General features: G+C 43.7%; 1 protein-coding gene across 2 annotated transcripts; it reads left to right on the top strand.

Moving 5' to 3' along the window:
* Positions 1 to 54,399: 54,399 nt before the first annotated feature.
* LOC140070507 (thyrotropin-releasing hormone receptor-like) lies at positions 54,400 to 119,388 on the top strand. Of its 2 annotated transcripts, XM_072117109.1 has the most exons (5): positions 54,400 to 54,493; positions 55,233 to 55,436; positions 70,317 to 70,841; positions 76,158 to 76,581; positions 118,302 to 119,388. In XM_072117109.1, the coding sequence occupies exons 3-5, from the start codon at positions 70,465 to 70,467 to the stop codon at positions 118,704 to 118,706; spliced, it is 1,206 nt and encodes a 401-aa protein (XP_071973210.1). In that variant the 5' UTR covers positions 54,400 to 54,493; positions 55,233 to 55,436; positions 70,317 to 70,464; the 3' UTR covers positions 118,707 to 119,388. The 2 variants fall into 2 exon arrangements, with proteins under 2 accessions (XP_071973210.1, XP_071973209.1); XM_072117108.1 differs by lacking the exon at positions 55,233 to 55,436.
* Positions 119,389 to 144,179: the final 24,791 nt, after the last annotated feature.

The following is a 144,179-nucleotide window of genomic DNA, read 5'->3' as shown; positions in this document are numbered from 1 at the left end:
AAACCTAGATAATAAAATTATAGCTAAGATTTTGGCTGAGCGGCTTAAGAAAATAATAGCAAACGTCATATCAGAGGATCAAAACGGTTTTATGCCGGGAAAATCGACCGCTATGAATTTACGGAGGGTTATGGTTAATATCCAAATATGCAAACAAGTAGAGGGACAGGATAGAGCAGTGGTGGCCAAAAAGCTTTTGACAGCGTCGAGTGGAAATACCTATGGGCAATAATGCAAAAATTTGGATTTGGAAAGGGGTTCATTAGATGGGTCCAAATTTTGTACAATAGACCACGTGCAAGAATAGAGGTTAATGGCGAAATATCGGCCCCCTTTGATATATACAGGGGTACGAGACAAGGGTGCCCCTTATCTCCCCTACTGTTTGCAATTGCGATCGAGCCTCTGGCCGCAATAATAAGAGACAATGAACGGGTGAAGGGCATCCAAATAGGGGGCAGAGAGGAAAAAATTGTGCTCTTTGCGGACGATGTGCTGCTCATGTTGTCAGGGGCCCCGGAATCCCTGACTGAAGTGATGAAAATATTAGGGCAGTTTGGAAAATTTTCAGGCTTAAATATGAATTGGTCTAAATCGACTATACTACCCCTAGATATGTCAAAAGCAGGGCCGGCGCTATGGGTAGGCAAAGGTGGCAATTGGCCAGGGTCCCTGAAAGGGGAGAATCTCTTCTTTCAAATGAATCTTGAATTTTGTTTCTAGGCGCTATGGATTCAGAGATATTCAGGTTTAAAGTGAGAATATCAGGTGCCATTTTTATATATAAAAATCACTCCCGACGGCAGTTCAACAGTTAATATCTCCATTTTCCTAAAACTTAGAAATTTTAGATTCATATAAAAGAGGAGACTCTCTTCTTTCATAGGAAAAAAGAAGTGAGGTTCTATGTGTCACAGAGCCAGAGATACAGCCCCCTGAAATGTACCCCCCCTCCAGATTCTTAGCAATCAGGCTGCAGGGAGCATTTGCTGCACACAGGAGCTGCTGCACCTCACAGATAATGGAAATATTCACTTTATATGTTACTACATTCTGAGAAGGGATAATATCAACTAATATTCATGTTTTTAACCCTTCTCTATGCATAACTATCTAAGAACACACTTTCTTTCCTATTCCCTTTTATTTTGTGCTAGTTTTTTGTTGTTGGGAAAATTGACTGATACAATGAACATTTAAACCCAGAACATGTCCATAAAGTTATATGTAACACCAAAAACACACACATGTTCTGGAATAAAGTTTTTATTTCCCATCATCCCCCATTACTTACACCCATGTTATGATTCTCACTCTCATTCTTATGATCCGCGGAGGGTTATGTTATTGTGCGGATAATACAATGGCGCACATCTAAAAGTGACTTATTATCTCATTAGCTCGGTTTATGGATATATAGTTATTTATTTGGGTGACCATTGTGTAAGGAACATACAATGATAGATGTGTGAATTTTCTAGCTGAAAAGCAGATATCTAGTTATTACAGTGTTAGTGATATTATGATGATTTATTTATGTGAACATATCAATATGGGACATTTGTGAACTCTACACATGTCCATCTATTACATTTAGGAGATGTGAAGGTAAATAGTTTCTGTTTGGAGCACATTTTTTGCCATCAAAGGGAAATTTTAAGTATTTTTTTGTAAAATGTTTTATTTCGAATCAAAGTTGCATGAAGGTGTCTATAAACTCTTTGATGCTATTTTGAAAATGGGGCAAGTGTCTGCTTTCAGAAAATATCGGTCCCTCTTCCCAATGGGCCTCACAAGTCTAATCAGCCTACCAGTAATTTTTTGGAGTGTGGGAGGAAACCGGAGGACCCGGAGGAAACCCACGCAGACACAGAGAGAACATACAAACTCTTTGCAGATGTTGACCAGCGCTGCAAGGCTGTAGTGCTAACCACTTAGCCACCGTGCTGCCCATCAATCTTCCTATCAGCTATCTATCTCCAATAAAATTCTCCAAAATTACAGTTTGTTTTACCATACTAAAGGGAGCCTCTTGCTGACTGTGACTGGTCATAAAATAGTTTAATTTTGGGGCCCCACTTTTAGTTTTGCCCAGGGCCCCACTTTGTCTAGAACCGGCCCTGGTCAAAAGATATGCCAATAACAGATTTAAAGTTGCTGGGCCTAGAGGATAATTTTAAATACTTTGGTATTAGACTTGGTCGTGACATAAATAAATATGTGGAACTTAATGTGATCCCGGCAATTCACACAACTAGAGCAAAATTAAAAATATGGAAGAAACTGCCAATCCAACTTACGGCAAGAATTGCATTGATTAATATGGTGATATTGCCAAAATTCATGTATTTGTTTATTACGGTAATTGCCCGGTATGGATTAAAATTAGTATCTTTAGAACATTAGAACAAATTATAGGTGAATTTGTGTGGCAAGGAAGAAGAGCTAAGATTAAAAAAAGATACTTACAGTACTCTAGAGAACAGGGAGGAATGGGGCTACCAAATATGCAGCTATATTACTATGCGGCACAGCTACAACAAGTAGTAAAATGGCAAGAACAAAAATATCAGCAACAATCTCATCCCTGTACCCGGTCATGGAGAATAAAGACATATTCCAACTGTTGGAGGCCGGGCTATTTGATTACGATAAAAATATGACCCCTTTAAAAACAATCCAGCGAGTATGGAATGTGACTAAAAAAATAGAGCGAAGAAACAGGATGTTACCATCAACCCCCTTATGGGCAAATAAATATCTGGAAGGAGCCCAGATGACGGAAGAGGGTAAATACTGGGAGAAAAGAGGAATAAAAACAATATCAGACCTGTTTGTAGATGGGAAGATGAAGACTCTAGGGACCATTCAAAAAGAAGTTGGAAAAGAAGAAGGGAGATGAATTTAGGTTTATACAACTGAAGGCAATTATAAAGGAATTAGAGAAGGTGGTGGACTTTGGAGTAGGTGAATCAGAAATTCATGAAAAATAGAATGAAGATAAAAGGGACAATATCCTTGCTATACAGAAGTCTTCAAAAAAAGAAGAGGGAAAACACCCTATAAGTTGTCGGGAAAAATGGTCACAAGATATAGGTAATACGACAAAAGATAAGTGGGATATTATGATTAAAGATATGCAAAAAATAACAGGGAATCCCGGGTTCTTGGAGACACAATATTTTATTATGCACAGAGTGTATTGGACGCCTAAAAAATTTAAAAAAATGGGATGCAGAGATAACTCGTGTTGCCCTAAATGCTTAAGAGAAGTTGCGGATATATTTCATTTGTTGTGGAGATGTCCTAAACTACATAGATACTGGAGAGCAGTTACTGAAAAGATATGTGATATATTTCAGATAAATATTCCATTTGAACCCAGTTTGTATGTATTGGGGTATATAGAGAATCCAAAAGAAATAGGCAAATATAAACATCAAATTTTGATGATGCTATTGATCGCTAGAAAGATAAACGCATCCATGTGGATGTCGGATAAGATCCCTAATCTAATCTTATGGGAAAAGTACACTATAAAAATCTTGAAACAAGAACAAAGACATTCCATAAAAAAAGGAAGGAAAAATATTTTCTATAATAAATGGAGGATGTAGATTGAAAAACTTGATGCGCATGTAAGGAATCTATTTATGTAAATGTACTATGTATGCAGATATTTTGTTATGTTGGGTGGACTTCTGTTGGTTTAAAAAAAAAGAAAAGGAAAAAAAAAAAAAAAAAAAAAAAGGGGGGAAATTACTAAAACCAAGGTGTCAATTAGTGAAAATAAAGGGGTTGCACTTACCAAAAAAATCTGTATAACGGTATTATTATTTTTTTTTTAGTAATAAACCTGTAAAAAAATAAACCTGTAAAAAAATAAACCTGTACTTTTTTGGCGGTCCTGATTTCCCACGCCTGGCACGTGCCCACCTGTCCCCTGTCCAAGCGCTTTAATTAAGCAGTACCAATTAGGATTTTACATGAACAGGAGCACAGCATAGGGAGGGAGAGTGGTGCGGGACACGCGGAGCTCTGCAAAAGGTAAGTACAGGGTTTTTTTTGTACAGCCCTGGCCACCTTGAGATTTTTTTTATAATGTCCGATAACCCCTTTAAGGCCCTATGTAATTTGTAAGTTAGGACAAGGGCACAAAAACAGAATGTGTTTTTGTAAGGCCAAGTACTATTTTTCTGTAGCTGCCAGTAAGGAATAAATACAGGAAATATCACATGTGATCAATGTGCACTGTGCCTCTATGTAACAACTACAGCACTGAGATGGATAATTAACTAGTAACATATTTACATCAGAAATCACTTGTCTGCATGGAACTGCAGCTGATTGTGTGTTCCCCAGAGCCACATGCTGGAAAATGACATCTATACCTTGCCGCAATAACTGTGGTCCGCAAATTCCAATGTGACAAAAAGTGCAGAGACTGTCCAAAAGAATAACTATGAGAGCACCAAGTATATGCAGAATAATAGCAATTTTTGGATTATACGAGCCACAACATGGAGAAAAAACATAGGCTGTTAAAATTAGACATGTGTAACTTTACAGAGAATAAAAGATCTCTGCTTTCTGTAAATAGGGACATAAGGACACATATAAGTTTATGTGCGGCTTACAGTCTTAAGTTCATGATCAAACAATTTACGACCTATGAAAAACGACGAGAGGTTGGTGCTGCTGACATGTTTACTTCAAGTGCTTGTCGATAAATTAGAATATCAGCAAAAAGGGGGTTTTTTTCAGTAATTCAAAAGCGAAAAGTAAACTTTTTCAAGTGTTTATTTATGCTAATGTTTATGATTATGGCCTAAAAGTAATTGGGGCACATTTACCCGGTCCCTCGAAGTTCCCCAAAGTGCATTGTCCGACGACAAGATCATGTGCCCGATATCCTGCATCTGTCGCTTCCCCGCTCAGGTCCGCTGGAGCTCACCATCTTCTTCCCGGTGTATGTAAGTGCATTGGATGCAACACAATTTGAATGTTAAATCCTGAGCTCAGTCCAAATCAGTTGGATCGTCCGATTCCCCCCTCCCCCCCCCCCCGATTTCTGTCTGTTCATAGCGTACTGTATCAAAGCATATTAATGAAAAGTTTAGTAAAAGTAAAAAGTGTAGTAGAAAAAGGTGCACAAGATACTGGGATAACCGCAGCCTTGATAAAATTGTTAAGAAAGGGCCATTCCAAAATTGGGGGACATTGACAAGGACTGCTGTTGGAGTCCGTGGAGTCAGTGCTTCAAGAGCCACCACATTCAGACATATCCAGGACATGGACTACAAGTGTAGCATTCCATGTGTCAAGCCACTCCTGACCAATAGATAATGCAAGAAGTGTCTTACTTGGTCCTAGGAGAATAAGAACTGGACTGTTGCTCAGTGGTCCAAGGTGTTGTTTTCAGATGAAAGTACATTTTGCATTTCTTTTGGAAATCACGGTCCCAGAGGTTTTTACAATCAGTGATGGTTTAGGGAGCCATGCCATCTGCTTGTGTAGGTCCTTTGTTTTATCAAGACCGAAGTCAGCACAGCCATCTACCAGGAAACTTCTTGCTTCCCTTTGCTGACACACTTTTTGGAGCTAGAATTTTCATTTTCCAGCAGGACTTGGCACCTATCCACACTGCCAAAAGTACCAATACCTGGATTAATAACTACAGTATCATTGTGCTTAATTGGCCAGCAAATTAAAGGGGTTGTCTCAGACTTTAAAAAAATTGTATGTGACCTGGAAGGGGCTGCATAAAAAAATAAACATTTACTTACCTCTGTGGTCCCTCTAGGTGTCCCACATTGCAGTCTCTCTGGTCCGTGCCCCTCTTTGTTTTCTCCGCTTAGTTCCGCTGATATAAATGTTTATTTTTTTATACAGCCCCCTCCCGTCACATGTATTTTTTTAATGTCTCGGACAACCGGTTTGAAGTATTGTCAAGAAGAAGATAATAGACACCACACCCAACAATGCAGACACGCTGAAGGCTGCTATCACAGCAACCGGGGCTTCCATAACACCTATGCAATGCCATCAGCTGATCGCCTCCATGACATATTGATGCAGTCATTCATGCAGGAGCCCAAGTATTGTGTGCACTTACTGAACATACATTTCATTTCAAAATTTTTAATTTCAAAAATTATTTTTACAGTTGGTCTTATATAATACAGGCGGTTCCCAACTTAAGGCCACCTCTGGACCTTGAGAAAGCTGGGTGCAGACTGACTTTCCTGCAAAAAAAAGCTGCATGACTAATCAAACTGAGCTGGATGACTCATACACAGCAGCTGGGGGATAGTGCAGTGATTGATTACTTTTCCCTGTCTTGGACAACACAGTGATGACGTATTTTAGGCTTATGCTAGGTAGGACAAGGCTGAAGCAGTTCGTAATTAGGGTAAGAGGAGAGCACCAAGGCAGCCACAAGAGCGACAAAGCCTCATTAGCATAATTGTATAATTGTTTTTTCAGTAAAAGCACTTGGTTCAGGGATTATTATTATTTATAGAGCACCATTAATTCCATGGTGCTGTACAATCGGTAAGGGTTTGACATACATTACATCAAGACAAAAACAGGTGCAAGTACAATACAAATCTACAGTGATCAGGAGACAAGTAGGAGGAGGACCCTGCACGTGAGGGCTCACAATTTATATGGCTGGGAGATAGAGACATGAGGTAAGGGAGCAGTGAAGTTAATATGCTTTGCAAGAAAACCTGAACAAGTGGGTTTCAGGTTACGTGTGAAGGGTTGGAAAGTGGGGAACAGTCTGACACATTTTGGTAGAGATTACACGTGTGGTGGTATTGCCTGATGATTTCAGAGATATATGGAGGGGACATGTTGTGGATGGCTTTGTAGGGCATAGTTATTATTTTAAATTGAATTTGCTGTGCAATGGGTAACCAGTGGAGAGACTGGCAGAGAGGAGAATCAAGGAGACAGATGGATTAGCCGGGCAGCAGAGTTTAGGATAGATTGGAGGGGTGTTAGAGAGTTAGCTGGGAGACCACAGAGAAGAATGTTGCAGTAGTCCAAGCAAGAGATGATAAGGGCATAGACTAGTAATTTTGTAGACTCTGGATTGAGGAAGGGTTGAATGTGAGAGATGTTCTTGAGATGGAGGTGGCAGGTTGTAGTAGCAGAGTCAAAGGTGGCTCCAAGGCATTGGATTTCAGGGACTGGAGAGAGAATGGAGCCATGAATTGTGATGGTCAGGTGGGAGAAATGTGTGGAGATATCTGAACCAGAAATATAGATCTGTGTGTCATCTGCATATGAATGGTATTGGAAGCTATGGGACTTAATTAGGTGAGGGGTGTGGAGAGTGAAGAGCAGGGGTCCCAGGACAGAGCCCTGAGGGGCGTCAACAGAGAGGGGAAGAGGTGGTCTGAGTTTGATAGACAATGACTGTCCGGTTGGAAAGGTACAGTATAAGGAGATCCAGGAGAAGGCAGGGTCAGTGATACCAAGAGAACAAAGCGTCTGCAGCAGGAGAGAATGGTCGACAGTGTCAAAGGCAGAGGACAGGTCAAGGAGGAGGAGAACAGAGAAGTAATGTTTTTCTTTGGCTGACAGTATGTCATCTAAAACTTTGAACAGGGCAGTCTCTTTGGAGTTATTGGGTCGAAAAAACCAGATTGTAGTTTGCCAAGGAGAAAGTTGGACGAGAGGTAGGAAGATAGTTCTAGGTGGAAATGTTGTTCCAGGAGTTTTGAGGCAGTTGGAAGTAGTGAAATAGGGTGATAGTTCAGCGGAGTGGATGGGTCCAGAGATGGCTTCTTTAGGATGGGTGTGATAGTTGCATGTTTGAAGGAAGATGGAACAATACCAGTGGATGCAGAAAGGTTAAAGAGATGAGTTAGGGCTGGAATGAGCGCAGTGGTGAGGTTGGGGATAAGATGTGATTGGGTCAAGCGCACAAGTGGTGAGATGTGAGCTTGACAGCATGGAGGAAACTTTCTCATCAGTAAGGGAAGAGAGGTTAGTTAACATGGACAGGGATTGGATATTGTGGGTGGGTTGCAGGGGATGAAGTTTGAAACTTTCTCTGATGTCGTCTATTTTGTTTTTAAAGTGTGAGGATTAAACAAGATGTGTTCATGCATCAGTGTAGCTAAAGAATTCTCACGATATGTTTGGTTTATAGTGCATAAAAGCAAATGGTAGATTTCCATTAAGAACAAACCTAAAGAACCTATCTTGTATGTAACCTAGAGACTGCCCATATTCTAATTTTCTGGGATAATGACTTTTGGGTTTTCCTGGGTTTACTAAGCTGAATGAAATGATTTCACCGATATTTAGCAGCATAGGCTAAAGTAAATTTATCAGGCCTGGACGTTCTCATCCTGTGCCCCATCTATTATGTCCAGTTCTCAAAAAAGTGCCAGTGAGGTTGGCAAGAGGGGTGAAAACGTTGCAACGAGCACTAACCACTAAAAATTCAGACATTAACAAGATCCTGAAAATGAAAACATTTCTTCTCTCATCTCAGCTAAATATGGATGTTATTTCTATTTTAACACTTTCACTATGAGTAATGTGTAGCTTTTCTTGTCTGTGCCCCTGCTACCTACAAATATATAAATATAAAATGTGCCCTATATTTATCAACAAGCTCAACTATTTTAGGGAAAGAAATGTTCATGTAATAAATCATTCATTCTGTCATGAATATGTAATGTGTTTACAATGTGTGGGTTCACATTAATTTACGCTAATTCATTAGGGAAGTTCATTAATAACAGTTCCCTCATGTGGTAGCTGGGCATTGATGCAGCCAAACAGCTGAAACAGGAAAGTTGAAAGATTTCTTAAAATAATATATATTTTTTGATATGTATCATGTAAAGCCAGATTAATGGTGGTGGTGGTGGCCCTTGTCCATAATTTTCTGGGGGCCCCTTTAAATTTATTATTTGTTTTTAAATTCTGCCCCCCAGAAAGAATGGTGCTTCTCCATTGTTCCCAGATAATAGTATTGCCTGTAAACTAACTTACTTAAATTGCAACAATTGTCTGCAGAACCTGATAATATACAAATCGGCTGCTGCAGAACATCACAATACATGTCAGCACCTCAGAACCTCATAATAAACAACTCAGTTACTGCAGAACATTCAAATAGACACCTCGGTACTGTTGAATCTCATAATACACGCCTCAGCTACTTCTGAACCTCCAAATACACACCTCAGCTGCGAGAAAACCTTATCATAGACATGTCAGCTGCAGGACATCATAATACACAATTTAGCTCTTACAGAACATCACAGTAAAACATCTCCCCCCTAAAATAGATCGCTGACTGGCAAATCCCATGTAAAAGAAAAAAGAAAATCCCCCTCCCCTGCTCACTGGTGCGGGCCCCTGGTGTCACACCCCAGATGCCTTCTCTATAGCCCGGCCCTGTCTGTATGGATTGTAAGGCTTCCTGTAATTTGGTTCAGGCTGTTCAAATCCATGCTGAAATCTAGAGATTGAACACAATGTAGTATTTGCAGATTCTCAGGGTTATTTTTGTGTTTTTACCATGGATTCACAGAGGATATCTCCTCTCTCATTGAGCGGATTTGACGTTCCATAAGTCATGTTAATTTTCATGTGTTGCATTGTGTAAATGAGATGTCAATCATATCAACTAACCTTATACTGTAATCTACTGTGAATTTTCCACATACAATCCTTGCAGAAAAATCCACTGCAATGACGGATTTCTCTTCTTTTATGTAGTAATTCATGTCAAACTTGGGTGCCTGGGTGAAACAGATCCCCCTACTGGTACATGAAAATTATACACTATATTGCCGGTGACTGGGATTAAAGAATTTCTAGTCACCGGTAGTGAGGCAGTGAAATAAATGAATGCCTTTCTCCTTCCCTCTGTTTTTATGCACAGCTCTTGGTTTGTACTGCATGCAGTAGCTGCAATGGAGGGTTGTGATGCCAGGGGAGTAATGGTGGAGGTGGTGGTTTCCTGGGATTTCTGCTGGTGGCTTGGTTTTGGCTAGTGTCATCTCTCAACAATGTTACCAATTACAAAATTCTGACAATAACCACCCCCACCCTTGGGTCATTGCATCAGATACCGTGTGGGCCTGTGAGCAGGAGGAGGGGGTCCCCACCCTCCAGCCTGCTCCAGCTCCTGCTGCAAGATCTGAAGTATAGGTATCCCGAGGACACCATTACTGCTGCGTCCAGTCTCCCTACATGATCCTTCATACTGAGTGTCAGGAAGGGAGCAGAGCTTTGTGGTTGAAGTGGCATTTCCTCAAGCGGCTGTCAGGACTGTGGCAGGAGCATGCTGAAGTGGAGGGGAGAGAAGAAGCAACAGACTAAGATATTTGCAACATCCCCCACAGGGGCCTAGCCTTTTCTTGGGGCCTGGAGGCAGCCGGGGCCCGGATTACCGGAGTGGCTGGTGGTTGCGGCCTAGACACGGTAGTCTCACGGTGCTTGGTATGGGGACCGGAGGGCTGTCCTACAGCCTGGCAGGTCTCCAGCAGGTGGTGTTGGCAAAAAATTATATAGAGGGAGAGGCTCATGTACTGGTTCTCCCTGGGGCAGCCCTTAGAGTCTGGAGTATGTGTCTCTGTAAATAGATGGGGCGCCCTTGATGGTGATATAGCCGTTGCAGGGACCAGACGGAGGCAATGTTGTGCATAAAAGTGACTTACAGTTCTTAATTCAAACCAACGGTAACAACACGCCAAACAATTCTGTACAGTGCAGTACTGGAGTGATTTTGGAAAGGAACCTCAGGAGTTGTCTCACCAGCCTGGATGCGGGGGCAGGCCGGGATGTAGCAGGTGGGATCCGAATACCGACACTGACTTTAAAATTCAGAACAGAAGATGAGCTGGGCTACCGGGGCCATCTGGCGCTGGCACCCGAAAACAGCCGGGAGTCGGACACTCCCCAGCAGGGCCACTGGCAGAGATGCGCTGCGTACAACAATGTTGTACGCGAGCGCCGCTGGCGGCATCAGAGCACCGCAGCTCTTGTGATAAGGGCGCCTGACAGAGGGGCGCGCGTGACAGCATCCACCCTCCAACATCCTCCAACCTGCAGTTGTGGACTGGAGGTGAGTGCCCGCCTCACGGCAGCTCTGGGGGAGCCGGGGGCGGTTCTTTGATGGCTGCTGTAGGGAAGGGGGGCCTTTGATGGCTGCTCTGGGGGAGGGGGAGGGTCTTTAATGGCTGCTCTGGGGGAGGGGGGCTATGATGGAAGGCTCTGGGACAGGGGGGCCCTTTGATGGCAGCTTTTGGGGAGGGGGGCCCTTTCATGGCAGCTGTGGAGAAGGGGGGTCCTTTGATGGCAGCTTTTGGGGAGGGGGGCCCTTTCATGGCAGCTGTGGAGAAGGGGGGTCCTTTCATGGCAGCTGTGGGGGAAGGGGGACCCTTTGATGAAAGCTCTTGGGGAGGGGAGGACCCTTTAATGGCAGTTCCCGGGGAGGGGGGGCTGGGTACCTGTGTTGGCAGCCCTCTGGGGAGAGGGGGAACTATAATTGTAACTCTGGGAGGAGAGGGGACACAGTAATGGCAGCTGTGGGAGGAAGGGGGCCCTGTAAATATAATGGCAGTTGTGGGGGAGAACCTTGGGGTCATAATGCTAGCTGTAGGGACAAGGGGGGGCCCTGTGACTGTACTGGGTGGGAGGCCCTGTGACTGTACGGAGGGGAGGGCCCTGTGACTGTACTGGAGGGCCCTGTGACTATACTCAGTGAGAGGCCCTGTGACTGTACTGAGGGGGAGGCCCTGTGACTGTACTGGGGAGGACCCTGTGACTGTACTGGGGAGGACCCTGTGATTATACTGGGGGGGGGGGCTTGTGACTTGGCTCTGTAACTGTACTGGGGGGAGGACAGGTGACTGTACTTGGGGGGGGGGCTGTGTTTGTACTGTAGGGGAGGCCCTGTGACTGTACTGGGGGGGAGGCCCTGTGACTGTACTGGGGGGATTGCCCTGTGACTGTACTGGGGGGGGGGCCCTGTGACTGTACAGGGGGGATTGCCCTGTGACTGTACTGGGGGGGGGGCTGTGACTGTACTGGGGGGAGAGGCCCTGTGACTGTACTGGGGGGATTGCCCTGTGACTGTACTGGGGGGGGGGGGCTGTGACTGTACTGGGGGGGGGGGGAGGCCCTGTAACTGTACTGGGGGGGAGGGTACCTGTGACTGTACTGGCCACGATAAGGATACTGGCTACAGAGGGGTCATCATTGTAAAATTGCCTACTTTGGGATATTGTTATACTGTTTATGAAGTGAGGAGCCTAAAATCGACAGAAAAAGGGCCTGGCGGCTTAGAATCTGCCATGGAAGGCTAGGTCATAGAAGAAGATGAAAGTAAAATTTAGAGTGAGTGCTGATATTACCCCTTAACTCACAATTCTGCTGCATCTCTCATGTGCTGTGACTTCTATGAGGAGAAAATAAGACTTTTACTTAATTCCTTAAGGTCTTGGCTGTTTTTATTTTTTGTGTTTCAGTTTTTTGCTCCCCAACTTCAAAAATCTATAAATTCTTGATTTTTCCATGTACAGAGCGGTGTGAGGGCTTGTGTTCTGGGTAACAAATTGCACTTCATAGAGATGGTATTGAATATTCCAGGCCGTGTACTGGGAAGCGGGAAAAAAATTCCAAATGCAGTGAAATTGGTGAAAAACCGCATTTGCTCTGTTTTCTTGTGGGCTTGGATTTTACCGCTTTCACTGTGCGCCCCAAATGACATGTCTGTTTTTTTTCTTTGGGTCGGTGCGATCACAGGGATACTACATTTATACAGGTTTTATAATGTTTTCATACATTTACAAAAATTAAAACCTCCTGTACAAAAAAAAAAATTCTTCATTTTGCCATCTTCTGGTGCTAATAACTTTTTCGGTGTATGTGTGTGGTGTCAACCCTCTCTGCCCTCCCTCTCCTGATGTGCGCCATATTGTTAGGGCGCACGTCAGGAAGGGGTTAAAGAGCTACAGACACTGTACACAGCAATACATGGACTGACATACTCATACAGACATATCAGGAGTGATGTCAGATCTGTAATGTCTGGTGACTATTGCTGTACAGAGCTTTATCCACCCATATAGTAGACATAGTATATGACCGCTATATAGTCACTGTTGCTGCTGTGGGCACTTTTTTTTTTGCACCCTTTAGATTTTGTTCTTGTGTCTCATCTTAACAAGTTAGTAGATTTACAACCACTTGTTCCCTACCTAGGGATCGCAGTGCCCGTATGTCATTTGTGTTGTTCTAAATCACCTTTTTTCTGTTTATATGGAGCATATTTTGTAGCTGTATTACTGTAATTCTGATGTGTATAGTGAACTTGGCTGAATGCTGCAGTTATGTACGGAGCTTAGTTCTGACACTATATCTAATGTTAGATGATTCTAATAAATCCGCCAACTACTTCAATTAGGAGTAGTCTGGTATTCTCTCATTACATGAAGAGTGGGCCCCCCAAAAAAATTTTCTCTGGTGGGCCCAGTCCACTCTAGTCCGACACTGTGTAGCTGTGTCCAATCCTGGAAGATGCAGCTTTGTCCTGTTTGTCCAGTGTCACTCTGTGTGAAGTAGTTATTGAGATGAGGCCTAGCAGGCCTGTAGTCAGAGCTTGTGCTCCGAGCTCCTCCTGTGTTGAGAGCTAAGCTTGAAGAGAGCTAACTCCTCCTCTGACTAAGGGTTTAGTTACTCCCTAGTCAGGTGGTCTCCTTCTCCAATCACACTCCAGTTACAATAGTGGAACATCATTGGATGATAACGTTAACATTCCTTTAACCCTTGCCTATCCAGGCAGAATCTACCGCTGCTCAATTACCTCTATGTGTACTGGGTAGTCAAAGAGCTTATTCACTACTACTCACTTTTTGTGCAATGAGATGATATTTTCATTTCTACCATTTTAGGGACTTTACAACCTTTTGTTCACTTTTTATTCAAACTTGTATGTAATACAAAAGGCAAAAAAGTGTTGTTTCTGACATTTTGGCTCTATTTTCCATTTCAAGGCCAGGAATAACCGTTTTTATATTTTGATAGATTGGGTATTGTGGGATGTTGCAACATTTCACATGTTTATGACTTTACTTTTTTATTTATTTTTATATCAGTTCTGGGTAAAGAGGGTGATATGATATGGGATTTTTTAAGTATCAGTCTGTTAGGCTGCATGCACACTTGTCGCAGGGGAGTGGAATAGGGGGTGTGCGCTGCTCGCCCCCGCCCCTCTCCATAGAAAATACTAGTTTCACGGCTGTAGATACGTTCAAATAGCCAAGGCTCGGAAAGGTGAGCACTTGTTGCGTTCACCATACCGAGCCTGTGCCCCATAGCCATCTATGGGGGACGTATGTATGGCCGCAAGCTTACAGCTGTACTTACGTCCCCCTTAATGTCGTGTGCATGGGGCCTTACTCAAAGACTCTTACAGATACTGCCTAAAGGCAACCCTTAGAGTTTGACATAAATACCCTTTTGTCTTGGCAACCGATTGTCGCGCGTTGATGACGTCACGGGCAGCACCAATTGAAATCAAGATGGCACTGACATTTAAATGCGCCACTGAAATTTAAATGGCCACCACTTTTGCCAACGGTATTGCACCGTTAACACCCTCGATGGATGCTATTGATGGGTGTTTGCTACAAGGGGTCTTAAGATCTCACTTTGGTACCTAATGGCAGTCAGGCTACCTCTGGCAAGTACATGGACTGCTGTGTGGCCCACCAAAGAAATGCCACCCCACACCATTACTGACTCACTGCCAAACCAGTCATGATGAAGGATGTTGCAGGCAGCAGATCGCTCTACACGGAGCCTCCAGACTCTGTCTTATATGTCACATGTGTGGAGTGTGAACCTGCTTTCATCTGTGGAGAACACAGGGCACAAATTTGCCAATCATGATGTTCTCTGTCAATTTCCAACCGTTTGACTGTGAGCACAACCCCCATCTGTGGACTTCGAGCCCTCATATCAGTGGAGTTGGTTTCTGTTTGTGCAGACACATGCACATTTGTGGCCTGTTAAAGGTCATTTTGCAGGGCTCTGTCAGAGCTCCTGCTGTTCCTCCTTGCACAAAGGTGAAGGTAACAGTCCTACTGGTGGGTTGTAGCCCTCCTATGGCTCCTCCACTTCTCCTGGTGTACTGGCCTGTCTAATGGTAATGCCTCCTGCCTTTGGACACCACACTGACAGACACACCAAACCTTCTTGCCCCAGCTCACATTGATGTGTCATCCTGGATGAGCTGCACTATCTGAGCCACTTAGGGTATGTTTAGGGTAGGAAGTTGTTGCAAATAGCTTTCTCTCCATGTTAAAATCTGTCTAGGAAGAACCTCGCTAGGAGGTCTCCAAAAGTGGGGAACTTTGTAATTGGAGCTGGGACCACTGCCTGGGAGAGCAGGAGTTAACATATCTATTGTCTATAACCAATGATATGCTGTGTTCTTATTGTAAAGCAAACTGGAAACTGCTTGGAGAGTGGTGTAACGTCACTAGGGGAGTATAAAAAACCCCTTGTGGGCAGGAACACAGCATTCTAGAAGCAGGTCTGATGTGCAGCTCCTGCAGAGCTTAAAGGGGTATTCTCGTCTGGGCACTCACATTCAGTTTCAATAATCTGCCATATATAAACATTTCTTCAATTGGATGTTATAAAAAAAAATGTTCCCGTGTGAAGATAATTTCTCATAAATGTAGCCATATTGTCCCTTAGAAACGAGATGGCTTCCTCGGATACGGCCACTTCTACTGGAGAGATTGCATAAAGAAACAAAAAGTTTTTGTATATGAAATGTCCGGGAGTTACTGCATGTCCAGCAGCCGTCCTGTGGTAATGATCGCTGAATCCTGGTGGTCCGGCAGGACTCTATAGCGCAAGTCTGGCCACCGCTGCCAGAGCGTGAGGTGGCCGTATCCGAGGAAGCTATCTGGTTTCTAAGAGAAAACATGGCTGCATTTATAGGAAATTATATTCACACAGGAACATTTTTTTTTATTAACATCCAATTGAAGAAATGTTTATATATGGCAAATGAATTTAATTAAATGTAAATGCCCTGATGGGAATACCCCTTTAAATCCAGACACACTACCAGGAAGCAGAGGTGTCTCAGGCCAGCGGCCTGACATCTTGGGCAAGTCAGGAGACTAAGCCTCAGAGCAGAGGTCCATTGCCTGGATTCGGCTCCATCTACCAACACAGCCTGAAGCTATTACCAGGCTGCGAGCAACCCTTCCTGCGGTCCAGCTATCTCCCACCAGTTTACCAGCTTGTTAAACCTGCTGTTGATGTTAGGCCGTTGCCTGCCGTTGAAGTTCAAATAAAGAATCTTTCACCACCCAGGGATCCCTATATACACAATAAAGTCCAAGTGGTAGTGATCTATGATCACACATTCACAGACCTGCTCTACTCCCGGTGCGTGAACCTCCAGGAACGCCTTTCTTCTCACCCAGGTGCAATGAAAATTGTAAGAGACGAGATTCGCACTCTTGATTGCTTGTATCAAAACTTGTATCTTTTATTTGTGCATGGAAAACAGCAGTTACAGATGTGGATAAAATCTTACGCGTTTCTGACCTTCTTGGTCCTTAGTCATAGATAAAATGTGTATGGCACGGTAAGCACTTATATTTCGTATACCGGAAATGGCATGTTAATTAAACAGGTGTTCATGCACAAATAAAAGATACAAGTTTTGATACAAGCAATCAAGAGTGCGAACCTCGTCTCTTACAATTTTCATTATCCCTATATACACCTCAGGGTTTGCCCCAGGGAGAAACTTATTTCATCAGCCTCTATTCAGGGCATTGCATTCCGGTGGTAAGACAGGATCATCTTCCCGCCCTTATGGCATATGCAGCCTTGCCAGAGGTGTGTATTTTGAAGTTCTGCAGCAGCAAAGGTTCATATTATGAGGTTCTGCAGCAGCTGTGGTGGCTTTTATAAGGGTTGGTTGTAGCTGAGTTGTGTACATGCAGCAACTGAGGTGTGTATGATGATGTTCTGCAAATAGCTGAGGTATGTTTAATAGAGATGAGCGAACATACTCGTCCGAGCTTGATGCTCGTTCGAGCATTAGCGTACTCGAAACTGCTCGTTGCTCGGACGAATACTTCGCCCGCTCGAGAAAATGGCAGCTCCCGCCGTTTTGCTTTTTGACGGCCAGAAACAGAGCCAATCACAAGCCAGGAGACTCTGCACTCCACCCAGCATGACGTGGTACCCTTACACGTCGATAGCAGTGGTTGGCTGGCCAGATCAGGTGACCCTGGGATAGACTAGCCGCTGCCCGCGCTGCTCGAATCATTCTGTGTCTGGATGCCGCTAGGGAGATAGCTGCTGCTGGTCAGGGTTAGCGTTAGTGTGCAGGTATATTACTGTTAGGCAAGAGTGATTCTCCAAGAACCCAACAGCCCTTCTTAGGGCTACAATAACGTTATACTTTTTTTTTTTTGTTTGCTTGTGGCTGGGCTTGCTGGCACTAGTAGTGCAGCTAGTACCATATTGTGAGGAATTTGCAGGGGGACTTGCTACCGTTGTGTTTAGCTCTTAGTGACACACATATCCACCTCAAACACCAAAGTGGGAAAATTTATTAGGGGTTTGATTTCAATTAGGCACAGTCTGCCATTTCCTTTTTATTTTACGTTTATTTTTTCATAACTCAGCGTCATCTCATCATTGTGCTTTCATACTTGGCTAGAAAATAGCCAAAGGAGAATCCAAACGGCTTACTTACGCCTACAATAGTGTTATATATATTTTATTTCTGGTTGATCTGCTGGTGGCTGTTCTTGCTGCAGTGCATATACTAGCCAATTGTGAGGAATTTGGAGTGAGACTTGCGACCGCTGTGTTTAGCGCTTAGTGACGCACATATCCATCGCAAAGACCGAAGTGGGAAAATTTATTAGGGGTTGGATTTCAATTAGGCACAGTCTGCCATTTCCTTTTTCTTTTACGTTTATTTTTTCATAACTCAGCGTCATCTCATCAGTGTGCTTTCATACTTGGCTAGAAAATAGCCAAAGGAGAATCCAAACGGCTTACTAACACCTACAATAGCGTTATATATATTTTATTTCTGGTTGATCTGCTGGTGGCTGTCCTTGCTGCAGTGCATATACTAGCCAATTGTGAGGAATTTGGAGTGAGACTTGTGACCGCTGTGTTTAGCGCTTAGTGACGCACATATCCATCGCAAAGACCGAAGTGGGAAAATTTATTAGGGGTTGAATTTCAATTAGGCACAGTCTGCCATTTCCTTTTTATTTTACGTTTATTTTTTCATAACTCAGCGTCATCTCATCAGTGTGCTTTCATACTTGGCTAGAAAATAGCCAAAGGAGAATCCAAACGGCTTACTTACGCCTACAATAGCGTTATATATATTTTATTTCTGGTTGATCTGCTGGTGGCTGTCCTTGCTGCAGTGCATATACTAGCCAATTGTGAGGAATTTGGAGTGAGACTTGCGACCGCTGTGTTTAGCGCTTAGTGACGCACATATCCATCGCAAAGACCGAAGTGGGAAAATTTATTAGGGGTTGGATTTCAATTAGGCACAGTCTGCCATTTCCTTTTTATTTTACGTTTATTTTTTTAATAACTCAGCGTCATCTCATCAGTGTGCTTTCATACTTGGCTAGAAAATAGCCAAAGGAGAATCCAAACGGCTTACTTACGCCTACAATAGCGTTATATATATTTTATTTCTGGTTGATCTGCTGGTGGCTGTCCTTGCTGCAGTGCATATACTAGCCAATTGTGAGGAATTTGGAGTGAGACTTGTGACCGCTGTGTTTAGCACTTAGTGACGCACATATCCATCGCAAAGACCGAAGTGGGAAAATTTATTAGGGGTTGGATTTCAATTAGGCACAGTCTGCCATTTCCTTTTTATTTTACGTTTATTTTTTCATAACTCGGCGTCATCTCATCAGTGTGCTTTCATACTTGGCTAGAAAATAGCCATAGCAATAGGATAGCATCGTTTGGTTTTAAAAACTAAAAAACACAAAAAAAAAAAAAACACAAAAAAAAAGTTAAAAAAAAATTAAACTTTCATTTTCAAAATGTTTAACCCGAGGGCTAGGGGTAGAGGACGAGGGCGGGGACGTGGGCGTCCAACTACTGCAGGGGTCAGAGGCCGTGGTCCTGGGCGGGGTGCGACACCACCTGCTGATGAGGGAGCAGGGGAACGCCGCAGAGCTACACTCCCTAGGTTCATGTCTGAAGTTACTGGGACTCGTGGTAGAGCACTGTTGAGGCCAGAACAGTGCGAACAGGTGATGTCGTGGATTGCCGACAATGCTTCGAGCAATTTGTCCACCAGTCAGTCTTCCACGCAGTCCACCCATGTCACCGAAATCGGCACTCCTCCAGCTCCTGCACCTCAGCCTCCTCCCCCCCAGTCTGCCCCCTCCCAGGAAAATTTGGCATTTGAACCGGCATACTCTGAGGAACTGTTTTCTGGACCCTTCCCACAGTCACAAACCACTTGTCCGGTTGCTGCTGAGCAATTTTCCGATGCCCAGGTTTTCCACCAGTCGCAGTCTGTGGGTGATGATGACCTTCTTGACGTAGTGGAAGAAGTGTGTAAAGAGGTGTCCGACGATGAGGAGACACGGTTGTCAGACAGTGGTGAAGTTGTTGTCAGGGCAGGAAGTCCGAGGGGGGAGCAGACTGAGGGATCGGAGGATGATGAGGTGACAGACCCAAGCTGGGTTGAGAGGCCGGGTGAACACAGTGCTTCTGAGACGGAGGAGAGTCCTATAGCAGAACAGGTTGGAAGAGGCAGTGGTGGGGCCAGACGGAGAGGCAGGGCCAGAGCAGGTGCATCAGCGCCAAATGTGTCACGTAGTGAAGCTCCCGTGGCGTGGGCTCCCGCGGCGAGGGCTAGATTTTCAGAAGTCTGGAGGTTCTTTAAGGAAACACCGGATGACCGACGGACTGTGGTGTGCAACCTTTGCCAAACCAGGATCAGCAGGGGTTCCACCACTACTAGCTTAACTACCACCAGTATGCGCAGGCATATGAATGCTAAACACCCGAATCAGTGGCACCAAGCCCGTTCACCTCCGGCCGTGAACACCACTGCTCCTTCCCCTGTGTCAGCTGATAGTCAGCCCCCTGCCCAGGACCCTGCCACAAAAACCCCATCGTCGCCTCCACGATCCTCCACAGCATCCACCAGCGTTCAGCTCTCCATACCCCAGACGCTGGAGCGGAAAAGAAAATATAGTGCAACCCACCCGCACGCCCAAGCCCTTAATGTCCACATCTCCAGATTGCTTAGCCTGGAGATGCTGCCCTATAGGCTAGTAGAGACCGAGGCCTTTCGCAACCTCATGGCGGCGGCCGCCCCTCGGTATTCGGTCCCCAGCCGCCACTACTTTTCCCGATGTGCCGTCCCAGCCCTGCACCAGCACGTGTCAGACAACATCATCCGTGCCCTGACCAACGCCGTTTCTGACAAGGTCCACCTGACCACGGACACGTGGACGAGTGCTGCCGGGCAGGGCCACTATATATCGCTGACGGCACATTGGGTTAACTTGGTGGAGGCTGGGACCGAGTCTGACCCTGGGGCTGGTCATATACTGCCGACGCCGAGGATTGCGGGGCCTACCTCGGTCCAGGTCTCAAAGGCCTTCTATGCCTCCTCCTCCTCCCACCCCTCCTCCACCTCCTCCTCCGAACTACCATCCGTGGGCATGGCGCCATCAGTCGCTAGCTCTAGGCACAGCAGCAGTGCCGTCGCTAAGCGACAGCAGGCGGTGCTCAAACAGCTGAGCCTAGGCGATAAAAGGCACACCGCCCAAGAACTATTACAGGGCATCACGGCGCAGACTGATCTGTGGCTGGCAACGCTGAACCTGAAGCCAGGCATGGTTGTGTGTGACAACGGCCGTAACCTGGTGGTGGCTCTGCAACTCGGCAGACTGACACATGTGCCATGCCTGGCCCATGTGTTAAATCTGATAGTTCAGCGTTTCCTCAAGACATACCCCAATCTGTCTGATTTGCTCACGAAGGTGCGCCGCATCTGTGCGCATTTCAGGAAGTCCAGCACAGATGCTGCCACTCTCAGGGCAGCGCAGCGCCGCCTCCAACTGCCCGCTCACCGACTGTTGTGCGACGTGCCCATGAGGTGGAATTCAACATTAACCATGTTATCCAGAGTTTACCAGCAGCGCAGAGCGATTGTAGACTGCCAGATGTCAACTTCCACCAGAACTGGTAGTCAGGTCAGTCAGCTTCCTCAAGTCTACAATGAGGAGTGGACGTGGATGTCTGATATCTGTCAGGTGCTGAGTAACTTTGAGGAGTCAACACAGATGGTCAGTGGTGATGCCGCCATCATCAGCCTCACCATCCCGCTGCTTGGCCTGTTGAAAAACTCTCTGGTCAGCATGAAGTCGGAAGCTTTGCGCTCGTCACAAGAGACGGGGGAAGAAGATTCCCTTGTTGATAGCCAAAGCACCCTTAGGTCTGTTTCTCAGCACATATCGGAGGAGGTGGAGGAGGATGAGGAGGAAGAGGAGGAGAATGTTGGCGAGACAGAAGAGGGGACCATTGTTCAGTCCTTCACTGTTCAGCGTGTATGGGCAGAAGAAGAGGAGTTGGAGGAGTTGGAGGAGGAGGAAATGGACAGTCAGGCCAGTGAGGGGAGTGAATTCTTGCGCGTTGGGACTCTGGCGCATATGGCAGATTTCATGCTAGGCTGCCTATCCCGTGACCCTCGCGTTCAAAGAATTTATTCCAGCACCGATTACTGGGTATTCACTCTCCTGGACCCATGGTACAAGCAAAATCTTTCCACTCTCATCCCTGGAGAGGAAAGGAGTGTGAGAATGCATGAATACCAGCAGGCCCTGGTGCACAAGCTGAAACAGTATTTCCCTTCTGACAGCGCTAGCGGCAGAGTGCGTAGTTCTGCGGGACAAGTAGCGAGGGAGAGTAGGTGAGCAGGCAGCTTGTCCAGCACTGGCAAGGGTACGCTTTACAAGGCTTTTGCCAGCTTTATGTCACCCCAGCAAGACACTGTCACCTGTCCCCAGTCTCGGCAGAGTAGGGCTGATCTTTACAGAAAGATGGTGAGGGAGTACGTAGCTGACCATACCATCGTCCTAAATGATCACACAGCTCCCTACAACTACTGGGTTTCAAAGCTGGACATGTGGCACGAACTGGCGCTGTACGCCTTGGAGGTTCTTGCCTGCCCTGCCGCTAGCGTCTTGTCCGAGCGGGTTTTCAGTGCAGCTGGTGGCATCATCACCGATAAGCGTACACGCCTGTCGACTGACAGCGCTGACAGGCTGACGCTTATTAAGATGAATAAAGCATGGATTTCTCATAATTTCCAATCTCCACCAGGTGAAGGAAGCTCAACCTGAATAATTTATGCACTCCTCCTCCTCCTCATTTTCCTCCTTCTCCTCCTCTTTGTACACTAAAGCAGAGGAAACTGGCTATTTTTTGACAGGGCCCACTGGCTCTAGCTATAGTACTTTATGCATTTAATTTTTCTGGAGGGCCACCTACCCGGTCCTCTGTTTTAAACAATTTTTGGGAGTGCCACATACAGGCACTCAATCTATTCAATTTTTCTGGAGGGCCACCTACCTGCTCCTCTGGTTTGAAAACTTTTTTGGACTGCCACATACAGGCACTCAATCTATTTCATTTTTCTGGAGGGCCACCTACCTGCTCCTCTGGTTTGAAAACTTTTTTGGACTGCCACATACAGGCACTCAATCTATTTCATTTTTCTGGAGGGCCACCTACCTGCTCCTCTGGTTTGAAAACTTTTTTGGACTGCCACATACAGGCACTCAATCTATTCCATTTTTCTGGAGGGCCACCTACCTGCTCCTCTGGTTTGAAAACTTTTTTGGACTGCCACATACAGGCACTCAATCTATTTCATTTTTCTGGAGGGCCACCTACCTGCTCCTCTGGTTTGAAAACTTTTTTGGACTGCCACATATAGGCACTCAATCTATTCCATTTTTCTGGAGGGCCACCTACCTGCTCCTCTGGTTTGAAAACTTTTTTGGACTGCCACATACAGGCACTATCCAAATTAAATTGTCTCCATAGCAGCCTCCACACGTTGTCTCCATTGCTACCTCCAAAAGTCGTCCATATAGCTGCCTCCATACATCGTCCCCTTATCAAACGAGGTGTGTCAGGCACAAATTTGGGTTGTTTTCATGGATTCCACATCAAAGTTGTTAACTTTGTCGCCACCCTGCTGTGTAATCCACAAAATATACTGGCAAACTTTTATCATGTACCGATATTATTTGAGCGCTTCTTGCTCACCTCCTTTGGTTCCTCTCTGCCACCCATTGGTTTGAAGCCTGAGTCCATTTAGGGTATGTCGCCATGACACTCTCTAGCCTGCTGCCGCTGCCTCTGCATGCCGTCCCCTATAGTGTCAGGGTCAATTATTGGATGTTTTAGATGCTATCTAGCTTCTTTCTGTCACTCTGTCATGGCCATGCTGTTGCCCATAATTTTGGCATAATGGTGCGATTAAGCAGCCTCAGAGGCATCCATGCATGCTGCCCCTGCTGTTTCCTGTCCATTTCCGTGGTGTTTCCATCCTTTTCTGAGGTTCCCAGGTGTTTGGCCAAGCTTCCCTGTGCAGAGCCTTGGTCCCCTTGAAAAATGCTCGAGTCTCCCATTGACTTCAATGGGGCTCGTTATTCGAGACGAGCACTCGAGCATCGGGAAAAGTTCGTCTCGAATAACGAGTCCCCGTGCATTTTAGTGCTCGCTCATCTCTAGTGTTTAACAATGTTCTGCAGCAGCAGAGGTGTGTATTATGATGTGCTGCCAAAGCTGAGCTATGTATTTTAATGTTCTGAAGCAGCTGAGGTGTGTATTATGAGGTTCAGTAGTAGCTGAGGTGTATATTATGAGATGCTGCAGTAGCTGCCGTGTATTATTATGTTTCGTAACAGCTAAGATTTGTATTATGATGCTCTACAGCAGTTGAGGTGTGTATTGTGATGTTCTGTAGCAGATAATGTGTGTTTTATGAGGTCCTGCCGTCAATTATTGTAATTTTATGAAGACAATTTAAAGGCAATACTATTATCTCGGATCTCTGGAAAAGCACTATTTCTGTGGGCAACACAGGCATGGATGCTGCCATCTTGGATCCGGCGTCATCGCTGGGCATCGTTCAGTTGTCAGCAGAAGGGCACATTATAACAGATCATATGCAAAATCCATATATACAGGCAGTCCCTGGGTTACATACTAGATAGGTTCCAATAAAGTACTTCATAATTTTACTCAATTTTATTGCTGTTTTATTGCTGTTTTGACTCCTATCACTCAGTGATGGTCAGTGTAATCTTCCAGAGTTTGGCAGGTACTATATAAGCAGATACATGCTTCAGGATTTCAGTGTCTGTGTCGCAGTATGCATCAGTGAGTGAGCTCCCTGCTGGACTGCAGGGGAAGGGGCTAGAGTGGAGAGAGCAAAGAGAGAGAAATTCAGCTTCATGACCGTCACACAGAAATCCAAGATGGCATCCCTGACCCCAAGATAAAAGTTACAGGGTCATGTCTAGGGGCAATGGAAATTATGTACACCAGGACTGATAGAGACAGGTTGGAGTTATATCTGTGAAATGCTGTATTTTTGTTAATAGTGAATTAGAGAATGTGTTATTTTGTTACTCTGAGTTCTCTATGTGGGAATACCCCTTTAAGTAGGGGACTGCCTGTACTGCCATACTGTAGTATGCAGGGGCGCACCTGCCATGAGGCGAGTTGAGATTCTCACCTCAGGCGGCGCGCCTCCTGCTGGACAAGGGGTCGGTGTCGGGTTCCCGGCCGGCACATGTTCCTGCCAGCTGGCATATGACACTTCCCCCCACAGGCCCCCTCGGGCCTGCGGACGGCACATGTACCTGCCCGCACTTCCCAATGACCGCCGGCAGGCACTTCCCCATGACTGCCTCCTGCTGGACGAGGGAGCGGCATTCAGCTCTCGCCGGCTGGCACATGATCCTTCCCGCTGGCATATGATCCTGCCTGCTGGCATATGCTCTGGTCGGCCGGCACATTCCCCCACCCAGCACATTCCACCGCTTGCCGGCCTGCACATCCACCCACCAGCCGCCACTTCCCCCTGTCAGCCACTCTCCCCCCGTCGGAACATGCACTTTCCATGACCGCCGGCTGGCACATCCAGCCGCCCTCCGGCGGGTACAACTAATATAAAAATAAACAAAAAAAATCATAAACATGTTAGGTATCGCCACGTCCAAAAAGTCCCGATCTAACAAAATATACAAAATATAATAAGGGTTATTTCTGCCGTTGAGCCCCATAGCAAAAAATAGAGCCTAAATGTCTGTAGGGCCACTTTTTTGGCATTTTGCAACATATAAAAATTTATAAAAAGTGATCAAAAGGTTATACAGTCCCCAAAATAGTAGCGAAGAAAATGTCAGCTTGTCCCTCAAAAAATTACACTTAACACACCACAATAAAATATATATTATTGTCAGAACATGGTAAAACATGGACATTTTTTTTAAAGATAAAATTGGTATCACTGTGATTATACTGATCCAAAGAGGTGCACGCAAAGGAGTGCACACTGAAAGCTATAAAACTGAGCCTACAAGAGATTAGCCCAAATGCTATTTTTTCACCAATTTCACAGCATTTGGAATTTTATCCAAATGCAGGGCCTCTGCCAGTAACCCCTCACAATGTGACTCCTCATCTCGGCTTCATATTATGGCCTTTCTCATCCCTCCCCTTATATAGTGGCCCCTCATCTCCCCCTAATATTGTGGACCCTCTCATCTCCTCCTCATATTGTGGCCCCTCATTCCCCCTATATTGTGGTCTCATTTCCTCCTCATATTTTGGCTCCTCACCCCCCCCCCATATTATGGCCACCCTCTACCCCTTCATACTGTGGTCCCCGTCTCCCCCTCACTTTGTGGCCCCAAATCTCTCCCTCATATTGTGGCCCCATCATCAGCCCATCATTTCCCCTCATATTATGCTCACCCTCACCCCCTCATATTGTGTCCTCCATTATCTCCACTTTATATTGTATACACCATAGAAAATATAATTACTTTAAGCAACACATGCCAGGGCCTGAATCACGTGAAATTTTAACTGTCAAGTTCCCTTTTACCCAGCTTTCCCAAAAACATATGATTATGAAATATCCGACAGCTACCTCTGAGGAAGTTTAATACCCAGCTTTTTCGGATACTGATTCTATTTACATGGTGATACCTTTCTTTTCAATATTCTCATGTTTTTGCTTGCTATTTATTTATGGGTTTGGTTTTGGCAATCTCTTATTCTGAAATGTGGAAATCTAGTACTTAACTAGTGTGTATGTAAAGACCTTTATTCTCCATGCATCATTGATGAAGAATTACATTTTTAATGGCTGCTCTTGACCCCTACACTCACATTGCACCGAAAGGAAGTTGGATTATTCAATCATCTCAAAAAAATGTTGTAGCAGCTCCGAAAAACTTACAACAGATGCCAATGATTTCGTCATGTAAAGAAATCAATGGCTTCGGAAGCCTTGACAACCTGATGCGTGGTGGATTTACAAAGCAAGCTCTGACATCCAGACTGATGACTAATAATGAAAGAAATATAAAAGTTCTATAAAGTACAATTCATTAGATGCGGTAGTAGGCGCCTATTCTTTATCTGTGTCTCACATTCTGCAGGAGACGTGATTCTATCAGGAAGAAAAATATGTGACATTCAAAATCAGTTAATTAAGATCAGATTACTCTTCTCAGACATAGCGCTAATTTTCATTGTTAAATATTGACCTTTACAAGTTCAGCAGTGTATTAAAGGGAAAGTTGACGTAGAAGATGGGATTAATTTGTGATTAATTGCCACGAAGGTCACTGATACACTACATCTACTAAAAGGGGGTTCCCATTTTGGTAAATAAAGCTTAATTTATTGTAAAATGAAACTATCTTATTGGCTTATGATTCATCACCATTTTTGAGGTTGTATTAATAAATGGGAGTATGTTGTGTGCTTTCATAGTCTAAAAGTTCTAACTGACCTTATCAGGAAGAGGGGTTATAAGGAAGAGTGATCCCCTGATGCCCAAGGAACATCCACCCACCCCATTCTCTGTGTCTACTTGACAACTCTCTTATAGGTTACCTACAGTAAATAATCTTTGGGATAGGGAGAAGGAAGAGCCAGAGTTGAGGTACAGAAGCCTATTGAAACCAAGAGAGTCACAAGCAGACATCAACACAGTTCAAAATCAGAAGACAAGGGGTGGTCAGAAAACAAAGCAGAAAGTAGGCAACTTGAATCCACAATAAACACACAAAATCCATCATGATAAACCAGGTACCCTTACTCATTGATCCAGGTACTGTGACTGTGAAAATCTAAATCTTCTTATATTTATTGCCCATGACCTATACTTTCCAAAATCAACTTTTAACTGTGTGCTAAAAGTCACTGCAGCATCAGATGAAACCAAGCAGAAGCAGGGGGAAGTGGGGAAGTGCTGGGGAAAATTATTAGAGTTATGTGTGCTCCTGCACATTATAACAGCCTATAAGGGGCTTTGGTACACCCCTAGTTCCCTTATGGCTCATAAGCTTAGGTGTAAAAGTTGATTTTAGAAGGAAAGAACATGGATAATAAAAGTAAGAAGAGTACCAGAGTCTCATTACCTGATCTATGATCACATTAACGCTCTTCTTACTCTCAGTCTAAGACAGAAATATGTTAACATAATGCCAGAAAACCACTTTAATGGAAAACTGTCAGCATGATTTGACAATTTCAGCTAGTCATAAGTTCCAGTAGCTTTTTAACCCCTTAAGCACGCAGCCATTTTGTAGCTTAAGGCTCAGCCCCATTTTTTGGATTCTTACCTGCGTCACTTTATATAGTTATAACTTTTGAACACTGTTACTTATCGAAAAGATTCTGAGACTGTTTTTTCCCCACATGTTGTACTTCATTTTAGTGGCAAATTTTGGCTGATAAGTTTTACATTTATTTACAAAAAAAGAAAAAAATATGAATTTTTAAAAAACATTTTTTGAAATTCGAAATCATGCGTTTTCAGGCAGATAGATGTACCCCCTAAATAAGTTGCTGAATAACATTTCCCAAATGTCTACTCTACATTTTCATAATTTTTAAAATGTCTGGATGATTTATTTTGATGTCGCATGGCTTCCAAATGAAATGTCGGTTATACGTTCATTTTGCCCTAAAATGTACACATTACCAAAAGATCAAAAGAGAAAACCCATCTTACAATTTGTTATGCAATTTCTCCCAAGTGCAGAGACCTGCCACATGTGATCTTTACTTGTTTTATGGGTGCACAGTGAGGCCCAGAAGGGAAGGAGGTCCCTTTTGTAGGCTATAAAATTTTCGCTTTTTCGTTATTCGGGCATGTCATGTTATTTTTTTTTTTGCGGGATGAGATTCTTTTTCCAGTGTTACCATTTTGGGGTTGTTATCCCCTATTGTTGAAAATTTAGGAACTTTTTTTTGAGGGCAGTAGTAGAAAAGCATCAATTCCGTACTGGATTTTTTAAATTTTGTTTTGGTATTCACCGTGTAATAATCATGTTATCTTTCTTCTATGGTTCAATACGATTACGGGGACACCATACTTGAATATTTTTGGCAAAAATACCACTCCAACTACAATCAGTAGTAACAAGTGAAAAAAGCCAGCTCACCCAACCTTCTAGTCATTCCGGGCTGCACACTTCACGGCCATCTCCTGGTGCACGAACATAGTTCCATCCATAGCCGTCTGGTACAAACGAAGAAAATAGAGAAAAGCGAACCGGCACAACAAAAGAAGGTCCACGGCTGTGCTGTGCCAAACTATGCCTGCTTTATTGAGTGACAAAATGCTAAAAACAAACACGAGAAACAATCGATTAACGCGTTTCGACGAAAAACGTCTTAGTCATAAGACTAAGTCATAAGACTAAGACGGTTTTCGTCGAAACGCGTTAACCGATTGTTCCTCGTGTTTGTTTTTAGCATTTTGTCACTCAATAAAGCAGGCATAGTTTGGCACAGCTTAGCCGTGGACCTTCTTTTGTTGTGCCGGTTCGCTTTTCTCTATTTTCTTTGAATATTTTTTATTACGTTTTACTAAATCTGTCAAATAAAACCTTAATGTGGGGAAAATCTATCATTTTTACATTGCTGTCTTCCAAGTGGCATAACATTTTTACTTTTTCAGCTATGGAGCTGGTTAATGGCTTGTTTGTTGCGGGACATGTTGTACTTTGCAACACTATTATTCTGAAGTACATATGTTTTTTGATCACTTTCTATAGCATTTTTTGTGGGAATGTATAGGTAAAAATCATAATTTTTGGCAGGTTTTTAACAGTCTTTATTGTGCGGGTTCAATAATTAATTTTATCATGCATAGACACTGTGCCTTTAAGATGACGTCACAGAAGCCATCTTTCACGCAGTGCCTACAGGCAGCTCTTGGGTCCTGATCAGACACCTGATCAGACACTGCCAGAGCAACGATCGTCAAACTTTTACTTTTTAACATTTTTTAAATATTTTTTTAAAATTTATTTTTATTATTATTTCGGACCCTATAAGGTACTTATACTTACAGGGTCTGATACTATATACTCATACTATATAATTCATGACTACTGTATTGTAGTATACACTAAGTTGAAACTGTATATTTCATTGTAGATCCAGACAAAATGTTTTTTTTGCCCCTGTGACAATTGGAGTTTCAAATTATTTTGCTGTAATTGGACCAAGGATTATCAATAAAGCTTCATTACAGACACCTTACAGCTGATCATTGCAGTCTGGGAATATAATAAAGCATCCAGAGAGCTTCACCAGAGATCACAGTGGGCAGAGGGGTCCGTCTGTAACTAGGGGCCATCTGTAAGTCCGGTGTTCTTAAGTATTTTTATTTTTACTGATGATCTCTATTAGCCTGTAATTTTCAGGCTATTGGAGATCATTATACATGGCAAACCTATGAATCTCTATGAGACGGCAGCAATGTTAGGTGCCATAGTTGAGTTTGACAGCGACACTTAACAGGTTAACTTCCCCGATTGGTGCCGGCACCAACCGTGGCATTAACTGGCGGTTAATGACACTCGCTGTTTATACACTCCCTTCAGGACCAGGACGTAATAGTATGTCCTGGTGCGCGAAGGGGTCAAAAGTGAGTGAAATCTCATTGCAAGAGGTCAAGAAACAGAGACCAGCTGGGCACAAGAGCAGCAGGGGATGGGGAAGGTGATTTTTACTTAGTAAATTTAAAACTATTTGGAGCATTTTATGGGCAAACCCTTTAGGTTTTAGAGCAGTGCTTCTTGATGATTTTCTTTTCTTCTTTAAAAATGTAAAAATTTCATTTTTTGTCTAAATGTCACTATGATTTACTTAGTTTTACAATATAGTGTAAGAATTAGAGATGAGCGAGCACTTAAATGCTCGGGTGCTCGTTATTCGAGACGAACTTTTCCAGATGCTCGAGTGCTCGTCTCGAATAACGAACCCCATTGAAGTCAATGGGAGACTCGAGCATTTTTCAAAGGGACCATGGTTCGGGAATAAAATGTGTTATTTAATTGAAAAAGAATGTCTTCTGATAAGTGATCAGATGTATGCAAACATCTGCAATCTATTCTTCACTGTTCCGCGCGTATATTATCTCCCGACAAGTTAGCAGATGTGAAGAACAGTGAAGAATAGAATAAAAACAGTGAACACAGGATCATTTAAGTGAAAAACGCAGTGAAAAACACAGTGAAGAATAGATTACAGATGTTCGGCACATCTGCTTACTTGTCGGGAGAGGAGATACGCTGTCCCGGGATCCGCTCCTCTTCTTCCACTGAAGTCTCCCCGATGTCTCCCTGCTGCCCGATGTCTCCCTGGTGCCCGATGTCTGCCTGCTGCCCGATGTCTCCCTGGTGCCCGATGTCTCCCTGCTGCGCGCGATGTCTCCCTGCTGCGCGCGATGTCTCCCTGCTGTGCCCGATGTGTCTCTGCTGCGCCCGATGTGTCTCTGCTGCGCCCGATGTGTCTCTGCTGCGCCAGATGTGTCTCTGCTGCGCCAGATGTGTCTCTGCTTCGCCAGATGTCTCCCTGCTGTGCGATGTCTCCCTGCTGCCGTTCCGCGTGTATCTTCCGACAAGTAAGCAGATGTGCCGAACATCTGTAATCTATTCTTCACTGTGTTCTTCACTTAAATGATCCTGTGGTCACTGTGTTCACTGTTTTTATTCTATTCTTCATTGTTCTTCACTGTGTTTGTTTAATTAAATGCTCGATCTCGAGCAGGGGAAATACTCGTCCGAGCAACGAGCCGTTTCGAGTACCTTAATACTCGAACGAGCATCAAGCTCGGACGAGTATACTCGCTCATCTCTAGTAAGAATCCTTCCATGCACAATTTACATCCCCTGGGGGTTTTGAATAATAAAATCTCTCAAACACACTGATAAATTTTTGTGACTAGTTGAACAGATTTTTGTAAATGAGGAACTGGATTATTATTGCTCATTACAAGTACAAGAAAGATTAGCGTCAGAAGAGTGGCGATTCCTCCTCACTGATATGCCTTCCAGTAATCTGATTTTGGTAGACACTGTATTTGCCCCTAGGCCTCTGAGCCTTGATGCCTTAGAGACGTGATTGACAACCCCTGTGAAAGCTGTGTAATGATATCGGTTGTTGCCCAACTTTCATGGAAGCAGATATAATTATAACAACTGGAATTAACATTTATATTTACTCGGGGCAATGTAAGATGTACGCTGCTCTGTGTATTTGACTTTATTATGAATCACAGAGTGTATAAAATCCTTCTCAGTGTTGCGGTAATTAGAGAGTAATCAGCAATCCAAAGGAGACAGTCAACAACATATGTATTCTGATGTTGTCACTGTCTGTGCGGCTTCAGGGGAGCTCTTCTGTACCTATGCAGGGTGCACATTGCAAGCTTCAATCTTCTGAAAGCGTCTGCATGGAGGGAGACACTATTTTGCTAATAAAATGCTAGTTTTCAATAAGGAAAACCTTCTCCATGGTGGTTGGAAACAGCTCTGGATCCACCATGGGGAGTCATACTTTGGGATTATCTGGGACCACTTCACCCATCTTGTCAAACTTTCAGACCTGCACCCAAAATCCCAGGATAGGACCACAATAAGTTGTAAAAGGTAGCTCTAGCTACGTGCTGACGCAATGTAGGCACGCAAGCGAGGCTGGTTGAGGTGGAGGGAGACGCTGTGTGAACCACGAGGAGTAACCGGGAGCGGCCTGAAGGAACGCGATAAGGTCGCCCGGCCGAACTGCACGAGCAAGCGGCATCAGGCGGTGGACATCGGATGACATCGGTGCACCAGCAAGCACCGACAAGCTCCAGACAACAGACAGCGGCACGCCACAGGTAGCGGCATTGAGAACGCCGCGAGGAATATCAAGACAGCCGCCGGCCACGACCGCGGGAGGGTACGGAACGGAGTCTCCTATATCAGTGCTGTACTAAAAGCAGCACTAAGGACAAAATAGAAGCGGAGCGGACCGGGTCCTGAAAAAAACCCGAGACCAGCACTTATGACTGGAGACTCTGTGGCAGGAGAACGAGGCTATTCCGTAGTATACTGAGACCACAGAAAGGAGTAGCTGAGATCCAGCATACCCATAAAAAAAAAATCGTCCAGGAGCGGTGTGAGATCGGTGGGTCCTCAGAAGTTGGTAAGATCAGTCAAAGCACAATTGTAACAAATGCTAACAAATGCTAACCTAATGATGATGTGACTCGATTTAAGTTATAACACTAACCAACTATTAACTGACTATCTTTCAATCGACTTGCATAGTTGTCATAAGAATGAGTTACTGGGTCTGGTAATTGTACTCATTGTGTGGAAGCCTGTAAGAGTTGTGCATAGCTAAATCGCTTCAGCTACCTGAATTGGAAAAAAAAAAAAAAAAAAAAAAAAAAAAACTTATAGCGTATTGGTTATTGTGGTGCTAGAAGGAGCGGCGAGTAGCTAAATCCCAATTATATCATACACCAATTCATTGACGAAGCGAGTCGTCCCAAAGTCTACATAACATTTGCAGGTTGGCTAATTACTACCTAATGTGATGCCAGAAATGGAATTGTAACTATCACCGAACTACAGTTATTTGGCAGCCAAAAGCACATAAAACATACCGGTTACTGTGAATACATACAAAAACAGAACCTGCGAAATTAATCCTTGTGAGGAAGCATACCCTCAATATAGGTGATGGGTCCAAGACGTAAGCCTGAAAAACCAAAAACAGGCATCTCATTTTTCTCACCGAAGAATGACAAGCAACAATTGGAAATGAACACGAGCAAAAAAATAAGAAATAATGACTACCAGACCCAAAGAGAGTCCCTGGACGAGCCTAAAGATCAGTTCAGTGATGAAAGTATAATGTCAAATGCCTCCAACACAGTACAGCCAACACCATCTCACACCGAATGGATGACTGAAGAAGTTATGGAAAAAATGCTAAATAAACATCACTTAAAAATCCAATCGGAATTTAGATCTTTATCACAGGAAATAAAACAGGAGATCTCCTCGCTCGGGGACCGCACAGCCAACTTGGAAGATACAGTAACCGAAATCACAGAGTCATGCAATATATTAATAGGCGCAGTGGCAGCCTGTAGGGAAACTATACAATTACAAGAAAAAAAAATCATGGAGCTAGAAGATCGCTCAAGGCGAAACAATATAAGAATTCGAGGTATTCAAGAAACAGTAACAGATCCAGATCTATTAAACTTTATATGGGACTTTATGTCATCTCTACTTCCGGAAGCCGTCGACTCAGACCTTAAAATCGATAGAGCTCATAGATTACGGAAACCTACAACCGCTCCGTCAGCTGCCCCAAGAGACGTTATTGTCAGGATCCATTATTTTCACATAAAAGAGGAAATTATGAAGACAAGCAGGCAAAGAGACCAACGTACGGAGAGATTTAAGGAGCTAATAGTCTTCAATGATATTTCGCCAGCAACATTAAATAAAAGAAGAGAATTCGGTAGAGTCACTACTATCCTCCAAGGAAAAAATATACGATACACTTGGGGTTTCCCCTTATCTCTTATTTTTACCAAAGAAGAACAGAAATACATCTGCAACAACGTAAAAAAAGCAGAAGACTTAATGATAAGATGGGGCTGGATGCAGGAACAGGACCGAACTCAAAAAAAGGACTTTGAAATTCCTGAAAAAATTAAACTCGACTGGAGACCGGTCTCAAGGACCACAAATTGATTGACACTAAAGATTTAGGAAACGATGTACCTGAACCGCATGAAGTATTACGCGACAAAATATAAATGAAATGTATCTGTCTATAGGTCTTGATACAAAATTATATTAAAAGAGGTCAAGTAGGTACAGAATTACACTATGGAAGGCACCTAGATGCGACTTCTACGCGCAAGAAACTGATTGACACTAAAGATTTAGGAAACGATGTACCTGACTCGCATGGAGTAGTATGGATAAAATATAAATGAATTGTATTATCTACAGGTCTTGACACAAAATGGTATTGTCTATAGGTGTCGATACAAAATTATATTGAAGAGATCGAATAGGCCCAGGATCACATTAAGGAACGGCACCTAGAGGCAACCTCTATGCGCAGGAAATAATGGGTCTGCTGGTGGTCACATGTTTATTTGGATAAATAGGGAAAGGAAGGAAGGATAACGGGAGAGAGGAAAAAAAAAAAAAAAAAAATCTCTAATACATAAATTCACGCATGCCCCCCCCACACCCAAACCGCCAAGCGAACATTAGCTGGCGCTCGATGGTAAACCGAAGAAATTTTCTTTGGCTTTTCATCTCCTCTTTTAACCCCACTCTTATTGGTCGAAACAACATCTGGCCAAAACAATATGAGTACAACCCTAGATATACTTTGCAGTTGCTACCTCTAGAAAACATCAAATCCAAGGTTCCCTTGAATAACCTGATCCTTCTTATCCAGTGCCCAATAAAGACTTATGAAGATAGCCTTTCCCGTATAAATTTTAACAGCAATGAGATGTTTTTGTTTCCCTCCCTCTCCGGCCTCAAGATGGGGAATTATTATTTTTGAAATGGTAAATGTGGAAATATTAAGTTTAAATGTGCGGGGTTTAAACTCCCCAGTAAAAAGGTTCATGGTTTGGAGAAACATAAAGGTATATTCTCCCGATATAATTATGTTACAGGAAACGCATCTGTTGGAAAAAGATCAACATAGATTTAGCGATAAGTTCTATACACGAATATATTTTGCCTCTGATAGAAAAAAGAAAAAGGCAGGCGTAGCTATTGCAATTAAAAATGCGCTTCCAGTTACACAAATCGAGGTTGAACAAGACATCCAAGGCAGATATGTTATGCTCCACTGTCTTATATATAATCAGGCATTTAGCATCATAAACATATATGCTCCTAATCAAGGTCAAGTAAAATTCATTAAAAACTTCCTCAGTAAGTTCATTAGCAGCCATAAAAGAAATATTATCATTGGTGGTGACTTTAATGCAGTCATTAACCGTCGTTTAGACACTACAACCGTAACATTAAGCCTTAAGAATAGACCATGTATTGGAGAAGTTATAAGAGAATATGATCTACATGATGTATGGCGATATGAACACGGAGAAAAAAAAGATTATACGTTTTTCTCTAAACCACACTCAAGCTATTCGAGGATAGATTTTTTCCTAGTAAGCAGAACCCTGGTTAATAAGACAGTGGAGGTAAACATCCTCCCAATGACTTTTTCTGACCATGCACCCATAAAAATTAAAATTTCAGTAGAAGGGACTTCAGTACTGGGCATGACCTGGAGGGTAAATTTTTTAGTCTTAAAACAGTTTAAAAAAAAACTAACAGAAGAATTGGAAGTTTTTTTCAAAACAAACTCAGTGGACTGTCAATCGACGACCAAACTGTGGTGTGCTCATAAAGCATATTTTAGAGGTTATTTAAAAATGCTCAACACCCACATGAGGAAGGAAGAAAATAAAAAGCGTAACGAGATACTAAATCGCATCAACATACTAGAGGAATGCCATAAATTAAAACCAGATAAAGATATAGAAGAAATAATAGTTAATTTAAGGGAACAAATAAAAATTTTGTCACTAAAAGAATATAGGGAGGCACTAAGGAAAGAAAAACTTAATAGATTTGAACTAAATTGCAACAGAACAAAAGCCCTCTCAAATAAACTTAAAAAGGGAATAATAATTAATAAAATTGAAAAGATATTAGATTATGATGGTAAAATTACTTATGATCCACAAAAAATAATAGCAACTTTCCGTACCTTTTATTCCAGGTTATATAACTTAGAGGAACATGGGGAGGTGATAAAACCAGACACCCAGCTCATTAATGCCTTTTTAGACTCACTAACCCTCCCAAGGTTAAGCCCAGAACAATCAGAGATTTTAGGAGGAGATTTTACGTTAAATGAGGTCAAGACTGTGATAAATAATCTAAAAAAATGTAAAGCTCCGGGTCCAGATGGATTAATAAACGAATACTATATAGAATTTATTAATGTCCTGGCCAAATATTTGGTTGATATGTTTAACGAGATTAAACGGGGAATTACTATACCTGAGGAAATGTTAACAGCTAAAATAATAACTATTCCCAAACCAGACAAGGATAACACAAGAGTACAGAACTACAGACCGATATCACTCCTTAATGGTGACATTAAAATATACTCTGCAATCTTAGCCATGAGACTAGCAAAAGTTATATCGAGTATAGTCTCAAAGGACCAAGTAGGATTCATGCCAAGAGGTCAGACCCGAGATGCGACCCGCAGAGTAATCGACCTAATTCAAGTGATAGAAACCAAGGAGGCCCCATGTGCACTGCTGTCCATTGACGCCGAAAAAGCGTTCGACAGAGTCCACTGGGGCTTCCTTGAAATAACATTGGCAAAATTCGGCTTCCCTACAATCTTCATTGGCATGATCATGTCCATGTATAGGCGTCCGGAGGCCTTCATAAGCGGTCTGGGGTTCTGCTCAGAAAAATTCAGGATCACTAATGGCGTCCGCCAAGGCTGCCCATTATCTCCTTTGTTATTTAATATTTTTATAGAACCCCTGGCACAGGCAATAAAAACAAACAAAGATATTAGGGGGGTAAATATCAAAAGAGACAAACACTCGATAGGCTTATATGCAGACGACATAATTATTTCATGTGAAGAACCAGTTGCCTCCTTGGTCGCCTTTAAAAAGATAGTTAATCTATATTCTGAGGTATCATATTATAAAATCAACGAAAGCAAAAGTAAACTGTTAATAATAAACGGAAATGCAGCTTTAGAAAAAAAGATTAAAGATAACTTCCCATATTTATGGTCCCCGGAAGGCTTTCAGTACCTAGGGATACAGCTGGCGGCCTCCCTTAAAGAAATTATAAGGAAAAATCTGAACACATTAAGTAAGAAGATAACTAATATAATTGAATACTTGACAAAATGCCGCTTAACCTGGTTAAATAAAATTGCTGCTGTAAAAAGGAATATTTTGCCAATAATTTTATATTATATGAGATGTATTCCCTTACGATTCTCCAACGAAGAGATAAATAAGATTCAAAAATATATCGATAGATACATCTGGAAGGGTAAACCTCCACGGCTGCCCAAAAAAACTTTAAACGCCCCGAAAAATCTGGGTGGGGTAGGACACCCAAATATATTAAGATTCCGAGAGGCAACCCTGATGGAACCAATAAAAATCCTATGGCAAAACGTAGAGAGGGATAAGTGGATGATCATAGAGGAGGTATATGCAAAACAGACAACACTGAAAAACTTAATTGTAGCCGACTGGCTCGGCTATAAGATGGCTGGGAGGATGCTCGATAGCACGAAAGCAATGATAACATCTTGGCGTGATTATCACTCCAACAGGCCAGACATATATCTGGCTAGGCACGAAGTTGATATCGACGCACTCAGCCTTTGTCTTACAGATTTCCCCGCAAAAAAATGGAGAGCTGCAGGTATTTCTTCTTTGGCCGATCTCTTCCGAGGAGACATAATTATGTCTTTTGAAGATTTATGTAACACATACAGCATGTCTAAGGGCGAGTTTTTTAATTATAGGAAAGTAACATCCTTTCTGCAACGAATACAAAAGAAATTGAATAGTAATAACGCACCCAGAACACCTTTTATAAAATTTCTGGAGGGCAAAAACAAATGGAAAGGTGGCATTTCAATCGCTTATAGGGAATTGAACTCCCCCAGTCCCGCAAGCATGAAACTAACATATATGCAAAAATGGGAAACAGAAATGGGGAAGTCGTTTTTATTGAGCGACTGGCTCTCATCCCTTAATAATGTCCAAAATAGTTTGGTGTGCTTAAATCATAATGAATGCTATCTCAAGAATCTTTTGAGATGGCATTTAGCACCTAATAGATTAGCAAATATATACAATAGCACATCAAACGAATGCTGGAGAGGCTGTGGGGAGCAAGCAAACCTTCTCCATCTTTGGTGGTATTGTCCAGTTATTACACTTTTCTGGGCACAAGTAATTGGATTGTTCCAGAGACACTGTAGGATTAAACTTCCTGCCTCCCCGGAAATTTTCCTTCTTAACATAATAGAGAAAAATATGTCTCTAGCTAGTGATTCTAAAGGTATTCTCTTTAGACTCTGTTCTATAGCCAGGCTGGAGATTCAAAATAACTGGAAAACAAACCATCCACCAGAGATAAAAAGAGTTATTTTGGGGATGAATAAGCTAAAAAATTATGAATTATTTATGCATGACGGAGGAGTCATAAGCGAAAGATTTTTTTTTTCGGGCTGGAACATGTGGGCTGAACATAGAGAATCAAGTCAAAATTGATTTTGTACCTATAAAGAAACAGGATCGCAAACCAAAATGTGAGGGGGAACCTAGGACAGGAGGGAAAAGGGCACATTAGTTAACAAAGGAACATTATAGCACCTGTATAGAAGGCAACTGCAATTGTTTTTCTTTTACATAAATTGATTGTTGACTCATACAAAGGATTGTAAAATTGATATCCATATTATTGTTCTTTATTGTAATCTCATAAATTAATAAAATAAAAAAAAAAAAATAAAAAAAAAAAAAAAAAAGGTAGCTCTAGCTGTACACAGGTATTCCCAATAAAGTATGTATATTTGTGACATACAATCCCACAGACGAGGCTAACTAATTTGCGCATAGAAATGGCATTGTCCACTCTCTATCTGTTAGTGAGCCCACCTTACCCTCCTATTGTCATTGTCAGAACAGGTACCTGTATAATGTTATCATACAGCAATTTACAATACAGACAGGAGATGAGAGGGGGTTCTAGAAGAAGGGAAGGGAAAGGTGTTCTCTATTAGTTGATCTCCCACAAACTACAGGCGGTCCCCTACTTAAGAACACTCGACTTACATACGACCCCTAGTTACAAACGGACCTCTGGATATTGGTAATTTATTGTACTTTAGTCCTAGGCTACAATAATCATCTGTAACAGTTATCACAGGTGTCTGTAATGAAGCTTTATTGTTAATCCTGATTCTAATGACAACCCAACATTTTTTAAAATCCAATTGTCACATAGACCAAAAAAGTTCTGGCTGGGATTACAATGATAAAATAGACAGTTCCGACTTACATACAAATTCAACTTAAGAACAAACCTGCAGACCCTATCTTGTATGTAACCCGGGGACTGCCTGTATGTATTTATAGTATGATGAACATATGGCAGATGAAACAAGTTTGGTTGGAAAGACTGTTCCAGCAGTTTTTAGCTGTTGGAAAGAAAGTCCTACACCCTCTACAAAAATATTACCCATGTAAAGTACTCCTCGGGCCTGCCAACTAGCCGATTGGGTATCAAAGGAAGTTCATGGAGAGTTGAGTTATGCCACAGAGGGGTAATTTACCAAAGCAAATGGAATAATAATGGGAGCAGTCCATAAGGATGAGTTGGCCCAATAGAGTGTATTTTCTTTCCAACCTGTCACCCCCAAAACTAAAGGTGCTAATGGGAGGCAAACAGGCTGGAGTGTGGACTGATAAGGAGTGCAAAAGTGCATTTTGAAAAAAAATGGATCATCCATGGAAAGTGGGACAGCTGGGAAATTGGGAAGCCTCTTCTCAGGACCTTAGCAATAGATGAGTCGCCACCCTATTTCTATTTCATACAGCCTTTTAACTTTGCTATAAGACATAAAGTATTTTAGGTACCAACATAATTTTGGTTGGGTCACCCAGGCAGGGATGAAAAGATATAGTTTTAACCATGCTATAGTCTGCTGACAATCTAGGGCTAATAGAGAAAGCATGTTTATTAGATAGAAGTTGCTAAAATTATGCTTGATCCACACTGCAAGATAAGTAGTGGAAGATAATAGTCTCAGTGATCACCTCCAACACCATGCTCAATGACGGCCATGAGTTTTCTAAGGGTTTAGTTATAGTACAGACTAACAATCTCCACCACCCCAATGCAATGTCAACCCTAAAACACAGGTAAGTTTCTCTGCCTGCGTCTCCACAGCTATAGGGTAAAGCGGGAAGACGGGGCATTCTTTCATGCTAGTGAAATTTGTCTGGAGCGAACCCAACAACCATGACCAAGGACATATTTATCAAGAAATACAGAAACATGCATATAATAAATCCCCTAAGGTATCCAAATATTTCCAGTGGCACCCACAAATATTGCCATTCCCTCACATCAGAGTGTTTATAGAATTTAAACGGTAGGCCGTTAGTACCAGGGGAGTTTTGAGAGGGCTGTTATTGCCTCTCACCTCACTATGCTCAGGGGACAGAAAGGGAAGGAGATACTAGTGAGATTTTTCATGTTTCTAGGTACTATACCATCCAGGAAGAAGTATCTGAAATAGCACTCTTCCTGAAGTGTCTAAACTGAACTAATATCAGGCAAAATATGACTCTTCTCTCTTCATTTTACCTGCGTAAACTGGGGAGATTTCACATAAAAGAGGGAATTCTAGAAAAGACATTTCATAATCTACCTGAGGGGCTAATAACTTAATGGACTAAAATCGGGTGACAGTGTCCAGTACCACTTCTGGCCCCATGTTCTGCAAATTTCTAGGATTTCCAACAGTCCCAGCATGATGTGGCATAAATGTCTTTAATGGAAAAAGCCCTTTGAATAATTAAAAGAAAGAATTCTAGAAAGAACATGAGGTTGCCATTATAATTGTAGCTTCAGACAAAAAAAAAATTGTCCCAGTGACAATTGGATTTTCAAAATTTTTTGCTGTAATGAGACCAAGGATTATCAATAAAGCTTCATTACAGACACCTTACAGCTGATCATTGCAGCCTGAGAGTAAAGTAAAGCATATAGAGAGCTTCACCAGAGGTCACAGGGGGCAGAGGGGTCCATCTGTAACTAGGGGTTGTCTGTAAGTCGAGTGTCCTTAAGTAGGGACTGCCTGTACTGGATACTAAATAATATTTAATTTCATTTATTATGTATGTTGCAGGATAATGCCAGTTGCCTGAAATGCTGTGTCTAATCTAGTTGTGATTATTGATTTGGAAGACGTTGTTGAGCTGAGTTTCTGACCTTTGAAGAGACCAGTGTATTGAGTGAAAAACCAAGTAAAACTTACGTACCACTGATAATCTTCCACATGTCACTTCTAGTGGAAATAACCAGCTCAGGAAATCGTCACTTGAGTCTTTCAAAATTGGTGTAGACAAGAGGTTAATTAAACCCGGGACAGTAGGGCTCTTATTGATTTGACCTTCCATCAACTCATTTATGAATCGTATAGATAGCTGAGGAGAGCCATAATTCAGAGCCTTCCAGTGAGTTTTCCACACATTATTAAGCTGTCATCTGCTCTGATGGACTCAACATGAAACATATATCCACATGATGGAAGTTAGGTGTGCTTGAAATAAGACCCAAGCCGATGAAAAAACAACATCTGCCCAGCATTTACATTATTGTATAGGGTAAAGTTGTACATTTGTTTCCAATAGTTACTGTTTGCACTGTCTGGATGCTGATTCTCCTGTGGGTTTTTGAAGGACGCCTGAATATCTCTTTTTATATTATAGTGACCTGGTATCTGTTTATTATAGTAATGATAGTGACCACTAGTTGATTCTATTGTTTTCCTTCCTCTTCTCATATTATGATGCTGCTCCATGTCTGTCTTTTAGGGTAACACCTATACCAGAATGTTGAGTGCGATATGATACCGATACTCGAGATACTCGATACCGATACAATACTTTCAAGAAAAGAAAAAAAGTATTATCTGAATGTTTAGGGTGCTGTCACATGGGGCCTTTACATTGCGTTTAGAAATGCAATGCAAATGTCTGGGGGCGGGTCTCAGTCTAATCACATTTGCATTTCCATTGAAACACATGCGATCCAGTGGCGTAACTACCGCCGTAGCAGCCGTAGCGGTTGCTACGGGGCCCGTGAGCTTCAGGGGCCCGGGTAGCAGTCTGCAGACTGTGCAGCATTTCCGTACCCGATCTAACCGCTGCCTGGGCCCTGCTATACGGCGCATTAAGGTAAATGATCAGTCCCATGGCCCACCCCCCACAGTGTTTCTGACCCGTCCGGCCCGCCTCGTTGCTCCTGCGGCCGCTCACCTGTTACCTCGGTCACGCAGCCGCCCGGCCGGCACACTGGTCCGGGAGCTGCCCGCCGGTCCTCCACACTGCTCCTGCGGCCGCCCGGCTGTTACCTCGGTCACGCGGCCGCCCGGCCGGCACACTGGTCCGGGAGCTGCCCGCCGGTCCTCCACACTGCTCCCGTGGCCGCACGGCCGGCACACTGGTCAGGGAGCTGCACGCCAGTCCTCCACACTGCTCCCGTGGCTGCCTTTCTAGGAAACCCTGGTCCCGGAGCTGCTCGCCGGCCCTCAATGCTGCTCCCGTGGCCGACCGGCACCCTGGTCCCGCGGCCGTCCGCCCTCCACGCTGCTTCTTCGGCCGCCATGTTGCTGCCACGGCACCCGGCCGGCACACTTCCTAGGCTAGCAGGGTGCCTCCTAACTGACCCACCCCACTGCACATCAGCAGGTCTTCAAGAAATGTAAGTCCCTATATATGTATGTATGATGAATGTATGCTATATGTGTATATTGTGTGTGTATATGCTCTGTGTGTGTGTGTATATGCTCTGTGTGTGTGTATATGCTCTGTGTGTATATGCTCTGTGTGTGTGTGTATATGCTCTGTGTGTGTGTATATGATCTGTGTGTGTATATGATCTGTGTGTGTATATATATGATCTGTGTGTGTGTATATATGCTCTGTGTGTATATATGCTCTGTGTGTGTATATATGCTCTGTGTGTGTATATGCTCTGTGTGTGTGTATATGCTCTGTGTGTGTATGCTCTATGTGTTTGTGTGTGTATATATGCTCTGTGTGTGTGTGTATATGCTCTGTGTGTGTGTATATGCTGTGTGTGTGTGTGTATATATGCTCTGGGTGTGTGTATATGCTCTGTGTGTGTGTATATGCTCTCTCTCTGTGTGTGTATATGCTCTGTGTGTGTATATGCTCTGTGTGTGTGTATATGCTCTGTGTGTGTGTATATGCTCTGTGTGTGTGTGTGTGTATGCTCTGCGTGTGTGTATATGCTTTGTGTGTGTGTATATATGCTCTGTGTGTGTGTGTATATATGCTCTGTGTGTGTGTATATATGCTCTGTGTGTGTGTATATGCTCTGTGTGTGTATATATGCTCTGTGTGTGTATGCTCTGTGTGTGTATATGCTCTGTGTGTGTGTATGCGCTGTGTGTGTATATGCTGTGTGTATATGCTGTGTGTATATGCTGTGTGTATATGTACATGGGGTTGTGTATATGCTCTGTGTGTATATACTGTATATACTGCATGTACTGTGTATATACTTTATGTACTGCATGTGCTGTGTGTGTCTATGCTGTGTGTGTATATGCTGTGTGTGTATATGCTGTGTGTGTATATGTTGTGTGTGTGTATATGCTGTGTGTGTGTATATGCTGTGTGTGTATATGCTGTGTGTGTATATGCTGTGTGTGTATATGCTGTGTGTGTGTATATGCTGTGTGTGTGTGTGTATGCTGTTTGTGTGTGTGTGTATATGCTGTGTGTGTGTGTGTGTGTATGCTGTGTGTGTGTATATGCTGTGTGTGTGTGTATATATGCTGTGTGTGTGTGTATATGCTGTGTGTGTGTGTTTATGCTGTGTGTGTGTGTGTATATGCTGTGTGTGTGTATATGCTGCTCCCGTGGCCGCCTTTCTAGGAAACCCTGGTCCGGGAGCTGCTCGCCGGCCCTCAATGCTGCTCCCGTGGCCGACCGGCACCCTGGTCCCGCGGCCGTCCGCCCTCCACGCTGCTTCTTCGGTCGCCATGTTGCTGCCACAGCGCCCGGCCGGCACACTTCCTAGGCTAGCAGGGTGCCTCCTAACTGACCCACCCCACTGCACATCAGCAGGTCTTCAAGAAATGTAAGTCCCTATATATGTATGTATGATGAATGTATGCTATATGTGTATATTGTGTGTGTATATGCTCTGTGTGTGTGTGTGTATATGCTCTGTGTGTGTGTATATGCTCTGTGTGTGTATATGCTCTGTGTGTGTGTGTGTATATGCTCTGTGTGTGTGTGTATATGCTCTGTGTGTGTATATATGATCTGTGTGTGTATATATATATGATCTGTGTGTGTGTATATATGCTCTGTGTGTATATATGCTCTGTGTGTGTATATATGCTCTGTGTGTGTATATGCTCTGTGTGTGTGTATATGCTCTGTGTGTGTATGCTCTATGTGTTTGTGTGTGTATATATGCTCTGTGTGTGTGTGTATATGCTCTGTGTGTGTGTATATGCTGTGTGTGTGTGTGTATATATGCTCTGGGTGTGTGTATATGCTCTGTGTGTGTATGCTCTATGTGTTTGTTTGTGTATATATGCTCTGTGTGTGTGTGTATATGCTCTCTGTGTGTGTATATGCTGTGTGTGTGTGTGTATATATGCTCTGGGTGTGTGTATATGCTCTGTGTGTGTGTATATGCTCTCTCTCTCTGTGTGTATATGCTCTGTGTGTGTATATGCTCTGTGTGTGTATATGCTCTGTGTGTGTGTATATGCTCTGTGTGTGTGTATATGCTCTGTGTGTATGCTCTGCGTGTGTATATATGCTCTGTGTGTGTGTGTATATATGCTCTGTGTGTGTGTGTATATATGCTCTGTGTGTGTGTGTATATGCTCTGTGTGTGTATATATGCTCTGTGTGTGTGTGTATGCTCTGTGTGTGTATATGCTCTGTGTGTGTGTATGCGCTGTGTGTGTATATGCTGTGTGTATATGCTGTGTGTATATGTACATGGGGTTGTGTATATGCTCTGTGTTTATATACTGTATATACTGCATGTACTGTGTATATACTCTATGTACTGCATGTGCTGTGTGTGTCTATGCTGTGTGTGTATATGCTGTGTGTGTATATGCTGTGTGTGTATATGTTGTGTGTGTGTATATGCTGTGTGTGTGTATATGCTGTGTGTGTATATGCTGTGTGTGTATATGCTGTGTGTGTGTGTATGCTGTTTGTGTGTGTGTGTATATGCTGTGTGTGTGTGTGTATGCTGTGTGTGTGTATATGCTGTGTGTGTGTGTATATATGCTGTGTGTGTGTATATGCTGTGTGTGTGTGTTTATGCTGTGTGTGTGTATATGCTGTGTGTGTGTATATGCTGTGTGTGTGTATTTGCTGTGTGTGTTTATATGTGTATATGCTGTGTGTGTATGTGTGTATAAAGAGTATGTGTGTATATGCTATGTGTGTATATGGAGTATGTGTGTATATGCTATGTGTGTATATGGAGTATGTGTGTACATGCTATGTGTGTATATGTGTATATGCTGTGTGTGTATATGTGTAAATGCTGTGTGTATATGTGTAAATGCTGTGTGTGTATATATGTGTAAATGCTGTGTGTGTATATATACTGTATATAGATTCAGTATGTGTGTATATGGTGTCTTTATACTGCATGTTTGTGTATACACATTGGGTGTATACCGTATGCAAAAGAATATGATGTATGTATACTGTATATAAACAGTATGCATGAAACTTTGATGCATATATATTGTATGTATATACAGTGAGTTTGTATATACTGTATGCATTAGTATGTAAATGTATATATGAGTACATAAATGTGTGTGTACATACGAGTGTATACGTATATATGTGTGGACGAGCATATAAAAGTGAGTGTAGAATGTTATATTGTGTATTTAAGTGTGTAAATGTTAGTGATTGTATAAATGTGTTTGTATGTATGAATATTTTTATGGGGGGGCCCCATGCAAAAATCTGCTATGGGGCCCTGCTTCTCCTAGTTACGCCACTGATGCGATCAGTAACGGTCACCAGTGATTTGCCATGCTTTAGAGCTTTATGACAGTGTAGTATATGTGTTGTAATAGTTATCCTGGTGATATTAATATAAAATAGTATACAAAAGAGTATAATTTAGGGCTCATGTAGATGGGCGTTTTTGATGTCTGTACGCTATACTTTATTTGCGGATTCCAAACGGACCCATTGTTTCCTATATCACATGTCCGTTTTTTACACGGATGTGCAGACAGTGATAAAAAAATTGTAGCATGCATTACTTTGTCTCGCATGCGGACCATGTGCATCCATAGAAGTCAATGGATCTGCAAAAGAAAATGGATACCACATGCATGACATCTGTATGCAGACTGTTTTTTTCTCAAATGTTGCTGCTGACATCTCAGTTGTATCCCGGCCGGGCCGTGCACACAGAGATGTTGCGAACCTGCAGCCGGCATGAAGAAAGAAGAGGCGCTGCATGCCGAGCTATAGCGAACATGAAAATAAAAGAGGAGCTGCCCGTGCCGTCGGAATCATGAGTATCTGAAAAACTCAGCTTAAACTCGAGTATATACTTTATGTAAATAATAATAATAATAATAATAATAATAATAATAATGTGATGATATAAAGATAGATCTCTGAGAAAATCCATCTCTATATACCAGTGCATTAAGCCTCTGTCACAGTGAAGTTCTTAGTTACACTGTATCTCTATGGCAGGTGGAGGGAGGAGGTTGTGGGTTCAAATCCTGGGCTGGGCAAAACATTATTTAATTGAATAATTTAGAGTTATGTGTCTGGGGAAGCCCTGGGAGATGTAGAGACTCCATATATGGGCAAACTTACTCAACTCCCCTCCTGGTCTAGGTGCTAAGACTTTTTATGCATTATGAGACTTTTTTTGAAAAAAAAATTCCAGACAGAAAATAGACCATAAGAAAATTTATTAAAAGGCCAAAGCCACTTTAATGAATCTGATGGGCAATAGAGCTCCAAAAAAAGACATAGAACTGTCCCAAGGAGCCGCCTAATGATAAATAACACCCATGGAGTCCGTACAACAGTATAAATCTTTCAGTACGGCAAGTAACACAAACCCGTTTGAGAGTATTGCACAAGTACCAATATCTCGATGCCTCGTGCAGCCCTACTGTCTTTGCTCATATTATGACAAGACTGGTTCCTGCTGTTTACACGACATAATCTGTATTACTGTTGATGGATTTTTCTTTATAAATTTAATTTTATAATCATGGTAGTGAAAGATGAGCATATGGTGCTGGGATCCTTGCACCTTCAGCTACATAAGATTTTTCCCTACGTTTAATGGGAAAATCTCAAAGAATATAAGCCCCAATTTATCATGAATGTCTCGTAATTCTACACAGATGGGCACATTTACATAACCGTCCATATTGCGATCCCCGATTCGGAATGTCTGACGATCATGCATTGTGCCGCGATTCACTTAGATCATGCACCCGATATCCTGCATGTGTTGCTCCCAGCTCAGGTCCGCCAGAGTTCACCATCTTCTTCCCGATGTATGTAAGTGCATTGTCTTGCGACAATTTAAAATCCTGCGCTTAGTCTGAATCGGAAAACCAAACAGAAATGCATCCGTGGGACCCTTAGTAAATAAGCCCCAAAGTGTTTTGCCCTCATCTTGTCTTGTGTGTTATGTTTCTCACTTAATAAAATACATAGCATCTTCAGTAGACAGGTCACTCTTTGTAACAAATCATACTCTTCTCCTAAAATAAATTTCCACGATTCTAAAATATGAAAATATGAAAAGAGCTCAGTTTGAGAGCCCCCAATTGTCCCAGTTATTCACATCACCACATGACTGGGTGGTTCACGGTGCCCTACGAGGTCAGCACACTTCTCTTCTGCTGCTATGTTCTTATTGTGTTTCAGAGATGTCAATGTTTAATACTGTAAATGAAGACCACACTTTTGGCCACAGCTGATCAAGTCTCCCATGTGCAGAGTCCACCTCAAGTGCCTCTAGGGAACTCTTATTATTCAATCATGTCTTCTCCTCTCTATCACTTCAGGCCATAATGCATAAAGTTTTATTATTTATATTGTTTAGCATTTTACTATTTCTCAGCCCAATGCAAGAAGCGGCAAAGCTTAAATATTGAATTTGCTGTTCTGCGAACCTTTGTGCCTGGAAAATGGGGCCTCCAGGAGCTCAGTGCATCTTTTATTTATAGACATAATTTCCTGAGGCAAATTCTCATAGTTTCACTCTATATAAAGAGACACCATAAAAATATCCCAACTAGAGCATTTAGGGGGAAGGAAACTGTTTGTTCCTTACTGACTAATAAAATAAAGAAATCCGTATTCTAAAGATCAGTGAAGATCTTTGGTCAAATTGCGACTTTTCTTTAAACATCATGAAGTTAGGAGAATATATTAAAATGTGTCTTCTGGTGCAGTTTTCAAAACTATATAAACATAGATGAGACCACTAGAGGCAGTGTTTCATAGGCCCAGATTTATTAAAGCATTTGCAACAGTTTTCTGTTTGACTTTTCACTGAAAAGAACATACAAACTGCTTGCACATGTGTTTATGAAGTGTCTCACTTATTAAATGTCACATATAATGAGCCCCAATTTATAATATAGGTATGTCCATTAGAGGCAGTCATGTGATGCGGCACATGTACCGTTGTTTTGCTCTGGCTTTTTCTTCATTTAGTGTGACCTTTTGTGGTGCATGTGTACTTTTGCAACTTTTTTGTGCCTAAGACAACCTCCCTTCAAAGTTCGCAAATTTGTAGCATTGTGCAGTGTGATTTGAATAACCTGGAGCCAGATGTTAACCATTTCATTACCGGGCAATTTTCCAGTTTTGCATTTCCAGTTTTTACTTCCCTCATTCCACTAGCCATATCGTTTTGTATTTTCCATATACAGAACCATAGGAGGGCTTGTTATCTGTGGGACAAATTTTATTTTCTAGTGGCATCTTTTTTTAAAATTTTGTTCATTGTACTGGGAAGCTGGAAATAAATTCCAAATGTGGTAGAATTGCCAAAAAAACAAAGGTGCAGCATATTCCTACTGACATTTTTTTAACATCTTTTCCTGTGTGGTCCAAATAACACCTCACCTTTATTTGTTGTGTCGGTACGATACCAAATTTATATAGATTTTATTATGTTTTACTAAAAAAATTTTTAAAATGATTATTAAATAAATTCATTCTATGGTGTATGGGGGTGTCCTTTTTACTGGACAAGCTGCTATTTGTATTAATACAATTTTGGAGACGGTATGGCCTTTTGATCACTTTTTATTTAAATTTTTATGCATTGCAAAATGCCAACAAAGTGTCGATTTAGTCATGTGGGCGCCATTTTTCATTAAGGGGTTCAGCGTCGAGAATAATCGTTTTTATATTATGATAGCTTGGACATTTTGGGATGCGGTGGGGGATTGATATGAATTTTTATATTTTTTAAACTTTTTTCCATTTTTTTTTACTATTATTTCATACCTCCTAGGGTAATTTAACCCTAGAATGTCTGATCACTCATAAAATATTGCAGCATTGTATTGTGAATATACTGCTTCTGTTTTAGAGTCAGTCTCTGACAGACTGTAATACAGATCGATGAATGGCAGCTATGAGAGTCTTGCAGCTATCATAGCAATTAATCGGCGCCCTCCGATGGCGTCACAGAGGGGGCAATAGGCAATCCAAGATGGCGGAAGCACTGCTAGGTACCACTTTAACAGCGGCATCTAACAGGTTAACTGCCAGCACTGATCGCAGCAGTTATTGACGGGTGTTTCCTGTGTAATACAGCTGACACCTGCCGCGTATGGAGAGGGCTCAGCCCATGAGCCCTCTCCATACACCTCTTACTGCTGTACAATGTATATATTCGTACAGCAGTAAGCAACTGGTTAAAGTTGTGACTTTTAGAAAAAAAGTCGCAAATCTATACCTGTTCTTGGCAGTTTTCGAAAAGCTGTTTGCAATTTTGTTGCGATTTTTGATAATAAACTAACTAAAAAACAACCTTATGTACATTGAACAATTGTAATGTACATTGAAAAATTGTCTTAAGGGAAATATTTAGTCAATTGTTAAAGCCTGTATTATTGTTGGTTAAAATCTTCTGGAGTAAGAAACTTTATTAATCATCTTAACCTAGGTTATATTATATTATTTTCACCTGGCAGCAAGTAAGCATTCAGCAATTAAAGTTGGTGTGTAGAAAGCAGGAATAATGTTGAAGCATAAAGATCTAAACAAAGGAAGATAGTGGAAGATAGTCAATGCCATGGGCGAGATCCATTCACACACCAATGTCAGTACAGCAGTCTACCCAGGCCAACAACCTGGACAGAAATAGGACTTGCTCTGAGCTTTGTGACTCTGGCAGTCAGCTACATATGGGGGAAACAGAAACAGCAGCCTTAGGCTTCATTCACATAGACATATGGGGGACGTATATATGACTGCAAGCTTGCTGCCATACATAAGTCCCCCATAGGCCCAATAGGGCAATAGGCCAACGGAAAGGGAAATGATAGAACATATCCTACATTTCCTCGTGTGCACAGTAGTTCGCCGTACATATCTATGGAGAGGGTAGGAGGCACCCTTACTCTTCTCCAGTGCGCTAGGCAGGCTTACGCTTGTCTGAATTTGCCCTTGGTGTATGATCACATTTTAACACTCTTTACTAACCCATCCTATGGCATCTTCCCATCTATTATCCAGCTAACACCAGAATGATACCAAGCCCCAAGCTTCTCTGCAGTCCCATTCGCCTTGGACCCTGTGTATAAGATGACGGCTGATGGCTGGTTAAAGCAGCAGCACTTGCTTTTAAAGTATTTTATACTCTTCCCCTCTAAAGAATGGCTGGACCATTATACAAGCTCTTATACCTCTTGTGTCATCCCCTCATCTTAATAGACTGTAAGCTCTTGCGACCAGGAACCTCATTCCTTTTGTTCTATATGACTGTTTGAACTCTGAAATGAAGTATTTTATTTGTATTTGTCCTCTGTGATTTGTAAAGCGTTATAGAATGCTATGGCTCTATATAAATAATGATTTTTATATTATTATTGAAATAGATGGGGATGTGTAATAGCTGTTGAAAAAATGTTGTATGCAGGAGGCCTAAATAAGATCAACCATTTGTAAGATTTGACATAAAATTAAGCCTGAGTATAGAGGACCCACCTCAAGAGGTTATCTCCACAGTGGGTAAAAATATTCAGACCCATTTAACCCCTTAACACCTGAAATCTGTGAAAAAAAACGCATGTGCGCCATTTACATTTATCATTTATTTTTTGGTTCAGTATGATCATGGAGATACTACATTTATACAGGTTTTATTGTGTTTTAATACATTTTCAAAAATTAAAACCTTGTGTATGAAAAAAAATGTTCTGACACTGAGATGACTCAGACTCAGATGTGGACGCCACCATCTATTAATTGCTGCCGGCCGCAATATGCAGCAAACCCCATGTCTCTATGAAGAGGGCTCAATCAAGAATGGTCACAGAGTTGTTCTGAAGCCATTTCTTTGTTATTTTAGCTGTGCGCTTAGGGTCATTGTCTTGTTGGAAGGTGAACCTTTGAGGTCCAGAGCACTCTGGAAGAGGTTTTCATCCAGGATATCTCTGTACTTGGCCACATTCATCTTTCCTTTTATTGCAACCAGTCGTCCTGTGGCAGCAGCTGAAAAACACCCCCATAGCAGGATGCTGCCACCACCATGTTTTACCATTGATATTGTATCATGATGAGCAGTGCCTGGTTTTCTCCATACATACTGCTAAGAATTAACACCTAAAGAGTTCAGAGAAGACCAGAGAATCTTACTTTATGAATTTTTCAAACTGTATACGGCTTTCATATGTCTTCCACTGAGGAGAGGATTCTGTGGGCACACTCTACCACTCTACAGGTGGAGGGCTGCAGTAATAGTTGACTTTGTGGAACTTTCTCCCACCTCCCTACTGCATCTCTGGAGCTCAGCAACAGTGAACTTGGTGATTCCATGACTGTTTATATTGGCTGGATGGCCAGGTTGAGGAAGAGTTGTGGTCGTCCCAAACTTTTTCCTTTTAAGGAGGCCACTGTGCTTTTAGAAACCTTGAGTGCTGCATAAATTCTTTTGTAACCTTGGCCAGGTCTGTGCCTTGCCACAATTCTGGCTCTGAGCTCCTTGGGCAGTTTCTTAGACCTTGTGATTTTCACAGTAGGGATTTCTTATCGCCTGTTTTGCTGATTCCTGTGATTCCCAGAAGTCAGACCCCTAGCATGATAGGAGAGATATGTCTTTAATGAGAAAAACACAATGAATTTGAAAATAAGACCCCTTTTACACTTGCGTTACAAATCACCTCCAAGTGCAAAGTGTGAAAAACTGACACTTTTGCCTGTGATTTTCACCAGTTTTTTATCTGATTCATTATATTCATTATTGTTTTGTGTTTTTGCATTTCAATGTATTTTTTATGTGTTTTCAGACACATAAAGCATGTGTGAAAAAAACTAATGACTGTGGTCTATCTTTTCTATTGCAATTAATCAGTGAAAAATTCATTGCACTGGCATGTGTCTTAGAGTGCAATGAGATTTTGATGCGTCTCCATAGACTTGTATGGGCATTTTTTATATGCGTGACTTACAAAAGTGGAGCATACTGAGAGTTTCACTCACATTAAAAAAAGCGTAAAAAATGCAAATATGACAAAACTCATTGAATACTATGGCACAAAGTGCAATGCATACTCTGTAACTCAAAAACATGTTCGGGACACGTGAAAAACACTAGTGTGAAAGGGACCTAAGATCTTGATGCCAAATACCAAATAACACCTTCAGAGATCAAGCGGAGTATATGCTTCAATGGGTAAGAACTGTTTTGGCATCTTGAGAGTAACCTAAACAATGTTAGGCTAGTGATTTTAATGTGATAGTTTTTCAGTGTATACGAGTATTTACTATCATTCTCTCCTACATGATTACTATCTCCTACATGAGTTTTACCAGAATGACAAATTTGCTTTCTTATATGAGGGTTTCATTATATAACTAGGCTTTAAAGCTGTCAATCACAGAAGTACATCATTTGTAGTTATTGGAGAAATGTTGGTCAATGGAGCTTTCTAAATTTCTCTAGCAGCCTCTATACGGAACACCAGGGAATGAACATTATATTCAGTAACCAGAGAGCAGAGCATGCATCAGACATGTAAGAATATTCACAGCAATAAAAAGGGTTAAACTCAGCTGCATTTTGTATCAGACAGGATTTCTAGAAATATAGTTCTTAATCTTAACTATACAAAAATATGAAAAGGTAGTAATGCTCAGCACAGGGTTCTTGGGAGGGTTCAGCACCAGGGACAGAGCCAAATTACATATAGTCAAGGCTTTGTTACAGAATGATCTCTTAAAAGTGTAGACCTTCCATTCATCCATCCACTATGGCAGAGGCTAAATGATCCTCAAGCCCTTGCATGACAGAATTATCCTGAATAGTAGAGTAATGTGCAGCCAGCATGACATTCTGCTAGAATCCTGCAGTTTATCCAATGCAGACTTCTATGTATTGGTGCTATGCTCCTCTGTCACATACCCACACATAAATATGGGCTCTCCCAGCCTTACAGATTAACCCCTTACTGTCTCAATAGTGACCTGGCTGAGGATGCTGAAGGGAGGGGTTGGGAACTATGCGCTGCTATAGGCTGTTGAGGAGGAGAGAGGAACCATCAGCTGGTGTGAAACCCCCTTATAACTGTCAGCTTAGAGCATGAGGACAGAGAGGGAGAGAGAACTGGAGGGAGCAGGCTGCAGCTTAGAGTCTGAAACATCCCCAGTTCCCATACACCTGTCTCCTGCTGGCATTGCTACTTATAGGTAAGTCCTTTCAAAAGTTGCCTTGAGGCTTAATGCATTTCTTGCAGGGCTCATCCCAACCCTCCTCTAGTTCCTCTATAAGGCAGCAATTATTTGATTTATACATTCTGTGAAGATTTGTACATTCTTGTTGTATTTTGTTTTAGGGGAAATTCTCTTTATTCTTTCATTTTTCAAGAGTACATTAAGGACTTGGAATAGAAAAGGGGTCAGACCTGGTGATTACTTTTATACTCGCCCCTTCCGTTCAGAACTGTCAGGCTGCTTAATGGAAAAAATCTGAAATTGTTTTACACTCTTGCTGTGATAAAACACAAGCTATATGAGTATTTGCCATCAGCACAGTGGTTGTCGCTTTCCAACATTGTAGCAGAATGCTCAAAGTAACAATAGGTGTATTATGCTGGAATGTGATTCATCCCCACTTTGGCCGGACTGGTGTTACCCCACAGAGAAGCAACAGGCTCCATGCTGCTTTTAAAGGAAGCGTCAAAGCATTTGTTGCCACTTTGTAGCTGTTTTCCTGGGTAATCATCACCTCCAGAGACAGCAGTGAGATAACACCATCCCGCTCTATGCTCTCACTTTACCCTATGGGGCATCTTTTTTCTTTAAACCCAATTCAACACCATTCATTATAGGACAAAATACATCTACACCCCTTTACACCATAGTGTGGGTGAGATTACTTATGCACAGATTTATACCAACATGGATTTCTTTATGTTTTTTGGAACAGGAGGTCTAATGCCTCTCCTGATACTCAGTATCAGGTAAAGTAAAGGTCTTATGAATAAGAAAAAGAAACTTCCTGAAGAAAAGTCATTAGAAAGTCAGAGGCAGAAGAGAATTCAAATGTGTTAAAGGAAATTCCTGTATTCATATTTCAACGTTCAATGTACAAAGCTACATCGAGCCGTAGTCAACGTGGAGGTGCTCAGAGGTATTGCTAGACTTTCATTACCTTAAATGGTTAACCTATATTGAGCTGCACATATTGTTTTCTTTAACTGGAAATTCCATCTATTGAATATCTTTTAATTTTTGGTATAATAAAGATTTAGATCAATACTATCAAATGTCATCTGCAGCTACCCTCTACCCAAAATATGATGCTGAATGGGATATCAGCAGTCATATATTAGTGAATGTCTATACTATATTTCCTAGCTCCCCTGCACATTCAGTATAATATTTCAGTATTGGAAAAGTGGATACTAGACAATAAAGGCTCTGCTTATCTTAGTATGCATTCATAGGATGTGCTTATTACCATATAACATATAAGCATCTGCTAAAATGTATGCATCTGGTAAGTGGCACAATGTGTTTTGCCGTGTTAAAACACGTTCCTAAACACGTGAAAATGTTTTGGTGAAAATGCATATATGTTTGGCAATGAGATTCTCCCGATGCATTTCCAATATGTTTCAAAACACAATCCAAGCACATTGTGGGAACACAGTCTCAGGAGAATCAAAGGAGGGATTACATCCAGCATTGTGGATGATTCATCCTGCCCACAGCTAGAGGCCTAACCTTGAAGAAATATGGTGATTGCAGGTGTTCCACCCCGTGATGCTGCATCCAGAGGAGGCCCAAGTGGTCACTTGGCCCTGTAGAATGAGACCAGTATTATAAAGGACTTGATTCTCTTACCTTTGTAGTTTTGTATAACAATTATATTTATGTTTTACACCTTTTCTTTTATTAGTACATGGAGCTTTATGGAATATAAGTATCAGATTGAAAATGATCCTACACCCTGAAGACAAAATTTTACATTACTTTCTATTCTAACCCGGGTTACTACAATGCCCTATTAACCTTCCCTAACATGTCTCTTTGAAAAAAGGCTGCAACCTCTTCAGGGATGAAGCTAGTAAGCCCTTATATAGAGGACCTTATATGGTGGCCAAGAGCTTTCTACACCAACTGTGGCCGCCATTGTCTTGGTGCACTGTATTATTATTTATAGAGCACTATTAATTCCATAGCACTGTATAATCAATAAGGGTGATCCATAAAAAGTAAAGAAAACCCTACTTACCTCAAGTGCCCATGTGTGAATAGGATTCATTCATATATCAGTCCATGTGTGCAGAGGAAACCCCCGATGGCTGCAGGGAGCAAACAATCCATATAGATGAAGAAATCCAGCACCTGAGTGATTCTAAAAATAAAAATATCCTTTATTTAATACATTAACTTTGTCCCAAGCTGGGCCTACTCTTTTCTGGGCGGGGGCGGGGGTGGTTGTAGGGGGAGCCCGACTAAGATGGGTTTTCCCCTGAAACGCATAGGCCCAGCTCGGGATCATTGTAATGTATTAAATAAAGGAGATCTTTTTTTTTAAATAATCACAAAAGTGCTGGATTTCTTCATCTATACGGATAATCAATTAGGGGTTCACATACATTACATTAAAGCAAGGACAAATGCAAATACAAAAACCACAGAGATCTGGAACAAGTGGGAAGAGGACCCTGCCTGTGAGGGCTCAAAATCTATAAGGGAGGGTAGATGGAGACATGAGGTGAGGGAGAAGAGCAGTTAATGGGGCACAGCTCAGCTTTCATTTTACCAGTGCTAATGAATATTTTAAAGGGGAGCTGTGATTGGTTGCCATGGCCAACTAGAAATATTCTGACTTTCAGCTAGCTTGATAAATCTGCCCCAATATGTGTTGTAGACAATCTTGAACAGGTGGGTTTTCAGGTTACGTTATAAGGTTTCAAAATTTGGGGACGGTATGGTGAGTAGATAGTGTACCATGACCGAGCCATGTTGCGGTGCCACAAAACAGAGCAGGTTCTAATCCTTTTTACAGTGACTGGTATTAGAGTTACTGGGTGAAAAAAAAGAAAGCCCTTTATAGTAATTTAGTGGTGGATAAACCATTCTTTTATTATGGTGCTAACTATCCTTAATATGGCCCTGAAAACATGAGGAGACCTAATGTGTCCTGGGCTGGATAAGCGTATTACAATTTTCTGCCTAGGTCACCTGTAAACCTCCAGCACATGACCTGACCATGACCAGAGAGACAGAGATGAGAAGTCTTGTCTGCAAACAGCTTTTCTAATCTAAACCACAGAGAGATGATGTGTTGAAAGATCGGTAATTAACAAGCAAATGGTCTTGGCATTTAACGTGCCTCCACTGACTTGAGAATTTGGGCTCTCCGGGAGAGGAGTCGGATAAGGCGCCGCTCTGATATGCGTGAACCATGGTGCAGCGTTTAATTAACTGGAGCTGAGTTAAGTGGCACTGTCACTACATGCAGGTAGGAAGCTTGTCACAAGCTCTCCAGTCAAAGCCTGTTAAAGTATTTATGAAGCAATATGTCATCAGAGAGACTAGAGAATGAGCGGGGATGGACGGCTTCGTCTGGCAAAATCAATACCACTTGTGTTATAGGATGATGATGGACACTTTTGAATCAATGCCCTTGTAGTACGTCTGCCACTGGTTAATGCAGCATCTATAGAAAAGACTGATGCAAGATCTCCATTCTTATGCAATACAGAAATGACTTCTTGTGTATGTTTCTTCAGTTTAAAGGAAACCTACCATGAAAATCAAGTATGATAAACCAGGGACAGTTACTCAGAGATCCAGGCACCTGTGGTAATCTTCTTATATTTGTTATCCATGGTCTCCTTCTATAACTTTTAAAATTATGCTAATCAGCCAGATGGGCTCTGGGGAGCGTAACCAAAGCTCCAATATGCTGTAGCAGGCTGTTACGCAGCCTCCCCCTCTACTTGCTGTAATCTCACACAGAGGAAGTCCTCCTGCACAGTATAACAGCATGTGAAGCTACAGCATGGAGGGGCCCTCCAAAGGCTGCCTGGCTTATTAGCATACTAGAATAATGAAGGAGGGCATAGATAACAAATTATTATGCTTAATCCCTCATCAGTTTCAAGATCTCTACTAGCTGATAGCGAAGAGAATTTTTTTATATTTGGATATGCAATGCCCCTGCCAATGCATGGGATGGGTAGGTGTTGCGTAAATGTCCTTATTCATGCCAGTAGCTACCTGGTGAGATTGATCACCTCACTAGGAGGTCTGTATCATGGGAAACTTAGTAATTGCAGTGTGAAGCCACTGATATCCTTTGTACTATTGTAAGATGATTGGAGAGTGCTGCCAGCTCACTAGGGGAGTATAAAAACCCCTTGTGGGCAGGAAAACAGGGTCCTTAGCCAGACTTTTGCAGGAATAGCAGATGGTCTGAGGTCCTGCAGAGTCAGTAGATTCCAGAAGCAGAGGAGAGGGCACCTGTCTGTGCTGCACAAGCCAGAGTTCTACTACCAGTAAGCAGAGGTGTCTCAGGCCAACTGCCTGACAACTTGGGCAAGTCAGGAGACTAAGCTCCAGAGCAGAGGTCCACTGTCTGGATTTGGCTCGATCTACCAGCCCACTCTGAAGCTGTTACCAGACTGTGAGCAACCCTTCCTACAGACACACTATTTCCCATCAGCTTTCCACCCTACTGAACCTGCTGCTGATGTTTGGCTATCGTTTGAAGTTGAATAAAGAACTGTGAGTTGATTTGCACAACGTGCCTCCTTGTGATCCCCTTATCAGGCTGCTTCACGGGCTCCCCATCCTTCATCACCCAGGGATTCTCATATACAACTCATCAGCCACTCTCTCCCCTTTTCTTGCACACACCACCTGCTGGAGACCTGCCAGGTTGTAGGCCCATCCTCTGGTCCCAATACCAAGAACCCTGACCATAGCGTGCCAAATGCCAGCCACCGTAGTGGGCATTAATGTGGCGGCCACTGCGAGTACGCACCAGAACGCCCCTTTCTGGGCACGGGATTATGTGGCAGCGCACATATTGCAGCCGCAACACACTACTAGTACAAACACTATGTAAAAGTGCTCCGCTGTCTTTTCTATGTGCTACTTTCCTTTAACAGCTTTTTAAATTGTCCCAGCATGATTTTTTTCAACCCATTTTGTCAATGGTTGCCAACTTTCCACTGCCACTAGTATGAGTGGAAAAGGTGACTGCACAGTTGATAATCTGTTCTTCTCACCACAGGCCATATATTTTTTCCAGGCAGTTAGTTAATATATAGAAGTCTATGCTGTAGCCCTTTGCAATCTACTTAGAGAAACAGCTCAGCTAAGGTTATGCAGACTCAGATGTTGTGATATCTGCCTTCTCTCTACAGCAAGTCTTGTTATAGAGACATATTAGTGTAAAGGCAACCAAGTTCCAAATCTTGGGGCAAAGCAGAAAATTTCTTGTATGAAATATGGATTAGGTTACCATCTAAGAAAAATGAAAATATAAGATTAAAAGCTAAAGAGGAGAAAAGCCCTGTACACAGAAGACAATCTGCTCTTTGGCTTCTGACATAAAATTCCAGGTTTTATACCCGCCAACCGATGTGTCACAAAACTGTGCCAACCCCACAACAAAACAGGATTATCTCATGACAAGCTGATGAGCTGTCCTCGTGCAGCGGATAAAAGAGTGCGGGGCTGCAAATGTTTTCTCTTTTTGATATATTATGGAGAGTTGGGCTCTGGTACAAATACTTTACCTACATGCTAGCAGACAGCACGCTGCATATGTTCTGTATACTATGTGAATACAGTGCATTGTGATGCTACATAACATTGGAATAATGGAATAATGGGACATTGTATAAGCCATCGCTGCCTCTGACTTCTTATTATATTATTTACAGCATGTACTACACGGAATAAAGTCTCTCTATATACATTATTTTAGCAAGTTAATAAAATAATAATAATCTTTATATAGCTCCATCATATTACGTAGCGCTTTACAAATCAATGAGCTCACAAGGCTCTGCAAGTGCGAGGTACAATGCTGCTAGCCTCTCTACTCTGTTATGTTTGATTAGAAGGAAATATATCAGACCGAATGGCAATGATCCAGGTGTATTTCTCAAAAAGAACCAATCACATTGCAGTAGCAAATAATAATTGATTTAGTGGTTAATGTTATGTTACTACTGTATATATAGGTTGGCATTAAATGGCGTGTAGGAATAAGGACAGGACTGTCATATAAAATCACAGTCATAAGGCAGAGATATAGCTTCAAGAAAAGACTCCAGGGAAAAAGGTTTAATTAGAAAACAATAAAGGCCACTGTTGCAGCATTATTAATGTGAATACAACCCAGCAACCACAAGATGGTGGAGCACGGAGGTCCCATATATTAACTATCCATACAGCCAACTCCTATTTGCCACATAGATTTATGTTTACTACATGATAGCAGTTGTTTGAAATGAAGGCTGAAAAGATGGATCACTTGCCTTAGGTCAGGCGATAAAGTACACTATAAAACTCAACGAATGCAGCTTTGTGAAAGGCTTAATGTGCAATAGCTATAGAGAACATTAGATCCTAATCGACAAGCGCAGAAAATAGATTTATAAATGAATTCATTTAGGTTAAGTTTGCAAATGCAGAGTCATTCTTAGTAATACCACACAAGTGTCAGCGCATTGTTGTCATTATTGACCCCTGAATCAAATTAATTTTCTACTCTACAGTCTGTACACAGAACATTATCTGCATCCGCCAACAGCTTTTCAAGGATGCAAATGAATGGGGCGAAAAACTAATTAATTCCTATTAAAATAAGTGTTAAAACTCATTTTTGCTCCAATCACATCTGGAGCTTTGTTCAAAACTCTGTTGGTTGCGCTTGGAAACAGACATCAGATTAGCTCTTGGAGTAGACGTATCACCTTACAACCTTACAGTTGAGCTCTTAGCTCCATATATGTAGGTGGTCAATAACCATAGTATGTGCAGGTTGTTAGAAGGCTGCAACTGGTCAATAATATGTATTAAAGGAAACCTACCATTAAGATTAACAATAGAGATGAGCGAACATGCTCGTCCGAGCTCGATGCTCGGTCGAGCATTAGCGTACTCGAAACTGCTCGTTGCTCGGACGAATACTTCGCCCGCTCGAGAAAATGGCAGCTCCCGCCGTTTTGCTTTTTGGCGGCCAGAAACAGAGCCAATCACAAGCCAGGAGACTCTGCACTCCACCCAGCATGACGTGGTACCCTTACACGTCGATAGCAGTGGTTGGCTGGCCAGATCAGGTGACCCTGGGATAGACTAGCCGCTGCCCGCGCTGCTCGGATCATTCTGTGTCTGGATGCCGCTAGGGAGAGAGCTGCTGCTGGTCAGGGAAAGCGTTAGGGTGTTCTATTAGCTTACTGTTAGGCAGGAGTGATTCTCCAAGAACCCAACAGCCCTTCTTAGGGCTACAATAACGTTCTACTTTTTTTTTTTTTTATTTGCATCTAGTACCATTTTGTGAGGAATTAGCAGGGGGACTTGCTACCGTTGTGTTTAGCTCTTAGTGGCACATATATCCACCTCAAACACCAAAGTGGGAAAATTTAGTAGGGGTTGGATTTCAATTAGGCACAGTCTGCCATTTGTCCTTTTTTATTTTACGTTTATTTTGTTTAATAACTCAGTGTCATCTCATCTGGCATATTAGTGTGCTTTCATACTTGGCTAGAAAATAGCCATAGGAGAATCCAAACGGCTTACTTGCGCCTACAGTAGAGTTATATATTTGATTTCTGGTTGATCTGCTGGTGGCTGTACTTGCTGCAGTGCATCTACTAGCCAATTGTGAGCAATTTGTAGTGAGACTTGCGACCGCTGTGTTTTGCGCTTAGTGACGCACATATCCATTGCAAAGACCGAAGTGGGAAAATTTAGTAGGGGTTGGATTTCAATTAGGCACAGTCTGCCATTTGTCCTTTTTTATTTTACGTTTATTTTGTTTAATAACTCAGTGTCATCTCATCTGGCATATTAGTGTGCTTTCATACTTGGCTAGAAAATAGCCATAGGAGAATCCAAACGGCTTACTTGCGCCTACAGTAGCGTTATATATTTGATTTCTGGTTGATCTGCTGGTGGCTGTACTTGCTGCAGTGCATCTACTAGCCAATTGTGAGCAATTTGTAGTGAGACTTGCGACCGCTGTGTTTTGCGCTTAGTGACGCACATATCCATTGCAAAGACCGAAGTGGGAAAATTTAGTAGAGGTTGGATTTCAATTAGGCACAGTCTGCCATTTGTCCTTTTTTATTTTACGTTTATTTTGTTTAATAACTCAGTGTCATCTCATCTGGCATATTAGTGTGCTTTCATACTTGGCTAGAAAATAGCCATAGGAGAATCCAAACGGCTTACTTGCGCCTACAGTAGCGTTATATATTTGATTTCTGGTTGATCTGCTGGTGGCTGTACTTGCTGCAGTGCATCTACTAGCCAATTGTGAGCAATTTGTAGTGAGACTTGCGACCGCTGTGTTTTGCGCTTAGTGACGCACATATCCATTGCAAAGACCGAAGTGGGAAAATTTAGTAGGGGTTGGATTTCAATTAGGCACAGTCTGCCATTTGTCCTTTTTTATTTTACGTTTATTTTGTTTAATAACTCAGTGTCATCTCATCTGGCATATTAGTGTGCTTTCATACTTGGCTAGAAAATAGCCATAGCTATAGGATAGCATTGTTTGTTTTTAAAAACTCAAAAACACAAAAAAAAACAAAAAACACAAAAAAAAGTTAAAAAAAAATTAAAGTTATAACTCTCATTTTAAAAATGTTTAACCCGAGGGCTAGGGGTAGAGGACGAGGGCGGGGACGTGGGCGTCCAACTACTGCAGGGGTCAGAGGCCGTGGTCCTGGGCGGGGTGAGACACCACCTGCTTATGAGGGAGCAGGGGAACGCCGCAGAGCTACACTCCCTAGGTTCATGTCTGAAGTTACTGGGACTCGTGGTAGAGCACTGTTGAGGCCAGAACAATGCGAACAGGTGATGTCGTGGATTGCTGACAATGCTTCGAGCAATTTGTCCACCAGTCAGTCTTCCACGCAGTCCACCCATGTCACCGAAATCGCCACTCCTCCAGCTCCTGCACCTCAGCCTCCTCCCCCCCAGTCTGCCCCCTCCCAGGAAAATTTGGCATTTGAACCGGCATACTCTGAGGAACTGTTTTCTGGACCCTTCCCACAGTCACAAACCACTTGTCCGGTTGCTGTTGAGCAATTTTCCGATGCCCAGGTTTTCCACCAGTCACAGTCTGTGGGTGATGATGACCTTCTTGACGTAGTGGAAGTGTGTAAAGAGGTGTCCGACGATGAGGAGACACGGTTGTCAGACAGTGGGGAAGTTGTTGTCAGGGCAGGAAGTCCGAGGGGGGAGCAGACTGAGGGATCGGAGGATGATGAGGTGACAGACCCAAGCTGGGTTGAGAGGCCGGGTGAACACAGTGCTTCTGAGACGGAGGAGAGTCCTCGACCAGAACAGGTTGGAAGAGGCAGTGGTGGGGCCAGACGGAGAGGCAGGGCCAGAGCTGGTGCATCAGCGCCAAATGTGTCAACTAGTGAAGCTCCCGTGGCGAGGGCTCTTGCGGCGAGGGCTAGATCTTCAGAAGTCTGGAGGTTCTTTAAGGAAACACCGGATGACCGACGGACTGTGGTGTGCAACATTTGCCAAACCAGGCTCAGCAGGGGTTCCACCACTACTAGCTTAACTACCACCAGTATGCGCAGGCATATGAGTGCTAAACACCCCACACAGTGGCAACAAGCCCGTTCTCCTCCGGCCGTGCACACCACTGCTCCTTCCCCTGTGTCAGCTGATAGTCAGCCCCCTGCCCAGGTCCCTGCCACAAAAACCCCATCGTCGCCTCCACGATCCTCCACAGCATCTACCAGCGTTCAGCTCTCCATACCCCAGACGCTGGAGCGGAAACGCAAATATAGTGCAACCCACCCGCACGCCCAAGCCCTTAATGTGCACATCTCCAGATTGCTTAGCCTGGAGATGCTGCCCTATAGGCTAGTAGAGACCGAGGCCTTTCGCAACCTCATGGCGGCGGCCGCCCCTCGGTATTCGGTCCCCAGCCGCCACTACTTTTCCCGATGTGCCGTCCCAGCCCTGCACCAGCACGTGTCAGACAACATCATCCGTGCCCTGACCAACGCCGTTTCTGACAAGGTCCACCTGACCACGGACACGTGGACGAGTGCTGCCGGGCAGGGCCACTATATATCGCTGACGGCACATTGGGTTAACTTGGTGGAGGCTGGGAGCGAGTCTGACCCTGCGGCTGGTCATATACTGCCGACGCCGAGGATTGCGGGGCCTACCTCGGTCCAGGTGTTTCAGGCCTACTATGCCTCCTCCTCCTCCCACCCCTCCTCCACCTCCTCCTCCGAACTACCATCCGTGGGCACGGCGCCATCAGTCGGTAGCTCTAGGCACAGCAGCAGTGCCGTCGCTAAGCGACAGCAGGCGGTGCTCAAACTGCTGAGCCTAGGCGATAAAAGGCACACCGCCCAAGAGCTATTACAGGGCATCACGGCGCAGACTGATCTGTGGCTGGCACCGCTGAACCTGAAGCCAGGCATGGTTGTGTGTGACAACGGCCGTAACCTGGTGGCGGCTCTGCAACTCGGCAGACTGACACATGTGCCATGCCTGGCCCATGTGTTAAATCTGATAGTTCAGCGTTTCCTCAAGACATACCCCAATCTGTCTGATTTGCTCACGAAGGTGCGCCGCATCTGTGCGCATTTCAGGAAGTCCAGCACAGATGCTGCCACTCTCAGGGCAGCGCAGCGCCGCCTCCAACTGCCCGCTCACCGACTGTTGTGCGACGTGCCCACGAGGTGGAATTCAACACTGACCATGTTATCCAGAGTTTACCAGCAGCGCCGAGCGATTGTAGACTGCCAGATGTCAACTTCCACCAGAACTGGTAGTCAGGTCAGTCAGCTTCCTCAAGTCTACAATGAGGAGTGGACGTGGATGTCTGATATCTGTCAGGTGCTGAGTAACTTTGAGGAGTCAACACAGATGGTCAGTGGCGATGCCGCCATCATCAGCCTCACCATCCCGCTGCTTGGCCTGTTGAAAAACTCTCTGATCAGCATGAAGTCGGAAGCTTTGCGCTCGTCACAAGATACGGGGGAAGAAGATTCCCTTGTTGATAGCCAAAGCACCCTCAGGTCTGTTTCTCAGCGCATATCGGAGGAGGTGGAGGAGGATGAGGAGGAAGAGGAGGAGAATGTTGGCGAGACACAAGAGGGGACCATTGTTGAGTCCTTCACTGTTCAGCGTGTATGGGCAGAAGAAGAGGAGTTGGAGGAGTTGGAGGAGGAGGAAATGGACAGTCAGGCCAGTGAGGGGAGTGAATTCTTACGCGTTGGTACTCTGGCGCATATGGCAGATTTCATGCTAGGCTGCCTATCCCGTGACCCTCGCGTTCAAAGAATTTATTCCAGCACCGATTACTGGGTGTTCACTCTCCTGGACCCACGGTACAAGCAAAATCTTTCCACTCTCATCCCTGCAGAGGAAAGGAGTGTGAGAATGCATGAATACCAGCAGGCCCTGGTGCACAAGCTGAAACAGTATTTCCCTTCTGACAGCGCTAGCGGCAGAGTGCGTAGTTCTGCGGGACAAGTAGCGAGGGAGAGTAGGCGAGCAGGCAGCTTGTCCAGCACTGGCAAGGGTACGCTTTACAAGGCTTTTGCCAGCTTTATGTCACCCCAGCAAGACACTGTCACCTGTCCCCAGTCTCGGCAGAGTAGGGCTGATCTTTACAGAAAGATGGTGAGGGAGTACGTAGCTGACCATACCATCGTCCTAAATGATCACACAGCTCCCTACAACTACTGGGTTTCAAAGCTGGACATGTGGCACGAACTGGCGCTGTACGCCTTGGAGGTTCTTGCCTGCCCTGCCGCTAGCGTCTTGTCCGAGCGGGTTTTCAGTGCAGCTGGTGGCATCATCACCGATAAGCGTACACGCCTGTCGACTGACAGGCTGACGCTTATTAAGATGAATAAAGCCTGGATTTCTCATAATTTCCAATCTCCACCAGGTGAAGGAAGCTCAACCTGAATAATTGATCCACTCCTCCTCCTCCTCATTTTCCTCCTTCTCCTCCTCTTTGTACAGTAAAGCAGAGGAAACTGGCTATTTTTTGACAGGGCCCACTGGCTCTAGCTATAGTACTTTATGCATTTAATTTTTCTGGAGGGCCACCTACCCGGTCCTCTGTTTTAAACAATTTTTGGGAGTGCCACATACAGGCACTCAATCTATTCAATTTTTCTGGAGGGCCACCTACCCGGTCCTCTGTTTTAAACAATTTTTGGGAGTGCCACATACAGGCACTCAATCTATTCAATTTTTCTGGAGGGCCACCTACCTGCTCCTCTGGTTTGAACATTTTTTTGGACTGCCACATACAGGCACTCAATCTATTCCATTTTACTGGAGGGCCACCTACCTGCTCCTCTGGTTTGAAAAATTTTTGGGACTGCCACATACAGGCACTATCCAAATTAAATTGTCTCCATAGCAGCCTCCACACGTTGTCTCCATTGCTACCTCCAAAAGTCGTCCATATAGCTGCCTCCATACATCGTCCCTTTATCAAACGAGGTGTGTCAGGCAGAAATTTGGGTTGTTTTCATGGATTCCACATCAAACTTGTTAACTTTGTCGCCACCCTGCTGTGTTATCCACAAAATATACTGGCAAACTTTTATCATTTACCAATATTATTTCAGCGCTTCTTGCGCATCTGTTTACATTCCCCTCACCCGGCATATCCTAAACTTATAAGAACGCTACTACACTTGATCTTATACAAAAGTGCTGTTTGGGGAGTAGCCTAGAGACAGGGGCTTGGATTGGCGAAAGCTCGCCTGGCAGCGGAGCGCCAGCTCCATGCGCATCATGCGCTTCTTGCGCATCTGTTTACATTCCCCTCACCCGCCATATCCCAAACTTATAAGAACGCTACTACACTTAACTTGGTGCAGGCTGGGACCGAGTCTGACCCTGGGGCTGGTCATATACTGCCGACGCAGAGAATTGCGGGGCCTACCTCGGTCCAGGTCTCAAAGGCCTACTATACCTCCTCCCAACCCTCCTCCACCTCCTCCTCCTCCGAATTACCATCCGTGGGCATGGCGCCATCAGTCGGTAGCTCTAGGCACAGCAGCAGTGCCGTCGCTAAGCGACAGCAGGCGGTGCTCAAACTGCTGAGCCTAGGCGATAAAAGGCACACCGCCCAAGAGCTATTACAGGGCATTCCACATCAAACTTGTTAACTTTGTCGCCACCCTGCTGTGTAATCCACAAAATATACTTGCAAACTTTTATCATTTACCAATATTATTTCAGCGCTTCTTGCGCATCTGTTTACATTCCCCTCACCCGGCATATCCTAAACTTATAAGAACGCTACTACACTTGATCTTATACAAAAGGTTCTTAGAAGTGCTGTTTGGGGAGTAGCCTAGAGACAGGGGCTTGGATTGGCGAAAGCTCGCCTGGCAGCGGAGCGCCAGCTCCATGCCAAGATCCAACTAACATAGTTTTAACTGCAGCACCTTTAATCTACTACTAGTTCACTGCCTCCATACATGGTCCCCTTATCAAACGAGCTGTGTCAGGCAGAATTTTGGGTTGTTTTCATGGCTTCCATGTTAACTTTGTCGCCACCCTGCTGTGTAATCCACAAAATATACTGGCAAACTTTTATCATGTAGCGATATTATTTGAGCGCTTCTTGCTCACCTCCTTTGGTTCCTCTCTGCCACCCATTGGTTTGAAGCCTGAGTCCATTTAGGGTATGTCGCCATGACACTCTCTAGCCTGCTGCCGCTGCCTCTGCATGCCGTCCCCTATAGTGTCAGGGTCAATTATTGGATGTTTTAGATGCTATCTAGCTTCATTCTGTCACTCTTTCATGGCCATGCTGTTGCCCATAATTTTGGCATAATGGTGCGTTTAAGCAGCCTCAGAGGCATCCATGCATGCTGCCCCTGCTGTTTCCTGTCCATTTCCGTGGTGTTTCCATCCTTTTCTGAGGTTCCCAGGTGTTTGGCCAAGCTTCCCTGTGCAGAGCCTTGGTCCCCTTGAAAAATGCTCGAGTCTCCCATTGACTTCAATGGGGTTCGTTATTCGAGACGAGCACTCGAGCATCGGGAAAAGTTCGTCTCGAATAACGAGTACCCGAGCATTTTAGTGTTCGCTCATCTCTAATTAACAATGATAAACCAGAGACACTTACTCATAGATCCAGGCACTGGGACTGTGGTAAACTTCTTATAGTTGTTACCCATGGCTTCCTTCCTTCTAAAATTGTGCTGAGGGCTTCGCAAGCCCTTCTGTGATCTGGCTTTACAGGCTGTTACACTGTCTCATCTTTCTGCAGGAAGTGCTAAGGGTGAGAAAGTGTGACAGCTTGTAAAGCCAGATCACAGAGGGGCTAGGGTATCCCCTCAGGCTACAGAGGGGCTAGGGTGACCCATCAGGCTCGTTATCATAATTTTAAAAGTTGATTTTAGAAGAATGGAGGCCATGGATAACAAATATGAAAAGTTTACCATAATCACAGTGCCTGAATCTATGAGTAAGTGCCCTTGGTTTATCATCAATTATTTTTATGTTAGATTTCCTTTAAAAGATTGGGGCTTTGTCCCGCACTTTTGTTCAACTGTGCATGTTCTTCTAGGCTAAAACGGCTTGCACAGGTATTTAAGAAGTGTGTGCACTGCTATTGTGTCGCACGCGAGCCTTTTGTGGTGCAGCTGCGCTGGTTTCCATGCAACACAAATTAGGGGGCATTTCGTTGGTGGGTCCGACTGATTCGGACCAAGCGGCGTATTTAACTTCCAAATTGTGTTGCACGCCCTATGTTAAAGGTGCACCGCAAAAAAGATGGTGAACTCTGTCGGACCGGTGCAGGGAAGCGACAGATTCATGATTTCTGGCCTTAGTGAATTGCCGCACCGAGCATTTTACAAGAAAATAGCACTTTTAGTGCATTTTCCGAATTTCTAAGTAAATGTGCCCCATTGTGTCTTTTGTTTTTGAAAGCCTAGCTAAAGCTCTGCCCAGTATACACCCATTCTAAAAGAATTTTAGATGTGACTTTAGATGCAGCTATAGCACATACCATGCAATTTCTCTAAATATATAAATGGGGTAACTGGGGACCTGGCTGCTGCTTGTACCCCACAGTCTTGTCAGATAATGCTGTATATAACCACCTACATGTAACACACAGAGCCCCGGCAGGGCGGCAGTTCTTTCATTGCTCTGTGCCTTGTGTATCTGGTCACCTCCACTGCACCCAGGTTTGCACTTCCTTCATGACTCCTCTATGAGGTGTTCTATAAATCTTTGTGTCAACTTACAGGCCCTGTACAGTGTTTCAATTTTTCCTAGAGTGTTTACATTTCAGAACCAAATCCCACCTCCTCATAAATAATTTTTCATGTCATAATTCTAAAATGTGTCAGTTTTAGTAAATATTTTAACTACTTTTGAAGAACCGCAGATCTTGTCTTACAACTTTGCCGTGTCTCATTCCTATGTATAACATCTGACAATTCATGATCAATCTGACAACTGGGTATTGCATTCAGTTTGTCAATAGGAATTAATTGAATGACGTTTTAGGTTCGGTGTACATGATTTATTTTTTTGCAGTTTTTGAAGTCAAAGCCAGCTGTAGATCATATATGTAGAAGACATATACAGAAAGATTCTACTTTCCTCTATTTTTCAATAGAGGTTTTAGCTTCAATAAATCAGAAAAACTGATTATGTACACCAAGGCAAAATTTTTAAAGCAAATAGTTAACTTCCATTTGTGAGTTTAGGGATACATTTCCACAAGAAACAATACATTTATTAAAATTTAGCAAACTAAATACTTTAATTTTATTTTTCTTTCCAGATGTCTTTGGATGGTACATCAACATATTCATCCAATATCTCTCTCAGGATTTATCATGAAATGCACTTTCTGCAGTCCTGAGCCTGACAACATAATGGAGTTAGTATTCTAGATAAGAAGTGAAGTCAAGTGTGCATCAGGTTACAACATGGAGAACAGCAGCAAATTTGACAGCCCAACCAATGTCTCCTTGGCCAACAAAGACTTGGTTTCCAGCATGATTGAGTACAAAGCTATCTCTGTGTTTCTTGTCCTGTTAATTTGTGTTATTGGTATAATAGGGAATATCATGGTGGTCTTAGTGGTCTTCATAACTAGGGACATGAGAACCCCAACCAATTGTTACTTGGTCAGCCTGGCAGTGGCTGACTTGATGGTCTTGGTAGCTGCTGGATTGCCCAATGTATCTGACAGCCTGGCAGGAACTTGGATATATGGCCATGCTGGATGTCTTGGGATAACCTACTTCCAGTATTTAGGGATCAACGCATCCTCCTGTTCCATCACAGCTTTTACTGTTGAAAGGTAAGTCTATTCAATGAGTGATTGAATTTTTTTATCTAATTTAGGGATACTTCTTTAAAATTTTATAAGCCCAGATTTTGTTTAAAAAGCCCAGATTTTGTTTAAAAAGCCCAGATTTTGTTTAAAAAAACCTACTCAAAGGGTGGAATTCATATAGATTAACATTTCAAATGGCTCTGGCTCCAGTCTCTTTAGTAAATACAGCTGCAAACTCCACCAAATCAAACCCGATGATCACTAGGATCATCGCTCCTTGATTATATCTTTGTCAATGGTTCTATGGAAAAAGTGAGGCTTTGCCAATGGAATTTAAAGGGTAAATGACCAAACTAACTTCTAGAACCTTTTGATGGCATTTGTCAAAACAAGCTTAAAGGGAATGTGTCACAAGTGAAACAAGAGTGCTATTATTTTCAGGGGTCAGTAGTTATAGACAAAGTACTGTATGCGCCAAATGTTTTAAAAATTGTCTGTGTTATATGGTGTTTGAAATAAAGTACAGTCATGGCCAAATGTTTGGAGAATGATACAAATGTTAATTTTTACAAAGTCTACTGCATCAGGTTTTATAATGGAAATTTGCATATACTCCAAAATGTTATAAAAAGTGATCAGCTTAACAGCAATTTAATTGCAAAGTCAATATTTTCCTGGAAAATTAACTTTTTCCTCCAAAACACATTTCAACTTCATTGCAGGCCTGCCTTAAAAGGAGCAGCTAACATTGTTTCAGTACATCACAAAAATGCATCTGTGTTAAAAAAAAAAACCCATTAAAAAGAGAGACATCTAAAAACAAAAGACAACTACGGACAGTGTGAAAAAACTGGAAGGGTACACAATATATATAAACATACAGAGCTGATGTTAGCCTATAAATGCTCAGGCCAATGTTTCACAATGTAACAGGTACTGCCATGTGACTTAAACCAGTTAGATGTACTTCAACATCATGTAACAAACATCACAGCCACAAAATTTCTAGCAAGTACCCATCAGACGCCATAGAAACCCCACCGGTACACACTGTCTGACACCCCAACGCAGGGTGCGAAACGTGTTTTGGGGGTCTCCGATTTTTTTGAGCAGTAATAATGGATTAGATAGGTGTTTATTCCTACAGTTGAAGATTTTTCGGTTTTCAACATTGTTTCAGTGATTGCTCCATTAACACAGGTGTGGGTGTTGATGAGGACAGGGCTGGAGATCAATCTGTCATGATTGAGTAAGAATTACACCACTGGAAACTTTAAAAAGAGGCTGGTGCTTGGCATCATTGTTTCTCCTCTGTTAACCATGGTTATCTCTAAAGAAACACATGCAGTCATCATTGCACTGCACAAAACTGGTCAAACAGGGAAGAGTATTGCTAGAAATACAACAATCTATTGCATCATCAAGGAATTCAAGGAGAGAAGTTCCATTGTTGCCAAAAAGGCTCCAGGGTGCCCAAAAGGACCAGCAAGCACCAGGACCATTTCTTAAAAGTGTTTCAGCTTTGGGATCTGGCTACCAGCAGTGCAGAGCTTGCTCAGGAATGGCAGCAGGCAGGTGTGAGTGCATCTGCACGCACTGTGAGGCAGAGACCCTTGAGCAAGGCCTGGTGACAAGGAAGGCAGCAAAGAAGCCACTTCTCTCCAGAAAAAACATCAGGGACAGACTCCTGAGGACCGGGGTAAAGTCATTTTCTCTGATGAATCCCCTTTCTGGTTGTTTGGAACATCTGGAAAACAGCTTGTTCAGAGAAGATAAGGTGAGCGATACCACCAGTTTTGTCTCATGCCAACTGTAAAGCATCCTGCAACCATTCATGTGTGGGGTTGCTTCTCAGCCAAGGGAATCGTCTCTCTCACAGTCTTGCCTAAAAACACATCCATGAATAAAGAATGGTACCAGAATGTCCTCCAAGAGCAACTTCACCCAGCCGTCCAAGAACAGTTTGGTGATCAGCAATGCCTTTTTCAGCATTATGGAGCACCTTGCCATAAAGCAAAGGTGATAACTAAATGACTCAGGGAGCAAAACAGAGATTTTGGGTCCATGGCCTGGAAACTCCCCAGATCTTAATCCCATTGAGAACTTGTGTTCAATCAAGACAGGTGGAAAAACAAAAACACACAAATTGTGACAAAATGCAAGCATTGATTGGGCAAGAATGGACTGCTAACAGTCAGGATTTGGTCCAGAAGTTGATTGAGAGCTGCCAGGGAGAATTGCAGAGGTCCTGAAGAAGAAGGGTCAACACTGCAAATATTGACTTGCTGCATTAACTCATTCTAACTGTTAATAAAAGTTTTTGTAACTCACAACATGATTGCACTTGTATTTCTGTATGTGATAAAAACATCTGACAAACACATAAAGACCAGAGGGCAACAGATCATGTGAAAATATAATATTTGTGTCATTCTCAAAACTTATGGCCATGACTGTATGTGAAACCTGCAAGTGAGTCCCAGAGAGGAAATTTTTAAATGACAGCTTCTGTCTGCTCTATAATATATTCACTGCTCTCCTGGTCACTCCTGGCTCCTGCCCCTCGCTCCCCCTGATGACGTGTCAGCTCAATGCAGACAATCCCTCCCTCCGGCATCTCAGTACAAGAAATAGATGTGGGAGGAGGAGAGAGAGGCAGGAGCCAGGAGAGCAGTAAATATATTATAGAGCAGACAGAAGATGTCATTTGAAATTTTACTCTCTGGGACTCAATGGCAGGGAGCAATGTAAAGTTTCACATACTTTATATTAAACACCATATTAACACCATATTAACAACATTATTAATCACAGACATTTTTTAAATGTATATTTGGCATATACACTACTTTGTCTATAGCAACCTGTTTCCCTATAAAAAGAGCACTCTAGTGATTCCCTTTAAGGTCCTGGAATGGAGATTGGCTGATCTCTGGAGGATTTATGAACAGGAATGACAGCTGATAAGGTAAAAGGCATTTTTGTACCAGGGAATTTCAAGAAAGCTGTGCAGAACTTCTAATTAATATTGGCTAATAAGCTGCCCTCACACTAAGACGTCATGCACACAGCCATATACTGTTTTCAGGCCGTAAACATTGAGCCTTCTGCTGTTCTTTGCAGCCCATTGTACATTGGTGGTTGAGTCACGCTCACTGTGCCTATGCCCATTAAAAAAGCTCAGTGATATGGCAAGAACCGGCAGGAATAGGACCAGCTCTACAACTCGGGTGCATGCACTGTGCTTTGAAGCACTGTGACTGTTGACAATAAAAGGCTATGAGGGCTCTGAGTTAGCTGCAGTTTGTGTGGCTATTAACTACAAGTTTAATTCCTCCATTATATGAATGAGGTATAAGATCTCTGTGAGAAAGATTTTCTTTCTATTTCAGAACAATCACTTACTGTATGAGGCTGCCACGTATATTTATATGTAACCAAATGTGGGTATTTTGTAAAATCTGTTCTTAATATGTGGAACTGACAATGTTCCATCAATCAGTCATGTGACCATATAATATCACTGAGGATGCTGTGAATGGTTACAAGACTACCTGTGTTTATCAAAAATCATTCAGATTTTTTCCTTTTAATTCCTGCTTTACAGGAGTTATGCTTTCTTAAACGTTGAATTAATAAATGAAATACCTGAGCATGGGGGACCCAGATAAAATAAGGGCATTGCTTTTTTTTGGAACCGTACATTCTCTTTCCATGATTGTTGCCTCGATTCCCTTAACTCCCGAATAGCCACGAGGGCAAAGAATACTTTTCAGTTTGGCAAGAGGTTGGAACTACAGCCAAATTGCCACTGTCAGTGTCTGTACCAATAAGCCTTAACCACAGTTAACCCCTTAACGACTTGGCCTTTTTTAGTTTTTTCACTTCCATTTTTCACACCCCACCTTCAAAAATCTATAACTTTTTTATTTTTCCACATAAAGAGCTCTGTTATGGCTTATTTTCTGCGTAACAAATTGCACTTCGTAGTGACGGTATTTAATGTTCCATGGCGCGTACTGGGAAGCGGGAAAAAAATTCCAAATGCAGTGAAAATGGTGAAAAAACACATTTGCGACGTTTTCTTGTGGGCTTGGATTTTACAGCTTTCACTGAGCGCCCCAAATGACATGTCTACTTTATTCTTTGGGTTGCTACGATCACAGGGATACCACATTTGTACAGGTTTTATAATGTTTTCATACATTTAAAAAAATTAAAACCTCCTGTACAAAAATTTTTTTTTTATTTTGTCATCTTCTGGCGCTAATAACTTTTTCATACTTTGGTGTACGAAGCTGTGGGTGGTATCATTTTTTGCGACTTTTGATGGCGTTTTCATTGCTATCATTGTTAGGACTGTGCTACCTTTTGATCACTTTTTATTAATTTTTTTATATTTTCCAAAATGGCAAAAAAATGTCATTTTTGACTTTGGACGCTATTTTCCGTTACGGGGTTAAACGCAGTGAAAAACCGTTATTATATTTTGATAGATCGGACATTTTCGGACGCGGTGATACCTAATGTGTTTATGATTTTTACTGTTTATTAATATTAATATCAGTTCTAGGGAAAGGGGGGTGATTTGAATTTTTAGGTTTTTTTAATATAATTTTTTTTTTTTAAACTTTTTTTTACTTTTACTTTAACTATTTTTCAGACTCCCTAGGGTACTTTAACCCTAGGTTGTCTGATCGATCCTACCATATACTGCCATACTGCAATATGGCAGTATATGGGGATTTTACTCCTCATTCATTACAATGTGCTGATAGCACATTGTAATGAATAGGTTAAAACGAGACAGCTTCGGGCCTTCGTGAGGCCCGATGCTGTCATGGCAACGGATCACCGCTCCCCGTGACGTCATCGGGGAGCGAAGATCCGCGCCAAGATGGCGGCGCCCATGCGGCGCCATCTTTTTGAAGCCTCCGGCAGCATTGCCGGAGGTGATCGCAGTGAAAGCACCCGCGATCGGTGCTAGCACCGATCGCGGGTGTTACCGGTAAGCCTTTGCTGCAATATGCAGCAAAGACTTACCGGCTATGGAGAGGGCTCGGCCCGCGAGCCCTCTCCATGCACCGGGACCCGGCGCGCGCCGTACTAGTACGGCGCGCGTCGGGAAGAAGGTTCTTTAACTTAATTTTTATAAATCAAGCATTAGGTGACCTAAATCTCATGATCTTAGGTCATCTCACATTTTCTTTCCACAGATACTATAACTATTAAGCTAGGTTTTAGGACCCATTTTTGTCTCTGTAAATGGCCCTCTATGTTCAATGCAATGAGTCCTGCTTAAGTGATAGCTCCATGTGGATTCTTCTGTTCCTTTTTTAGATACATTGCCATTTGCCACCCTATGAAAGCACAGACAGTGTGTACCGTGTCTCGCGCCAAGCGCATTATTGCCATCGTTTGGTTCTTCACCTGCATCTACTGCATGTTATGGTTCTTCCTTGTGGATATTCAAGTGAACAAGAACCAACAGGTGGAATGTGGATACAAGGTTTCCAGGAACCTCTACCTGCCCATTTACTTTACAGACTTTGCCATATTTTATGTGATCCCACTGTTCTTGGCCACCATCTTGTATGGGCTCATTGGTCGAATCTTGTTTCTTAGTCCTATTCCAAATCATCCTGAGAGCACCACAGAGAGATTGAGGGAGAAAAGCAACAAGGAAAAGAATGGGACTGAATCTGAGAGCAACAAGACAAACAATCGTAATCGACCTAAGGGAGCATTGTCGTCAAGGAAACAGGTAGGTCCTAAACATAACTCAACTGAAATAAAATCATCTGCCCACTCTACAGCTCTCACCGTAGTGATGCCCATGCATCCAAATCATTTAGTGCCTATTTATTGGATTAGAGCAAAGGTTTGTGTAAAAGGCTTTCGAAGGGTCGGGATCCCAAGGATCCACTCAAGTTTGGAGAAGGTAGGTAGGCACTTTTCTCCATTGTGTGTAAGCCTCTGGTCAGAGGTTCACTTTGATTTTTCACATGTTCTGGTATGTTATGCAATCATTTTTGGGTCATTGTAGGCTAAGATTATAATTAGAGATGAGCGAACATGCTCGTCCGAGCTTGATGCTCGGTCGAGCATTAGCGTACTCGAAACTGCTCGTTGCTCGGACGAATACTTCGCCCGCTCGAGAAAATGGCAGCTCCCGCCGTTTTGCTTTTTGGCGGCCAGAAACAGAGCCAATCACAAGCCAGGAGACTCTGCACTCCACCCAGCATGACGTGGTACCCTTACACGTCGATAGCAGTGGTTGGCTGGCCAGATCAGGTGACCCTGGGATAGACTAGCCGCTGCCCGCGCTGCTCGGATCATTCTGTGTCTGGATGCCGCTAGGGAGAGAGCTGCTGCTGGTCAGGGAAAGCGTTAGGGTGTTCTATTAGCTTACTGTTAGGCAGGAGTGATTCTCCAAGAACCCAACAGCCCTTCTTAGGGCTACAATAACGTTCTACTTTTTTTTTTTTTTATTTGCATCTAGTACCATTTTGTGAGGAATTAGCAGGGGGACTTGCTACCGTTGTGTTTAGCTCTTAGTGGCACACATATCCACCTCAAACACCAAAGTGGGAAAATTTAGTAGGGGTTGGATTTCAATTAGGCACAGTCTGCCATTTGTCCTTTTTTATTTTACGTTTATTTTGTTTAATAACTCAGTGTCATCTCATCTGGCATATTAGTGTGCTTTCATACTTGGCTAGAAAATAGCCATAGGAGAATCCAAACGGCTTACTTGCGCCTACAGTAGCGTTATATATTTGATTTCTGGTTGATCTGCTGGTGGCTGTACTTGCTGCAGTGCATCTACTAGCCAATTGTGAGCAATTTGTAGTGAGACTTGCGACCGCTGTGTTTTGCGCTTAGTGACGCACATATCCATTGCAAAGACCGAAGTGGGAAAATTTAGTAGGGGTTGGATTTCAATTAGGCACAGTCTGCCATTTGTCCTTTTTTATTTTACGTTTATTTTGTTTAATAACTCAGTGTCATCTCATCTGGCATATTAGTGTGCTTTCATACTTGGCTAGAAAATAGCCATAGGAGAATCCAAACGGCTTACTTGCGCCTACAGTAGCGTTATATATTTGATTTCTGGTTGATCTGCTGGTGGCTGTACTTGCTGCAGTGCATCTACTAGCCAATTGTGAGCAATTTGTAGTGAGACTTGCGACCGCTGTGTTTTGCGCTTAGTGACGCACATATCCATTGCAAAGACCGAAGTGGGAAAATTTAGTAGGGGTTGGATTTCAATTAGGCACAGTCTGCCATTTGTCCTTTTTTATTTTACGTTTATTTTGTTTAATAACTCAGTGTCATCTCATCTGGCATATTAGTGTGCTTTCATACTTGGCTAGAAAATAGCCATAGGAGAATCCAAACGGCTTACTTGCGCCTACAGTAGCGTTATATATTTGATTTCTGGTTGATCTGCTGGTGGCTGTACTTGCTGCAGTGCATCTACTAGCCAATTGTGAGCAATTTGTAGTGAGACTTGCGACCGCTGTGTTTTGCGCTTAGTGACGCACATATCCATTGCAAAGACCGAAGTGGGAAAATTTAGTAGGGGTTGGATTTCAATTAGGCACAGTCTGCCATTTGTCCTTTTTTATTTTACGTTTATTTTGTTTAATAACTCAGTGTCATCTCATCTGGCATATTAGTGTGCTTTCATACTTGGCTAGAAAATAGCCATAGGAGAATCCAAACGGCTTACTTGCGCCTACAGTAGCGTTATATATTTGATTTCTGGTTGATCTGCTGGTGGCTGTACTTGCTGCAGTGCATCTACTAGCCAATTGTGAGCAATTTGTAGTGAGACTTGCGACCGCTGTGTTTTGCGCTTAGTGACGCACATATCCATTGCAAAGACCGAAGTGGGAAAATTTAGTAGGGGTTGGATTTCAATTAGGCACAGTCTGCCATTTGTCCTTTTTTATTTTACGTTTATTTTGTTTAATAACTCAGTGTCATCTCATCTGGCATATTAGTGTGCTTTCATACTTGGCTAGAAAATAGCCATAGGAGAATCCAAACGGCTTACTTGCGCCTACAGTAGCGTTATATATTTGATTTCTGGTTGATCTGCTGGTGGCTGTACTTGCTGCAGTGCATCTACTAGCCAATTGTGAGCAATTTGTAGTGAGACTTGCGACCGCTGTGTTTTGCGCTTAGTGACGCACATATCCATTGCAAAGACCGAAGTGGGAAAATTTAGTAGGGGTTGGATTTCAATTAGGCACAGTCTGCCATTTGTCCTTTTTTATTTTACGTTTATTTTGTTTAATAACTCAGTGTCATCTCATCTGGCATATTAGTGTGCTTTCATACTTGGCTAGAAAATAGCCATAGGAGAATCCAAACGGCTTACTTGCGCCTACAGTAGCGTTATATATTTGATTTCTGGTTGATCTGCTGGTGGCTGTACTTGCTGCAGTGCATCTACTAGCCAATTGTGAGCAATTTGTAGTGAGACTTGCGACCGCTGTGTTTTGCGCTTAGTGACGCACATATCCATTGCAAAGACCGAAGTGGGAAAATTTTGTAGGGGTTGGATTTCAATTCGGCACAGTCTGCCATTTTTCCTTTTTTATTTTACGTTTATTTTGTTTAATAACTCAGTGTCATCTCATCTGGCATAGTAGTGTGCTTTCATACTTGGCTAGAAAATAGCCATAGCTATAGGATAGCATCGTTTGTTTTTAAAAACTCAAAAACACAAAAAAAAACAAAAAACACAAAAAAAAGTTAAAAAAAAACTAAAGTTATAACTCTCATTTTAAAAATGTTTAACCCGAGGGCTAGGGGTAGAGGACGAGGGCGGGGACGTGGGCGTCCAACTACTGCAGGGGTCAGAGGCTGTGGTCCTGGGCGGGGTGAGACACCACCTGCTTATGAGGGAGCAGGGGAACGCCGCAGAGCTACACTCCCTAGGTTCATGTCTGAAGTTACTGGGACTCGTGGTAGAGCACTGTTGAGGCCAGAACAGTGCGAACAGGTGATGTCGTGGATTGCTGACAATGCTTCGAGCAATTTGTCCACCAGTCAGTCTTCCACGCAGTCCACCCATGGCACCGAAATCGCCACTCCTCCAGCTCCTGCACCTCAGCCTCCTCCCCCCCAGTCTGCCCCCTCCCAGGAAAATTTGGCATTTGAACCGGCATACTCTGAGGAACTGTTTTCTGGACCCTTCCCACAGTCACAAACCACTTGTCCGGTTGCTGCTGAGCAATTTTCCGATGCCCAGGTTTTCCACCAGTCACAGTCTGTGGGTGATGATGACCTTCTTGACGTAGTGGAAGTGTGTAAAGAGGTGTCCGACGATGAGGAGACACGGTTGTCAGACAGTGGGGAAGTTGTTGTCAGGGCAGGAAGTCCGAGGGGGGAGCAGACTGAGGGATCGGAGGAAGATGAGGTGACAGACCCAAGCTGGGTTGAGAGGCCGGGTGAACACAGTGCTTCTGAGACGGAGGAGAGTCCTCGACCAGAACAGGTTGGAAGAGGCAGTGGTGGGGCCAGACAGAGTCTGACCCTGCGGCTGGTCATATACTGCCGACGCCGAGGATTGCGGGGCCTACCTCGGTCCAGGTGTTTCAGGCCTACTATGCCTCCTCCTCCTCCCACCCCTCCTCCACCTCCTCCTCCGAACTACCATCCGTGGGCACGGCGCCATCAGTCGGTAGCTCTAGGCACAGCAGCAGTGCCGTCGCTAAGCGACAGCAGGCGGTGCTCAAACTGCTGGGCCAAGGCGATAAAAAGCACACCGCCCAAGAGCTGTTACAGGGCATCACGGCGCAGACTGATCTGTGGCTGGCACCGCTGAACCTGAAGCCAGGCATGGTTGTGTGTGACAACGGCCGTAACCTGGTGGCGGCTCTGCAACTCGGCAGACTGACACATGTGCCATGCCTGGCCCATGTGTTAAATCTGATAGTTCAGCGTTTCCTCAAGACATACCCCAATCTGTCTAGTTTGCTCACGAAGGTGCGCCGCATCTGTGCGCATTTCAGGAAGTCCAGCACAGATGCTGCCACTCTCAGGGCAGCGCAGCGCCGCCTCCAACTGCCCGCTCACCGACTGTTGTGCGACGTGCCCACGAGGTGGAATTCAACACTGACCATGTTATCCAGAGTTTACCAGCAGCGCCGAGCCATTGTAGACTGCCAGATGTCAACTTCCACCAGAACTGGTAGTCAGGTGAGTCAGCTTCCTCAAGTCTACAATGAGGAGTGGACGTGGATGTCTGATATCTGTCAGGTGCTGAGTAACTTTGAGGAGTCAACACAGATGGTCAGTGGCGATGCCGCCATCATCAGCCTCACCATCCCGCTGCTTGGCCTGTTGAAAAACTCTCTGATCAGCATGAAGTCGGAAGCTTTGCGCTCGTCACAAGAGACGGGGGAAGAAGATTCCCTTGTTGATAGCCAAAGCACCCTCAGGTCTGTTTCTCAGCGCATATCGGAGGAGGTGGAGGTGGAGGAGGATGAGGAGGAAGAGGAGGAGAATGTTGGCGAGACACAAGAGGGGACCATTGTTGAGTCCTTCACTGTTCAGCGTGTATGGGCAGAAGAAGAGGAGTTGGAGGAGTTGGAGGAGGAGGAAATGGACAGTCAGGCCAGTGAGGGGAGTGAATTCTTACGCGTTGGTACTCTGGCGCATATGGCAGATTTCATGCTAGGCTGCCTATCCCGTGACCCTCGCGTTCAAAGAATTTATTCCAGCACCGATTACTGGGTATTCACTCTCCTGGACCCACGGTACAAGCAAAATCTTGCCACTCTCATCCCTGCAGAGGAAAGGAGTGTGAGAATGCATGAATACCAGCAGGCCCTGGTGCACAAGCTGAAACAGTATTTCCCTTCTGACAGCGCTAGCGGCAGAGTGCGTAGTTCTGCGGGACAAGTAGCGAGGGAGAGTAGGCGAGCAGGCAGCTTGTCCAGCACTGGCAAGGGTACGCTTTACAAGGCTTTTGCCAGCTTTATGTCACCCCAGCAAGACACTGTCACCTGTCCCCAGTCTCGGCAGAGTAGGGCTGATCTTTACAGAAAGATGGTGAGGGAGTACGTAGCTGACCATACCATCGTCCTAAATGATCACACAGCTCCCTACAACTACTGGGTTTCAAAGCTGGACATGTGGCACGAACTGGCGCTGTACGCCTTGGAGGTTCTTGCCTGCCCTGCCGCTAGCGTCTTGTCCGAGCGGGTTTTCAGTGCAGCTGGTGGCATCATCACCGATAAGCGTACACGCCTGTCGACTGACAGCGCTGACAGGCTGACGCTTATTAAGATGAATAAAGCCTGGATTTCTCATAATTTCCAATCTCCACCGGGTGAAGGAAGCTCAACCTGAATAATTGATCCACTCCTCCTCCTCCTCATTTTCCTCCTTCTCCTCCACTTTGTACAGTAAAGCAGAGGAAACTGGCTATTTTTTGACAGGGCCCACTGGCTCTAGCTATAGTACTTTATGCATTTAATTTTTCTGGAGGGCCACCGACCCGGTCCTCTGTTTTAAACAATTTTTGGGAGTGCCACATACAGGCACTCAATCTATTCAATTTTTCTGGAGGGCCACCGACCCGGTCCTCTGTTTTAAACAATTTTTGGGAGTGCCACATACAGGCACTCAATCTATTCCATTTTTCTGGAGGGCCACCTACCTGCTCCTCTGGTTTGAAAACTTTTTGGGACTGCCACATACAGGCACTCAATCTATTCCATTTTTCTGGAGGGCCACCTACCTGCTCCTCTGGTTTGAAAACTTTTTGGGACTGCCACATACAGGCACTCAATCTATTCCATTTTTCTGGAGGGCCACCTACCTGCTCCTCTGGTTTGAAAACTTTTTGGGACTGCCACATACAGGCACTCAATCTATTCCATTTTTCTGGAGGGCCACCTACCTGCTCCTCTGGTTTGAAAACTTTTTGGGACTGCCACATACAGGCACTCAATCTATTCCATTTTTCTGGAGGGCCACCTACCTGCTCCTCTGGTTTGAAAACTTTTTGGGACTGCCACATACAGGCACTCAATCTATTCCATTTTTCTGGAGGGCCACCTACCTGCTCCTCTGGTTTGAAAACTTTTTGGGACTGCCACATACAGGCACTCAATCTATTCCATTTTTCTGGAGGGCCACCTACCTGCTCCTCTGGTTTGAAAAATTTTTGGGACTGCCACATACAGGCACTATCCAAATTAAATTGTCTCCATAGCAGCCTCCACACGTTGTCTCCATTGCTACCTCCAAAAGTCGTCCATATAGCTGCCTCCATACATCGTCCCTTTATCAAACGAGGTGTGTCAGGCAGAAATTTGGGTTGTTTTCATGGATTCCACATCAAAGTTGTTAACTTTGTCGCCACCCTGCTGTGTTATCCACAAAATATACTGGCAAACTTTTATCATTTACCGATATTATTTCAGCGCTTCTTGCGCATCTGTTTACATTCCCCTCACCCGGCATATCCTAAACTTATAAGAACGCTACTACACTTGATCTTATACAAAAGGTTCTTAGATGTGCTGTTTGGGGAGTAGCCTAGAGACAGGGGCTTGGATTGGCGAAAGCTCGCCTGGCAGCGGAGCGCCAGCTCCATGCCAAGATCCAACTAACATAGTTTTAACTGCAGCACCTTTAATCTACTACTAGTTCACTGCCTCCATACATGGTCCCCTTATCAAACGAGCTGTGTCAGGCAGAATTTTGGGTTGTTTTCATGGATTCCATGTTAACTTTGTCGCCACCCTGCTGTGTAATCCACAAAATATACTGGGAAACTTTTATCATGTAGCGATATTATTTGAGCGCTTCTTGCTCACCTCCTTTGGTTCCTCTCTGCCACCCATTGGTTTGAAGCCTGAGTCCATTTAGGGTATGTCGCCATGCCACTCTCTAGCCTGCCGCTGCTGCCGCTGCCTCTGCATGCCGTCCCCTATAGTGTCAGGGTCAATTATTGGATGTTTTAGATGCTATCTAGCTTCATTCTGTCACTCTGCCATGGCCATGCTGTTGCCCATAATTTTGGCATAATGGTGCGATTAGGCAGCCTCAGAGGCATCCATGCATGCTGCCCCTGCTGTTTCCTGTCCATTTCCGTGGTGTTTCCATCCTTTTCTGAGGTTCCCAGGTGTTTGGCCAAGCTTCCCTGTGCAGAGCCTTGGTCCCCTTGAAAAATGCTCGAGTCTCCCATTGACTTCAATGGGGTTCGTTATTCGAGACGAGCACTCGAGCATCGGGAAAAGTTCGTCTCGAATAACGAGTACCCGAGCATTTTAGTGTTCGCTCATCTCTAATTATAATATACACCATGTCTGATATTCTTTTGTGTTAAGCCATATTTCTCTGTAATCGATGTTCTATATTATTACATGTTCAGCAACTGTATATGCAACAGCATCTGCAAAAACTCAATGCCATCATATTTTTTATTCTTCATTAAAAGTTTATCTAAAAAAATAAAAATAAAAAATGGGCACCCAGGAGTGTCAGGAAAGTATAAAACTGCATCTGATAAGTCTATGGCATGTGAGAGTAACCATCCGCCATAGTATTCAATTGTACCCATTTCCTGAGGAGAGAGATGCAGTGGACTTGCTTGTACTTGTTAAATGTAATAAACAGGGCAACAAATGCCCAGACATTGCCCTAGATACCTGCTGTTAATGACATCAATGAATTTGTGTTGTGTAAGGCCAGATCATAACATATTAGTTTTGCTAGTAATATTTTGAAACACAGTAATTTAAAGGTTTATTCCTTTCTCACAGAGTGATATGGCATATCACTAGAACATGTCATCAGGGAGTCCCACCGACGCACAGCAACAATCTTGGCAGCATACAGACAAAGCAATTTCACATCTACCCTGCAATAAAGAAATCCTAGAATTACACACCACACATTTTTTTCTCTATCTTCCTTGGCTATCCAAGTAAAAGACATTAACCAGCAGATTTGTGTATAATATGAAGTGTATTCACTGCAAAAGTGCTTTTCAGTACCTCTCGACCTCTTCTACTGCCTCAGCTTTTCTACTGGAAGATCATGGTTCTTCTCTTTACTTAATACGTCCCTCACTCCAGTGCTGCAGCCCTTGGATCAGAAAACACACACATTGGGGCAGATTTATCAAACTGTCTGAAAGTCAGAATATTTCTAGTTGCCCATGGCAACCAATCACAGCTTCCCTTTAAAATATTCACGAGCACTGGCAAATTGAAAGCTGAGCTGTGATTGGTTGCCATGGGCAACTAGAAATATTCTGACTTTCAGACAGCTTGATAAATCTGCCCCATTTAGTCCATGAAACCTTGTTTCCATTTTGCATGCAGGATTTTTCTGGCCTAATACAGTATTTCTGGTTTCTAAAACAACCTCTACTATTGGTGTGAACTTACCTATAAGAACATAAACCTGCACACATGGACATATTTTTCTTTGTACTTTCTTTGTGCGACACTTTGGGCCACATTTATTAAAGCGTTTACATCAGTTTTTGTCTGGCTTTGATCTAAAAAGACCAGTTTTGTGTCTCGGCTGCACTGTGTTCAAAAAGACAATAAAAATATGCACCTAAAGGGACGTGTTACTGCTTAGGGTGATGGCACACGTGGCGTTTTGTATGCTTTTTTTTGGCCCGTTTTCAAGAAGTCCGTCAAATAACCGCAGGCGTTTTTTGAAAACACATGCATTTTTGACCAATGTGAATTAAGATAATTGGTCAAACCTGTCAAAAATGGATGCATTTTTTAACGGCTTAAAAACGGGCCAAAAACACGTCTGAGTTTACTCACTGTCACGGGTGGTCAGCCAGGGCAGCTCACCTCTCCCCGTTCCTGAATCTCAGCCGAGTTCCTAGGACGCCACCTTCAGGAAATTTAAAGGGCCAGCGCACCGCTAATTGGTACACTGGCTGATCACTTCCCCTTTAAAAATCCAGTACCTGAGGGGGCGTGGCCGGCAGCGCATGGAGTAGCACGCACATTGCAGAGCTCCGTGCATCCAGACCCAAAAGCGGCTAATATCGGCTTCTCACCAGGCTACAAACCGACCCAACGCATACCCTGCAACAAGCTGATATACCGGCTTCATGGGGAAAGCGAAGAAAAGAATGGGACCGGCAAAATTAACGGAGTTCTTCACCACCACGAGGTCCCATGATGGCGGCCGCAACACGTGGGCAGCAGCAGCGGAACCCCATCTAAGAAACTCCGCAGCCTCCTCTCCACATTCATCAGCGGGACTCCCGCAGGCATCACAGGTACCTGCACTGCTTCATTCTCTCCTCACATCGGAGATAACATCCCCGGTTAGCAGCCCCGGATCATTAGAGGCATATCAAACGGCAGCCCCGCAGGTACACACACAGCAGCACATAGCTGCACCTTTAACTCCCACAGGGAGACCATTATCAGAAGACTTACTGAAAACATTATTAGGAGATTTGCGATCATCTCTTCAAAACGATATAAAGTCTGCATTAGCGGTTTTTCAAAAAGAATGTGAAGAGTTGGGGGAGCGCACAGCTCATGTGGAAACTAAGATGGCGGAGTTTACCCTTGCTCACAATGAGCTAGTTGATGCAAATAATGCACTGGAAGATGAGGTGAGAGACTTACGTTTAAAACTAGCTGACATGGAGGATTGCTCCAGAAGGAATAATGTGAGGTTCAGGGGTATACCTGAAACAATTAAACCAGAAATGCTGGAAGAGTTCCTAACAGATTTTTTTGTAGCACTGATACCGGATGCGCCGCAAAGTGAATTACTGATAGACAGAGTGCATAGACTGCCAAAGGCGAAATCCTTACCGGCTTCAGTCCCAAGGGACGTGATCGCCAGATTACATTTTTTTCACTTTAAAGAAAAATTAATGAGGAAAGTCAGAAACCCGGAAGAGCTACCAGAACGTTTTAAAGGAATCACCCTTTTTGCGGATTTATCTGCTGTTACCCTGGCAAGACGAAGGGAGTTCCAAGAAGCGGCAAAAATTCTGCGTACAAATAATATCCCATACAAGTGGGGGTTCCCTGTAAAAATTATAGTGCGCAAAGAAGACCGGAATATAGTAGCTACAACTCCAGCAAAGCTAAGACAACTCCTACAAGAATGGAATCTCTTGCCAACAGGTGATACAGATCTACCAACTAAAGGCTCCTTGGTACCAGCACACTTGGCAGAAGAATGGCGATAAGAGATCTTCATAGAAGGGACTGGTTTGGCCTTCGGAGCATAGAGACTTACTAATATCTTGGTCTGGTGAGATATGATCTATGTTATAAGGGTCTGGTTCGGTATTGCTGGATCATGGTGTGTCTAGCAAACACGATATGTACCCCTTTTGAATCCATGGGTAGGATTCAAAGTCCTTTGTATCTAGTGACATATGTCACAATGGTTTTAGTTAAATTCCAAGTTAAATTTCCCTTTGTTGTGCAGACATTATCCACCAATAGCAATGTGATTGTCAATTTATTGCTAAACAAATCTCATGTAAGCATATTAACTTTAAAAATGCTATGGTACTGAAATTCACCTCGGTTAACGTTAAAGGGCTTAACAGCCCATATAAGAGGTCCATTATGTGGAGAGTGTCACGGGTGGTCCCGCGATCCCCGTCGCGGATCGCGGGCTCACCCGTGCTGTCGGTCCCCCGCCAGCGCGCCGCAAGCGCTACTCACGGGTCCCGGCTCCTGCCCCGCCGGCATCGGCTCCGTCTGCGGCTGCTCCGTCCCCTTCGGCTGTGCGTGCGCGTCCCCGACAGCTAGGGCGCGCGCGCGGCAAGTTCTGCAAATTTAAAGGGCCAGCGTGCCACTAATTGGCGCTGGTCCTTTCCCTTTAAACTATTTAACCCTGCCTCTTCCTGTTACCCTTGCCGGATCTTTGTGCCTTGCGCCCTAGAGAAAGCTGTATTTGATGCCTTGTGCTGTTCTTGAGATTTCCTGTTGTGACCCCCGTTCCGTTTCTGACTACGCTCCTTTGCCGCCTGCCCTGACCTGTTGCTACGACTCTGACTACGAACCTGTGCTGCCCGTCCTGACCTCCTGCCTGACCCCGACTACGAGATTGCCTGCCGATTCTGTACCTCGACCTTGGCTGCCACTGCGGACAAGTCACACCTGTGGAACGACCTGGTGGTACCACGCCGCAGCAAGTCCAACCCGCTTTGCGGCGGGCTCTGGTGAAAACCGGGTGCCACTTAGACTCCGGTCCCAGGTAGTGGCTTGTTCCATCGTCCGCAGTGGTTCAGAGGATCCACAACCTCTAAGCCTGACAGTAAGATCCGGCCATGGATCCCGCTGAGGTGCCGCTTCCTACTCAGCCGACTCTGGCTGCCATCGTGGGTCAGCAATCCCGAGAGATTGTCGCTCAACGCCAACAGCTGGAACAGGTTTCCGCCATGCTGCAGCAGCTGCTGGCCACCCAGCAACAGCTTCCTGAGGACGACCCAGTGGCTCCCGCTACCCCGGCTTCTCTTCCCGCCGCTGAACCGAGGCTACGGCTGTCTATGCCCGGGAAGTATGATGGTGATCCCAAGTCTTGCAGGGGCTTCATAACCCAGTGCTCCCTGCATTTCGAGTTGATGCCGTCTCAATTCTTCACGGAACGATCCAAGGTGGCCTTCATCGTCAGCCTTCTCTCCGGTTAGGCCCTGGCCTGGGCTACTCCTCTCTGGGACAGAGGCGACCCGGTCACAGACAATCTCACTGCATTTCTGGCGGAGTTCCGGTCCATTTTTGAGGAACCTGCACGGGCCTCTTCTGCTGAGACTGCGCTGTTGAATCTCCGCCAGGGGGGCTCATCCGTGGGAGAATATGCGGTCCAGTTCCGTACCTTGGTCACGGAACTCTCCTGGAACGATGCGGCCCTGTCCGCAACCTTCAAGAAGGGACTTGCCCCTCATATTAAAGACGCTCTGGCCGCTCGGGATCTGCCGTCTACCCTGGGTGGTCTTATCACCTTAGCCACCCGGATTGACGTGCGATTTAGAGAGCGTGCCGAGGAATTACGCCTAGAGCAACCGCAAGTTCGCCCACTACGATTTCCTCGCCTGGCTCCTGCTTTTCAAAGACCGCTCCAGCCCCCTGATGTACCACCCGTGGAGGAGCCAATGGAGGTGGACAGGCTCAGACTCTCTTCCCAGGAGCGTATCAGAAGGCGTCAGGGAAACCTCTGCTTCTACTGTGCCAGTCCTGGACACTTCCTGGGGTCTTGCCCTATCCGTCCCCAACCTTCGGGAAACGCCAGCACCTAGGGTTCTTGGGAGAAGCGTCCCTAGGTGTGAGCAAAGCTTCTCCACGTTTGATGATACCGGTGCTTCTCAGCGTGGGCACTGGCACCAAGATTCAGGTCTCTGCCTTCTTGGACTCAGGCTCCGCGGGGAACTTCGTGGATGCCGCCTTGGTCTCCCGTAGAGATGAGCGAGTATACTCGTCCGAGCTTGATGCTCGTTCGAGTATTAAGGTACTCGAAACGGCTCGTTGCTCGGACGAGTATTTCCCCTGCTCGAGATCGAGCATTTAATTAAAAAAACACAGTGAAGAACAATGAAGAATAGAATAAAAACAGTGAACACAGGATCATTTAAGTGAAAAAGACAGTGAAGAACACAGTGAAGAATAGATTACAGATGTTCGGCACATCTGCTTACTTGTCGGAAGATACGCGCGGAACGGGCAGCACGGGGGAGACAGACATCGGGCAGCACGGGGGAGACAGACATCGGGCAGCACGGGGGACACAGACATCGGGCAGCACGGGGGACACAGACATCGGGCAGCACGGGGGAGACAGACATCGGGCAGCACGGGGGAGACAGACATCGGGCAGCACGGGGGAGACAGACATCGGGCAGCACGGGGGAGACAGACATCGGGCAGCACGGGGGAGACAGACATCGGGCAGCACGGGGGACACAGACATCGGGCAGCACGGGGGAGACAGACATCGGGCAGCACGGGGGAGACAGACATCGGGCAGCACGGGGAGACTTCAGTGGAAGAAGAGGAGCGGATCCCGGGACAGCGTATCACCCCGACAAGTAAGCAGATGTGCAGAACATCTGTAATCTATTCTTCACTGTGTTTTTCACTGCGTTTTTCACTTAAATCATCCTGTGTTCACTGTTTTTATTCTATTCTTCACTGTTCTTCACATCTGTTAACTTGTCGGGAGATAATATACGCACGGAACAGTGAAGAATAGATTGCAGATATTTGCATACATCTGATCACTTATCAGAAGACATTCTTTTTCATTTAAATAACACATTTTATTCCTGAGCCATGGTCCCTTTGAAAAATGCTCAGGTCTCCCATTGACTTCAATGGGGCTCGTTATTCGAGACGAGCACTCGAGCATCTGGAAAAGTTCGTCTCGAATAACGAGCACCCGAGTGGACAAATCCTTTCTGACCCGGTCCACTACCGCACCAAGCCACTGTCCGTGCAAGTCGGTGTGCTGCACAAGGAGAACCTGTCCTTTTATGTGCTTCCACGTTCCACATCCTCCATCCTGTTGGGTCTACCTTGGTTGCAGTTCCACGCACCCGTTCTTGACTGGAAGACGGGGGAGATCCTTCGGTGGGGACCCGACTGCCAATCTCGCTGTGTGGATTTGCCTCGTCCTGTGCCTGTTCTGGCTTCTTCTGTGTCCCTTAAGGCCCTGGAGGGTCTTCCGGCATGTTATAAGGACTTTCGTGATGTCTTCTCAAAGAAGCAAGCTGAGACGTTGCCACCTCACCGTCCCTACGATTGTCCTGTGGATCTGTTGCCGGGCACTTCTCCCCCACGGGGTCGTGTGTATCCGCTTTCTGTACCAGAAACCACAGCCATGTCGGACTATATCCAAGAAAATCTGCAGAGGGGATTTATTCGCAAGTCTTCCTCTCCGGCTGGTGCAGGTTTTTTCTTTGTGACCAAAAAGGACGGGTCACTCCGACCATGCATAGACTACCGCGGTCTTAACAAAATCACGGTTAAGAACCGTTATCCGTTGCCATTGGTCACTGAGTTGTTTGACCGCCTTCGTGGAGCCAAGATCTTCTCCAAATTGGATCTTCGTGGGGCTTACAACCTCATTCGTATCCGCCAAGGGGATGAATGGAAGAACGCTTTTAATACCCATGATGGACACTTTGAATATCTGGTGATGCCGTTCGGACTCTGTAATGCACCAGCCGTCTTTCAGGAGTTCGTGAATGACATCTTTAGAGACTTGCTTTATGTCTGTGTGGTGGTCTATCTGGACGATATCCTCGTGTTTTCTCTGGACCTTGAGACCCACCAAGTCCAAGTACGGCAAGTACTCAGTCGATTAAGGACCAATCGTCTCTATGCCAAGCTCGAGAAGTGTCTGTTCCATCAGCAGAGTATTCCATTTCTCGGCTATGTAATCTCGGACAAAGGCCTTCGTATGGATCCTGCCAAGCTGTCGGCGGTTCTTCAGTGGCCTCGCCCAGTGGGACTGCGTGCTATACAGCGATTTCTGGGCTTTGCGAATTATTACCGCCAGTTCATCCCACGTTTTTCCTCGCTGGTGTCTCCAATTGTGGCGCTTACCAAGAAGGGTGCCAATCCCCGACTCTGGCCTTCGGCAGCTGAGGAGGCCTTTAAGAACTTAAAATCTTTGTTTGCCTCGGCTCCAGTCCTGGTGCGTCCCGACACTGAAAAGCCTTTTAATCTGGAAGTGGATGCCTCCTCAGTAGGGGCCGGAGCAGTACTTACGCAGAAGGGTCCCAAAGGCCGCACAGTCACCTGTGGATTCTTCTCCAAGTCTTTTTCCTCCGCAGAGAGGAATTACGGGATAGGAGATCGAGAATTATTGGCGATCAAGCTTGCCCTAGAAGAGTGGCGTTATCTCCTGGAGGGAGCTCGGTTTCCGGTCAGCATCTATACAGACCACAAAAACCTCCTCTATCTCCAGACTGCTCAGCGACTCAACCCACGCCAAGCTCGTTGGTCACTCTTCTTCGCCCGGTTCGATTTTCTCATTCATTTTCGTCCGGCCGAGAAGAACATCAAGGCAGACGCCCTTTCTCGTGCTTCGGATGTCGTTGGGGAAGAACCGGTTCCTCGTCATGTTATCTCTCCTGACCGACTTGTACTGGCCACGCCAGTGGATCTTCGTCTCTTACCTCCTGGCAAGACATACGTACGACCTGCGCTACGGAGGAGAATTCTGTCTTGGGGACATTGCTCTCGTGTGGCTGGGCATCCTGGGGTGCACCGTTCTATCGCCCTCATTACCCGATTCTACTGGTGGCCAGACCTGGCCAGGGATGTCCGGGATTTTGTGGGTGCCTGTACTTCCTGTGCCCGGAATAAGCCTTCACGTCTTAAGCCTGCTGGTCTTCTTCTGCCGTTGCCGATACCCAGCTGTCCATGGACTCATATTGCTATGGATTTCATCACGGATCTACCTTCTTCTTCAGGCAATACCGTCATCTGGGTGGTGATTGACCGGTTCTCTAAGATGGCCCATTTTATTCCTCTGCCAGGTTTGCCAGCTGCTCCATGTCTTGCCGACCAGTTCTTTCACCACATCTTTCGACTCCATGGACTTCCACGACACATAGTCTCTGACCGTGGAGTACAGTTTGTCTCGAAATTTTGGCGTTCTCTCTGTAACCAACTACAGATAAAGTTGGACTTCTCTTCCGCTTATCATCCCCAGTCGAACGGGCAGGTGGAGAGAGTTAACCAGACTTTGGGATGCTATCTACGCCACTTTGTTTCTGCCCGTCAGGACGATTGGTCCCAACTGTTGCCTTGGGCGGAGTTCTCCTATAACTCCTTGGACTCTGCATCAGCGGGCTCCGCTCCATTTTTTATTAACTATGGACTCCATCCTCGCCCGCCTCTACCTCTACCCGTGGCTTCTGATGTTCCTGCTGTTGAGGAGTTGGTACAGGACTTAAAAACCATCTGGGAGCAGACCCGCCTTTCCTTGTTACAGGCTTCGACTCAAACAAAAATTCAAGCCGATAAGAGACGCAGGCCTCCCCCCTTCTTCTCTCCTGGTGACAAGGTTTGGCTGTCCTCCAAATACGTCCGGCTTAAAATTCCTGGCTACAAGCTCGGTCCTTGTTTCCTGGGTCCCTTCGAGGTGATGCATCGCATCAATCCAGTCTCATATAAGCTGCGCCTTCCTCCCACCATGCGCATCCCGAACTCCTACCATGTCTCTCTGCTCAAGCCTGTCATCTTGAACCACTTTTCCCGACAGCTGTCTCCTCCTGCTCCGGTGGCCGACTCTTCTGACATTTATGAGGTAAAGGAGATCCTTGATGCCAAGACTGTAAGGGGTAAGCGGTTCTTCTTGGTTGACTGGAAGGGGTTCGGGCCAGAGGAGAGATCCTGGGAGCCCGAGGACAATATCCTGGACCAGGACCTCCTGCAGAGATTCCTCCAGCCCAGAAAAAGGGGGAGGCCGAAGGGGGGGGGGGTACTGTCACGGGTGGTCCCGCGATCCCCGTCGCGAATCGCGGGCTCACCCGTGCTGTCGGTCCCCCGCCAGCGCTACTCACGGGTCCCGGCTCCTGCCCCGCCGGCATCGGCTCCGTCTGCGGCTGCTCCGTCCCCTTCGGCTTTGCGCGCGCGTCCCCGACAGCTAGAAGGCGCGCGCGGCAAGTTCTGCAAATTTAAAGGGCCAGCGCGCCACTAATTGGCGCTGGTCCTTTCCCTTTAAACTATTTAACCCTGCCTCTTCCTGTTACCCTTGCCGGATCTTTGTGCCTTGCGCCCTAGAGAAAGCTGTATTTGATGCCTTGTGCTGTTCTTGAGATTTGCTGTTGTGACCCCGGTTCCGTTTCTGACTACGCTCCTTTGCCGCCTGCCCTGACCTGTTGCTACGACTCTGACTACGAACCTGTGCTGCCCGTCCTGACCTCCTGCCTGACCCCGACTACGAGATTGCCTGCCGATTCTGTACCTCGACCTTGGCTGCCACTGCGGACAAGTCACGCCTGTGGAACGACCTGGTGGTACCACGCCGCAGCAAGTCCAACCCGCTTTGCGGCGGGCTCTGGTGAAAACCGGGTGCCACTTAGACTCCGGTCCCAGGTAGTGGCTTGTGCCATCGTCCGCAGTGGTTCAAAGGATCCACAACCTCTAAGCCTGACAGAGAGAAGCCTTGGAATCTAAAACAGATGTAATATTTGTTCAAGAATCCCACTTGAATGAGGAAGACCTGTTTAGATTACAACATAATCACATTTTTGCAGCCCCAGCGACTGGTAAAAAGCGTGGTACATTTATTGCAATTAAGAATAGTGTGGCCTTTTTATTAGTGAAGGAAATTATAGACCCCCAGGGCAGATATGTTATAGTAATAGGTACGTTGAATAATATACTGTATACGCTAGTCTCAATATATGCGCCAAACTCGCAACAAGCAAAATTCTTTAAGACACTTTTTCCCATTGTCGAATCCTGTAAGCAAGGCTCGGTATTACTCGCAGGAGACTTTAATATGACTATGTGGCCGTCTATGGATACCTCTAAATCCTCTGTCACAGATAGCGCAACAGAATTGTTTAACTTATCTCATGAGAATTACTATTTAGATGTGTGGAGGTTACATCACCCAGCAGAAAAGGATTTCACCTTTTACTCAAATCCACATAAAGTATATTCCCGCATAGACATGTTTCTGGCAGATCATGACCTATTTAGCAGGATAGCATCATCAAACATAGGTGTAATAAGCTGGACGGACCACGCACCCATTTATTTAGAGATAAAAGAACAATATGATAAATTAAAGTCAAATAGCTGGCGACTAAATAACTATCTTTTATACCCCACTAAATATCATACACACACAGTTGAATTCCTCCAAACTAACAATTCTAATAACATTTCACCAGAACTTTTGTGGTGTTTTCATAAAATGTTTATAAGGGGACATTTTAGAGGGCTTGCTGCAAAACATAAAAAAGTGAATGAAGAAAAGAGACTGCACATACTTGCAAGCTTGTCACTGCTGCACGCATTGAATAAAAACAAGGTATGTCCACACAGGGAGGGTATGATAAAAGAATTGCAACACCAGCTTAACCAATTAGACACATACAAATATGAAAGAGCGTTACATAGAATGAAAGCGTCTCAATACTCTTTAGGTAACAAGGCGAGTAAAGTTTTGGCGAACCAATTAAAAAAAAGAGAGGCAAAAAATAGAATCCCCTTTATATATAACATGAAAAACGAGAAAACATATGACCCCCAAAAAATGGTGGAGGAAATGGCGGTGTTTTACGCTAAACTGTATAATTTACAGGATGATGCTGACACTGAGCAACCTGATATGGAAAATATAAATAGATTTCTAGACTCTGTTAAACTACCGAAATTGTCACAAGAACAGTCTATGGAGCTGGCACGACCTATTACTGAGTTGGAAATAGTAAAAGCGATTAAATCTCTAAAAAGTAACAAGGCACCGGGCCCAGATGGCCTTACAAATGAATATTATAAGGTGCATGCCAAAACCTTAAGTCAGCACTTAGAAAAATTGTATTCATCTATACAAACAACAGGAGTTATTCCAAAAGAAATGTTGATGGCAGCCATTTCAACTTTACCAAAACCTGGTAAGACACCAGACCGCCCTTCAAATTTTCGACCTATATCGCTTCTGAATACAGATCTTAAAATGTACTCAAAAATTCTGGCCGATAGGATGGCTCTCCTCCTGCCGGGGCTCATACACCAAGATCAGGTGGGCTTCGTCAGGGGGAGAGTATCATAGATTTGTTGGACTATGTGGGGAGTGCTCGAACGCCTTCTCTGTTGCTCTCTTTGGACGTGGAGAAGGCGTTCGACCGCGTACATTGGGGATACTTGAAAGAAGTTCTGCATAAGTTTGGATTTACTGGTGGAATAACAAGAAGTATTATGGCTCTGTACACGATCCCATCGGCGTATGTGTCTATGTCAGGCTATACATCCACACCATTTAATATTACAAATGGTACCCGACAAGGCTGCCCGCTGTCACCACTAATTTTTACATTAGTGATGGAACCATTGGCGGAGTCCATCAGAACCTCTCGAGAAATAAAAGGTATTAAAATAGGACAAACAGAGCACAAGATAGGCCTATTTGCGGATGATGTAATAATTGCACTCACACAGCCAGAAACATCATTATACAAAGTGTACAATATACTCCAAGAATTCAGTATTTCTTATTACTAGTTGAATACAAATAAATCCTTGATTTTAGGAATGCACTTAGAAGACCATGTAGAAAAATCCCTTAAGTCTAGATACTCATTTTCATGGGCTGAGAGCCAGATTCATTATTTAGGCATATATCTAACATTCCCTATCTCGAAAATGTACCAACAAAATTTTATCCCATTGTTAGAACAAATAAAAATAGAATTACAACAATACACAAAAGCATACATATCCTGGGTAGGAAGAGTGGCAGCCATAAAAATGATGATCTTACCAAAAATAACGTATATGTTCAGGAATGCACCAATTTCAATTCCTAGATCATATTTATCGACTATGCAAAAACTTTTGAACAAATATGTCTGGAAAAACAGCAGGCCCAGGGTAGCAGCAACTACATTATACAGACCTCAAGCGCTGCTCAGATAGCTAACCGCATATGGGATCAGTATTATCAAAAATCGCAGTTATTTTGCTTAAAGGTTAAGGACCTCTCCTGCAAAGATGTGGCAAAAATTTTAGGAGACATTGATCTGAGTAGCTGGGAAATGGCTGGAATACATACCCTAACTGACATCTGGGAGAAAGATCATCTGCAAGCTTTTTCAGACATATGTAAAAAATACTCTATTACTAAAAACGACTTTTATAAGCACCTAAGAATAAGACACTTTATATCAGAACTCCCAAAATATGTGAGGGAAGCGAAGACACCCTTAGAACAAAATTTCATCAACCCCACAAAAAATACTAAAGGTATTTCCTTAATTTACAAAGCAATTGAAGAAAAGTTATTAGCTCCAACTCTATCATGCTTGGAGCAATGGCAAAAAGATTTAGGATTTGAAGTAGAGAATGAGACTTGGAGTTTGTCATTTAAATTGACTTTAGCTTTATCAAAATGTGCTCTCCACTTAGAAACGAGAAGAAAACTGCTGTATAGGTGGTACTATACCCCATATAAGCTCTCTAAGATATTCCCAAATTGTTCAAATTTATGCTGGAGATGTAAAAAGGAGCGAGGAGATATAATGCATATATTCTGGACATGTCAAAAAATCCATAATTTCTGGCTGCAAATACAAAAGATGTTAGAGAGTGTTTTAAAATGCCCTATAAACTTAACTCCAGCCATATCTTTATTAGGACTAGGACTGTCTGATTACTCAACAAGTGAACAGAATATAATTTTTCATATCTCCACCACTGTTATTAATATGATAGCCTCATTGTGGAAACGCAAAAAATTCCTAATTTCTTAGAATTGTCAAGAAAGATAAATTTGATTTGTACTCTCGAGCGGTCTATGGCCTTCGCCAATAATACACAGAAAAAATATCATACACGATGGGAGCCGTGGATAAATTCAATTTACTATAAAGCCACAACCTTTTTTGAGATAGAGGATAAAGGTAATTTATTATAAAACCAAAGGAAATTTATTATAAAACCAAAGAAACAGCACTGATATGACAAGATATATATGATACTTAAGGCAGATTACAAAAAATTTGTCAATGGAATGTCTGCAAAGTTAGTTTAATGTGTTTCCCCATGTTTTTTAGGTTAATAAAAAAATTGATATATGTATGTCACAAAGATATTTCGTTTATCCTAAAAATTAAAAAACTGGAGAATGTTAAGTGGGGGATACCTGCGCGTATGCCCTTGTAAATTGATTTGTGATGACTGCTTTTCTCCAATAAAGTTCTTTTAAAAAAAAAATAAATCCAGTACCTTCCTTACTGCCTTGCCGGATCTTTGTGCCTCACACGCACCGATTTGTCTGCGTTTGAAAACGCAAACGCAGACAAAGCCACGCCTACCGGGGCGGTCCGCAGTCCGATCGCATCGGGAACGAGCCGCCAGTGTTTTGCGTTAATTTGATGCAAAACACCCGTGGCTTGTTCCAGATTGCAGGCGTTTCCATAGAAACGCTGATGCAATCGGGCCGCAGCACGCCCCGATAGGCGCGGCTTTGTCTGCGTTTGTGTTTCTCCTGCATTCCTGTGTCTCCTGCGTTCCTGTGGCGGCGGTCACATGTTCCGCTGGGCGTCCATTCATAACGCGACGCTAGCACACAGGGTTAGGTCCTCGGCCCCAACGCACATGCTTTTGCAGCGAAACGCATGCGATCGGCTTATCAATCGAATGCGTTTCCCTGGAAACGCATGTGTATTCGGGCCATAGACCACCCTCTGTGCGCTAGCGTCGCTTTATGAACGGACGCCTAGAGGTACGTGTGACCGCGGCCTGTGTCTCCAGCGTTCCTGAGTCCCTCCGTGTTCCTGTGTTACCTGAGCTCCTCCGTGTTCCTGTGTACCAGGGTTCCTCCGTGCTGCTGTCCTGTGTGCTGTATTCCCATACCCATCTGCTTGGACCTTCTGGTGCTGACCCCAGTTCGGACTCTGACATTGCATCTCTGCCGGCTGACCCTGTACCTGGACTTTGACCTCGAGATTGTCTGCCGTCTCTGTACCTCGACCTTGGCCGCCACTGCAGTCACACCTGAGGAACGACCTGGTGGTACCACGCCGCAGCAAGTCTAACCCACTTTGCGGCGGGCTCTGGTGAAAACTGGTTACCACTTAGACTCAGGTCCCAGGTAGTGACTTGTGTCATCGTCTGCAGTGGTCCAGAGGATCCACACCCACTAGCCTGACACTCCACATTTATTACTGATGTGTATTTATTGAAGGCTGTGTGGCACTTTTGCACTAGTTTTGACATGTGCCATGTGCAGTCTGTGGAGTGTGCAGAGTGCATCAGATTTATCAAAAGTTGCACACAACCTTCAGGAAGTGCAAGCCAACATTTTTTTGTGCACTTTAACATAAACTGTTTGACACAATTCTGTTGAGTTGCAGAAATAAATGTGGAGCATGGTCTGACTATGCATCAGAACTCCCCTTTAGGTACAGAATTTTGTGATAGCTATGACGCAGTACTGGCGCAGACAGTTCATAAAAATCTGTGCAAGCAGTTTGCACTTTATTTCAGTGCAAAGTCAGACAAAACTGACGCAAACACTTTAATAAATGTAGGTCATTAGTTCATTAAGTGGGGAACATGTACTAAGAGCAGTGCAGTATGTACTATATACAGTTCGCCTGTGTATAGCGCAGAGTGCTCCAGATGCAGGATTTTAAGCGCACGTTCTTCATTAATCCGGCGCCCTCTGCACAGCTCCAACAGGGTGCACCACTTTTTTTGGAAGGAAGTGCAACACATTTCTGTCAGACTTTGCATGTTAAATCTCCGCACCGGAACACCAATTTCAGTGCAGAACACTTATTACATACATGTGCAAGCAGATTGCGCCTAAAATAATGGTGCATGGCCCTCAGTAAATGTGCCCCAGTATGCTTTCAGGATGTACAAACAGTTTTTTTTCAGGGCATTTGGCTTCAAGCTATTGCAACAGAATTGTGGCATCTCAGTAATAAATGTGGCACAAACTAGAAACACACATTACCATGCCCCCTTTGGTTCCCCAGTATTAAAGGAGTTGTCCACTTTCAGCAAATATTGATATACACTCATCGGCCACTTTATTAGGTACACCTGTCCAACTGCTCGTTAACACTTAATTTCTAATCAGCCAATCACATGGCGGCAACTCAGTGCATTTAGGCGTGTAGACATGGTCAAGACAATCTCCTGCAGTTCAAACCGAGCATCAGTATGGGGAAGAAAGGTGACTTGAGTGCCCTTGAATGTGGCATGGTTGTTGGTGCCAGAAGGTATTTCAGAAACTGATCTACTGGGATTTTCACGCACAACCATCTCTAGGGTTTACAGAGAATGGTCCGAAAAAAGAAAAAACATCCAGTGAGCGGCAGTTCTGTGGGCGGAAATGCCTTGTTGATGCCAGAGGTCAGGGGAGAATGGGCAGACTGGTTCGAACTGATAGAAAGGCAACAGTGACTCAAATCGCCACCCGTTACAACAAAGGTAGGCAGAAGAGCATCTCTGAACGCACAGTAAGTTGAACTTTGAGGCTGATGGGCTACAGCAGCAGAAGACCACACCGGGTGCCACTCCTTTCAGCTAAGAACAGGAAACTGAGGCTACAATTTGCACAAGCTCATCGAAATTGGAAAAACGTTGCCTGATCTGATGAGTCTCGATTTCTGCTGCGACATTCAGATGGTAGGGTCAGAATTTGGTGTCAACAACATGAAAGCATGGATCCATCCTGCCTTGTATCAACGGTTCAGGCTGGTGGTGGTGGTGTCATGGTGTGGGGAATATTTTCTTGGCACTATTTGGGCCCCTTGGTACCAATTGAGCATCGTTGCAACGCCACAGCCTACCTGAGTATTGTTGCTGACCATGTCCATCCCTTTATGACCACAATGTACCCAACATCTGATGGCTACTTTCAGCAGGATAATGCGCCATGTCATAAAGCTGGAATAATCTCAGACTGGTTTCTTGAACATGACAATGAGGTCACTGTACTCAAATGGCCTCCACAGTCACCAGATCTCAATCCAATAGAGCATCTTTGGGATGTGGTGGAACGGGAGATTCGCATCATGGATGTGCAGCCGACAAATGTGCGGCAACTGTGTGATGCCATCATGTCAATATGGACCAAAATCTCTGAGGAATGCTTCCAGCACCTTGTTGAATCTATGCCACGAAGAATTGAGGCAGTTCTGAAGGCAAAAGGGGGTCCAACCCGTTACTAGCATGGTGTACCTAATAAAGTGGCCAGTGAGTGTAGTTTGAGTAAGGAAAAGTTGTACAACTTTTATATATACTTCTGTATCAATTCTAGATCTCTGCTTGTTGTCATTCTACAGAAAGCTACCATGTTTGCTTCCAGTGAATAGAAATCTGTCAATGGCCATGTGATGGACACGCAGGTGCACGAGCTGTTATTATCACAGAGACTAATGATAGTAACGACCTGTACACTTGTGTGTCCAAGACTATGGACAGATTTCAATCCACTGGAAGTAAACAATAAAGCTTTTTATAGAATGACAGCAAGCAGAGATGTAGAATACCATGAGGAATTTTTACAGAAAGTATACTGGAAAATTGTATAACTTTTCCCTACTCAAGCCATATCAATTATTTACAAATTGAACAAAGAACTGGCACATACACAATAAAATATCTAGGCCATTTTGTACCACTGAAGCTTCCTCTCCTACTGGGCTCCACCTTTTAAGGACTTTACAGACAATTCATTTTGCTTGTTATTTTTCTATTTTGCAATATAGTTTACTTAACATTTGATTTTCCATCTGAAGTTAATCTTCCATTCTGTCTTTACTTTCTTTGCTCTGTTATATAGGCAAATAGAAGTGGGTATCTCCCGCTCTCCCATAAGGAACTAACAGGAATATTCATCAGGTTTTGTTCTTTTTTCTTTGCTTTATTCTTGTCGACTGACAATCACTTTCAGTTCAGAGATCTGGACGATGGCCTTTTACAGAATACAATTGCCAATACTGAGTCACTGGCGCGCAGTATAATCAAGCTTTGGAAGGCAAATTTAGATGAAGCTATGAATATGGATAGTGTGTAATATTAGATATAATTTAGCCATTGTTAGGTCACTGCTATTGTCATCCGATTCCCCTTCCACTTCCATTTAAAAAACCCAGCCACATCAAAAGCAAAATACAGTAAAATGTAAAGTGATCGACTCATCCCAGATAAGTGCCAAGGGTGAAAATATGGCTACAAGATAAAAAGGGAATCGATAAAAGGGACACATATGTAAAGGTTGACAGGGATTCATTTGAGTTACAGAAAACCAGTCACCAGGGAACCCCCCACAAATCACACATGGTACCTTCTAGATGTCTTTATACATATGCCACTGATGCCTCTATCCATGGGATTACAGCCAGGGGGTTAAGATAATTACTAATTGACAGGAAGCAGAAAGTCATCAGACAGAGATATAATATTAATAATAATAATAATTCCTATGAAAGTAGGACTGAAAGTAAATCCATGTGTAAATTTAGGTCTGGTTGTTTCAGGATAGAAATCATTGATATTTTGTAATTCGTCTTATGGAAGATAAGGTTTGACCCAATATCTACTACTTTATACTGTATATCTGTCATGGTTTCCATTGGCAGTGCTAAGCTGAGAGGTTGGTGAGAGTTATAACCAGTGGCGTAACTAGTAGAGACTGGGCCCCATAGCAGATTTCTGCATGGGCCCCCCTTTCCCCTTAAAAAAAATAAAAAAAATATATATATATATATTCATATATATATATATATATATATATATATATATATATATTCACATATTTGTACACTCATTTATATACACACACAAAGTTCTACACTCATGCACACACTTACATACATACGTATACACTCATCCGCACACATTTATGCATTCATATATACATTCACAAATAGAGTATATACAAATTCATACAGTATCTACACATTATATACACTTATTATATACATTATATAGTCTCATATACTTAGACATCCAGTATATACACACTGTATACACACAAAGGGGCACATTTATCATATCCTGGCACTAATTGCACCAGTATGTGATATATATATCTCATACAGCAGGTACACATATATACAGTATATATATACCATATACACTCATAAAGCATGCATACACACATATACAGTATATATATTCAAACAGAAAATACACAGCATATTTACAGTATATACACTCATACAGCATGCATATACACTCACCATACAGCATATACTATATACATACATACATATATACACACTCATCTAAAGATTAAATAGAGCGAATAAGATGGACAGGTGGGCCGGGGAGGCCGCATTGGAGAGAGACAGGCGGCCCGGGACGGAGGTGATGTCCTGGCTGGGATGGAAGGGGAGCGGCAGCTGCGCATGGATATAACAGATGGGCCGTGGACAGAGCAGGCTGGTGGCCAAGGAAGGGGAATAGAGGCTGCGGATGCAGCAGGCTGGCCAGGGACGGATATAACAGTGGGGCCGGCTGGCAGTTGAGATGGGCAGGCCAGGCGTCCGCTGTTAAACTGTAAATTAAAATTTTATCTCCGCTGTCCATCCTGGGCCCCTGTGCCACGCAGGCCCCATAGCAGCTGCTATGGCTGCTACAACTGTTGTTGCGTCACTGGTTATAACCTAGAGTGGTCATTCCTCAGCTGCCTCTCAGTTGCCCATAACGTTTACGTCAGTCTGGGATTCACCGACAGTTGTTGGTTAAATGTTCCCATAAAAACAACTTTCTTAAATATACTCAGGATTACAAAATAACACATTCTCTAATTCACTGTTATTGACAAAAATACAGCATTTCACAGATATATTTCCAACCTGTCTCTATCAGTCCTGGTGTACACAATTTCAATCTTTAGACCACTGCAGAGTAGAGCTAGACGGTTCTTTGCTGCACCAGATCAATCATTGTGTTGGTCTTCAAATTTTCTGGCTCCCAGGCTATTTTCTGTACAGTCAGAAAACTGCCTAAAAATTAGCTAAAACCTTCAGTAAATGTGGCGCACGGCATCAGATGAAAATGACTAAATTTTTCTGGAACAGACATATTGATAAATCTCCTCCATTGTCTGTAGACATTTACATAGAACGCTGATCAACGGGCTCATAGGGGCTAAGTTTAGATCCTATTCTCATCGCTAATTAACAGGTTCCATTAAAGTCTAGTTAACCGTTATTGATTTCTGTTTCTATGCAGCATTTTGTATTGTTGCTCAGCAAGGTCGTCTGCATTATTACCACCAGAGTAAATCATTGATTTTTAAACAACAATGAGCAATGAGCAATGACACAATAGGACTTCCAGAGCAGAGTAATGCTTAATGAAGACAACGTCAAACAGGGAGAACCCCCCAAAAAAAAGTTAAAGGGTTGTTTTGTCAGGTGCATTTGGATGTCAAAGATATGTTGCCCTCATAAGAAAATTCTTTCTGTAAGCCGATAAATAATTGCTTTTGCTGTTTTTGTTTTGCATAGTTGAAGGGACAATGTCACCAAATTTTGATGCCATGATGACAACTGTATGACCTTTTGAGAACTTTAGAAATTAAATATTCTGGGAGTATAAATGGCAAAAAAGTAGCAGTTTGTATATTTGGATGCTATGTTTTGTAATAGGGTTCATCGTCCAAATTAATATTACTGTGCATATACAATTACAGTCTGCTTTTGAAAGGGTCTGAATACTTGCCTATGGGCATGTACACTGGGCCTGTCAGAATGTTGCTGTTATCCCTTGGTGTCTAGGAGACAAACATTGGCCCACCACCAAAAAAAAAACCTCCAACACCAAAAAGATTATAAAAGTACTGTATGGACAAAAATATTGGAACATCTCCCTGTTACACCTATATGATCTTTATTACATCCCAATATGAATGCTTAGTAATAGAGTTCACGATTCTGAAAAGGCTTTCTCCAAGATTTTTGAGAGTATCATACAGGACAGCCTTAGTAAATCCAGATACTGATGTTGGATGAGAGGACCTCGCTCACAATATCAGCTCTAGTTCATCACAAAGCATGCTTTTATTGACATTGCTGTGTGCACTGCGTACCAGTCATTTGGAAACACAAGACAATTTCCAAAACGTTGGAATAGTACAAATATGTTGGTATGATGAGGTGTAACACTTCTGTGTCAGTGAAACTAAGGGAGTAGGCCCCTTACCATGTCTAAACTGAATGTGTCATGAGTTGTCCCACCTTACCTGTCCCGGCTCCTGTCTCCTCTTCATCCGCCGTGCGCACGCGTTCCCAACTCCTAGGGCGTGCACGCTCCGGCTTCTCTAGATTTAAAGGGCCAGCGCGCTGCTAATTGGCGCTGGCCATTTTCAGAGAACACCTATAAGCCTGCCTCTTCCTGTAAACCCTGCCGGATCTTTGAGCCTATGCCATAGAGAAAGCTCCCCTATCCCTGAGTATTCCTGCGTTCCTGGTTGTTCTTGTTCCTATGTTCCTGTGTTCCGTGTTTCTGTGTGTTCCTGCGTTCCTGTTCCTGTGCTCCTGTGTGTTTCTGCGTTCCTGTTCCCGTGTTTCTGCGTTCCTGCTCCCGTGCTCCTTTGTGTTCCAGTCCGTTTCTGTGTTCCCGTTTCCCTTCTGCCAGGAACTCCCGTTGATGACCTCGGATTGGACTTGACCTTGCATCTCTGCCGCCTGCCTTGACCCTGTGCCTGAACCCGATCATAAGACTGTCTCCTGCAAAGGTACCTCAACCTTGGCAGCCACTGCAGGCTAGGCACACCTGTGGAACGAGCTTGTGGTACCCCGCCGCAGCAAGACCATCCAGCAAGACCATCTCTGGTGAAGACCAGGTGCCAATTAGATTCCGGTCCCAGGTGTCGGCTAGTATCATCACCCACGGTGGTCCAGAGGATCAACAGATCCCGCATTCTAAACAGAATGCATCCAATACAACCCTCTGTGTTGAAGCATTATGCCATGGTGGGCTTTCTGCCTCTGGATATGTACAGTATTGTTCCCATTCAGAAAATCTTAAAAATATTGAAGGCTTTTAATAATTCATGTTCTCCTGCACAAGTACATAGAGATAAGTAGACATGAAATGCAGGCAGCAGTCATGCAGTTATGAATATGGTATTGTCGTGTATTGTGTCTTCTTTTCAGCACCCACCTTTTTTTCCTGGATGTTGCCGTGTTCTTCCCTATTTTACATTTGAAAGGATTATAAAAATGTGACTCAATTTAAATATAATGTAACGTTCAAGGACTGTGACTTTCTGTGTGTACCATGTGCATCACTTGTTTAGTAATTTGGAGTTGGATTAGGAAAGAATTGTCTCCATTGCTTAGAAAAGAAAAATATAGACAGGCATGTTAAAGGTAAAGGCTATAATACCATCTTCAAGCAGTTTGATATTCCTGTGATGACAGTTGCACAAATAACTCAGAAATTTATGATCTATGGGACAGCAGCCAACCTCCTTGGATGTGGCCGCAGGAGGAAAATTTATGAAAAATCAAAGAAGAATAATACGAATGGTAACAAAAGAGTCCAGAAAAACTTCAGATTGAAGTTGAACTTCAAGTTCAAAGAACTTCAGTGTAAGATTTCACCATCCATTGTTGTTTAAGCCAAAGTAGACAACCTAATTGGAGACAACCAAAAGTTTCAAAATTTTAGAGAGGTGAGAAGTGACTGCTGGGGAGAGGGACTGTTTTTGATGTGAGCAAATGGGGTCACTGTTGCAGGTAGTCCAAATAACTTTTGATCTTTTCATAATATGAAAAAAATGTATAAAGTGCAATATGATGTTAATATTAAAAATATTAATTATATGCAAATGACTAGTGAATACATCATGTGACAAGTGTTGAAAGACTAAAGGAAGAATAAATGTGGAAGTGCAATGGGGATAAAATAATAAAGTTGATGAATGTGAAGGAACGTGTAACGTGAATCAGCAAAAAAAAAATGGCCTATTAAGATGAATAAGTGTGGGATGCAGTATTTCTTGTGAGATAAAGTTGCTAAAAACAGATATTATTTATAACATGGAAAAAACATATAACCCTGCATTGGTACTGTCATTGAGACCCTTAGGTTATATAGTTTTATATAATGTTTCACTTTGTTTCAAGTTGAAGAAGCTTTTTCATCTCTCATTGAGCCCAACGTTTGGGTCATTTGTCTGATCATCTGGATAGTTTGCGCTATCAGTTTTATTTGTTTTATGTATTTTATTAACTTCATTTTGGATCATTATGGAAAAAATGTTTGGGATTTTATAAACTCTTTCTTTTTACATGGAAATTGGTGTCAATTGGTACCTTAAAGGACCTGTCACCCTAAAAAACTCTCTAGGAGTTTTACCCCGGTAATAGCAGTGTTAAACTGCAAGCTTTAACGGAACCTTCAGATAAAGCTAGTGAACACTGCAGTGCCATAACCTGAGAATGCGTATCGAGCTTACAGCAGTCCGGCATATTCATGAGGGGGCAGGACTAGGAGGCCTATGGTGTGGGAGGGAGGTGCGGGGGAGAAGCAGAGGAGAAGACAGTGCCTCGAACCACCCCCTCATGAGGCTAAGCCAATAACACTGCTATTACTGGGGTAGCGCTAGGAGCTGCTTACTTTAGTAAGCTCACAGGGTCTATAGTGTGGCACTTGCAATTGATCTTTTTTTAGGACAATTAGCAAATTAACTAATAAAGAACACAACCAGCAGCGCTACTTGGGTAATTAGATTCCAAATGGTAGATTTCCTTTATCACTTGGTAAATACTGATACAGGATTTATATTTGTTTCATTTTACAAATGATGTCTGATTTTAGCACTTTCACCACACAATATACTCACCTTGTACATCCTCCTACATATCTTGATAATCTTTTCTTGTTTTTGTTGATTATCACATCACACATTTCTTTCACATGCCTGAACTATATTATTTTATCGCCTAATACACTCTCACCTTTACTCTTTAATCTTTCAACACTTGTCACATGATGTATTCATATGTCACGTACTTATAATTCATATTTAATCATCTTCAAATCAAAATATATTGATATGTATCTCCATGCACTATCTATTAATATTGTAATTGTGCTGATAGATTTTTTATCTCTATTCTGTTCATTGTTTTAATGAACAACATTTGTTTGATATTAGTTGATCCATATATTTTATGATATGCTATTTCCACCTGTGTTATTCTTACAAGCTTAGAAAGACTTGCTAGATCTCTGAGACGTCACACCACCATGTCTGTGCCACACGACCATGGTGGCCAGTCCTGCTCCTGTGAAGTAGGCACTGTGCGCCAGTCTTGTGGGTCCCTCGGTCCCTCAAACGCATGTACTGCTAGTTGCCCGAGGACATTATCAACCATAGTTGTTGGGATAACCATGGCTGGGATTTAATCAAAAGGCCCACTTTAGGTCTCCAGTGAAACTTTATCCTCTTCCTTTTCTCATATGGATGTGTTCACTTGCGAACAGGCCTGTATGTTCTGTATGAAATCTTTGTCAGTCACCAGTTTTTTGCCAGGATGCTGCTTCCCTGTTATAACTATATGTGCATTATTTTTGTTTATACAGATTTTTTTTATACAATATACTTGTGAACTGGGTGATATATCCTATTTTTCCTTTGGTGGTATATCCATTCCTTTTAGGTTGCAAATTATTTATTTGACATATTTTTGGTGTCAGAGACATTTGTTGGTTGGTGTAAATACTGCATAGCTTGTGGCTTTTTTTAGTGACCAGGAGAAAATTCCTTATACTGAAAAAATAATTTACACATATATGCTCCTGCGTGGTTGGTTGGGATGAGAGTACGCTATCAGTATCTACATGCACATCATATGCAGTTGGACTCTCCAGAATCCAGGAACATGTTGTAAATAAGTGGCATGGAAAAGGCTGAATGACAGGGAAATAGTAATGTGGTTCTTTTATATGATAAATATGAAAAAAATCCAGAACTCAGAGACAGCATGAAACTAACAAAATATAATAAATAGAGATGAGCGAACATACTCGTCCGAGCTTGATGCTCGTTCGAGCATTAGCGTACTCGAAACTGCTCGTTGCTCGGACGAATACTTCGCCCGCTCGAGAAAATGGCAGCTCCCGCCGTTTTGCTTTTTGGCGGCCAGAAACAGAGCCAATCACAAGCCAGGAGACTCTGCACTCCACCCAGCATGACGTGGTACCCTTACACGTCGATAGCAGTGGTTGGCTGGCCAGATCAGGTGACCCTGGGATAGACTAGCCGCTGCCCGCGCTGCTCGGATCATTCTGTGTCTGGATGCCGCTAGGGAGAGAGCTGCTGCTGGTCAGGGAAAGCGTTAGGGTGTTCTATTAGAATAGTGTTAGGCAGGAGTGATTCAACAAGAACCCAACAGCCCTTCTTAGGGCTACAATAACGTTATACTTTTTTTTTTTTTGTTTGCTTGTGGCTGGGCTTGCTGGCACTAGTAGTGCAGCTAGTACCATATTGTGAGGAATTTGCAGGGGGACTTGCTACCGTTGTGTTTAGCTCTTAGTGACACACATATCCACCTCAAACACCAAAGTGGGAAAATTTATTAGGGGTTTGATTTCAATTAGGCACAGTCTGCCAGTTTCTTTTTATTTTACGTTTATTTTTTCATAACTCAGCGTCATCTCATCAGTGTGCTTTCATACTTGGCTAGAAAATAGCCAAAGGAGAATCCAAACGGCTTACTTACGCCTACAATAGCGTTATATATATTTTATTTCTGGTTGATCTGCTGGTGGCTGTCCTTGCTGCAGTGCATATACTAGCCAATTGTGAGGAATTTGGAGTGAGACTTGCGACCGCTGTGTTTAGCGCTTAGTGACGCACATATCCATCGCAAAGTCCGAAGTGGGACAATTTATTAGGGGTTTGATTGAAATTAGGCACAGTCTGCCATTTACTTTTTATTTTACGTTTATTTTTTCATAACTCAGCGTCATCTCATCTGGCATAGCAGTGTGCTTTCATACTTGGCTAGAAAATAGCCATAGCAATAGGATAGCATCGTTTGGTTTTAAAAACTAAAAACCACAAAAAAAACAAAAAAAACCACAAAAAAAAGTAAAAAAAAAATTTAAGTTATAACTTTCATTTTCAAAATGTTTAACCCGAGGGCTAGGGGTAGAGGACGAGGGCGGGGACGTGGGCGTCCAACTACTGCAGGGGTCAGAGGCCATGGTCCTGGGCGGGGTGAGACACCACCTGCTGATGAGGGAGCAGGGGAACGCCGCAGAGCTACACTCCCTAGGTTCATGTCTGAAGTTACTGGGACTCGTGGTAGAGCACTGTTGAGGCCAGAACAGTGCGAACAGGTGATGTCGTGGATTGCCGACAATGCTTCGAGCAATTTGTCCACCAGTCAGTCTTCCACGCAGTCCACCCATGTCACCGAAATCGGCACTCCTCCAGCTCCTGCACCTCAGCCTCCTCCCCCCCAGTCTGCCCCCTCCCAGGAAAATTTGGCATTTGAACCGGCATACTCTGAGGAACTGTTTTCTGGGCCCTTTCCACAGTCACAAACCACTTGTCCGGTTGCTGCTGAGCAATTTTCCGATGCCCAGGTTTTCCACCAGTCGCAGTCTGTGGGTGATGATGACCTTCTTGACGTAGTGGAAGAAGTGTGTAAAGAGGTGTCCGACGATGAGGAGACACGGTTGTCAGACAGTGGTGAAGTTGTTGTCAGGGCAGGAAGTCCGAGGGGGGAGCAGACTGAGGGATCGGAGGATGATGAGGTGACAGACCCAAGCTGGGTTGAGAGGCCGGGTGAACACAGTGCTTCTGAGACGGAGGAGAGTCCTCGACCAGAACAGGTTGGAAGAGGCAGTGGTGGGGCCAGACGGAGAGGCAGGGCCAGAGCTGGTGCATCAGCGCCAAATGTGTCACGTAGTGAAGCTCCCGTGGCGAGGTCTCCCGCGGTGAGGGCTAGATTTTCAGAAGTCTGGAGGTTCTTTAAGGAAACACCGGATGACCGACGGACTGTGGTGTGCAACCTTTGCCAAACCAGGATCAGCAGGGGTTCCACCACTACTAGCTTAACTACCACCAGTATGCGCAGGCATATGAATGCTAAACACCCCACTCAGTGGCACCAAGCCCGTTCACCTCCGGCCGTGCACACCACTGCTCCTTCCCCTGTGTCAGCTGATAGTCAGCCCCCTGCCCAGGACCCTGGCACAAACACCCCATCGTCGCCTCCACGATCCTCCACAGCATCCACCAGCGTTCAGCTCTCCATACCCCAGACGCTGGAGCGGAAAAGAAAATATAGTGCAACCCACCCGCACGCCCAAGCCCTTAATGTCCACATCTCCAGATTGCTTAGCCTGGAGATGCTGCCCTATAGGCTAGTAGAGACCGAGGCCTTTCACAACCTCATGGCGGCGGCCGCCCCTCGGTATTCGGTCCCCTACTTTTCCCGATGTGCCGTCCCAGCCCTGCACCAGCACGTGTCAGACAACATCATCCGTGCCCTGACCAACGCCGTTTCTGACAAGGTCCACCTGACCACGGACGCGTGGACGAGTGCTGCCGGGCAGGGCCACTATATATCGCTGACGGCACATTGGGTTAACTTGGTGGAGGCTGGGACCGAGTCTGACCCTGGGGTTGGTCATATACTGCCGACGCCGAGGATTGCGGGGCCTCTAGGCACAGCAGCAGTGCCGTCGCTAAGCGACAGCAGGTGGTGCTCAAACTGCTGAGCCTAGGTGATAAAAGGCACACCGCCGAAGAGCTATTACAGGGCATTCCACATCAAACTTGTTAACTTTGTCGCCACCCTGCTGTGTAATCCCCAAAATATACTGGCAAACTTTTATCATTTACCGATATTATTTCAGCGCTTCTTGCGCATCTGTTTACATTCCCCTCACCCGCCATATCCCAAACTTATAAGAACGCTACTACACTTGATCTTATACAAAAGGTTCTTAGAAGTGCTGTTTGGGGAGTAGCCTAGAGACAGGGGCTTGGATTGGCGAAAGCTCGCCTGGCAGCGGAGCGCCAGCTCCATGCCAAGATCCAACTAACATAGTTTTAACTGCAGCACCTTTAATCTACTACTAGTTCACTGCCTCCATACATGGTCCCCTTATCAAACGAGCTGTGTCAGGCAGAATTTTGGGTTGTTTTCATGGCTTCCATGTTAACTTTGTCGCCACCCTGCTGTGTAATCCACAAAATATACTGGCAAACTTTTATCATGTACCGATATTATTTGAGCGCTTCTTGCTCACCTCCTTTGGTTCCTCTCTGCCACCCATTGGTTTGAAGCCTGAGTCCATTTAGGGTATGTCGCCATGACACTCTCTAGCCTGCTGCCGCTGCCTCTGCATGCCGTCCCCTATAGTGTCAGGGTCAATTATTGGATGTTTTAGATGCTATCTAGCTTCATTCTGTCACTCTGTCATGGCCATGCTGTTGCCCATAATTTTGGCATAATGGTGCGATTAAGCAGCCTCAGAGGCATCCATGCATGCTGCCCCTGCTGTTTCCTGTCCATTTCCGTGGTGTTTCCATCCTTTTCTGAGGTTCCCAGGTGTTTGGCCAAGCTTCCCTGTGCAGAGCCCTGGTCCCCTTGAAAAATGCTCGAGTCTCCCATTGACTTCAATGGGGCTCGTTATTCGAGACGAGCACTCGAGCATCGGGAAAAGTTCGTCTCGAATAACGAGTACCCGAGCATTTTAGTGCTTGCTCATCTCTAATAATAAACGATTGTAAACTAATACAAGGGATAACTGCCTTTAAGGGGACAGTTGACAACACATTGATTTACCTCCTTCCTGAATTATTGTCACCCTCAGGGTCAATTAATCTTGTTATCCATGTTGAAGACAGTAATCCAATAGTTACGATCATTGTGCTCTATCATCACTCACCTAAATCCACTGTGAGTATAAATTATGTTTATAAGATAAAAGTCCTTGTAACGCATTTCAGAAGTTAAGGACTAGAGATGAGCGAGTATACTCGTCCGAGCTTGATGCTCGTTCGAGTATTAAGGTACTCGAAACGGCTCGTTGCTCGGACGAGTATTTCCCCTGCTCGAGATCGAGCATTTAATTAAAAAAACACAGTGAAGAACAATGAAGAATAGAATAAAAACAGTGAACACAGTGAACACAGGATCATTTAAGTGAAAAAGACAGTGAAGAACACAGTGAAGAATAGATTACAGATGTTCGGCACATCTGCTTACTTGTCGGAAGATATGCGCGGAACGGCAGCAGGGAGACATCAAGCAGCAGGGAGACATCAAGCAGCACGGGGAGACATCGGGCAGCACGGGGGAGACATCGGGCAGCGGGGAGACATCGGGCAGCACGGGGGAGACATCGGGCAGCGGGGAGACATCGGGCAGCACGGGGGAGACATCGGGCAGCACGGGGGAGACATCGGGCAGCACGGGGGAGACATCGGGCAGCACGGGGAGACTTCAGTGAAAGAAGAGGAGCGGATCCCAGGACAGCGTATCACCCCGACAAGTAAGCAGATGTGCCGAACATCTGTAATCTATTCTTCACTGTGTTTTTCACTGCGTTTTTCACTTAAATGATCCTGTGTTCACTGTTTTTATTCTATTCTTCACTGTTCTTCACATCTGCTAACTTGTCGGGAGATAATATACGCGCGGAGCAGTGAAGAATAGATTGCAGATGTTTGCATACATCTGCTAACTTATCAGAAGACATTCTTTTTCAATTAAATAACACATTTTATTCCTGAACCATGGTCCCTTTGAAAAATGCTCGGGTCTCCCATTGACTTCAATGGGGCTCGTTATTCGAGACGAGCACTCGAGCATCTGGAAAAGTTTGTCTCGAATAACGAGCACCCGAGCATTTTAGTGCTCGCTCATCTCTATTAAGGACTCCTCACTTTATCAAATCTAGAAAAGGTTAAACAAACAGTACAAACTGATATGTGTAAAATGTATATGATGCTAATGGATTGGACCTTGCATGGTCTTTGAACGGAGAAGGAATTTCAGAGAGTATTTGAAGGCCAACACTGCTCCAAGCTGTAATGGCCAATATCCAGGATATTTATTTCACACCCTGTCAGTGATTTACGTTTAGTAATAATTATTTTAAAGAGGCAGAACATCAATATAAAAGTTTTGATTTCAGCTCAATTTTCTGTGTTCTCTCTGGGAACAGCTGATTGCCGATGGTGCTGGTGGCATTTGATACAGGTGGTCCCCTACTTGAGAACACCCAACTTACAGACGAAACCTAGTTACAAACGGACCTCTGGTAATTGGTAATTTACAATACTTTAGCCTTACAATAAACAGCTATAACAGTTATCACAGGTGTCTTCAATGAAGCTTTATTGTTAATCCTGGTTCTTATGACAATCCAACATTTTTAAAATTCAGTTGTCACAGAGACCAAAAAAAATTTAGGCTGGGGTTACAATGATAAAGTATGCAGTTTCGATTAACATACAAATTCAACTTAAGAACAAACCTACAGAACCCCTATCTTGTACGTAACCTGGTGACTGACTGTAAGCCTATCCTAAGGATCTAAGGAGGTTTGAGGGATGGGCTGGGATAGTGGGGTGTCATGAAATAATCTATCACTCGTAGGGTGCCTAATTTGATTGTATGACTATTACAAAATCACAAAACACAAATGTGATGGAGATTGATATCAATACTCACATAGATTGTATGTGAAGGCGGATCATTAGAAGAGGCATGAAATTACTCCATTTACTGGCACAGAACCTTCTTCCCACATCCTCCACACAAAATCCCAGCTGGACACAGTGAGGGGCTGTGTGAAGGACACATAATAGTGGGATTGATTCTGCAGCATTCAGTGGACAACTTCCAAGTCTCGAGCACAAATATTAGAGGAGCTTTAATTAACTGTATGATAAGCACATAATAACAGGGCTGTACTGAACCTCATGGTGTCTTGTCTCGTTGACTTGATCCAGACACAACATTACATCACAGTCCATGCCATGACCCACATTGTAAATGTCCTGTAGTTAGGAAAATTTAATTAAACAAATTATGTGAATATAGGCAGAGGTCATAGCCTCACCTGGTCCCTACTGACCTTAATGGCCATTTAAGAAGGAAGCAGTGAGTAGATTTTTACATTGGAAACCAAGAGATTCAAGCTGCTCCTAAAAGCAATTATTCATAACAATGCAGGTGAACCCCAGAATATGTTTCCAATCCTGGGTAAGCCCAAATGCTATTTCTACCTCCAAAAAGAAAACATTTGTTATTCTGACATCATTTGTTTAGTGTTCATTTATAGAAAAGAAAAACATAGACAGCACTGCTTATTGAACGACTCTGGATTTCAGTGGCAAAAGCACAAAAATTCATCACACAGAGACTGGAGATTTCAGGGTTGTGCTCTATTTGTTAAAGTAAAATCCAATAAGGACTTGCAATGAGAGGGACAGTATAGTCCTAGACCAGTGGTCGGAGGCCACTGGTCTAGGACTACACTGTCCCTCTCATTACTTTTTTATACATGTTTCCATGGTAGCTGCTTGACTCTGCCCTGCTTCTACATCTACTTTTCAGTTTGTCCTCCCTATTTGAGGACTACTGTAAGAATGTGCAGGTATCTTTATAGGGTTGTTTGACTTGCATATTTAATCATGTATTGATCTTATATATGGGGGACCAGTATCCGCTCTACCATTTGACCTGTGGCCGTTTGTGGATCCTTGTAACTGGCTCGGATCCACTTGTTTATGTGTATTTGTACACTTTTTTAATTGCTTTTAATGCTTTGAGGTATGACATCTTGTTGGTGTGCTTAGTATTAATTGTTTAATAAAATTGGTATTTGTTTCAGCCTATACACACTGGCTTCTTTCTTGCTTGAACTGTATAGTATTTTTTGGTGTGTTGGCTATAGAGCATTGCAGCCTTAACATAAGATCAGTTTCCACTTTCTTTGTTGTAGGTTTATTTGAGCATACTCACATACAGGCAATATACATGGTGGAGGGAGGACAATAACAACATCCACATGTATATCCATGTATATTGCCTGTATGTGAGTATGCTCTAATAAACATCACTTGAAGGAATAAAATACTAAGGGGTGAGTGTCATTCTTTTGTCTACGATTGCAAGTGATTTGTTTAGTGATTTGCTTATTTTGTGCCAAATAAAATCAGTTTGGTCTTCCCTATTGTAAATGTAACAAGATTTTAAGAACATCTAACTTCTTACTGTGTGAGGACCCCTCATCAAGGCTCAATGAATTTTCTGACCATTTGGAACCTAGTCTGGGAGACTTTGCTTTAGACAAAGGGGTTTCCCTTTTATCCTCCTCTCTTCCATGTGTTAAGCATCAGTGCGGTGTTCATACTCCAGCTTAGACAGCATTGTTTCATCTTTAATGTCTTCAGGTTTATGAATACCAATAGCACATATTCAACAGAGCCAGGAATCTAAATTTACTGGGAGGTCAGGAGTAGCATTGATCCAGGGTCAGGAGCAGCATTCATCACCTTGTAAACTCCTTGAAGTAACATCAATAATGTTATTTTTCTTCTCGCTGTGTATTTGCTTTTTCATCAGAACCACTAATACCCCATGGAAAATAAACCATCCCTATTCTTTATCACACAATGTGAAATTATTGTATCTAAGTATCTTGATTCTTGTAAAACTAGTTTCAAAGATAAAGAAGAAAATGTTTTTTTTCTCTTGCACACAATGGGGCACATTTACTTACCCGCTCCTGTCTCGTTCCCTGCTATGCGTTCCCCGACGAGGATGAAGTCCGGCGCGATTCACCAATTTGTGCGCCCAAGATCCTGCATGTGTCTCTTCCCCCGCTGAGGTCCCCCGGAGTCCACCTTCTTCTTCCCGATGTATGTGAGTGCATGTTATGTGACACAATTTTCGATGTTAAATCCCGCGCGTTGTCCAAATCCATTGGATCGTCCAACGGCCCGCCCCCGATTTGTGTCGATGCGCCAAAATCCGATCGCGTGCACCAAAAACCCCTGTTAAATGCGGCGCAACTTGGAAATCGTCGGGAAACGAAAATGCGGTGTGCGGAACCTTAGTAAATGAGCCCCAATCTCTCCCTCATTTCCTTTGGCTGGCCATATCCCTGCAGCAAGAGTCAGATATATCCCTACTATGAATTACCATAATGTCCTCCTTAAAGTTAACCTGTCACCAGGAATGTGTTTTTTAGCTGATGACATGTTCCAATAGCCACAGGATGTGGTGAGTCCTGGGGGGGAAGGGAGCAGCTTCAGGCTGTGTGTGATTAGGTCTATTCATGCATTCTTCTCCTCCACACCATCCCCCTGCCTCCCTACCTGCTTAATGCACATGACAGTGAGTGGGAAGGGAATTGCATGAGTTTAGAGCAGAGAAGACTGACATAGGTACACACAGGCTTCAGCTGCCCCCTCCCCTGGACTCACTACACGCTGCTGGCAGGAAGCCAGGTAATGGGAATCAAACTTATATAAACTATTGAAATGATATAGAAAGGCATTTTTGAAATCAGCAAAGGCTATTGGAATCTGTCACCAGCTAAAAATCCGTTCATGGGGACACGTTCCATTTAATAATCTTTACTAGAACAGAAAGTCCTATGGGTTCTCCAGGGAGAGTGATTATGTTTTTGGGATAATTTTCCACCAAGCTCACATCACAACTTAACAGACAGTTAAGCAGAAATAAAGTTTCTATGTATGTACTAGGCAACATAATCATGGAGAATACTGCTGACTTGACACATGTCCAAAAGGCAGATATTGACACACAAGGGGGGAAGCTCCAAAAGGTCATTGCTAAAGAGGCTGGCTATTCACAGAGTGCTGTATCAAAGCATATTAGTGGATAGTTGAGTGTAAGGTAAAAGTGTGGTAGAAAAAGGTGAACAAGCAACCAGGATAACCACAGCGTCGATAGGATTGTTCAAAAACACCATACCCAGCAATACAGCCAATTACACCTCTACAGTGCCATCAGGTGATCGCCTGCATGCTATGAAATGAAAAATACTCTTTTGGTATTTAAGGTTCTTGTTCGTTATATAAGGAAAAAATGTTAGAGTGAGATGTTCAAAGATTTTGTCACTGGGTTCTGGTGCTGTCTCCTGTCATGTGTCATATGATGTGCTATTTAGCAGCGACATGTTTTTGTGGCCAGGTCACAATTAGGCCCTGTACTCTGAACTCAGGAGCTTTGCTTCCAGCTGTTGTTGATCTACCTGTGAACAGCTATAGAATCAAACAGAACCTAGCACCAGGCTGCCACACATGGAGGAGGTCTGTTTATTTATCTTGACACAGAACTGCAGTAAAGCAGCTTTGTGTTTCTACTGGGCAACCCTTTAAGCCATGTTAAACCATGCATATAATCCCTATTTATATACAGCTAATTCTTACAGGTTTTCTTTTATTCTTTGTGTCCCAGTAAAGGTGCCTACTTAGCACCCCATACGCTTTTATAGTTCCCTCTTAGGTGTACTGTGCCCCCTTAGTGCCCTGAACATTCAATTAGTACCCCTAAAAATAAAACAAGTCCAAACCATAACACCATGTTGAACAGATCCAAATTTATAGAAGTCTCATAAGGAAAGTATAATGTGTAATTCGGTCACTGCATTAAGCCTAACTGTACCTAGGTGTCGTAATATAAGTGTCCTTAGGATATATATGCTGTTATCTCTAGTAATTTCTCCACAATATTTACCAAATTCTTGAATATTATTTATTTGCCATTTCTCTCTGTAGGTCACTAAGATGTTGGCCGTGGTGGTCGTGCTCTTTGCTCTTCTCTGGATGCCATACAGGACTTTAGTTCTAGTGAACTCTTTTGTGGAGAATCCTTACTTGGACCCATGGTTCCTCCTGTTTTGTCGCATTTGTGTTTATGCCAACAGTGCCATAAACCCTGTCATCTACAATCTAATGTCACAGAAATTCCGCACAGCCTTCAAAAGATTGTGTAAATGTGGTCAAGTGGAGACTCAAAGAAGGAACACATACATGACCACCAGCAGCTACAGCATGGTAAAGGATCCAACCAATGTCAAGTCTGAGAAGAAGGAGAAGCCTCCACTAGAAAACCAAAACATTGTTCCCAAAAACTCTGACAAGATGAAGGTGGAAGGTGAATTGTACTATAGTGTTGTCTAAGCCCATTGTGCACTCTGAGCTCCAAACAACCAGCATAGATGAAGATCAACTGCAGTCCGACAAAGACATTCATGACCATATAACCATTGGAACCCGAAGACCAACCAGAAGGAGTCAAGACTCTTAGACATTGAGCAATGTGTATGACCAATCTTCAACTGATAGACCATTGTCAGAGTGACATATTATAGATTATAGACACTTCAAAGACAACTTCAAAATGACCTTTAATCAGAGTTGTGAATTGTCTGATAGATTGAGGTGTGTGGTCTCATGACCTTACATCTGCCTACATTATCACACCATAGCTCTTAGGGCACTGGCCTCCGGGACTCACATGGAGTCTAAATGTTTTTGTAGGAACCAACATACAATACAGTGACCAGTTGGGTAGTCTGTCAAAAACCTACAAGGGGTCCTTCCTGATTTTACTATAGCATAAGAACTCTTCATTTAATAATGTTAGTGGGCCAACAAGTACAAAATTGAGTATACAACAAACACATAAGAATATAAAAATCTCAATCCAGTCACACCCATCATGTCGAACAAATGGGGGAGGGAAGAAAGAGATGGAAAAAATGAGAATAAAATCAAGAATGCCCAAAATAATCACCTGGATGGATCTTGGCAGGAGCATCATCAATGAATCTTCAATAAAATGGAAAATCATTTCCAAAAATTTGGGCACAACCAGATTATATGAACAAAATTCTCTCTTAATTTCATCTTGTGTAATAAAAGAGGTGTATAGTAAAGCTAATGAGTAATATTACATTGTATCATTCTATGGCTCCAACATAGAGAGGAGGAAGTTAAAGGGAACCTACCACCACAATTCTACCTATACGGTGGGACGTGAGGATAGCCCTTTTTAGAGCTAATCCGCACGTCCCCGCTATAATTTTAAAACTCTAATACCCTAATATGTAAATTTGCTGAAGCGGCTACTGGAGTGGAGTAGCCGGACATGAGGCTACACGTTGCAGCTACTTCTCGCCCCAGTAGCCTTTTTCTCCTCCTACCCTGAAATCTTCCGTGCGCACAGAATGACGCAAAGATGTCAGGGTAGGAGGAGAAAAGAGGCTACTTGGGCGTGGAGTAGCCGCGACAAGTAGCCTCACGTCCGGCTCCTCCATGCCCCAGTAGCCGCTTAAGCAAATTTACAAATTATGGTATTAAAGTTTTAAAATTATAGCGGGGACGTGAGGATTAGCTCTAAAAGGGGCTAACCTCACGTCCCATACATCCACCTACCACCCGTTCTACCTTTATAGTGCAATCGTGGTAGTAGGTTCCCTTTAATTCACAATAGCAGCTTTCCCAGTTTCTGCCACAAAATTACACCTACCTCTTCCAACATTCATAATATGGTTTGGGGGTCACTGAGTTGCAGTAAGAAAAAAAATGACACAATAGAAAGCAGTAGGTGATTCTGCGGTCATGCTGCCACTATTTTTCTCTGGGGTTAGCCCATAATAGGATAAAGCTGTGTGTGAATGACTTGAGGATGAGCAGTAAACACATGGACGCCGCAGTTAAGCATGAACAGGGAATCAATACGAATGCTTTTATCCGGCAGGTGAACTTGGCTCAGCCTCCTGGCATTCTGTACAGAGTGTTTAACTCCGGAGATCAGTGATATGAAAAAACAATACATTGAGATGTTAGTTCCTGTACAGCAAGATCCAGACATCAATCTCCTTGTCATAGGCAGGGACTCTACAGTATCTCCTCAGGGCCCTGTCAGTTGTGGCGGCGTTAGACCTGCAAAGACAATGGGGATTTCTTTTTCTATGTTTTGAGACAAATTTTTCTCAGTTGAGACTTAGTACAAGATGACAGACAAAGATAAATCCCCCCAATGACTTCTAGCACATAAAACTTATTAACTTTTATATATAGTTTATATTTCAGCTCTCTATCACTTTCAATATCTCTGTTTGCAGACATTGAATAGAAATAAAGTAAAAGTGAGCAGATCACTTTTTGCTTCCCAAACTGCCTTTCACCATAAAGACTTAATGTATTTGGTTCTATAACCGGATATGGTGTGGCAAATATGGCATGTGATGGCTGTATTTCACAGATCAAGAGCAGCTCCCAGCATCACAGCTTTATGTGCCGTTATGGGCAGGGGTGCCCTGAGGCAAGCGATTGAATGTTGCCCCACTCTTCCTCATCCAGAAATTAAATATCAGGTTATTTTTTTATCATATAGGTTCTCCATACAGTGTCTCATGTCAATTCTGCCATCGGATGTGAAGAAACATTATTTTAAAGTGTCAGGTCCTGCTTTGTAGCAGGTGAATGTGCCCCTGATGCCCCCCCCCCCCCCCCCAACTTGCTGCAGGTAGTGCTACCTGAGGCAAGAGGCTCAACTCCCCTCATGGCTGGTGCACATCTGTTTATGGGTCCATGCATCCAATGAGAACATCAGTGCTTCATATTTCACCAATTCTAAATGGCCATCTGGATATGCCCTTAGCTGAATCCTCTACATTAGGTGACCAGTAATGTCATCTATCAGCCGGGCATTTCAAATGCTGAATCTGACACAAGCTAGAGAATAGGGGCACCATAGATGCTTGTCTTTTCCCACTTAACATAATGGCTGCAGCTTCTTCTACAATGCTTCTGCCAACTCTGTCTGGAACAGAATTATTCGCCACTGTGCCCGCCAACAGCAATATATAAAACCCAAGAAAGCAAATATCATTAAAGTCTCCATGGCTATGTTGAATAGTCACACAGGTTACACTATACATAAGCCTCAAACTTCTCAAGTGCCATAGTTCAGAGTTAGTTGTGATGTTATTCCAGGGCATTCATTGTAATTAATAGAGGTGCTCACTCATTGTAAATTGACATAGACCCATGTCTGTGATATATATTTTTCTATTTGTACTTTAAAGCAGGAATACATCTCCTGCTTCTACACAGAAACCGTGAACAAACTGCTTTTGATGGGTCATTGTGTTACCTTTTCCTTTGTTAATGGGTTGTAGGATGATTGTTGTAAAGTAACAGCTAAATACTTATGTACAAAACAGTAAAATCAAAAATCAGCTGCTTATAGAAAATTGTCAACAAGCTGCTGTTAGTGGATCCCGTTTCCTATTACATATTGTTGTGCACAATGAGGACACGCGTTGCAGCCAAAATACGAAAAAGCTGTTTTAATCTCAGTCAAACATCAACATGGAGATTGTTTTATTGAGATAAAGGCACATCATATCTATTAACAGCAAATGGTGATGGATCTGACATTAAAAAGCTGCGTTGCTTCTTACTGTACATGTAGTAGGACCAAAGAATGAATATGTTAGTGAGGAGCTCCTTGGGCGATTACTTTGTCTACTAATTTTTGTCAACCTACAGAAGGTTAATGGAGACTCAATGTATACTAAAGAAAACTGTATGTAGCTGCTTATATTTTTATGTCTAATATTATGATGTCATGTGGCTGCGTAAACACTGTATATATTATATAACAATCCATGTTTTTAAAAAATAAAGAGTTTCCATTGTTATGTCTCTTTAGTATAAATTATGTAGTTATTGATAAGATTTTTTCACAAATTACAGTTCTCCCAATTACATAGGGACGACAGAGTGACATCTCAGTGCCCCTGGTTAGAAAGTAGTAGTGTTCCTCAGGGGCGTATCTTGAGGGGGTTCAGAGGGTGCCATAGCAACTGGGCAGAGGAGGCTTAGGGGCCCATAAGGTGTCACTTTCCCATATGAGAAGACTATTACTATAAACCATACATTATAGTCAGGGGGCCTGGCACAAACTTTGCACTGGGGCCCTGCAGATTCAAGTTACGCCACTGGTGTTCCTCAATTAGTTCCAGCAACAGTGCACCATGTGACCATAACAAATATAATGTACCACATTATTTAATATTGTCCAGAGTATGGCAATACCCCATATGTGGCAATAACTGACAGTTGGGGCACATGGCAGGTCTTATATGAGAAAGAGGGAAATTTCTGGAGCTCCATTTTTAGTAGGTTGGTTGTGGAGTGTCATGTTGTGTTAGCAGAGCCCCTGAGGTACCAGTACAATAGAAACCCCATAAAAGTGACACCATTTGGAAACTACACCCCTTGCCGAATTTAGTGTTGTAGAGAGCATTTTGACCCCCAAGATGCTGACCAAAAAGTAATAAAATAAACCCCAAAAATCATTCTGCAGGTTGTCCCAGGTATGGCAGTATCCAAGATGTGGCAATAATCTACAGGTTTGGTGCTTGGAAGGATTCAGTAGGGAACAAGCTAAATTTTAGAACTCCGTTTTCACTAGACCAGTGTTGAGGTGTCCCTGAGGTACCAGTACAATAGAAACCTCTGAGTAGAGAAATTTTCCCCATTTTGGAAAGGGCACCCTGAAAGAATTTGCATCTTAGGGGTTAAAATGCTCACACAACCCAAGATAGACTCAAATGTAGAGCTCAGTTTTCACTAGACTGATGTTGGAGTGCCCTTGCGGCATGCACTACTTCCTCTAGCAAACACGGCGTGCACTACTATCTCCAACAAACATGGTGTGAACTACTTTCTCCTCCAAATACTGAGTGCACGCACCTTGTTGGAGTCCGAATTGCCCACCAGACAAATAAATCGCACCTGTCTCTTTAAGTTGTTATGTTGTTCAATGTGTAGCATAATATGTATATAATGGTGCACATCCTCCACTCTTTAATATGTCAGGTAGGATGGCGGGGCCCCCTGACACTGCGGGTCCCTTAGGGGCTGCTATGGCTGCGACCACTGTAGTTATGCCCTTGGGAATATATATGGACTGGATATAATAAAATAAATTGGAGGTGGCTATTTAGGAGACTGTATATAATTAACATGGGTGGGGCTTCGGAATGTAGTAAAACTGATTTGGGGCAATCTATATTTGGGGGCCAGGTAGTAATTAAACTGGGGGGCACCATATAGGAGCATGTATATAATTTAACAGAGGGGGTGGGCTATATATTGGGGACAGATAGTAATTCAACATGGCTGGTGGACTATATTCAGGAAGCTGGATTTGAATTAAACTAGTTGGCAGCTGTATATGGGGTACAGTATACAACTAAGCTGGGATGGCTGTATATGTGGGGTCAGATTTTATATAAGATGGAGAAGATCTGTATTTGGGAGCTTTAAATCCATTAAAGGGGGGCTGTTTAGAGAAAATGGAGTTTATATAAATGGGTGGCACTGCATTTAAAATGATAAGGGGCTGTGTATAGCTTAATAATAACAGGGTGGTATACATTAGTTTGAAACACACTAGGGGGTGCTAAATACTGTATGTTATTGGGGTGCTGTGCATTTTATATATATTCAATGAAGGGATGTTTTATATGTGCGAGGTCAGTTGTGTTGGGAGAGGTATATATTATTTAGGAGCGCAGTGTTGTTATCCATGTGGTATTTTTAGGGAAACCGGGTGGAGATGTGCTGCATCACAGATCACAGATATCTGGCCGTGAATTCAGCATTGATATGTCATGGATGCAAGAACCTGAAATAAAGTCCTTTCCATATGGAAGAGATTGTCATCTATAAGGTACTAGATACAGCCAATGCTTCTCAGTCAGTCACAGAGTGTCAGTGATCCTGCCTGTCGGAATCTTAGTAACATTTTCAGCATTTATTGAACAAGATGTGGACACCTTTAATAGATTTGTCAGATTTGTTCCTGTTACCCTGCCACATATATAGCACTGAAGGATTAAGGGGGGTTGGCATTTTAATTTTCACCTCAGGTAGCAAATGTGCTAGAATTGGCCCTGCTCCCTACAACAAACACAGTGTGCGATACTCCATCGTCCAAATACTATGTGCACTACTCCCTCCTCCAAATTTATACTGACAGAAAAAGAAATGGAAATATTTTTGCTAATTTACTAAAACATTGGTCCCTTTGGGCAGCTTGTTAAATTATGTTTGTTCTAAATCCGAACAAGACAGAAAAAAGTTGCCTGGTTGGCTAACTCACTTTCCAAGTCAAGAAAAATACATCCAAAAATCGGTAAGAAATCCAGCAGAATGTACTAGTACCATAAATAAAACGTAACATTTAATAATTACTGATAAAATAAGTTCATAGTGAACCACAATATATGTACGTCAACGATCTAGTCAGCAAAACACATCAGAAAGGGAGCTCGTTCAGACCTCCAATAAGTCTCGTCTGACACAGTTCCCATTAATACCTCACCGTGTCTTAGTGCATTCCTGTATAGCATATGACACGGTGCATCATGTCAAAACCACGGACCAACATTAATCCGGACAGTAAGGAATAATAGGGTGGATCTCACCAGTCTTCGATGCTCCGTCTCCTGGTCGAGCAGTACTAGTCCGGATTTACAGGACCTATTAAGCCCTACGATTTGTTTGTATCCTGACCCCGCAATATTGTTCCCGCCCTGACAAGGACAGTCCAAGTACTGTCCCTTACAGACCTAGTTAGTCCCTAATATGTAATCCCTACGCATTTCATACGTCGTATGACGTACTCATCAGGGGAATAAAGTAATGTAGTGGACTATGCAGCCTTGATACTAAGTATGGCTGCAAAAGTTCCATATCAAGGGGTTAAAATGAATCAAAAAAGAGCAGTGGATCGTATAATACAAGTTATACTAGTATGGTGTAGATGTATTGGCATGGGCGCCCATTTCTTAAATTATGTTTGAGAAGAAGAAAAAGAAAAATATTTTGGTTCTCCTATGTAAATAAGTTATGCAAAGTATCATCAGTAAGGTCTCCAAGATTCTCATCTTTAAAATGACAAAAGTACTACGTTTCTAGGTGTCAAAGTTCAATAGATATAAGCATTTGTAACTTGGCTTTATAGTCTAGTTCTACTGTGAAAAGGCTGATATTCGGGGTAGGCCTTTCTTTCATAGAACCACGGTAGCCTTATAAATACAAATGCCATATAGGGTGCAATGTGACAGTCACAACATTATCTGGTTGCTACAGGGTTAAAAATGTCATAATTTTTTAAGCTTTTGTATGATGTAAAGAAAGGGCAAAATCAGAAAACAAGATATAATTAATTAAACAATTCAAACGCATGACATGAAAGTACTGCAAATGTTTATTAATGACATATTCCAGCGGCTGCAAATATCTGCACACACTCTTCATTAATTTGCTTAATCACGTTAGTCACACGAGTTAAGGGAATCTGGTTGCGAGATGAGGAAGAGAGAAAACCTGCACATATACATAGGACTGTGCTAGGATTACAGTGAATGTGCCCTGGACTGCTGAATCCAGAGGGAGAGGATATAATCTGTGAAGGTTAACAACATCATGAAATGCAGCAATGTTACATGACAAGGATGTATTGCTGTGTGACTTTCCCAGACAGCATAAGGCCAGCTGCACACAAACATGCTTGGTATGTAGAAATAACGGGGGTCATCATAGTGAATATCATACAAGGAGTCCCTGTCTTCTGTCTCTACAGGAGCCGTGACTCTGTGACAGTTGTCACAGTCTAATAGCAGCCCCAACACTGAAACATTTGGTGCTTCTTGAATCATATTTCACTATGATGCAAGATTTTCCATCCACTGCACTGGCCTTGGTCCATGGGATCTGATCAGCAAATGGCTCTATTGCCATGGAAAGAGTTTGTGTTCAGGTAGTCTAAAATATACTAGGCTATAGGTTACCCGCACACAAACTAGGCAAATATGGGCCGAGAATAACAGACTATATTGTCCATTTTTCACAGCCAATTTGCCTGTGTCTGGTACGCGTATTTCATGGATCCTTCATGATCAATCTGTTAAAAAAAATAACTTTTTAATAGATCAGTCATACAAATCACTCAAATAACAGCCCAAATAACGGCACCAATCCATTGAAAGGTATTACATTTAGTGCTGCCAACTTCACTGCCATTAGGTATACCATTAGGCTGCATTTACACAAATTGCCTGGCGGGCATACGTAAGCCGCGCATTGTACCTCGTCACCGATGTGTACTAGTCCGGACGAGCACACGTTAATGAGAATACACCCTGAGGGCGCGTTCACACGTTCCGCTATCGTCGCGTTCATAATGCGACGCTAGCGCACAGGGGGCGGAGTTTGGGGCGATCACATATGCGTTTCCAGAGAAACGCATGCGATCGTGTGATTAATCGCATGCGTTTCCCGGGAAACGCATATGCGATCGGCCCGAGCTCCGCCCACTGTGCGCTAGCGTCGCGTTATGAACGCGACGATAGCGGAACGTGTGAACGCGCCCTCAGAGTAGCTCAACTAAGTAAAGACAAGTTCACATGATATATCATGCAAGCAGCTGCTGCAATACTCTGGACAACTAAAATCATGATTTCAGTTCGATGCTGCTGTTCCGCTGTGAGAAATGGGGCATTAAATATCACCACGAATGAAAACTTAAATTGACCCTTCTTCTGAATGAATACTGCATGGGATGTGGCTCCTTCCCTTGTAAAACTTAATTTAATTTTTATATAAATGAGGAATAAGTGCTTTGGAGGGCATTATCAGGCTTCACAGCACTTGTACCACGCCTTCTGTGTCCTCCGGTGCAGCCCGTAGTATGACGTCATCCAGCTCTAGGGACTTGTGGCATCCACAGTGAGTAGCACATGGCAGTGCAGTGGAGAGCATAGCGCCATGTGTGAGAAGTCCGGAAAGCTGGGTGATGTTGTCTTCTAGGGGCAGTGTCAGAGGGAGGGAAATGTTGTGGTAGAAGTGCTGCAAGAGCTTGGGGGCTCTGGTAACTCCCCCCAAAGCATTTCTGCCTCATTTGCATAAAGATAATATTTTGTTTTATAACTGGTTTTATACTGGTTATCAAATTTTTTAAACATAAATTTGTGTCTGACGCAGTGGTGGAGCTTTTTAGAGGTGAAATTTAGCGGAAGTTTTGCTGTAAATTCACAAAACAAAAGTCAGCATGAATCATGAAGCATAATTTAACTTCTAACAACATTTTAGCTAATAGTAAACATTGTAAGATGCTTTATTAAATAAATGTTGCCGTTTCTGTTTTTACCCTGGCAATTCTTCTTTATTTGAGCATTTTCTGTCCTGTTCTCCAATGACAGCTGAGAGAGTCTCCTAATGACTTAACTCCTTACAGACCTGGATATGCTAATTTCCATAGAGCAGTGATGGTGAACCTTTTAGCGGCCAAGTGTCCAAAAAGCAACTCAAACCCCCCCATATTTACCACGAGATGCCAACCAAAAATAAAAGCAGTAACTTACTGCTCCCTGTTCTTCAACAATCATATTGGCCTCCTGAGGCCAGCAACACAGTAGAAAGATGGAAAATTTGCATCATTTTAGCTTCTTTCCCGTGTCCCACAGAGAATCATGGGGCCAGCAGGAGGTCCTCCAAAGATATTTTGGCCCTGTCTATACATTCTCCCTTTCCTACAGTCCCAAGTAGCGAAGTAAGGCCCCTTCCACACTTGCGGTGCAGATCACGTCAGAGTTTGAGCAGGGTGCGATCCGGGTTTGGTCAGTGAAAAACACACATTTTGCATCAGAGTGCAATCAGTTTTCAGTCAGAGTTTGTTCAGTGTCTCAGTTCTTCACACGCGCTTTCAATGCAATTTCAATGCGTTTTTCACGCGCATTATCTGCATGGAATCAGGACTGAGCTCTATCTTTTCTATGGCAATTGATGCGTGAAAAACGCATTGCACTTGCAAGTGTCTCAGAGTGCAATGCGTTTTTGATGCATCTCAATAGACTTGTATAGTGCGTTTTTCGTGACTTGCAAAAGTAGAGCATGTCGAGATTTAAACGCGCGTTAAAAAAAACGCGCGTGTGTGCGTGAAAAAAAATGTGAGTCTGAAAAGACCCATTGATTACAATGGGTCAGAGTGCAATGCAAGTTCTGCGTGTCAAAAGCACGCTCAGAAAACGCGCGCGAAAAACGCAAGTGTGAAAGGGGCCTTAGTATCAAAATATGACTGAAAGCAGCATCTTTTAAGTTGCTTGGAACTGTCTGGTGTGCTGAGGCGATGGCCCGGGTGCCCACAGAAAGGGCTCTGAGTGCCACCTCTGGCACCCGTGCCATAGGTTCACCACCACTGCCATAGAGTGTTGAATCATCAATTGAAATATGCTCTGGGTATGGAAAAATGCCTCCTTCCTAAACTGTATGAAGGGATGGATACACGATTCACTGTGGTAGAATGAAGGTGGAGAAAAAAGGGTTTGTCCACTTTCAGAAAATAATTGATATTGTTGGTTTAATGAAAAGTAAAAAATTTTCCAATATACTTTCTGTATCAAATCCTTAGGCCCTTTTCCCACCTGCGTTTTTCACGCGTGTGTTCTGCACATGCTTTTGACATGCAGAATTTGCCTTGCACTCTGACCCATTGTAACAGGATTTTTCAGTCTTGCTTTTTTTTTTCATGCACACACAGCATGCTCTACTTTTGCAAGTCACGCGTGTGAAAAACGCACCATACAAGTCTATGGAGATGCATCAAAAACTCACTCTGAGACACATGCAAGTCCAATGCATGTGCAATGCGTTTTTCACGCATCAATTGCCATAGAAAAGACAGAGCTCAGTCCTGAGTCATTTCACGCGTGAAAAACGGAGACACTGGCAAACCCTGATCGCACCCTGATCAGACTCTGACTTGATCTGCAACGCAAGTGTGGAAGGGGCCTTATAGTCTCCTTTTCCTTCTTTTTTTTCTTAAAAAGCTCTACTCATGTTACTTAACCTCGGACTTCATGGTATGTTCCCTTTACACTATGTCAAAGATTGTTTCCTAAAAAAATCAATACCCATGTCAATTGAACAAAGCAAGAAACTCAATACATTGATTTTTTTTCATGTCAAACCATGCATGATTTCATTTATCCAAGAAATAGTAATGAAGTCAGAAGGGAAAAGGTTATTACCAATCCTCCATACTGTGTGTTGTATGGAGTACAATTAAAGGGATTTTAGTATTGGTGAGCACCACAACTATTTTCTTCCACTTTGAGAGATAATTCAAGAACAGTTCCTGAAATTGGAAATATATAATCTTTCCAATAGATCTTATTGTCCCGTAGAAACACATTGATCTTTATGGATTGACTTTCATTTACTGTAGATCTCAGGCCATATATCTGCAGGCCAGAGAAATGTTTGACTTTTTTGACAATTCTGGGTGCTCCTATGGCAGTGATGGTGAACCTTCTAGAGACCGAGTGCCCATACTACAACCAAAACCCACTTAATTATCGCAAAGTGCCACCAGAGAAATTTATACTCCCTGCTCTGTCACAACTTTCATTCATATCAGCACCTGAGGACACCAATAAAGCAGAAAATAGTCCCAGATAGCACTGTCACTTTAAAATAGCTCTGTGCACTGCAAGTCTCTCTGGTAATGGCCTGGGTGCCCACAGAGAGGGCTCCGAGTGCCACCTCTGGCACCAGTGCCATAGGTTCGCCACCACTGTCCTATGGCCTGCAGCTGTCACTTTATTAAGCGTTAAAAAGTCCCAGTTAAGCCACATAAAAGGTTACCTTTTACCCCCCCAATGGCTAGAGGTTGCCGTAATTCCTGAGATTAAGATGCCTTCACCACTGCACAATACAGAGAGTGATCTTGTAGTAAAACCACTATGTTATTAATATAAAATTTGGTGCAAAACTAGAAAAAATATTAAAGTGAATGTAGTGTCCCTGGTATTACTATTTGGTGACCTGCACCCAAAAGTGAGCCTATAAAAAATTACTATAAAACAAAGGTACCTGCACCAACATAAGAAAATGGGATATACATAGAAAATACAGCAAATAAAATACCTCTTATATACCTCTACGACTGAATAGGTTCCTATTCTCAATGCATAAACTAGCTATGGATGGATAAGCTGGCTGCACATATTGTTGGGTATAGTAGTGTATAGATGATATGGTTATGTATTGGTATCTATATAGAGGCTGTAGTAGGCTTTGTCTCCAAGATGAAAACTGTATGTTCAGAGTCCAAAGATGTAAAATTTCTTGTAAATCCAAGTGAGAAATCCTCTGGGTTCCTGTATCCAAGAGTAATCCACTGGTGGGTAGGTTTGTAGACTTGAAAAATGCCTAAATTGCCCACGGAGTGAAGCCCTGGCTGGCAGCTAACACTCCATACACAGTCTGATGGGTTGAGTGTGGTGACGTCACCAGGCAACAGTAAGTCCAAGCGAACAAACGTCCAACTTGCAATTAGGCATTTTTCAAGTCTACAAACCTACCTACCAGTGGATTACTCTTGGATACAGGAACACAGAGGATTTCTCACATGGATTTACAAGAAATTTTACATCTTTGGACTCCGACAAAGCCTACTACAGCCTCAATACAGGTACCAATACATAACCATATCATCTATATCCAACAATATGTGCAGCCAGCTTATCCATCTATAGCTAGTTTATGCATTAAGTATAGGAACCTATTCAGAGGTAGAGGTGTATAAGAGGTACTTTTGCTGTATATTCTATGTATATCCCATTTTCTTAGGTTGGGGCAGGCACCTTTGTTTTATATTAATTGTAATAAAACCAATACAGCTTCTCCAAATTCTAAGGATGTTTAAAGGGTTCTTTTTCCACAAAAAGCATTTATGACTAGAGATGAGCGAGCACTAAAATGCTCGGGTACTCGTTATTCGAGACGAACTTTTCCCGATGCTCGAGTGCTCGTCTTGAATAACGAGCCCCATTGAAGTCAATGGGAGACTCGAGCATTTTTCAAGGGGACCAAGGCTCGGCACAGGGAAGCTTGGCCAAACACCTGGGAACCTCAGAAAAGGATGGTAACACCACGGAAATGGACAGGAAACAGCAGGGGCAGCATGCATGGATGCCTCTGAGGCTGCTTAATTGCACCATTATGCCAAAATTATGGGCAACAGCATGGCCATGACAGAGTGACCGAATGAGGCTAGATAGCATCTAAAATATGCAATAATTGACCCTGACACTATAGGGGACGGCATGCAGAGGCAGCGGCAGGCTAGAGAGTGTCATGGCGACATACCCTAAATGGACTCAGGCTTCACCAAAGGAGGTGAAATGATTTCCTATGTGAACAAAAGGTTGACGGTATATTTAGTCGATAACACAGCATGGTGGCGACATAGTGACCAAGTTCCATAACGTATCTGGTGAAACACCCGAAAAATGAGCCTGACACAGCTCTTTTGATAAGGGGACGACATGTGGAGGCAGCCATGGAGACGACTTCCATGATTAAGAGCGACAGTATGGGGCATTCATATTGCGCTGCTATGATTGCAACTTCAGGTCTCCAGCATGGTGGCGACAGATGGGCCGAGTTCCACTATGTATCTGGTGAAACACCTGAAAATTCTGCCTGACACAGCTCGTTTGATAAGGGGACAATGTATGGAGGCAGTGAACTAGTAGTAGATTAAAGGTGCTGCAGTTAAAACTATGTTAGTTGGATCTTGGGATGGAGCTGGCGCTCCGCTGCCAGGCGAGCTTTTGCCTATCCAAGCCCCTGTCTCTCGGCTACTCCCCAAACAGCACTTCTAAGAACCTTTTGTATAAGATCAAGTGTAGTAGCGTTCTTATAAGTTTGGGATATGGCGGGTGAGGGGAATGTAAACAGATGCGCAAGAAGCGCTGAAATAATATTGGTAAATGATAAAAGTTTGCCAGAATATTTTGTGGATTACACAGCAGGGTGGCGACAAAGTTAACAAGTTTGATGTGGAATCCATGAAAACAACCCAAAATTCTGCCTGACACAGTTCGTTTGATAAGGGGACCATGTATGGAGGCAGTGAACTAGTAGTAGATTAAAGGTACTGCAGTTAAAACTATGTTAGTTGGATCTTGAGATGGAGCTGGCGCTCCGCTGCCAGGCGAGCTTTTGCCAATCCAAGCCCCTGTCTCTAGGCTACTCCCCAAACAGCACTTCTAAGAACCTTTTGTATAAGATCAAGTGTAACAAACCCAAAACGAATAAAAGATATGGTGAAAAGTAGGGTAGAAAATGGTAGAAAACTTTATTGCATATTAATAATGATAACAACAATAGTTAAAAGGTAGGCAAACAAATAGGGTAATAAACAGACAAAAAAATCTTACAATGGACCGGGTGTAACCATAGAACGAATCAGAGATGCTCATATGTACAGCTAAAGTGCTTAAATAGTGAGACCTGGAACGGTCACCATAAATAAATAGAGCATAGGAAAGAAGTGATGTAAACATGTATACAAACCACGGACCAAGGAAGAGAACACAGCCCCGACACGTGTTTCGCCACTAGATGGCTTCCTCTGGGGGAGTGCTGTAAAGCAGAACTGATCACTATTTAAATACCCACTGACCAATCACGAACATCGGGATAAGCGCATCACAGGGAGTTGGGGGTGTGGCCGTGACGAGGGTAGATTTAGGTCACGGCATCAGTAATTAATAGTAGTTCTCGCCTATCGCGAGATGTGGGTCACATGACATCAGACACGTCATCGTGACAGCTCGTGATGATTCCCGCTTATCGTGAGAAGTAAGTAACCCGGCACACGAGGTGAACCAACCAGGGGGCGGAATAGGGGCGGCACCGGATGGAATTCTGCCCAATGAAATGGCCAGCGCAAGCCAGACCCGTCTCCAGGGTAACATGACAACACAGGTAAGTAAGTATAGGCAGGAGCGCCACAAATACAGGACGTAACGCTAGAAGCATACAATGTGGGATTAAGATAAGATTGTGTGCCTCTGAGAGGAAAAAAGAGGCTGAAAAATGGAAAGTAAAAATGTGTGCAATCAAAGGTATAGCACAATTAAATATTGGTAACCTTAACACCTGAAACAGGTGAACACTGGGATGAATATATACAAAAGGAAGGTGTATATAACCTTCAAATGGTAGTGTACTAATTGTGAAGTGCAAAAATGTGCATGAAGACAAATAACACGTGAAGAATTAATATGATAATAGATGAATATTAAAAACAATGCATAAATTCATATATACACATATAATACATATAATAAACATACCGAGCAATAGGGGGTAATAAAGGACTCTGATGTGATAAAAGAGAAAACCAAACAAAAATGGTGACATGCAGTGCTCCCCAAGTGCAAAAGTGATAAAAAAGTGAATAGAGTGAATAAGGAAGGAAGGGGAAGGGGGAAGAATAGGACATGGGTCGGAGGCGCGTTAAAAAGTCCAATAGAGAAGATGGTCAGGAGATGTCCGGTATCTGGACTGGGAAGTGTCCATGAAGGATCAGAAGGTACATCAGTGTGGTCATATGTTTAGCAGGAGGCGGACCAGCTAACTAAGAAAAGAAAATACAAAAGAGAGTAACAGAACAAATAAATTAAAAATTGGCTTAAAAACATTGTTTAAAAAAATCATATAATTATCAGATCTACAGTAGCAGCATCAGGATCCAGTATCAATAGTAGCTTAAGTTCAGAGAAAAGGTACAAAACTGAGATTTTAATTTAGTCCATTGGGAACAATAGTGTTCAATCTAAAAATCCATCTGGCTTCCTTTTGCACCAGAATACGTCGCCAGTTACCACCCCGGTTATCAAAGAGAACCCTATCGATACCCCTTACCTTCAAAAGTGAGCCATCACAGTTATGGTGTAGTTTAAAGTGTCTTGGAAGGGTTTTCAAGTTCTTGTCAGCCTCCTCATTCTTGGCTGCCTCTATCCCTAGGACGTGCTCTCTGATTCTTCTCCGTAGCTCCCTGGAGGTGAGACCCACATAAGACAAGCCACAAGGACAGGTTGCTAGGTACACGACACCTACAGTAATACAGTTGATACAGTGAGTGATGGTAAATTCTTTTTGATGGAGAGCATCCCAAAAGGTATTGGTCGTCTCCATGTTGGGGCATGCAACACAGGATCCGCATGGCTTCGAGCCCCATTTGGGACCCTTTGAACCGAAGAGCCTCTTTATCGGTTGACCTTTATAGTAACTCCTGACTAAGTAGTCTTTAAGGTTTTTTGATCTTCGGTAGGTAACAGATGGAAGGGCTGGAAGATATTGTTCCAATGTACGGTCAATCCGTAACACCGACCAATGTTTTGCCAGAATTGATCGAACGGCTTCACTTTGAGAGTCATAGGTGGTGATAAATCTCACCTGATCATCATTCCCTGGTCTCTTGACCTTCTGAGTAAGGAGATCAGCTCTCTTCATTCGTTTGGCACGTTGGTACCCTTGCTCAATAGTTCTCATCGAGTACCCTCTTTCCTGAAAACGTACCTTCATGTCCCTTGCTTGTTTTTCAAAATCTGCGTCCGAGGAACAGATCCTACGAATCCTTAGGAACTGTCCAACTGGTATGTTTCTGATCAGCCTGTCAGGATGTGAGGATGATGCATGTAACAGTGAATTCGTAGAGGTTTTCTTCCTGTATGCATCACTTGTGATTAACCCATTCTCATCGATGTTGAAGAGCACATCCAGAAACTCAATGTTGTTTCTCCCCATCCTGTAAGTAAGTTTAATATTGAGAGGGTTAGTATTGAGATCGGACATGAACTCATGTAGTTCATCTTCTGTGCCCTGCCATATCATGATGACATCGTCTATATAGCGGGACCACATTTGGACTTTCTCTATGTGGTGTTTTGGGTTGGCAAAAAAGATATCCCTCTCCCACAGCCCCAGGAACAAAGCCTGGGGATATCTTTTTTGCCAACCCAAAACACCACATAGAGAAAGTCCAAATGTGGTCCCGCTATATAGACGATGTCATCATGATATGGCAGGGCACAGAAGATGAACTACATGAGTTCATGTCCGATCTCAATACTAACCCTCTCAATATTAAACTTACTTACAGGATGGGGAGAAACAACATTGAGTTTCTGGATGTGCTCTTCAACATCGATGAGAATGGGTTAATCACAAGTGATGCATACAGGAAGAAAACCTCTACGAATTCACTGTTACATGCATCATCCTCACATCCTGACAGGCTGATCAGAAACATACCAGTTGGACAGTTCCTAAGGATTCGTAGGATCTGTTCCTCGGACGCAGATTTTGAAAAACAAGCAAGGGACATGAAGGTACGTTTTCAGGAAAGAGGGTACTCGATGAGAACTATTGAGCAAGGGTACCAACGTGCCAAACGAATGAAGAGAGCTGATCTCCTTACTCAGAAGGTCAAGAGACCAGGGAATGATGATCAGGTGAGATTTCTCACCACCTATGACTCTCAAAGTGAAGCCGTTCGATCAATTCTGGCAAAACATTGGTCGGTGTTACGGATTGACCGTACATTGGAACAATATCTTCCAGCCCTTCCATCTGTTACCTACCGAAGATCAAAAAACCTTAAAGACTACTTAGTCAGGAGTTACTATAAAGGTCAACCGATAAAGAGGCTCTTCGGTTCAAAGGGTCCCAAATGGGGCTCGAAGCCATGCGGATCCTGTGTTGCATGCCCCAACATGGAGACGACCAATACCTTTTGGGATGCTCTCCATCAAAAAGAATTTACCATCACTCACTGTATCAACTGTATTACTGTAGGTGTCGTGTACCTAGCAACCTGTCCTTGTGGCTTGTCTTATGTGGGTCTCACCTCCAGGGAGCTACGGAGAAGAATCAGAGAGCACGTCCTAGGGATAGAGGCAGCCAAGAATGAGGAGGCTGACAAGAACTTGAAAACCCTTCCAAGACACTTTAAACTACACCATAACTGTGATGGCTCACTTTTGAAGGTAAGGGGTATCGATAGGGTTCTCTTTGATAACCGGGGTGGTAACTGGTGACGTATTCTGGCGCAAAAGGAAGCCAGATGGATTTTTAGATTGAACATAGAGATGAGCGAACATGCTCGTCCGAGCTTGATGCTCGGTCGAGCATTAGCGTACTCGAAACTGCTCGTTGCTCGGACGAATACTTCGCCCGCTCGAGAAAATGGCAGCTCCCGCCGTTTTGCTTTTTGGCGGCCAGAAACAGAGCCAATCACAAGCCAGGAGACTCTGCACTCCACCCAGCATGACGTGGTACCCTTACACGTCGATAGCAGTGGTTGGCTGGCCAGATCAGGTGACCCTGGGATAGACTAGCCGCTGCCCGCGCTGCTCGGATCATTCTGTGTCTGGATGCCGCTAGGGAGAGAGCTGCTGCTGGTCAGGGAAAGCGTTAGGGTGTTCTATTAGCTTACTGTTAGGCAGGAGTGATTCTCCAAGAACCCAACAGCCCTTCTTAGGGCTACAATAACGTTCTACTTTTTTTTTTTTTTATTTGCATCTAGTACCATTTTGTGAGGAATTAGCAGGGGGACTTGCTACCGTTGTGTTTAGCTCTTAGTGGCACACATATCCACCTCAAACACCAAAGTGGGAAAATTTAGTAGGGGTTGGATTTCAATTAGGCACAGTCTGACATTTGTCCTTTTTTATTTTACGTTTATTTTGTTTAATAACTCAGTGTCATCTCATCTGGCATATTAGTGTGCTTTCATACTTGGCTAGAAAATAGCCATAGGAGAATCCAAACGGCTTACTTGCGCCTACAGTAGCGTTATATATTTGATTTCTGGTTGATCTGCTGGTGGCTGTACTTGCTGCAGTGCATCTACTAGCCAATTGTGAGCAATTTGTAGTGAGACTTGCGACCGCTGTGTTTTGCGCTTAGTGACGCACATATCCATTGCAAAGACCGAAGTGGGAAAATTTAGTAGGGGTTGGATTTCAATTAGGCACAGTCTGCCATTTGTCCTTTTTTATTTTACGTTTATTTTGTTTAATAACTCAGTGTCATCTCATCTGGCATATTAGTGTGCTTTCATACTTGGCTAGAAAATAGCCATAGGAGAATCCAAACGGCTTACTTGCGCCTACAGTAGCGTTATATATTTGATTTCTGGTTGATCTGCTGGTGGCTGTACTTGCTGCAGTGCATCTACTAGCCAATTGTGAGCAATTTGTAGTGAGACTTGCGACCGCTGTGTTTTGCGCTTAGTGACGCACATATCCATTGCAAAGACCGAAGTGGGAAAATTTAGTAGGGGTTGGATTTCAATTAGGCACAGTCTGCCATTTGTCCTTTTTTATTTTACGTTTATTTTGTTTAATAACTCAGTGTCATCTCATCTGGCATATTAGTGTGCTTTCATACTTGGCTAGAAAATAGCCATAGGAGAATCCAAACGGCTTACTTGCGCCTACAGTAGCGTTATATATTTGATTTCTGGTTGATCTGCTGGTGGCTGTACTTGCTGCAGTGCATCTACTAGCCAATTGTGAGCAATTTGTAGTGAGACTTGCGACCGCTGTGTTTTGCGCTTAGTGACGCACATATCCATTGCAAAGACCGAAGTGGGAAAATTTTGTAGGGGTTGGATTTCAATTCGGCACAGTCTGCCATTTTTCCTTTTTTATTTTACGTTTATTTTGTTTAATAACTCAGTGTCATCTCATCTGGCATAGTAGTGTGCTTTCATACTTGGCTAGAAAATAGCCATAGCTATAGGATAGCATTGTTTGTTTTTAAAAACTCAAAAACACAAAAAAAAACAAAAAACACAAAAAAAAGTTAAAAAAAAATTAAAGTTATAACTCTCATTTTAAAAATGTTTAACCCGAGGGCTAGGGGTAGAGGACGAGGGCGGGGACGTGGGCGTCCAACTACTGCAGGGGTCAGAGGCCGTGGTCCTGGGCGGGGTGAGACACCACCTGCTTATGAGGGAGCAGGGGAACGCCGCAGAGCTACACTCCCTAGGTTCATGTCTGAAGTTACTGGGACTCGTGGTAGAGCACTGTTGAGGCCAGAACAGTGCGAACAGGTGATGTCGTGGATTGCTGACAATGCTTCGAGCAATTTGTCCACCAGTCAGTCTTCCACGCAGTCCACCCATGTCACCGAAATCGCCACTCCTCCAGCTCCTGCACCTCAGCCTCCTCCCCCCCAGTCTGCCCCCTCCCAGGAAAATTTGGCATTTGAACCGGCATACTCTGAGGAACTGTTTTCTGGACCCTTCCCACAGTCACAAACCACTTGTCCGGTTGCTGCTGAGCAATTTTCCGATGCCCAGGTTTTCCACCAGTCACAGTCTGTGGGTGATGATGACCTTCTTGACGTAGTGGAAGTGTGTAAAGAGGTGTCCGACGATGAGGAGACACGGTTGTCAGACAGTGGGGAAGTTGTTGTCAGGGCAGGAAGTCCGAGGGGGGAGCAGACTGAGGGATCGGAAGATGATGAGGTGACAGACCCAAGCTGGGTTGAGAGGCCGGGTGAACACAGTGCTTCTGAGACGGAGGAGAGTCCTCGACCAGAACAGGTTGGAAGAGGCAGTGGTGGGGCCAGACGGAGAGGCAGGGCCAGAGCTGGTGCATCAGCGCCAAATGTGTCAACTAGTGAAGCTCCCGTGGCGAGGGCTCTTGCGGCGAGGGCTAGATCTTCAGAAGTCTGGAGGTTCTTTAAGGAAACACCGGATGACCGACGGACTGTGGTGTGCAACATTTGCCAAACCAGGCTCAGCAGGGGTTCCAACACTACTAGCTTAACTACCACCAGTATGCGCAGGCATATGAATGCTAAACACCCCACTCAGTGGCAACAAGCCCGTTCACCTCCGGCCGTGCACACCACTGCTCCTTCCCCTGTGTCAGCTGATAGTCAGCCCCCTGCCCAGGACCCTGCCACAAAAACCCCATCGTCGCCTCCACGATCCTCCACAGCATCCACCAGCGTTCAGCTCTCCATACCCCAGACGCTGGAGCGGAAACGCAAATATAGTGCAACCCACCCGCACGCCCAAGCCCTTAATGTGCACATCTCCAGATTGCTTAGCCTGGAGATGCTGCCCTATAGGCTAGTAGAGACCGAGGCCTTTCGCAACCTCATGGCGGCGGCCGCCCCTCGGTATTCGGTCCCCAGCCGCCACTACTTTTCCCGATGTGCCGTCCCAGCCCTGCACCAGCACGTGTCAGACAACATCATCCGTGCCCTGACCAACGCTGTTTCTGACAAGGTCCACCTGACCACGGACACGTGGACGAGTGCTGCCAGGCAGGGCCACTATATATCGCTGACGGCACATTGGGTTAACTTGGTGGAGGCTGGGAGCGAGTCTGACCCTGCGGCTGGTCATATACTGCCGACGCCGAGGATTGCGGGGCCTACCTCGGTCCAGGTGTTTCAGGCCTACTATGCCTCCTCCTCCTCCCACCCCTCCTCCACCTCCTCCTCCGAACTACCATCCGTGGGCACGGCGCCATCAGTCGGTAGCTCTAGGCACAGCAGCAGTGCCGTCGCTAAGCGACAGCAGGCGGTGCTCAAACTGCTGAGCCTAGGCGATAAAAGGCACACCGCCCAAGAGCTATTACAGGGCATCACGGCGCAGACTGATCTGTGGCTGGCACCGCTGAACCTGAAGCCAGGCATGGTTGTGTGTGACAACGGCCGTAACCTGGTGGCGGCTCTGCAACTCGGCAGACTGACACATCTGCCATGCCTGGCCCATGTGTTAAATCTGATAGTTCAGCGTTTCCTCAAGACATACCCCAATCTGTCTGATTTGCTCACGAAGGTGCGCTGCATCTGTGCGCATTTCAGGAAGTCCAGCACAGATGCTGCCACTCTCAGGGCAGCGCAGCGCCGCCTCCAACTGCCCGCTCACCGACTGTTGTGCGACGTGCCCACGAGGTGGAATTCAACACTGACCATGTTATCCAGAGTTTACCAGCAGCGCCGAGCGATTGTAGACTGCCAGATGTCAACTTCCACCAGAACTGGTAGTCAGGTCAGTCAGCTTCCTCAAGTCTACAATGAGGAGTGGACGTGGATGTCTGATATCTGTCAGGTGCTGAGTAACTTTGAGGAGTCAACACAGATGGTCAGTGGCGATGCCGCCATCATCAGCCTCACCATCCCGCTGCTTGGCCTGTTGAAAAACTCTCTGATCAGCATGAAGTCGGAAGCTTTGCGCTCGTCACAAGAGACGGGGGAAGAAGATTCCCTTGTTGATAGCCAAAGCACCCTCAGGTCTGTTTCTCAGCGCATATCGGAGGAGGTGGAGGTGGAGGAGGATGAGGAGGAAGAGGAGGAGAATGTTGGTGAGACACAAGAGGGGACCATTGTTGAGTCCTTCACTGTTCAGCGTGTATGGGCAGAAGAAGAGGAGTTGGAGGAGTTGGAGGAGGAGGAAATGGACAGTCAGGCCAGTGAGGGGAGTGAATTCTTACGCGTTGGTACTCTGGCGCATATGGCAGATTTCATGCTAGGCTGCCTATCCCGTGACCCTCGCGTTCAAAGAATTTATTCCAGCACCGATTACTGGGTGTTCACTCTCCTGGACCCACGGTACAAGCAAAATCTTTCCACTCTCATCCCTGCAGAGGAAAGGAGTGTGAGAATGCATGAATACCAGCAGGCCCTGGTGCACAAGCTGAAACAGTATTTCCCTTCTGACAGCGCTAGCGGCAGAGTGCGTAGTTCTGCGGGACAAGTAGCGAGGGAGAGTAGGTGAGCAGGCAGCTTGTCCAGCACTGGCAAGGGTACGCTTTACAAGGCTTTTGCCAGCTTTATGTCACCCCAGCAAGACACTGTCACCTGTCCCCAGTCTCGGCAGAGTAGGGCTGATCTTTACAGAAAGATGGTGAGGGAGTACGTAGCTGACCATACCATCGTCCTAAATGATCACACAGCTCCCTACAACTACTGGGTTTCAAAGCTGGACATGTGGCACGAACTGGCGCTGTACGCCTTGGAGGTTCTTGCCTGCCCTGCCGCTAGCGTCTTGTCCGAGCGGGTTTTCAGTGCAGCTGGTGGCATCATCACCGATAAGCGTACACGCCTGTCGACTGACAGCGCTGCTGACAGGCTGACGCTTATTAAGATGAATAAAGCCTGGATTTCTCATAATTTCCAATCTCCACCAGGTGAAGGAAGCTCAACCTGAATAATTGATCCACTCCTCCTCCTCCTCATTTTCCTCCTTCTCCTCCTCTTTGTACAGTAAAGCAGAGGAAACTGGCTATTTTTTGACAGGGCCCACTGGCTCTAGCTATAGTACTTTATGCATTTAATTTTTCTGGAGGGCCACCTACCCGGTCCTCTGTTTTAAACAATTTTTGGGAGTGCCACATACAGGCACTCAATCTATTCAATTTTTCTGGAGGGCCACCTACCCGGTCCTCTGTTTTAAACAATTTTTGGGAGTGCCACATACAGGCACTCAATCTATTCAATTTTTCTGGAGGGCCACCTACCTGCTCCTCTGGTTTGAAAATTTTTTTGGACTGCCACATACAGGCACTCAATCTATTCCATTTTACTGGAGGGCCACCTACCTGCTCCTCTGGTTTGAAAAATTTTTGGGACTGCCACATACAGGCACTATCCAAATTAAATTGTCTCCATAGCAGCCTCCACACGTTGTCTCCATTGCTACCTCCAAAAGTCGTCCATATAGCTGCCTCCATACATCGTCCCTTTATCAAACGAGGTGTGTCAGGCAGAAATTTGGGTTGTTTTCATGGATTCCACATCAAACTTGTTAACTTTGTCGCCACCCTGCTGTGTTATCCACAAAATATACTGGCAAACTTTTATCATTTACCAATATTATTTCAGCGCTTCTTGCGCATCTGTTTACATTCCCCTCACCCGGCATATCCTAAACTTATAAGAACGCTACTACACTTGATCTTATACAAAAGTGCTGTTTGGGGAGTAGCCTAGAGACAGGGGCTTGGATTGGCGAAAGCTCGCCTGGCAGCGGAGCGCCAGCTCCATGCGCATCATGCGCTTCTTGCGCATCTGTTTACATTCCCCTCACCCGGCATATCCTAAACTTATAAGAACGCTACTACACTTGATCTTATACAAAAGTGCTGTTTGGGGAGTAGCCTAGAGACAGGGGCTTGGATTGGCGAAAGCTCGCCTGGCAGCGGAGCGCCAGCTCCATGCGCATCATGCGCTTCTTGCGCATCTGTTTACATTCCCCTCACCCGCCATATCCCAAACTTATAAGAACGCTACTACACTTAACTTGGTGCAGGCTGGGACCGAGTCTGACCCTGGGGCTGGTCATATACTGCCGACGCAGAGAATTGCGGGGCCTACCTCGGTCCAGGTCTCAAAGGCCTACTATACCTCCTCCCAACCCTCCTCCACCTCCTCCTCCTCCGAATTACCATCCGTGGGCATGGCACCATCAGTCGGTAGCTCTAGGCACAGCAGCAGTGCCGTCGCTAAGCGACAGCAGGCGGTGCTCAAACTGCTGAGCCTAGGCGATAAAAGGCACACCGCCCAAGAGCTATTACAGGGCATTCCACATCAAACTTGTTAACTTTGTCGCCACCCTGCTGTGTAATCCACAAAATATACTTGCAAACTTTTATCATTTATCGATATTATTTCAGCGCTTCTTGCGCATCTGTTTACATTCCCCTCACCCGGCATATCCTAAACTTATAAGAACGCTACTACACTTGATCTTATACAAAAGGTTCTTAGAAGTGCTGTTTGGGGAGTAGCCTAGAGACAGGGGCTTGGATTGGCGAAAGCTCGCCTGGCAGCGGAGCGCCAGCTCCATGCCAAGATCCAACTAACATAGTTTTAACTGCAGCACCTTTAATCTACTACTAGTTCACTGCCTCCATACATGGTCCCCTTATCAAACGAGCTGTGTCAGGCAGAATTTTGGGTTGTTTTCATGGCTTCCATGTTAACTTTGTCGCCACCCTGCTGTGTAATCCACAAAATATACTGGCAAACTTTTATCATGTACCGATATTATTTGAGCGCTTCTTGCTCACCTCCTTTGGTTCCTCTCTGCCACCCATTGGTTTGAAGCCTGAGTCCATTTAGGGTATGTCGCCATGACACTCTCTAGCCTGCTGCCGCTGCCTCTGCATGCCGTCCCCTATAGTGTCAGGGTCAATTATTGGATGTTTTAGATGCTATCTAGCTTCATTCTGTCACTCTTTCATGGCCATGCTGTTGCCCATAATTTTGGCATAATGGTGCGTTTAAGCAGCCTCAGAGGCATCCATGCATGCTGCCCCTGCTGTTTCCTGTCCATTTCCGTGGTGTTTCCATCCTTTTCTGAGGTTCCCAGGTGTTTGGCCAAGCTTCCCTGTGCAGAGCCTTGGTCCCCTTGAAAAATGCTCGAGTCTCCCATTGACTTCAATGGGGTTCGTTATTCGAGACGAGCACTCGAGCATCGGGAAAAGTTCGTCTCGAATAACGAGTACCCGAGCATTTTAGTGTTCGCTCATCTCTAATTGAACACTATTGTTCCCAATGGACTAAATTAAAATCTCAGTTTTGTACCTTTTCTCTGAACTTAAGCTACTATTGATACTGGATCCTGATGCTGCTACTGTAGATCTGATAATTATATGATTTTTTTAAACAATGTTTTTAAGCCAATTTTTAATTTATTTGTTCTGTTACTCTCTTTTGTATTTTCTTTTCTTAGTTAGCTGG

The sequence above is a fragment of the Engystomops pustulosus genome, chromosome 7, assembly GCF_040894005.1.
Source record: "Engystomops pustulosus chromosome 7, aEngPut4.maternal, whole genome shotgun sequence".
Classification (NCBI taxonomy): domain Eukaryota; kingdom Metazoa; phylum Chordata; class Amphibia; order Anura; family Leptodactylidae; genus Engystomops; species Engystomops pustulosus.
This window is presented reverse-complemented; position numbering and strand designations above follow the sequence as displayed.

Bases quoted from the DNA above. Each gene is read 5' to 3' on its own strand.
- LOC140070507 (XM_072117108.1), top strand. From the start codon at position 70,465: ATGGAGAACAGCAGCAAATTTGACAGCCCAACCAATGTCTCCTTGGCC. The intron at 70,842-76,157 runs GTAAGTCTATTC...TTCCTTTTTTAG, and splicing joins ACAGCTTTTACTGTTGAAAG to ATACATTGCCATTTGCCACC. The intron at 76,582-118,301 runs GTAGGTCCTAAA...TTCTCTCTGTAG, and splicing joins CATTGTCGTCAAGGAAACAG to GTCACTAAGATGTTGGCCGT.